General features: G+C 42.6%; 1 non-coding gene across 1 annotated transcript; it reads right to left on the bottom strand.

Moving 5' to 3' along the window:
* Nucleotides 1–140446: 140446 nt before the first annotated feature.
* Trnat-ugu (transfer RNA threonine (anticodon UGU)) lies at nucleotides 140447–140523 on the bottom strand. The gene has a single exon. It is a non-coding gene; the product is annotated as a tRNA-Thr (tRNA).
* Nucleotides 140524–144179: the final 3656 nt, after the last annotated feature.

The raw sequence follows: 144179 nt of genomic DNA, 5'->3' as shown, positions 1-144179 counted from the left end.
GTGACACGGCTATGAACTACGTTTTTTAAAATAGGAACTTCCACTTTTTATTACATATGCGTGTAGTCCGTAAAGAAATATGAATGTTTTAGTCGGACCACTATTTCGCTTTGTGATGGATGGCGCTGTAATAGTCACAAACGTATAAGTACGTGGTATCACGTAAGATTCCGCCAGTGCGGACGGTATTTGCTTCGTGATACATTACCCGTGTTACAATGGACCGTTTACCAATTGCCGAAAAGGTCGATATCGTGTTGATGTTTGGCTATTGTGCTCAAAATGCCCAACGGGCGTGTGCTATGTATGCTGCTCGGTATCCTGGACGACATCATCCAAGTGTCCGGACCGTTCGCCGAATAGTTATGTTATTTAAAAAAAAAAACAGGAAGTGGTCAGCCACATGTGAAACGTCAACCACGACCTGCAACAAATAAATATGCCCAAGTAGGTGTTTTAGCTGCTGTCGCGGCTAATCCTCACATCAGTATTAGACAAATTGTGCGAGAATCGGGAATCTCAAAAACGTCGGTGTTGAGAATGCTACATCAACATCGATTGCACCCGTACCAAATTTCTGTGCACCAGAAATTGCATGGCGACGACTTTGAACGTCGTGTACAGTTCTGCCACTGGGCAAAAGAGAAATTACTGGAGCATGACAGATTTATTGCACGCGTTCTATTTAGCGACGAAGCGTCATTTACCAACAGCGGTCACGTAATCCGGCATCATATGCACTATTGGGCAACAGAAAATCCATGGTGGCTGCGACAAATGGAACATCAGGTAACCACGATGAAACAGCATGCATTCTCAGAAATGATAAGTTCACAAAGGTACATGTATCTCATTGGAACAACCGAAATAAAATGTTCAAACGTACCTACGTTCTGTATTTCAATTTAACAAACGTACCTGTTACCAACTGTTCGTCTAAAATTGTGCGCCATATGTATGTGACTATTACAGCGCGATTTATCACAAAGTGAAGAAAGTGGTACAACTAAAACATTCATATTTCTTTACGTACTACAGGAAACTGTAGTAAAAATGGGAGTTCCTATTTAAAAACAAACGCTGTTGATATCCGTTTGACCTATTGCAGCGCCATCTAGCGGGCCAACCATAGCGCCATCTGGTTTCCCCCTTCAAGCTAGACAAGTTTCGTTCTTTGCAGTTTTTTTCGTTTCACGCTTATTTCGTAAGATATTTGGCCCGGTCACGATCAATGGAGCACCGTGTATATTGTGAAGAGTGATGGACCTATAACACTGTCCCCTGATGCACACCTCTCGCTACTTTAAGGTCTGAAAACGTTGCTGCGACCGGAGTTGCGATGGATGTTCGGGGCGACGCGTAGGTCTGCTCTGGTGCCCCTGGCGACCGGCCGACCCGCACAGTGAGTTTGGCGGTGGCCGGGCGGACTGACAGCCGCAACTGAGCCGGCCGTCTGCCTGCGCGAGAGTTCGCCCGCAGACTGCAGCGCCGATAAGCGACTCCCGCGAGGGCGAGCCTCGCCGGGCAGCGCGGCGCCAGATGTCGCGCCGCCAACATAAACATCCCGTCCTCTGCGGCCGGTGCGAAGTTGCCCGCGGCCTGCGCCCTAGGGCCGGACACACCGCCAGATAACGCATCGAGCCGCACCCCGCCGGTCGCCGCAGTTCCTCTTGGACTTCCGCTCTCCCATCAGATAGTGTGTGACCCCTAATCTACTGGTCACGTTACGCCGACATCTGCCCCAAACTACCCTCTTTCACATTTCTGCCTGCTGGAAATTGAAAAAATGTTTAGTGTACTGACTGACACAGGAGAATTTTTCTTCGTCATAACTTCGTACCGTTCAGTCATATTGCGCGCTGCTGGCCACTAACACTGCAACACAACGAATGATACAAAATAAGAACATTTTACTTATTGTGCTTACTGGGTGGTCCATTGATCGTAACCAGGCCAAATATCTCACGAAATAAGCGTCAAACGAAAAAACTACAAAGAACGAAACTTGTCTAGCTTGAAGGGGGAAACCAGATGGCACTAAGGGTGGCCCGCTAGATGGCGCTGCAATAGGTCAAACGGATATCAACACCGTTTTTTTAAAAGTAGGAACCCCCATTTTTACTACAGTACCCTGTAGTACGTAAAGAAACATGAATGTTTTAGTTGGACCACTTTTTTCACTTTGTGATAGATCGCGCTGTAATAGTCACATACATATGGCTCACAATTTTAGGCGAACAATTGGTGACAGGTACGTTTGTTAAATTGAAATACAGAACGTAGGTACGTTTGAACATTTTATTACGGTTGTTCCAATGAGATACATGTACCTTTGCGAACTTATTATTTCTGAGAATGCATGCTGTTTCATCGTGGTTACCTGATGTTCCATTTGTCGCAGCCATCATGGATTTTCTGTTGCCCAATAGTGCATATGATGCCGGTTTACGTTACCGCTGTTGGTAAATGACGCTTCGTCGCTAAATAGAACGCGTGCAATAAATCTGTCATGCTCCCGTAATTTCTCTTTTGCCCAGTGGCAGAACTGTACACGACGTTCAAAGTCGTCGCCATGCAATTTCTGGTGCATAGAAATCTGGTACGGGTGCAATCGATGTTGACGAAGCATTCTCAACACCGACGTTTTTGAGATTCCCGATTCTCGCGAAATTTGTCTGCTACTGATGTGAGGATTAGCCGCTGCCGGCCGGAGTGTCCGTGCGGTTCTAGGCGCTACAAAAAATGGTTCAAATGGCTCTGAGCACTATGGGACTTAACATCTGAGGTCATCAGTCCCCTAGAACTTAGAGCTACTTAAACCTAACTAACCTAAGGACATCACACACATCCATGCCCGAGGCAGGATTTGAACCTGCGACCGTAGCAGTCGCGCGGTTCCGGAGTGAATCGCCTAGAACCGCTCGACCACCGCGGCCGGCTCTAGGCGCTACAGTCTGGAGCCGAGCGACCGCTACGGTCGCAGGTTCGAATCCTGCCTCGGGCATGGATGTGTGTAATGTCCTAAGGTTAGTTAGGTTTAATTAGTTCTAAGTTCTAGACGACTGATGACCTCAGAAGTTAAGTCGCATAGTGCTCAGAGCCATTTGAACCATTTGATTAGCCGCGACAGCAGCTAAAACACCTACTTGGCCATATTCATTTGTTGCAGGTCGTGGTTAACGTTTCACATGCGGCTGACCACTTCCTGGTTTTTTAAATAACGTAACTATTCGGCGAACGGTCCGGACACTTGGATGATGTCGTCCAGGATACCGAGCAGCATACATAGCACACGCCCGTTGGGCGTTTTGATCACAATAGCCATACATCAACACGATATCGACCTTTTCGGCAATTGGTAAACGGTCCATTTTAACACGGGTAATGTATCACGAAGCAAATACCGTCCGCACTGGCGGAATGTTACGTGATACCACGTACTTATACGTTTGTGACTATTACAGCGCCATCTGTCACAAAGCGAAGGAAGTGGTCCAACTAAAACATTCATATTTCTTTACGTACTACACGAATATGTAATAAAAAATTGGGGTTCCTATCAAAAAAATCGCAGTTGATATCCGTATGACCTATGACAGCGCCATCTTGCTGGCCAACCATGGCGCCATCTGGTTTCCCCTTGAAGCTAGATAAGTTTCGTTCTTTGTAGTTTTTTCGTTTCACGCTTATTTCATGAGATATTTGGTCCGGTCACGATCAATGGACCACCCACTATACATCATGACAGGACGAATCTACCTTTAAATATGTACGTGATTTACAGACGCACAGGGTGCGGAAATTGATATAATGGCTCAAACGCTGCTTGCTGTCACAAACTCTGGCAACTAAAGTATCGGTTGGCTAGTGCTAGAGTACACTCTCTAGGCTACCAGGTGTTCCATGGCAACATTCGTACACCCTTTGTACCAAGGTATGTCAGGACAGCACTAACGACATGTGGTCTTGCATTATCTTGTTGAAAGATAAAGTTACAGAGACTTCGAAGGTAGGCCAGAGCCACCGCCCTGAACTTGTCAGAAGTATGACGACTGCTGTCCATGTTACCAGCAATGCCATTCAGAGGTGATGTGAGGCACCCCATACACTCACGTGAACTGCTAGGACCGTGGCGAATGCAGTCTGCCTCATTAGTTGTCGTCGTAGTCTTCGCACACTGATACACCCGTTCTGATGATATATATATATATATATATATATATATATATATATATATATAGTAAAGCTGTAAGGAGGACTCGTAGGTCGTGATTCTGTAGTTCAGTTGGTGGAGCACTTGCCCGCGAAAGGCATGGGTCCCAAGTTCGAATCTCGGTACGGCACTCAATTTAAAACTATCAGGAAGTTTGATTCGATCACATCCTCTTTTCAGACAAGTTTTCTTTATATATATATATATATATATATATATATATATATATATATATATATATATAAGTGCTCCACCAACTGAACTACAGAATCATGACCTACGAGTCCTCCTTACAGCTTTACTTCCGCCAACACCTTGTCTCCTAAGATCTAAACTTCTAGAAGTTCTCAGCGTACACTCCGCTGTAGAGTGTTTATTCATTTTGGAAACATATCCCAGGCTGTGGCTAAGCCATATCGAGAACTTCTATGAAGTTTAGAAGATAGGAGAAGAGGTATGCTATTACGGGAAGAAGAGCGGTAAGGAGTGGTCGTGGGTAACTCAACTAGCAGTTCCGCTTCCAACGCCGGGAAGGTTCTTGTTTATTTCACTTGCCGCAGCGTCGCTTGTGTGGAGTTTTCCTCGTTAGTGTTGTTCGGTCTGCCGAGTGAGTCTAAGCGCTTCCACTCCGCCTTTACTGTCTGTTTGTGTTTGTCTACTTGTAGCGGCGCCGGCCGCTCCGCTATGGCTACCATGGTTTCCACGTGTATTCCATGAAAAGGTACTGTGAGCGTTATTTTCGATAAAACAACGCGACACGTGCAGCCCGGGTCTCTAGAAATCGACGATTGGCTTGTCCATACAATTCGTGTGAACTCTGATCAGGTCCACACCGCTTGTTTTGATGCAGACGAATACGTGCTTTACGTGAAATTTTATGGATCCCCTTCACGTTGAAAGATTACTATCGCGACATGCTGCTCAAGTCCCATTCAAGCATCGCGATAATTCCGTTTTTATGGTGTCACTCGCAGATGCTGAAATCGAATATCCAAATGGTTGACAAATTTCTGAAGGATATATTGACTCTTTATAGTAATGTGAAAAAGTCCGCCCTCAAAGCTGGTCTACTCAACACAGATTACAGTGTTATAGTGGAATTCGTTCCGTGGAAATGCATGTCTAACGCAGTATTCCAACACATTTACAGGTCTGTGGTTACCGCGTCCGTGTCATGTATACTGGTCAAGAGGGAACCTCCTTCCTACATAATGAAAGTGGACACGTTCGGTCTAATTTTCCGTGGAGGGTTTTTGTATTAAAGATTAGTGCAGCGTCGCAAATTGACGGTTGCTGATTTTGTTCCTTCCACTCCCGCCGTCGAACCTACTACTGCTTTGGATTATAATGAACAAACAGTCAGTTCTGATAAACGTGTAATTGTATTTCCGCCTTTACCTCCGCGACAGGTTCAGAATCCTGTTGGCCTTAGGATAGAACTTGTAACGGCGACAAACAAGCGACGTCGCACTCAGGATGGTGATGGTGAGGATTTGGCTGTGCCTTCTGCGCCAACCTCCTCCGCATCGATTGTGTCCCCTGCTCCCTTCGATGCTACGAAACCTCCCGTCCGTGGTACAGTGAGTGGCGAAGAAGTAAACATCCCTCCTGCTCGCGAAGTGGCTCCTTCTGAGCTGCCTGTGTGTGGAGAGGGAGCGGAGTCCCCCCCCCCCCCCCCCACATTCGTCTTTGTGTCCTCCGTTACAGTCTGAGACGATGCAATGTCCTCCTTCTCCTTAGTCTTCAGCCGCCGACGGATTCCTGCATTTGTAGACTACAGCAACTCCCGAGGAGAATAAAATTAACGAGCAAGTATCACCTATTGCATTGGCAGTTCCACAGAATGCTTCCGCCTTAGTAACTGCATGACATGACCCTAGTTTTGAGGGGCAGGAAGCTGTGCTTATGACCCCTCCCACACCGTCTGCAGAGGCCGCCATCCCACGTAGCCGACAGAAACAACATATACAACCTGACCGTGCGGTGGCACGTAAGAAATCTAAGAAAAAAAAGTTGCGATGGCGGGGTTTCTGGTCCCCGATGTCTGTTTCCTCTGTGGATTCCGTAAAGGGCCTTCACTCTCAGCTGTCTACCTAATTCTACTCGGACTTTCTGTACATCCCTGTATAGCTTTGATCAATGACCCAAGCCTTCACGTTCCTTTTCTTAAACTTTAATCGTATGGAATCGGAATTGCGATTGACATAGCTGCGTCAGTTCATTTATGATTCATGTGCGGACATAATCTTTACAGGAGGTGCTATTTAGGTATTTCTCCTTACCTGATTTCGAGTGATCTTTAATGTAGTACCCGAATGTTCTACGGGGACCGCCTTTTTCTTTCGCGAAGGCATTCCTATTGCTGAGGTGGAGATATCGGATTCTGTCAGGGGCATAGGTTGTCAGCTTTTTAATCTTACCTTGGTTCTTTTCTATTCTCCTTCTGGCACTAGTCGCGCAGTGGATCGTTCGCGTATTTATGAAGAGGATGTTATTTATCTGCTGCGTAAGAGTCTCCGGGAATTCTGTTGGGTGGTGATTTTAACTGTATGTTGCGTCCTGAAGATCAATCTCCAAATTTTAATTTCTGTCGCGAATTACATGAAGACATCTAGGTATATAATAACCGGCGTTAGTTAAATTTACTCACTTTATTGCAACTTCTAGCAGATGATTAGATAGATTTTACTCATCCGGCTGCCTGCGCGAATACATACTTAACGTTGAAGTCATCCCAGCTTCCTTTAGGGATCAATGTGCTGTGAGTACAATTCTCAATACAGAACGGCAACCAGTCATATTGTTTTTCACTTTTTGGATGTTAAAAGTCGCTCACCTAGCTGATCCTTTTCTCGATGACGTGATGCGAGGCGTGTGGGAGCGTACTCTACAGTCCACTGGGAGGTACTCTTCCATCCTTGACTGGTGCACACAGCTGGCAAAACCGAGGCTCAGGCAAACTTTGATATTTTTCTGTGCTGCCAAAGCGCGAGACTGTCGGAGAACTTACGAATATTACTATTCCAGCCTGCGTGGACTTTATGATGCTGCGGATCAAGCCCCCTCTCTGCGAATAGCGGATGTTAGGCGTGTAAAGGCAAAATTGTTGACCTTGAAAAGAATAGAAATGGAAGGGCTGAAAATGCGATCCAGGCCACGATCATTGGTGACGGAAGAGCTGACTTCCTTCTATCATTTGCTTCGGCATCAGAACCATCGCCGACGCGCTTGTATTCATTCTCTCATGACAAATAATGGACGTATCGTACCGGAGCAAGCTGATATAGTGCGTGTCTTACACCAAGCGCAACGCCTTACGACCCACAAGTCAGCATCTTGGTTGGTTCAAATGGCTCTGAGCACTATGGGACTTAACGTCTATGGTCATCAGTCCCCTAGAACTTAGAACTACTTAAACCTAACTAACCTAAGGACATCACACAACACCCAGTCATCACGAGGCAGAGAAAATCCCTGAACCCGCCGGGAATCGAACCCGGGAACCCGGGGGCGGGAAGCGAGAACGCTACTGCACGACCACGAGCTGCGGACTCAGCATCTTGGATACCACAATTACACCTGAACATAGTGAAACGCTCTTAGCTGCATTTCAGCCTGAGGAAGTTTACAAACTTATTGTGGGATCGCCTTCTCAAAAATATACGGATCTGCTACCTTTACGTCTCTTTTGAATGAGGTGTTACAGGGTGGAGTAGTGCCGATCTCGTTAAAAGTGGGGAAACTGTTTTAATTTCGAAACGCCCTGGACTGGCTTCGCTTGGTAGCTTTAGCCCAATTACTTTACTAAACTTTGATTATAAGACTGTGGTGAGGGCAGTTAATAGTAGGATGTCGGCTCTGATGGAGATAACTGTTGCCAAACATCAAAGGTGCGTACCTGATAGTACCATTCTTACAGCTATAGACGAGTGTCGTGAAGTAGTTTCTGTTGTTGCTGAAACGTCCGTCACTTGCGCCCTTGCTTTCCCATACTTTGATAAAGCATTTGATCGTGTTAATCACGGCTTCTTGCTTCGGATTCTGGAGGCAGTTGGTTTTACTACTGACACACGACGAGTGCTCTCAAATCTGTGTACGGGTATTTCAGCTTCGGTGGTTGTTAATGGTCCACTGACGCCCGAGATAAATATACGTCAAGGAGTACCTCGAGGAAGCCCGCTGTCAATGACTTTATTTGTGTTGTCTCTGGAGCCCTTACGTCGGATGCTACCATCCCAGCTGAAAGATTGGACGCTTGCCGGAGGGACTATAGCTGTTCGTGCATATGCGGATGATGTGATGGTTCTACTCCGCAATTCTGAAGGCTGTAATTGATGATTATTGTCGGAGTTCACGTGCACTACTTAATGAAAGTAAATGCAGGTTTCTTACTTTGCGAGGTTTTGATGGCGCAGTTGTTCCATGGGCTACTGTGGTGGATCGGCATACGTCTATCGGTATCAACGTTGATCGTTGTCCACTGAAAATGGCGACTATCAACTGTAAATCTGTTACGGGAAAAATTCAGGGAGCTATACTAGAACATGAAAGGCATTCTCTTACTCTGCTCCAGAAAGTTCGTATACTGGATACATATCTTTTAAGCAAAGCTTATTACGTGGCCCAAATTTATCCGCTTCCCTCGACGATGGCGAAGAAACTACAGCATCTGTCTGGTCGTTTCTTCTGGAAAAGACGTATCTTTATCTTTGACATACGAAGGAAGACGAAGATGCTATATTTGCAACGTACTGTTTTGATGCTAACTCAAGAAACTCACAAATTCATGTCTCGTTTATTTCTCTGTGTCCGTCCTGCTAGTACCCACATTGACTCTGGTCGCATAAATTATAAAACACATTCGTGACTTCTATCTAGCGGTGAGCTATTTAGGGGATGACATTTTATGGAGACCCGTCCTCACCATGAAGTTGCTACAGAGTCGTTGGAAAGCAGTCCCTTGCCATACCTCGTTGAAAGACGATCGCCGCAAACAACCTGGACGACAGTTTGTTGCAATATCATTCTTCCGATTTTGCCCATGCGTGTAGCGTCCTCTTGGTATAAGGAAGCAAATAAATTGATTCCACCGAACGGGCGACTTTTCCGTATTGGGTTTAGCAACACGGATTTATGTAGTCGTTTTACGTCTACAGATACGATACGACATCGCTTTACTTGTGGAGGTCATATGGCCAACTGGTCTTAGATTAGGACGCAATTGACCTTCTTTACTCGATGTTCTGAGACTTGATACGCTATGGACATCATATTGCGACCGGATTCTTCCTTCTTTTCGCGGTCGAAAACCCATACCGTTATGTGGTTACTGGGACACTTCGTTCATTATGTTGTAGAATGCGAGGAGGAAGATCACATGAACCTCACGCAGTACATGATCACAGCCCATTGGTCATACTTGCGAATGCCTCGATATCGAGACCTCTTCGCTAACATGTTGAATCTTGTTTTCCGTCGGCAAGGTGTTGGTTAATTTCAGTTCTCTGATGATAGGTGTTTTCCTTGTTAGGTATGTTTCCCGTCTGATTTGCTTCGGTTTGTTCTCTCCTAGTTTCCCTTCTCGTTTTGTTTAGTGTTTTGACTTCTTATCGCTTCAGTTGGTTCAAAATGGTTCAAATGGCTCTCAGCACTATGGGACTTAACTTCTGTGGTCATCAGTCCCCTAGAACTTAGAACTACTTAAACCTAACTAACCTAAAGACATCACACACATCCATGCCCGAGGCAGGATTCGAACCTGCGACCGTAGCAGTCCCGCGGTTCCGGACTGCGCGTCTAGAACCACTAGACCACCGCGGCCGGCTCGCTTCAGTTCTATTGTAAAATGTGTATAGATGAAGTATATATACACATGAGCCTCTACAATTTATAACGGTACTTTGCTGGCAGGCGTGTAAATTAGCATCATATTAATTAAAATGGGGGATAAATAGACTTTATTTTGGAAGAATTAAAAAGGGGAAACTTCAATAACTGCACAATATTAAAAAGAAGCAATATAGTGAAAAGTTATAAAAAGCAAAGTAGCAAAGACCAAGCGGGACAGAAAGATATAGGGGCGCGTTTGTTTTTTAATACATATAAAAGAACATGTAACACATTATTGAGCTCTCTACCTTCAGTTATCGCGATTGGGATAGTCGATGAAAAAGTGGTACGCGACTGTGAAATTCGTTAAGGAGATTATTTAAAGACTCTTCAAGCACGTTTAAAATACATTACGTGTGACGAAGTGATCAGAGACTTTTGTTGTCGGGTGGAGTGAAAATGAATCCGACAACATAATTCGAACTTTGTGTTAGCTGGGAAAAGTACTCTTGGGAAACTATTATGGTTGTCAAACCCGCGAAAGTTGTGCGCAACGGAAAGCTATAGTTTACGTAATTCTGCATTTTATAAAATGGTGAAACGCGTGTGTGCGGAACATTAATAGAATCTTATCCTTGGACGGTTGCGGGGATAGCTGATACAAACAACGCGCCAGCATAAAAAGTAGTTCGCTTATTAACTACCAGATATTAATTAACGGGGACCGAAACTACTAAAACAGAAGGATAGGATCATCACCTCCATTCCCGATTCATATTTCATATTTAATTAGTGAAAAGAGAAGTGTTAATAAACAAACTACCTTTCAATTTTGTCCTCGATTTTGGCTTCATTACGTAGTCTTGACTACATGATAAACAATATCTGTGGAAGTTGTATGCATCGTATCGTCATAATATTTAGCCAACCAATATTGTGGGACACCAAAAATGTAATTGCATGAAACTGTTCTTACAGCGGATGTATAATGTGTGAGTGCGACGAACTATATTGAGAAACTGAACATCCATTACGTACTTGCATGTTTATCTGCAAAAATGGTCCTTGTCGGTACATCAGCATAGAGTTCGAATAGAATCACTGGAACATCGCAAACCATTCAGATTAATCGAACATCTAAATACGCATAATGTTGGTACCACCAGGATTTGTTCTTTCTCATCACCCTCGTGGCAGTAATTGAATTAAAGAGTCAGCCGGGAAATACATTCAAATCAATTGACGACCGTCACGAATTTTCAAACGTCCACTGCCATGTATGAAGGCGAGCGACACCACGAGTGTTAACGTCGATCGAGGGGTGTCGTCGTGATCGTATTGAATGACATTGAGCGGTTACAAATTCTTGAATCCATATTGAAATTTTTCTAAGTTTGCCATTTAGAATGTGGTCTAATTCGTTGTCTTTCTGCTAGATTCTATATAATACAAAATAAATAAAAATGAAAATACTAAATAAATATAAAAAACTATAAAAATTGTTTATACATATCATGAGAGCTTGGTGGTGGTTTTTCAGCTGTGTTCTCCGTTTTTCTTTCTTTCTCCTTTTGGTATTGTTTTGTTATCATAGTTAATTTGTTTTCCCGTTTGTAGCTTATATTACATGATGATCTGACTATGGTCTAGTGAAGTTTCATGATAGTACCAAATCACTCTGGTAATAAAAGAAAAAAAACAAAAAAGAAAAAGAAAGAAGGTAAAAAGTAAAATAAGAGAGGGAAATGAAAAAAATTGGTAGAAGACTTGCCCGCGAAGGGCAAAGGTCCCAAGTTCGAGTCTCGGTCTGGTACACAATCTGCCAGGAAGATTCACTTCAGTACACACTCCACCGCAGAGTGATAGTTTTATTTTGGACATGGTGGAATGTTGTCGTTGGTTACGCCACTGTCGGCGCTCCTCGCTCTGTCGCCGTGTAAAGGCCGCCGTGCCAACTCTGGACGCTTGTCTACAAACAAGCCCCTACTTTTGTTGCCACCCAGTTTATGGCTGATAGTACGAAGTATTAGTTTCCCCCTTTGACGTGTTGTTATTATCCGACCAGACCTTATCTTAGAGGCCAACACAGTGTCCTAAAACGTACAGCTACATTTGGGTGCTCAGTTCATTCCAGATGTGAAGTGAGTCAGTTTTAGCGTCCAGCCTCGCGCATGACGAAGGTGTCATGAGCAACATGGGCTTAGCCTGTCTTAGCTCATGTTTAGTTTATTTATGTCTAGCTCGCTTGGTGGTTCCCAGAGACTTTGACATGTTTCACCCAACTTGTAGGCGTCAACCTTGTTTCCTTTTTCCACCTATGATTCACCTGTGAATCTGTGGCCATCTATTTATTAACTGCTAGTCGAGAAACCAATCGTTGCCAGTCTTCTATCAATCCCTCTCCTCCTCTGCCCATCTCCTTCCCCCTCTGTCTGTCTATCTCCTCTTGCCATTTTACCTCTGTCCATTTCTCCATTTCTCTCTCTCTCTCTCTCTCACTGCACCTCTTCCTCTCCCTCATTCTACTCATACCTTCGTCGGTCGCTGTGGCCGAGCGGTTCTAGGTGCTTTCGTGCGGAACCGCGGTGCTGTTGCGGTCGCAGTTTCGAATCCTGCCTCGGGCATGGATGTGTGTGATGTCCTTAGGTTAGTTAGGTTTAAGTAGTTCCAAGTCTAGTGGACTGATGACCTCAGATGTTAAGTCCCATACTGCTTAGAGCTATTTGAACCATTTGAACTTATCCCTTCTGTATTTATCTACTCCTTTTCCCTCCTCTTCTATCCATCCCTCCTGTCTCCATCACCTTCTCCCCCTCTAATTCATCTCCTCCTCTCTTTGTCAGTCTCCACTTCCCCCTTCTGTCTGACCATCTGTTCTTCCTCTCTCTGTTCATCTGCTTTTCACGCACTCAGTGTTTATGATGTCTCCTGAACTAACTCTCGTACGATGACGTAATTTTTCTGTTACATTCAGTGGTAAATCTGAATACTGCATGCTAAATATATCATTCATACAGTTAGTAGAACAGAAGTAATAAATTAAAACGTCATGCTTTGTATAGCAGTTTTATTGCATGAACAGCGAAAATTTAGCAAGGGACAATTTTCATTTCATTATTTTGTGGGGGTCGTCAGCGAGAAAAGTTTCGTAATGGTTTGAAATTATGTGTAAAGTTTGTTGCAAGTCATTAGGTGCTCTCGCTCTCAAACAAGTGATAGCTAAAGCATGAGTATTCTCCCATCGTGGGCTATACTCCTTTTTCATCCCCAACCTACACCTTTGATAGGTGGATGGTAGTTACCCACACAGTGATTCTCTCCAGACAGTAAATCATGTGTGTCCACGTTTGGTTGAAATTGTTCCAGTAGTTTAGGAGAAGAAGTGGAACGTATATATATACACATCTATATGTACATACACACGTACATCCACTTTTACAATGTGTACAGATTCGTTGTCAATGGCCATATCATAGCAATATCCTTCTCACAATGGAGTAGATTACATTCCCTTCCACTGCCATAGTTTTCCTGATATTTTTTTCTTTATTTCTGATGTGATCTGATATTTAGGCTCTTAACACTTCGTCTCCGATAAACAATATCCATGGAAACCATTTAATATTTCCCTCATATTTCCCGAGCTTCCGATCGTATGCTCATATGCTTTCGGGTATTATTTGCACATAATATTTATCCTTTTGTTGCCGATCTCACTATCCGAAACGATTGACAATAATTATTTGAAACATCTTCTACAGTTTCAATTCTCAAGTATGGTTACGTTTACTATTAAAAATTTACAGCATCTAAATCTTGCGTATCGTCATCGCACGCTATTGTATATTAGTTTTCTTTGTGTTAATTTTCAAACCGTCCTTGCCAGATTCATCGAACAGCTTCCTCGGCTAGAGTAGTCACTACGTTATTGCCTGGCCATCAGTGAATAAGAGATCGTGTAGTTTATTATCTCTCACCGACATTCCTATTTGGATACACTTGCTACTCCACGTCTTTAATACTTCTTCCAAACAGATTTTAAATAACAGAGTAGCCAGTGAACAAGCTTGTCAGAGGCGTCTATTTGTTATGAATTTGGAATTCCTCTCATAACATAATACTAACTTTCTCTCAACTGGTGCATCCATGATATAATGTTCTAATTACACTTGTATAGGGTATTAAGACACCAATATTCCTCATGCTCTGCCACGACATGTTTGACAGCACTGCGTCATACGCAAATCCCGAAGTGCACGGCTGTTAAATTTTTCTGTTAGTTACTTTAGTATGAAAATACCATCTACACGCCGTCTTCTAATTCCTTAAAATGTTCTTCAAATGTGTTTTACATCGCTGGTGCGCGGAGCCTAGCCACCACAAATTGTACTTACTCCTCTACAGTTCCTATATTTATTTCTGTTTCTTTCCGTAAACACAGAAGTTATAATTGCCTTCTTCCATTCAAGAGATAAATTGTCACAATTTAAGTATTTAGTAAAAGTGATAGCAGAGACTTCCAATAAGATAATCATCACCGGTTGTACCGGTTGATTACTGATATTTACAGAAAATTCACCAATTTCAAGACTTTTTCTTACTTCTACTGGTGTTAGAATTCTTACTTTGCGTTCTTCAGTTCCGCCTAGTGTACTTCCTTTCTGGAATTCTGCTCTGTTCTCAGTCAATATATCCCATAAATAATTTTTATATCACTGCACAGTAATTAGACTTAATAGTGCGGTATCCTATTTCTGAATCCTATGCCTTTCGATAACTTTCCAAGCTTTATGTCCTCTTGTTTACCAGTACAATTACCTACCTACCAGTAATTTTCTTTACTGCTCTACTCTTACTTTTCCGTCGTTTATATTCGTCTTTGTTTGCTTTGCTTTTTGTGACTATTTATTTATTACAAAACATATCATTAGGATATTTATTACCAGTTTGTCCACATGTTGCACAAGCGACTGTAAATAGTTATTGCAGTAGATAATGAGTATTTTGAAAGTTGATGAAAAATACGCAGTTTTATGGATGAGGCTGTGATCGCTTTCTTTTGCCATGTACCCTTTGTTGATGTCGCTGGCGTTGTAATTTTACACCAGAAATGTAATAAAATGAAACCTTTTAATTTTTTTTCATGTCTTTTCACGCCAATTTTCTGTTTAATGTACGCGTTGAATACATAAGATTTATCGCCATTTCAAGGCTCTGACAGAGAAAATAATTACCATAGTATTACTATCACTGGGAGTCATCTCTCGATGTCAAATCCTGTGGTTCCAGTTGGTACATAAGTCCAACCCGTTGTAGCAGTGTGAAATTAATGTCAGTCTGAACGGAATCTTCTTTCCAATATTTCTAATTTATAATCTTATCATCTCTACAAATAATTAATGGACTATAACGAGCGTGAGTGTCCTATCAACTGGGCGTGACAATACTTATTGTCTTCACGAACTTCTCTGGCCGTTAAAATTGCTACACCAAGAAGAAATGCAGATCATAAACGGGTATTCACTGGACAAATATATTATACTGGAACTGACATGTGGTTACATTTTCACGCAATTCGGGTGCATAGATCCAGAGAAATCAGTACCCAGAACAACCAATTCTGGCCTTAATAACGGCCTTGATACGCCTGGGCATTGAGTTAAACAGAGCTTGGATGGCGTGTACAGGTACAGCTGCCCATGCAGCTTCAACACGATACCTCAGTTCATCTAGAGTAGTGACTAGCGTATTGTGACGAGCCAGTTGCTCGGCCACCATTGACCAGACGTTTTCGACTGGTGAGAGATCTGGAGAATGTGCTGGCCAGGGCAGCAGTCGAACATTTTCTGTATCCACAAAGGCCCGTGGAGGACCTGCAACATGCGGTCGTGCATTACCCTGCTGAAATGTAGGGTTTCACAGGGGTCGAATAAAGGGTGGAGCTACGGGTCGTAACACATCTGAAATGTAACGTCCACGGTTCAAAGTGCCGTCAGCGCGAACAAGAGGTGACCGAGACGTGTAACCAATGGCACCCCACACCATCACACAGGGTGCTACGACAGTATGGCGATGACGAATGCACGCTTCCAATGTGCGTTCACCGCGATGTCGCCAAACACGGATGGGACCATCATGATGCTGTAAACAGAACCTGGATTCATCCGAAAAAATGACATTTTGCCATTCGTGCACCCAGGTTCGACGTTCAGTACACCATCGCAGGCGCTCCTTTCCGTGATGCAGCGTCAAGGGTAACCGCAGCCATGGTCTCCGAGTTGATAGTCCATGCTGCTGCAAACGTCGTCGAACTGTTCGTGCAGATGGTTGTTGTCTTGCAAACGTCCCCATCTGTTGAGTCAGGGATCGAGACGTGGCTGCACGATCCGTTAAAGCCATGCTGATAAGATGCTTGTCATCTCGACTGCTAGTGATACGAGGCCGTTGGGATCCAGCACGGCATCCCGTATTACCCTCCTGAACCCATCGATTCCATATTCTGCCAACAGTCATTGGATCTCGACCAACGAGAGCAGCAATGTCGCGATATGATACACCGCAATCGCGATAGGCTACAATCCGACATTTATCAAAGTCTGAAATGTGATGGTACGCATTTCTCCTCCTTGCACGAGGCATCACAACGACGTTTCACTAGGCAACGCCGGTCAAATGCTGTTTGTGTATGAGAAATCGGTTGGAAACTTTCCTCATATCAGCACGTTGTAGGTGTCGCCACCGGCGCCAGCCTTGTGTGAATGCTCTGAAAAGCAAATCATTTGCATATCACAGCATCTTCTTCCTGTCGGGTAAATTTCTCGTCTGTAGAACGTCATCTTCGTGGTTTAGCAATTTTAATGGCCAGTAGTGTAGTTTGATGTTCAAATCAAATGCACACACAGATACTCAATCTACAGCGACCCGCGCAATTCACTCTACAATTATTCCAGCATTACTACCACGTCATTTTATAAAATGCTTAACATACTAGAATAATAAAATAAAATAGTAATCTCTCTGACCGTGGTTCAGGCTGCTTCCTAAAGCTTAGGCGTTGAGTCCACTATGTGACGAAGGCCTTTACGGCAAGACAGAAATGTTTGCTGTTTTAATGTTATAGTGCTTTTCTTATAAGACGAGGTGGCAGTACAACCATAACGATTTAATAGGAGTAATCGTAAGTTGTAAGTACGGTACTGTAATTTCATAGACACTATTTATCGGATTCACGGGAATAAAACGCTGCTGAATTTATCTCTATTCGTCACTCGATACTAGCAGCAGAGATTTCCACAATTTGAGAGGCGGTGGCCTGTTTCAGGTCTTTCTCCATACATTTTATTCTGTTTGCTTTATGAATTTGCGCACGAGACTCTCTTGCTTCATTTACTTTTCGATTCAGTTTTATTTGTCGACTTTCCACTTGTTCTGCGTAGTGTTTACATGAGTGCCCCGGACGTATCGTGTAGCAATGTAGGTAACCTACTGCTCTAACTAACATTTCATTCTTCTAGTAGCTTTTTTTACATTACATGCATCTGATCTTGACCAGAGGAACTCCCTTCCGATGGGGTGTAAATAGGAGGAACTTTCGCACGTTCTGGAAGAGCTGCCAGGCATTTAGTGTGCAGCGTCTCACACTAGTGGACAGTCGGACGAGCCTTTGCAGGGACTATCCTCCTGGCTAAGCATCCACGAACAATGAGCGTCAGAACAGGAAACTGGTGTCCTCAACAGCAGAACGGAAAACCACTGGTGGAAGGGGTGAGAACTCTGCCTTGTTAATCCTCAGCCGCCCACTTGCAGTTATGCTGCCGTTGTCTACAGACGTGTTTCCTAAAGCAAAATATATAGCCATTCATGTGTCTACGAATTTCCAAACTTTTTTCTTCCCATGGTAATGATGTGCGAAGCTCAACAAAATTTGCAGGTTTCCGACGGACAACTCCTGACGTGAGTACGGGGCGACATCCGCCTCGTGTTTCAATACACACGTTTCTCATTGGTGGATACATTTTAAGGTTATGATGGGAGCTAGGGAACGAGCTTCCAGATCCCTGGCTGGAGGGGCACTTAGACCGTTTCTGGGATTGGCTAGATAAGATTGTGCGGGGTGCCTTTCCGAAGTCTGAAGGGAGGCTACCAAAAACTGAGAGACATTCGTAGTCGTGTTGGGATTCACTGGGTATTCTGATTCGAACATCTACTTGGTGTTGTCCCGGCGGAGGTTCTAGTCCTCCCTCGGGCATAGGTGTGTCCTCCCTCGGGTATATGTGTGTGTGTTTGTCCTTAGGAAAATTTAGGTTAAGTAGTGTGTAAGCTTAGGGACTGGTGACCTTAGCAGTAGTCCCATAAGATTTCATACACATTTTTTTCTACTTGGTGATGCTACTCAGGACTCCGCGTTCGTACGTGTGTTTCTTGACTTCTGCCCTCTGCCAAATATTCGAAGTTTGAACTTACACAACAGTAATCAGGAGGATGATGAGACCTGCGGTTCGCAATCTCACCACGTCGGCTCAGCCCAGCAAAATTGCGAGCGGCCGCAGTTCGGCGCACCCCGACTTGTTCGCAGCCACCTCAGTGGCAGTCGTGGTAAGACTGCATTCGCAGTACGCACTCCATACTTCAGAAATCGCGATATATTGGGTGAAGAAGATACTGATTTCTATTTTTTAGGCTTCCGAAGTTGATCTACGCGCTTGAAGCACTCGTATGCAAGTTCTTCAGCAGTCCAATTCTTGCTTCAAACGGGATATTTCTCGTACCCAATCACGTTTGTTTCGCAATCGAGTTACGTCATTAGAGCTCACCCGCCTAGTGATATTCCTTTGCGATTCTTCCTTTATAAATTGATCTGTTGTATGATCCGTTAGAATTCATACCAGTAATACTACCTGCAAACGTTGAGGAAAAAGTCGTTGATTGAGTAAAAAATGATTTCGATAACCTGATATTACGCGTTTCATGGTTTGCCTTCATCAGATCTCCCGGAACTTCAAGCAACCAGGTGACTTAATAGTTATATGTTTTAGTGGTAATTTTAGAGCAGTGCTTACCTGCAGTGCTACACGCTACTAATTCTTGTAATAATTTTCTTCACTCACAATGTTATGACGTGAGATACACCTAGATAAGCGAGGATATACTTACATTTCTTGTGTGAAAACTACAGTACCGTACCTCAAACGATTTCATATTTATTTGAGTTTAACAGCTTGCGCGACCCACCCTTGCTCAAGGCGTTTCCATAACGTCGTCACACAAATATTTCAAAAATTACTCGGGACATATTTCAAACACAGTATCAATCTCGATATTAAAATTTCAAAGTAATTGCACACAAAGACTAGTAATTCACTGTGCAGTTAACATGTCCAATAGTTTATTCCAACTCAGTTTAAATGCGTGTGCTCCTAACGGCATTCGAAAGCCTTAGAGAGTAAAGACTCGGCGTTGTAAAGCTTATTGAAATCTGATGAGAACACTGAACAAAAAAAAAAAAAAAAAAAAAAAATGGTGGGAAGTTAGTTTAATGCGAGGTGCGAGGTGCAAAGGGCAATTATCTCCACGTTATCTAGGGGTCTAGATTTTGCCGACACAGTAGCTCAGCGTGTTAGGTCAGAGGTTTAGCTACGCACGGCAATAAAAAAACGAAGTGAACGGATCAACGAAGAGCCTAAACCGATATCATGGGACGCCCGCCCCATACGAATTCAACGAACAATATAAGGTAGCGTCTGTAATTCATAATCAAATCGTCTTCGGTCCTGGGTTCGAACCCCGCTTTGATTAATAACCAGCATTGGCGGCCGAAGACTTCCGGCATAAGATGTCAGCCTCATTCTGCCAACAGCGTTGTCAAAGAGGGCAGAGGAGCGGACAGAGGTTCAGGGCACTCTCTTGTCCTAGAGGTGGGAAACTGCCCCTGAAGGCGGAAGAATCAGCTATGATCAACGGCATGAGGATGCAGAAGGCAATGAAAACCACTGCATCAAAGACACGTAACGTGTATCCACAGGACATGTGGCCTGTAATTGAAGAAGTGTCATGATCATCTCTCCACCAGCAAAAGATTCCGGAATAGTCCCCATTCGGATTCCCGGGAGGGTACTGGTAGGAGGGAGGTTATTATGAGAAAAAGATTGAATAATCAACGGAAGGATAACATTCTACGAGTCGGGGCGTGAAATTTCAGAAGCTTGAACGTGGTAGGGAAACTAGAAAATCTGAAAAGGGAAATGCAAAGGCTCAATCTAGATATAATAGGGGTCATTGAAGTGAAATGAAAAGAAGTCAGGTAAATATTGAGTAATATCAACAGCAGAAGAAAATGGTAAAACGGGTGTAGGATTCATCATGAATAGGAAGGCAGGGCAGAGAGCTACTGTGAACAGTTCAGTGATAGGGTTGTTCTTATCAGAATCGGCAGCAAACCAACACCGACAACGGTAGTTCAGGTATACATGCTGACGTCGCGTGCTGAAGATGTAGAGATAGAGAAACTGTGTGAGGATTTTGGAAGTGTAATACAGTACGTAAAGGGAGATGAAAATCTGTCATGGGAAACTGGAATGCAGTTGTAGGGGAAGGAGTAGAAGGAAAGGTTACAGGAGAATTTGCGCTTGGGACAAGGAATAAGAGAGGAGAAAGACTAATTGAGTTCTGTAACAGGTTGCAGCTAATAGCCACTACTCTTTTCAAGAATCACAAGAGGAGGAGATGCACATGGAAGAGGCCGGGTGTTACGCGAAGATTTCAGTGAAATTCAAAACAACCTTCAGTGACATTAAAAGCAAGGGTGATAACATTGTGAGTGCAACGAGAATTCCACTGCTAAATGCAGAGGAGAGAGCGGATAGGTGGAACTAATACATTGAAAGCCTCTATGAGGGGGAAGATTTGTCTAATGTGATATAAGCAGAAATATGAGTCGGTTTAGAAGAGTTGGGGGATCCAATATTAGAATCAGAATTTAAAAGAGCTTTGGAGGACTTAAGATCAAATAAGGCAGAAGGGATACATAACATTCCATCAGAATTTCTAATATCATTGGGGAGTGGAAACAAAACGACTTTTCACGTTGGTGTGTAAAATGTATGAGTCCGGAGACATACAATCTGACTTTCGGAAAAGCATCATCTACACAATTCAGAAGACGACAAGAGTTGACAAGTGCGAGAATTACCGCACGATCAGCTTAGCAGATCATGCATCATAGTTGCTTACAAGAAGAGAAAATTGAGGATGCGATAGATGACGATCAGTTTGGCTTTAGGAGCGGTAAAAGCATGAGAGGCAATTCTAACATTGCGGTTAATAATGGAGCAAGACTAAAGAAAAAATCAAGACACTTTCGTATGATTTGTTGACTTGGAAAAAGTGTACGACAGTGTAAAACGGTGCAAGATGTTCGAAATTCTGAGAACAGTAGGGGTAAGCTATAGTGAGAGACGGGTCATATACAATATGTACGAGAGCCAAGAGGGAATAATAAGAGTGGACGACCAAGAACGAAGTGCTCGTATTAAAAAGGGTGTAAGACAGGATGTAGCCTTTAGCCTCTACTGTTCAATCTGTACATTGAGGAAGCAATGATGGAAATAAAAGAAAGGTTCAGGAGTGGAATTAAAATTCAAGATGAAAGGGTATCGATGATAGATTTGCTGATGACATTGCTATTCTGAGTGAAAGTGAAGAAAAATTACATGATCTGCTGAACGGAACGAACAGTCTAATGAGTACAGAGTATGGATTGAGAGTACATCGAAGAAAGACGAAGGTAATGGGAAGTAGTAGAAATGAGAACAGCGAGAAACTTAACATCAGGATTGATGGTCACGAAGTAGATGAAGTTATGGAATTCTGATACCTAGGCAGTAAAATAACCAATGACGGACCTAGCAAGGAGGACATCAAAAGAAGACTAGTAATGGGAAAAAGGGCATTACTGGCCAAGAGAAGTATACTAATTTGAGGAAGAAATTTCTGAGAATGTACATCTGGAGTACAGCATCGTATGCTAGTGAAACATGGTCTGTTGGAAAACCGGAACAGAAGTGAATCGAAGCATTTGACATGTGGTGGAACAGACCAATGTTGAAAATTAGTTGGACTGATATGGTAAGGAATGAGGAGGTTCTGCGCAGAATCGGAGAGGAAAGAAATATGTGGAAAACACTGATAAGGAGAAGGGACAGGATGACTGGACATCTGATAAGACATGAGGAAATGACTTCCATGGTATTAGAGGGAGCTGTAGAGCGCAAAAACTGTAGAGAAAGACAGAGCTTGGAATACATCCAGCAAATAACTGAGGACGTACGTTGCAAGTGCTACTCTGAGATGAAGAGGCTAGCACAGGAGTGTAATTCGTGGCGCGCCGCATCAAACCAGTCAGAAACCGATAAAAAAAGCTATTTTCACGTGACATGGGGGTGAAATTGCTCTATAGTTTTAAACATGGCCCTCACTATTACACTATAACATCTCTTACATATTTTAACCAAAAAACTCTTTATGAAGAACATGTGCTACTGTGGTTTGTAATGACTGCTGAACATCGATAAAGATGCTTAACTTCATTAAAAAATTACGTTTTGGTAGATATAAGATTTTAAAGAATACCAGTACAACAAAATATTTTTCTTCTCATGCACTAACTTGTAAGAAAGTTATTCCAGTGCACTGAACTGTCATGTGAAACACTTTTAGTAGGACGGACATAGCGATGAACGTCCTATGTACAACCGTGGCATCCTTTTTGGATATTTCATAAGCAATACTAGAAAGAAATTATTCGCAATTATAGAAGTTGTGCATGGGAAACCAACTAAAAAAATTAAATTGCGGAAATACGTAACTCTTCTCGACTACTTAGTACAGTTTTATCTTTCGACAAGAACTAAAATTGCTTTGTCTATAGTAAAAAGTAAAGAGATCGTATCGCACTACCTGCAGATGGACTTTTGAAATTCCTACATCACATACTTTCAGCACCGAAATTTAGCCGGTAAACTGAGCATACATTTGGTGACTATCTGATTACGCTACGTGCTGTTTTGTGTTCGGAGTAAATATGGTATAATTCCTATGGTGTAGCAGATTAAGGCAGTGCTTGTAGTTTCAGGGCCGTAGTGGCACAGCGAGATAGCCCGGTAAGGCCGCAAGTGAACGCCGAGAGGGGACACAAAACGTGCCCTAAAAAAAAAAAAAATATGACAATTTTAAAGCATGTTCCAGAAGATCAGATGATGACAACATGAGACTATTTCAACCGGTAATCTTGGAGCACTAAAAGTGTTTACATTGCGATCGGGACGTATGAAGTGTGTTCATTTTCATCCATACTGATCTCCTCATTGCAGAGCGTGTGTACCTTGCTAAAAAAGAAAGATGGTTTAAGAATTTTGATTGGGAGTCGCAGTTGAGTTCCCTTACCCCTCGTATTCCTGTCTTCTGCCTACGAGAAGAACCCTGCCTCCTGCCCTGCTATAGCATCATTTCGTCCAAGTAACATAATTAAAAAACTTCCGCTGTCGCTATGATGGTTGATGTGGGGAGAGCACGATTTGGCGTCCTAAATAACTAGCTCATGTTCAACGACGGACTTCGTGCTGATACTTCGCTACTGTACTGTAGAATCTCAAATTTTGGCAAACCGATGCTGAAGCAATGACTGCAGGCCTCCAATTTTTGCCGATTTCTGCCGGCTGAGGACTAGAGCGAGATTCTTTGAAGCAAAGTGCTTCGAATTATTTAACAGAATAATAAGGTTAACGGAAAATAGATCTCGTATGTGGCTACCATTTCATCAGCCTTCAATAACATGTCAGAAAACGCCTTAAATGAACGGGGTTGTAAGTTATCTTCGAAAATGTGCTGCTTATTTTGGTGGCAATATAGCAGAGATAAAGTGACAGCGGAGCTAGTTACTTTCAGATTACAGGTGAAGCAGCTGATGAAGAGTATTTTTATTTTTTTAAGTATGAGGTTAGAGATGTTTACCCAAACGACGAAATACCTTTCAGGATATTTGAAGGAAAGAATGGACGATTTGGGTTAAACGACCCTCGACATCAAGATCATTGGAGACAGGAGGGTATCTGAGACAATGCCAGTGACTGCAGCATGTTGTGCAAGCAGCTTTATCAAATTAAAGATGGTGATAATCTAGTGTAGGCGGAGTATCAGAGAAATCAGCCAAATATATTCCTAGCTATCAGTCCCGAAAATACGATTCAGCTCCTGAACTTGGCTTCAATGATTTAATGAATAATACTGTTTCACTCAAAGCAAGGAAAAATGATGGTAAAGAAACCCATGTCCCAAGCAAAAAATTTGTCGGATGTGAGTAGGGCTCGGGCACTGAGGGTTCCGTACTCTTTTAATTGTGTATACAGACTGTTTATTCATTCCGTAACTCGATGATAATGACGATTTTTGCCTTTTATCGACATTGGTATTGGCAGGATATCGGTCCTAGGGATTTCAAGACTTTCGATAATTTACGGTTTGAAGTCAGATAACTAAAGACAAAGGAAATATTCTTTTAGTTTGATATAATTAGAAATTAATTAAAATTTCGAATTTTTTCCTTTATTTGTACTGTGGAAACCTGCTTATTGCCAATTTTCATGATTCTACGTCAACGGGAAGTAGCCTATAGGTTTTGATGGGTGAGTTTTCAACTGACATAAATGGCCGTATGCTTTCACTGCATTGACTTAGGACCTTAAAATTTTTACACAGCCAAAGGACCACAGACATTAACATGTGATATGAATTTGAACTTGATACATTGACTCGTTGCTGAGAAAAGGGGTTCTTGGTAGTCGGATAGACAGGCAGACAGAGAACAACGTGATCCTATAGGGGCGAGAGTGAGGCCTGGGACCTAAGAAATTATGTAGTTACCTTCTCCCTAAAACGCGATTCATCTGCTGAACTTGACTTCAATGATATAACAGCCCTTCTTCTTTAATTTTTAATTAGTAACCTACGCATTATTAGTAGTTTACGAAAAATGAATAATATGTGTTCTTTATTAAACATCATATTGAATTAATTATTCCGTAGATGCCACAAATAATAAGGTACGGATATTGTTTTCTTTTCAACTTCTTTAGAAGGATTATGCAAATTGTTACTTACAAATTATAAAGTGCGGTAATCAGTCGTCCGTTTTTTAGATTTTATTGCGCAAATCCAGATTTCGGGTAGTGGCTAGCCATTATCAATGCGTAGTCAGGTGATATAATAAAAAGTTACAACCAATGGCATAACTTATATTGCTTATATACTACATAGCACTATTTTCTATTCTCGATGCAAGTAAGTCCCTGTTGTTCGGCGTCAGTCACATTTCTTTGAATACTACTGTATGAAGAAGGTAGGCTGTGTGGAGAACACATCGGTTGGTTGTATGTATGGCGCCCTCTATATGAATTATGTATGTATTTAAGAGAATTAAAACAACTTCAAATTTGTATGAGAATTACAAAAATAAAACATAAGTAAAACTCTTTACATTGCTGTCCCACTTATTTCATATTTGCCAGTAAACATAGGAATATACAGGGTTATTACAAATGATTGAAGCGATTTTACAGCTCTACAATAACTTTATTATTTAAGATATTTTCACAATGCTTTGCACACACATACAAAAACTCAAAAAGTTTTTTTAGGCATTCAAAAATGTTCGATATGTGCCCCTTTAGTGATTCGGCAGACATCAAGCCGATAATCAAGTTCCTCCCACACTCGGCGCAGCATGTCCCCATCAATGAGTTCGAAAGCATCGTTGATGCGAGCTCGCAGTTCTGGCACGTTTCTTGGTAGAGGAGGTTTAAACACTGAATCTTTCACATAACCCCACAGAAGGAAATCGCATGGGGTTAAGTCGGGAGAGCGTGGAGGCCATGACATGAATTGCTGACCATGATCTCCACCACGACCGATCCATTGGTTTTCCAATCTCCTGTTTAAGAAATGCCGTACATCATGATGGAAGTGCAGTGGAGCACCATCCTGTTGAAAGATGAAGTCGACACTGTCGGTCTCCAATTGTGGCATGAGCCAATTTTCCAGCATGTCCAGATACACGTGTCCTGTAACGTTTTTTTCGCAGAAGAAAAAGTGGCCGTAAACTTTAAACCGTGAGATTGCACAAAACACGTTAACTTTTGGTGAATTGCGAATTTGCTGCACGAATGCGTGAGGATTCTCTAGCGCCCAGATTCGCACATTGTGTCTGTTCACTTCACCATTAAGAAAAAATGTTGCTTCATCACTGAAAACAAGTTTGGCACTGAACGCATCCTCTTCCATGAGCTGTTGCAACCGCGCCGAAAATTCAAAGCGTTTGACTTTGTCATCGGGTGTCAGGGCTTGTAGGAATTGTAAATGGTAAGGCTTCTGCTTTAGCCTTTTCCGTAAGATTTTCCAAACCGTCGGCTGTGGTACGTTTAGCTCCCTGCTTGCTTTATTCGTCGACTTCCGCGGGCTAGGCGTGAAACTTGCCCGCACGCGTTCAACCGTTTCTTCGCTCACTGCAGGCCGACCCGTTGATTTCCCCTTACAGAAGCATCCAGAAGCTTTAAACTGCGCATACCATCGCCGAATGGAGTTAGCAGTTTGTGGATCTTTGTTGAACTTCGCCCTAAAGTGTCGTTGCACTGTTATGACTGACTGATGTGAGTGCATTTCAAGCACGACATACGCTTTTTCGGTTCCTGTCGCCATTTTGTCTCACTGTGCTCTCGAGCGCTCTGGCGGCAGAAACCTGAAGTGCGGCTTCAGCCGAACAAAACTTTATCAGTTTTTCTACGTATCTGTAGTGTGTCGTGACCATATGTCAATGAATGGAGCTACAGTGAATTTATGAAATCGCTTCAATCATTTGTAACAGCCCTGTATATAAAAAATTTCCAGGCCCACTCCTTGAGAGGCAGTTGTTTTACTCTTTAAACTTCTAAGTAACGTCAGATGGGTAAAACGTTTGGCATCTAATGTGAGGTTGCTGCATAAATGCGAGAAGCGCAGGTTCCTCGATCTCCTGAAAGAGCTGGAGATCTTCTGCTATCACAAGAATGTCGACAGCAACCTGATTAATGATCAGGTCATTATGAAAAAATGCGCTGTTCTGGGAATTATTTGCAAACTTGTTGCTAGGAAACAGTGTAAGGTTTGACCCAGGGGAAACGAAGCAGCTCCTACCGTATAGCCAATATGCAGTTGCCATTAGCGTAATACTGTATGAGTATGATGGTTATAACATTGAACCCACAGAACTTTCTCCATGGTACGTTAGCTCAAATGCATGTACATTGTTAATAACAGCAATTGAGTGCATTGGTTTTATTGCATTTATAAGTAAATTCGGTTTGAAGTGACAAAGACACTAGTATCGGCTACACCTGTAACGGAATGCCAAGTTACACCAACCACGCATCTGGCCGACATTTTCCGGCATTTATGTGGAGAACACATCGGTTGGTTATATGCATGGCGCCCTCTATATGAACTATGTATTTAGTAAATAAGAGGAGCAACATACCTGTCATGATGTTTAAATAAAGAGAGCAAATAATACATAGAGAAAAACGTTTAAATCAAATCAACTCTAATAGTTGCATATAGCATGTGCCTCCTTGTGTCTTATAAATAAACAAATTTTTAAAAAATGAAAAGAAGGTTTTACCCATCTGCCGTTACGTAGGTGTTTCAAGAATAAAACAACTGACTCTCAAGGAGTGAACCTGGAAATTTCTTATGTATAATTCTGTATTTACTGGCAAATATGAAATAAGTGGGACAGCAATGTAAAGAGTTTTACTTATGTTTTATTTTTGTAATTCCCATGCAAATTTGAAGTTTTTTTACTTCTCTTAAATATTACATGCATAGTTCATAATGAGGGCCATACATACAACCAACCGATATGTTCTCCACACAGCCTACCTTCTTCATACAGTAGTATTCAAAGAAATGTGACTGGCTCCCGAACAACAGGGACTTACATGCATCGAGAATAGAAAATAGTGGTATGTAATGTACAAGCAATATAAGTTATGCCATTGGTTGTACCTTTTTGTTATATCACCTGATTATGCACTTCTTGTATTTTAGCACTGATAATGGCTAGCCACTAGCCGAAATCTGGATTTGCGTAATGAAATGTATGATGATGATGATGTCGTGTGACGATGGCCTCCCGTCGGGTAGACCGCTCGCCTGGTGCCAGTCTTTCGATTTGACGCCACTTCGGCGACTTGCGCGTCGATGGGGATGAAATGATGATGATTAGGACAACACAACACCAAGTCCCTGAGTGGAGAAAATCTCCGACCCAGCCGGGAATCGAAACCGGGCCCTTAGGATTGACAGCGCCTCGCGCTGACCACTCAGTTATCGGGGGCGGGCGATAAAATGTAAAAAAGGACGACTGATTGCTGCACTCTATAATTTATAAGCCACATAACAGTCGTTGTGTGCAACCACTTTCCGAATGGAAGGTAACCTGATGAAATTATTACTCATTTAATGTAATTTAATTTGTTATGTGTAACATTTTAAATCAATGTAGTTTATTTAAATATTATTTTGGAAAAATGCTTTGCTTTTATTAAACCCATTCATAAACTATAAATTTACTAAATCTGCGTAGGAAAAACTGCACAAGTACTCTCACAGAAGATGGTAAGGGCAAGGGGGGTGTATAATAACTTCGGTACGGTTCTGTCTGGAGTTTTCCATACCGTGAGCCTCGTGCCCTGCAGAATATGTGAGCTATAGGTAAACAATTCGCCACTAAGATCAAGTTGAGTAAACAATTATAACACAACGAAACTGATAACACTTGTTTGGGCTATGATTTATTAGAAGATGATCATTTATTGCGTTTTACCACCTGGCACTCACGCAGCAAAGAAACGACGCAGGGCGGTGGCTCAGCCAGCCTTAAGTCTCTCTGTGACGGTTTTTCTTTTGTCTTGCTCCCCTACTCCATATCGCAAGACGACGGAAACGGAAAGAGAGAGAGCTTGAAAATAAAACCAACAGCTATTTTAGCAGAAAGGCTCTTACCCAGAAAGAAACGGAAACATCTTTGCTCTCCGGAGAGCAAGGCTGTCGCCAACGCTTGAGCACAAAGAGGTGGTCTTGGCACGGTCCGCACGCGATTGCAGAGACATCCTGTTATGCTCGCGAAATCTCAGGACAGGGCGAAACCTTCGTATTCCAGAACTTCTCTAGTTTCCCAGAAGCTGTGGGTGCCACGTATATGCGATCGACGTATTCTCACTTGAGGTCAAGGATTTCTGTGACGAGTTTGATAAGTTTATGAGTGTGTAATAATTTCATTGGAGCTACTCTCATTGAAACCTCATGTAATTTTCCAAAATTAAAACACTTGTCACCTAACAAGAAACCTGGAAGCGTAAAATCGCAGAATTTGGCACGAACTCAACGGTGGCTAGTGTGAATAAATTTAAAAGTAAAAGTATGTGGAAGCGGTAACCTCAATATGAATGTAGAAGCAATGCAGACAGCCTTGAAGTATTATCTTTACTGGAAGAAAAATCGATAAATTGCTGACGGTATTGATGAAAAAAACATAGGATAAACGTTTAGATAGACTGCAGAACGTGTATAACGGTGGACTTTCTTATCGAATAAAACTCATTCATGATTCGAAAAAGTTTCTAAAAATATTGAAAAGAGCCAAATTACTGTTAATAATGATGGTACCTAATTTCAAATTAAGTCTCAGTGACATAGTGGCATCGAATATACCGTTATTTTCAACAATTTTGAATACAACCTAAATTGCAAAGGCGTCTTGTTTTTGTAACACACACATTCATACTCTCACCTGTTGTCCTAACAGTTTAATTAACTTGAATATATGGAACCATTTTGATCGCTTATCAATGATGTATTCGTTATATTAGTGAAAAACAACCACACAAACTGAAAAAGACTTTGATAGAAGATGCTGTACTCTTTTGGAGTCTATTAAAAAACAAAATGATGAGCAGGAAATTGCATTCAGTAAGGTAATTACAAGCTAAATTAAACATTGTCATAACTCATGTAAGCTCATTTAAGTTGGGTGTGGAACAGTTCATTGTCACTTTCCAACTCTGACTTCCATAAGGAGGTCCGTCTTGTGCCAACAATGAAAAAGTAAAAGTGCAATGAGTATCTTATAAGCATAAACTCTGTTCAAAGAGTATGTTTGAAAAACCAACTCTTACTGAGAAATCTAATGTTACTAGTGCACTGTAACAACCTGACAGGGAAGAGTGGTTGTGCATGTTGACTGTGATCATACATACTGTAAGAAATAAGTTTATCTGCCTTCAATACATGTAGCATGCGTGTGCATACATCGTGGTTTTCTTGGCCTGCCAGAGAAATTCACTATTTAAAAAAAATTAAGTAATGCTTAAGACTTGTTTATCTATGATCATATGGTAATCCATGTGTTATCAATAAAGAAAGTAAATCGATGTGTGTCTGTGTGTGATAGTTCATGTACCGCATTAACTCTGTATCTGGGTAGCATGCTTTCTTTGGCGCTTCAGTTTACATTGTTAAGTGGCTTTCTAACATCCACAATAAGTGGTGTAACTTATGATACTTTCTGTATTTTGGACGGGTGTTATCCGCTTGTGTAACGGTTACCTAAGCTTGGACGTTGTCAGTACATTTAGTGGCTGTCAATGTAATTAATTTTGCTCATAAGATTGTTCGTTAAACTTGCTTTCAGCCAGGCTTAGCTTGTGTGGCTTGTTCTTGTTTTTAGGAACTGTATATGTCCGGTTTCAAGCTTGCCCTTAATGAAATATATATCGTTAAAATCTGTTTGTAATGAATTGAGCATTTTCAAGTTTTCTTAATGTTGTGAGAGTTGTGATCTTTTTAACAGGGTTTATTTGTAGATTGTGATGCTAATATTGTTGTTATGTAATAAACTGTATTCCATGGAACAACAAATGACGAAATATGTGGGCCACCTTCCCTCGTTAAATCTATCCCAAGACTAGTTGTGAGGTATCAACCGCTGCTCATTAATTAAAATTTTTTCAGCATTGTCTGATTCAGAATTTGTTTATTTATTTTGTAACAGTGATGTTAATAGTTTTGTGTTAAGATATTTGTTTTGCATTTTTGTGTCATTTTCTTCATTAGTACAACAACAATGAAAACTGGAGCATGGGCAGGAGTGGACATGACTGTAGAAGTAGCTCGAAACCAGGTTTCGGAAAATTTAAGACACAGTGCAGAAAATTCTTCTCAAAATGATGAAGTCAGGGAACTTTCGAACTATACAGTGAATAATCAGAGTGGAGTCTATTATTTGCCAGTCATGCATGATGTACTGCAGGGAACTAGACGCACTTCTGAAGGGGAAAATGCCATGACATAATCCTATTTTGTTATGAGAAATTCAGTCATTACTTCTACTTCTACAGAACAAAGTAAGTTTTCATTGCCCGCTTTTCAGTAATAATGTTACTCAGTTAACAGTAGCTCAACTTGATAAGACTAAAAAATCTAATGACGAACTTCGTGGCATGATCAAAGAATCTAGTAATAAACAGAAATAAAATTTCAAGCTGCTGGAAAAGATCTTCAAATCGTTTCGCGACTAGGCAAATGACAATTTAAAACGTAAATTCGGGGAAATATCAGAACGGTTGAAAACGCAGGTACACGAGGAAGTCAAGTCTGATATTAATAATCTTGAGTCCAGACCTGATCACGTAGAGTCTGTTGATATTATTGAGACAACAGACGTCACAACAAGAACTAGAAATAGAAGAATTATCGCAAAACTTCGAGCCATTACAGTTACAGACTAACACTGAAGTTTCAAAGACGCAAACTCAATTGATCGCAGCGGCAAATCGAGTCGAACAACTATCCGAGAGAGTGATGCAAACAAACAATGAACCAGATAAAAGATCAGAAGACACTCAACCGGTTCCGTTCGCTGATACAGGAGAATTTGAGTCTTTACAACTATTTAAAGAAGGGCTGATGATGATTAATCACCAAAATAAACGTGGTGCGAGAAAGATACATGAACAGATTACCAGTATCAAAGAAAAGATCGGTCACGGTAACTGTACCAGTAGGTTAAATATGGTAATAATCATGTTGTAAATCACAATGAACACACTAATTTTGGAGATGCTGAAAACTTCTCTCGTGAACGTGATATGTTTGCAGGACACAATGACTGGAATGCGTGTTGCAGCACTACAGAAAACTCATCCGTTCAGATGGTTTTGATTAAAAACATTTTCTCAGAGTTAGGAATTTGAAAATTTTTCTCAGTACCAGCAATGAAATTCACCCAAGGGAGTGGTTGCAACAATTTATTATCCTTAGCCAGCAATATGGCCAATTGGCCACAAAATTGAATTCAATTGCAGTTATCTCGAAAGAGAACCTGCGGTGAGAATGAGATCGATAGCAAATGAATGTCACACGTTCTGTGAATTTTATCACGCTTTCTCGTCCGCTTAATGGGCTGATACAATTCAAGATCTGATGAAACATAACATTATTATGATGAGTGTTATGAATAATCGAATTTCTCGACTTCTGTTCAGTACTTTGAAAACATGATGGTAATGAACAGATATCTAATTAATCCGTACAGTACTTCGGAATTAATCCACGTTTGATTGACTAAATTATGTATCAGATTACGCCACATAGTTTTGGCAGAACGTTGGAAGGATGACTTGAAGCTTTCAAAGCTCTTTTGCTAGAATTGTAATTTGACAATAATGATAACACACACAAAAACACTAGTAATCAGTATTGTGAAAATCGCTGTCCGCGGCGTAACCGAAAACGTAGAAGAAATTCGCAAGAGCAGTGTGATAAGAGACATGACGAAGACAAGCATGATGTGGTACATCAGCCCTACAATAGAGGTTACAGACGATCGCGAAATGATTCTCGTGACCTTCGGAGTGATCAGTACAGGAACAGAGATCACGGATCGCGTGCCGCGCGGGATTAGCCGTGCGGTCTTAGGCGCTGCAATCATGGACTATGTGGCTAGTCCCAGCGGAGGTTCGAGTCCTCCCTCGGGCATGGGTGTGTGTGTTTGTCCTTAGAATAATTTAGGTTAAGTAGTGTGTAAGCTTAGGGACTGATGACCTTAGCAGTTAAGTCCCATAAGATTTCACACACATTTGAACATTTGAACGGATCGCGTGAACATAGACGTTATGGGAATGATGACAATTTTAGACGCAGTGGTAATGATAAAGTAATCGGAGTTGGTGTGTCCGCACAAATTTTGATTCCGAACGTGGCGCACATATTGTAGAAATCATGGCATACAGCCCATGGGAAAGTAATAATATTAACAGAGTTATGTAAGACGAAATAATTATTATGACTAATCAAATCAAAATCGGCGTGAAAGTAGGAATTGTAATTTCGAGAGTGGTGCAATTATAGAAATCAGACCGCCCAACCCACGCAACAACTTCAGGCAAAACACACTGACACAACACTGACTAGCAGTCGCGCCTGCAAAACCTGTTTGCAGATGCCAACACACTACAGAGTAACCATATTAGCTTTATAGGTTTTGATGACATTAGAGACACATTATAACAAGAAAATGACGATAGTGAAAATTTCACTTGTATATCCACTTGTAAAAATGTCTGTAGGAAATGTTTCACTTTGTTCTGTACTTGATTCTAGTAGCTCAGTTCATGGGATCAGTCAAACAGTGTTTGGTAAATGCGTGCAGTCATCTGTTTGTCCAACTTTACTACTATTAAGAACTTAACTGATAGGAGAGAGATTCAAGGAAAGAGTGTAGATGAGCCGGATCTCGTTCCTTTTCATGTGTTGGGAACACAAGTTTTCTGCAAGTTTTCTAATCGTTCCTCTTTTGTCAATAGAAGCAATTTTTGGCGTAGAGTTTTAACGTGAATATAAAGTGATTTTAATTTATTGCGATGCTAAAGTAATGTTACATATTAATCGTGTACGTGTAACGCTTAAATTTCAAGGATGGTTGACAAAGGAAGATGAAGATGTGGTGTCACCGCCAGACACCACATTTGCTAGGTGGTAGCCTTTAAATCAGCCGCGGTCCGCTAGTATACGTCGGACCCGCGTGTCGCCACTATCAGTGATTGCAGACCGAGCGCCGCCACACGGCAGGTCTAGAGAGACTTCCTAGCACTCGCCCCAGTTGTACAGCCGACTTTGCTAGAGATGGTTCACTGACAAATTACGCTCTCATTTGCCGAGACGATAGTTAGCATAGCCTTCAGCTACGTCATTTGCTACGACCTAGCAAGCCGCCATTATCATTTGCTATTTATCTTGTGATGCATGTACTGTCAGACCGATGTTCACCAATTATGGATTAAAGTTAAGTATTCCCGAAGCTACGTACTTTTCTTCCTACTATAACCTCCTATAACTATTCAAGACCTCACGCCAGCCTGCGTGAGCTTTAACGCGTGCTTTTCGGCTACCCATCATAGTGGCTTGGCTGTCTTGCCAAGTCACAACAGAAGATATGAACCGTTTGCGTTTTCTCTTTTCGCTCGCACTCACTGAAATTGTCTGACGGTTTCATGAGTGATATAAAAACATTTCATTGTGAAGCTGAACAATGTATTTGCACAGAACAGTTAATTAAAATGAAAGTACACAGAGATGAAGTAGATTCTGATGCAGACGCACATGAAGTAGTCGAAATTTGAAAATCGCATTCTAAAGTTTTTCTCTCTCACGACGGGAACTATAGGTAATTTTCTTTATGAATTCAAAGTTAAGAAACATAACAAATTTTTCGTACCATCTTATGTTATTCCGTTGACATACAGAGAAAAAGTTAAAACAAGAGATACAATCGATGCTGGATCAGGGAATGATAGAGCATACTGTGAATTCATACTACAGCCTATTACACGTTGTTATGAATGCTATCTTACCAAAGCATTTGAAAGACAGGATTTTCACTTATGTTCATGACATTTTTACCGCTGAGAATTCGTGGATAGAACACAACCAGGAACCGAGAAAACTATTACACACATTTCTTGAGCATTTCATTACAGTCAAGTTAGAAAAACCAGAATTTGTTAAAACGCAAATTAAATTTTTTGGCCACATTCTCTCTACAAAAGCTATCTCACCCAGTCCAGAAAAACTGGAAGCGATTGGAGAAATTCCTGTACCTACATACTAACGACAACTTAGAGGACTCTTAGGCCTTCTGAATTTTTATCGACGTTTCATTAACTTACCCAGCTTGTCTACATCTAGAGTAAGTGAACTCACAGGTAAGAATATAGTTCGGGACTTGGATGATCTCGCCCAGACCGAATATGATGATCTGTAAACAGCAATGCTTAACGTACACTTACTATCACATCGTTATTTATCTCTTGATTTTTGCCTTTCGACAATTAGCTCAAAACCTGATATTGGTGCACACTTGTTTCAAATAAAGTGTAGAAAATGGAATTCTTACACATAAAAGAATAGTTTTTGGCAGCCAAGTCATCTGTGAACAATTTGTATTCAGCTGGTGTTATTCTAAGTTTAATGCTGGCATATCTGATCGAAATGTAGTACTGCTATCTTATTCCATGAGCTTGGGACTTTTTCTTTTGAGGTCTTCCTATAGCAGAGTATATTTGGTTTTGAGGTTCTAAGATAATCATTTTTTCTCGAGGTAGATAGTTTTGCACATATACTGAAGTTTATTGTGACTTGTGATGTGCATTTTGCTTTACCTTCACCAGAAAGGAAAATGGCATGAGATGACATTATCTGTAGGTACATATTTTGTGAAGTAGGTCATGAATTTAGGAGATACAGGTAGCTACTGACTTTAATTTGGATAAGAGATGTTTATGAGTGGTTCTGCATTGAGAAAAGTACTTATGATGGACGGTAGTTTAACTAGGAACATTTATGATTGCTCCTTGTTCTGCAATTTAGGAAGTACGAGTACCTTTAAGAGCGATAATTTCAGAGTTGTATGCATACACATGAGGAATCTAGGGATTACTGTGCGATGAAGAAATGGAATATGATGAGGAATTTTGCTTAAGGACTGCCATGTGAGGCTTATGATGTTATTGTGGATTATTATAGTTCAACTGCTGTATATTATGGTGCAGTATACAAGTTTATATGCCAACTAGCTCCGCAGATGACGAAGAGATTGATGAAATGTATGATGAGATAAAAGAAATTATTCAGATAGTGAAGGAAGACGAAAATTTAATAGTCATGGGTGAGTGGAACTCGATAGTAGAAAAAGGAAGAGAAGGAAACATAGTAGGTGAATATGGAATGGGAGTAAGGAGTGAAGGAGGAAGCCGCTTGGTAGAATTTTGCACAGAGCATAACTTAATCATAGCTAACACTTGGTTAAAGAATCATAAAAAAAGGTTGTAGGCATGGAAGAAGCCTGGAGATGCTGGAAGTTCTGAGATAGATTATATAATGGTAAGACAGAGATTTAGGAACCAGGTTTTAAATTGTTAGACATTTCCAGGGGCAGATGTGGACTCTGACCACGATCTATTGGTTATGAACTGTAGATTAAAACTGAAGAAACTGCAAAAAGGTGGGAATTTGAGGAGATGAGACCTGGATAAACTGAAAGAACCAGAGGTTGTAGAGAGCTTCAGGGAGAGAATTAGGGAACGATTGACAAGAATGGGGGAAAGAAACGATGTAGAAGAAGAATGGGTAGCTTTGAGAGATGAAATAGTGAAGACAGCAGAGGATCAAGTAGGTAAAAAGACGAGGGCTAATAGAAATCCTTGGGTAACAGGAGAGATATTGAATTTAACTGATGAAAGGAGAAGATATAAAAACACAGTAAATACAAACGTCTCAAAAATGAGATCGACAGGAAGTGGAAAATGGCTACGCAGCAATGGCTAGAGGACAAATGTAAGGATGTAGAGGCTTATCTCACTAGGGGTAACATAGATACTGCCTACAGGAAAATCAAAGAGACCTTTGGAGAAAAGAGAACCATTTGTATGAATATCAAGAGCTCAGATGGAAACCCAGTTCTAAGCAAAGAAGGGAAAGGAGAAAGGTGGAAGAAGTATATAGAGGGTCTATACAAGATCGATGTTCTTGAGAACAATATTATAGAAATGGAAGAGAATGTTCCGGGCGGGGTGGCCGAGCGGTTCTAGGCGCTACAGTCTGGAACCGCGCGACCGCTACAGTCGCAGGTTCGAATCCTGCCTGGGGTATGGATGTGTGTGATGTCCTTGGTTAGTTAGGTTTAAATAGGTCTAAGTTCTAAGGGACTGATGACCTCAGAAGTTCAGTCCCATAGTGCTCAGAGCCATTCGAACCATTTTTGAAGGGAATGTAGGTGAAGATGAAATAGGAGATATGATAATCCGTGAAAAGTTTGACAGAGCACTGAAAGTCCTAAGTCAAAACTAGGTCCTGGGAGTAGACAACATTCCATTAGAACTACTGACAGCCTTGGGAGAGCCAGGTCTAGCAAAACTCTACTATCTAGTGAGCAAGATATATGAGACAGGTGAAATACCCTCAGACGTCAAGAAGAATATAATAATTCCAATCCCAAAGAAAGCAGGTGTTGACAGATGTGAAAATTACCGAACTATCAGTTTAATAAGCCATGGATGCAAAATACTAACACGAATTCTTTAGAGACGAATGGAAAAACTGGTAGAAGCCGACCTCGGGGAAGATCAGGTTGGATTCTGTAGAAATGTTGGAACACATGAAGCAATACTGACCCTACGACTTATCTTAGAAAATAGATTAAGGGAAGGCAAAAGTACGTTTCTAGGATTTGTAGACTTAGAGAAAGCTTTTGACAATGTTGACTGGAATACTCTCTTTCAAATTCTGAAGGTGGCAGGGATAAAATACAGGCCGAGCGAAAGGTTATTTACAATTTGTACAGAAATCAGATGGCAGTTATAAGAGTCGAGAGGCATGAAAGGGCAGCAGTGGTTGGGAAGGGAGTGAGACAAGATTGTAGCCTTTCGCCGATGTTATTCAATCTGTATATTGAGCGAGCAATAAATGAAACAAAAGAAATATTCGGAGTAGGAATTAAAATCCATGGGAAAGAAATAAAAACGTTGAGGTTCGCCGATGACGTTGTAATTCTGTCAGAGACAGCAAAGGCCCGGAAGAGCAGCTGAACGGAATAGACAGTGTTTTGAAAGGAGGATATAAGATGAACATCAACAAAAGCAAAACGAGGGTAATGAAATGTAGTCGAATTAAATTGGGTGATGCTGCGGGAAGTAGATTAGGAAATGAGATACTTATAGTAGTAAATGAGTTTTGCTATTTGGGGAGCAAAATAACTGATGATGGTCGAAGTAAATAGGATATAAAATGTAGACTGGCCATGGCAAGGAAAGCGTTCTGAAGAAGAGAAATTTGTTAACATCGAGTATAGATTTAAGTATCAGGAAGTCGTTTCTGAAAGTATTTGTGTGGGTGTAGCCATGTATGGAAGTGAAACGTGGACGATAAATATTTCAGACAAGAAGAGAATAGAAGCTTTCGAAATGTGGTGCTACAGAAGGATGCTGAAGATTAGATCGGTAGATTACATAACTAATGAGGCGGTATTAAATAGAATAGGAGAGAAGAGAAATTTGTGGCACAGCTTGACTTGAAGAAGGGATCGGTTGGTAGGGCATATTCTGAGGCATCAAGGGTTCACCAATTTAGTATTGGAGTGCTGCGTGAAGGGTAAAAATCGTATGGGTTGACCAAGAGATGAATACACTAAACAGATTCAGAAGGATGTAGGTTGCAGTAGGTACTGGAAGAAGAAGAAGCTTGCACAGGATAGAGTAGAATGGAGAGCTGCATCAAACCAGTCTCAGGACTGAAGACAACAACAACAACAACTTCAAGAAACTTGCTACACTTATGTAATTATCTGTGACTGTTCATATTTTGAGTCATATACCCATCATTGAGCTTATGTGCCAATTCACTTAATGTAGGTTTTATTTTCAAGCGTATATAACTTAATTAGTATTAATTTATTTACTGTAATTCATTTCTTTTATTGTGTCATATATCAGACTTTTGATCTTCGTTTTGAATTAGCAGAACCTGTTTTCTCAGAGAGATATAACTTAAATTATTTTTTTCTTTTATCATGAATTTTTTGGTATTCATCAAGGTATCCCTTATGCCTTATACTATCTGTACTGACTCTGTACAGTATCTTTACCTGAATATGAAAATGATTGACACAATAAAACATTTTGGTGTGGTTGTCCGTGGACATAATGTACATAGCTAGTCTCTTAGTCTGCTCACACCTCAAACTTGTGTGTCCACAAATGAATTTATTAACATTTTAGTTTGGGTGTCAGTTAGTCCTTGAGCCTACTTAACATCAAACTTTTGTTTCCTCAAACGAATATATTAACATTTTGGTGTGGTTCTCAGTTGACATACTGTATGTAGCCAGTCCCTGAGTCTAGTTACACCTCAAACTTGTGTGTCCTCACCTGAATGTGTGAACTTTATGGTATGATTGTCAGAATCACCCCACAAAATTTTTAAAAGTGAAGATGGGGGTTATGAATGTTGGACGTTAATAGTTTCCTGAAATTTTGATATTGGTTGTGCTGTTGTGTGCATACATAAACTCTGCATCTGAGATACTATTATCGCTAGTGGTAGCAAGTGAACAGTTATTGAGGGCCATCAAATGCAGCCTCCTGTGAGAGAAGGCGTATGTCAGCAGCATGCCCCTACCATGATGGTAGCACCAGAGGAGACTTTGGTATTAATTTAGGATTTTTCGTAATTTGCGTTTTTGCTACATTAGTTGTTACTTGCTTATACACAGGAAGGATTTTGTCAGATTTGTGTAAGCATAGATTGAAAGTAATATTCGTGTCTTTGCTGTGAACAGATATGTGATTGTTGATTATAGACATTATGGAATAATTAAAGTTTTCAAAGTGTTCAAGCAAAGGAAAATTTTGAATAAAGTTTGTCAATATATGAATCTTCATTTTCAGAATAGAGTAAATTAAAAGCTATTTGTTTCGTTTCAATTTTACCCTGCTTGAGGCTTTTTGATGAAGTCCCCCCTGATCATTCAATATTCAAATTCTGTACAAAAAAAGAAAACATTGGAGTAGTTGGATGAGTAGTTGTAACCATGCATTGCACTCTGCGTGGATCACAGTATTTCTTTTGAATTATTTCAGAATGTTACTAGACATGGTGTTGCAGTGACAAGATGAGGTAAGTTGTCTGTTGCACACAGGAGCATTACAGTATAACTGTTGGGATGTTAGAGAATAATTTAAAACTCGTGCTCAGATTCAAGAGACTTGATTTTTCATGATTTGTAGGCAGATTAATTAATTTCTGTTTTGTTCTCTATCAGAATACTGGCATGTCCAATAGCAGGAGGTTCCAGACAATGTTTGAATATTGACTTGTTGGAATAAGTGTTTTTGTAATACATGTTCTACAGCTACATGCAAGATTTTATGATACTGATAATAAGTTTTTACCAAACTGACTTAATGAAAAGTATAGATAATGACAATATTCTCAGAGATGGAACTTCCATATTTCCATCTGTCTCTCACTAGGCTAACAATAATTACTATAAATTTTGATAGTTAAAACAAACAGCTTTCAATATGTAGACCTGAATAAGGAAAGAACAACAACCATTAATTTTTTTCGGCTGATCATATGAATCAGGAACACCCCTTCACCTGTTAAAAATCAACGTATTTTCTTGTCTAAGTTATTCAGAAAAGATAATTTGTTTTATGAAATAAGTTCACAGTTATTTTTCTGCAGTATTCCTACATCAACACAAAGACGTCCAAATGACGAGCTCCAGAATTACTTTTTTTTAGTTTTTAAATCTGGCAATTGCATTTAATGTTTGTCAGTGAAAAATTTAATTCTGTTACTTTTTGAAACAAAAAAAAAAAAAACAAAACAAAACCTTCCCTCACACTGAAAAGCATTGTCTTGAAGTAGAAAGTGTCAATTAAACGAGCTCCTCGTCAGGTCGTGAAGGTCGAAGGGATATATACCGATCGCCATGTCACCTCTGCCTTGGAGCGTCATGCAGATACTGTATGGAGGGGCATGTTATCGGCACGCCGCGCTCCAGGCCGTTTTGCAAACTTTTCACATAGTGGAGCCGCTAATGCTCGGTAGAGTAGCTCCTTAGTTGGCATCACGAGTTTGACTGCACCCTGTACCAATTCTCGTACAAGGAAAACTCCTTGGCAACACCAGGAATCGACTCTGGGTCCTCCATATAGCATCCATCTACGCTGACCACTCAGGCACAGAGGCTGACGAGAAATGTCGACACCAGAATTATTTTCTTGACCATGAATCAAGAGGCTGGAAAGGTGAATCAAAGTTTCTCTTTCACAATCTTGTATAAGGAGAGATAATTTGCTTTGGAATCAAACAAGTTCAAATCTCGGAAAAATTGTTTTCTTTCCGGTATAGTGTGCCGTGAAGCTGATTTAGATGATAAATCACACGAAATAAAATTTTTCAGTCCATTGATTATTCGTAAGTTCTAAATACTGAGCAACATTCCCGAGGAGAAATGCCTTAATTTCTGTCGATAGAGAAGAAATGTTTTCTCTTAAAAACCAATGTACCTTGTTGCACAGCAGATCTGGATACTCACATTTTATTTCAGATAAAAATTCTTTCAATTGGAGATGACTGAGAGTTTTAGCTATTACAGAGTTGATAATCTGAACCACGAACTCCATGACTTTGCAGCTTTCTATTGGAAATATCTGTACAAAAAGCGCTGTCTGATGAACGATGTTATGGTCAGTACGTATATCGTGAGTAATTTATTCTTTAAAAATAGCAACTGAACCGTTCCTTACCGTGATCACAATTGCCTCTCATCTGCTGAAATTGAGAAAGCTTTATCGAGTGCAATATGATGATTTCACTGCACTCAATTATAGCATTTTCTGTATCATCTCCACTGTTTGACATTTGTGTGCCAATAACGCTAAAAGTTCTTCTTTCAGGACATGTGGACGGCATAAATCGAACGAAAAGTGAAACGTGTTGTATCATTTATGTCACACGACTCGTCTACTATTAGCGATAAAGCTGAAACCAATTTAAGATCTTCGAGTTGCTGGTTGGTTATATTCGAAGACATTTTGACTGGCCTTCTAGCATATAGTGGCAACTTTTTATTTATTCTTTTTTAGGAAATCTGTTTCGTTCTTGTAATACCAAAATAACTCTTCGGATGTTTTAATAAAACGACATTTTACGAGGCGACTTCAAACAGTAAGTTACACATTATTATTAAAGGTCAGATAACTTTATTGATGCTGGACTGCACTACAAAGTGACATGAATAAATGACTATTTTTCAAACTTAATCACCAAGCCGCTGTATTTAACGTTCGGTACCTTCTACCTATAAATCAGTACTTCGACGACAGAAACCCGTTCCGTGGTCACAGAGAAATTTGGCAACCAGTGTGTGCGTGTCCTCATCGTCTTAAAATCTACGATTGCTGAAAATCTGTCCCTCGATTGTTTGGTAACTGTCGATTTATCACTCACACCTGTGCGGTTTTGGTCAAATTGTTGGCATCTTTTTTCTAAGCTAAACGCACCGAGCGAGGTGCCGCAGTGGTTAGCACACTGGACTTGCATTCGGGAGGACGACGTTCAAACGCATGTGAGGTCATCCGGCTTTAGATTTTCCGTGATTTCCTTAAATCGCAAATACCGGGATGGTTCCTTTGAAATGGCATCGCTGACTTCCTTCCCCATCCTTCCCTAACGCGATGGGACCGATGACCTTACTGTCTGGTTCCCTGCCCCAAATTAAGGTAGCAACCATCTAGGCTAAACGTGGTATTGTGTTTGGTCCACATAGCACCAGAATTTCATGGAAAATGAATTTAGAAGTTTTTCCCACAAGAATCGTACTTCCTAGAGTACATTTTTGCGTACGTTTTCAGTTGTCGTACCATTTCCTTTCTACACTGTGATGCCCCTGTTATCCGAACCGCAGCAGATCTGGGTCTGCTGCAAACCGAGAACAAGGTGCCAGTCGTATAACGGAATTGTCTTGAGGTGCGACAACATGTGTAACTTACTATTTAAAGTCCCCTCGTATATATTCGTTGTCTGTATATGGCTTTTCTTCTCTTACCGATAATTTAACTTACCTTAAAACTTGATGTATTAAGACTTCGATGACTACATCGTGTAATCAAACACGGAACACGATTTCTCTTGACTCTTTTGATGTTCCTTAACTGCTTTCTTTCTTGTATCAGCGATATGTTACCTAATACTAATTGACACATGTTTAGTTGTAAAATGTCTACCCACATTTGATTTACTTTTATGAGCCAATTTTATATGAGAAGTAATACAGTACGGTAAGTCGTTTAAGTTTTGAATTACCGGGAAAACGTCGGTCCATTGAACTTTAATATCAGGAACTTTCTTCTTCCTTTTTTCTTTGTTTCTTCTTTGTAGCCACGTCAAATAGGGCACCTAAAGAAATATTCCATCTTGTACTGATAAAGGCACGAAAACAAAATAATTACAGTATTCTTAAACTGATGACAAAAACAGACCTGTAGGATTTTCAGCTGGTTGGAAAAATACAGGTCTGTAGACGTGCTTCAATCGTGCATGTCTTCCCTTCGCTACAATTCTAATCTTCTCTACCCTGACAAACGCTCGCCAGTTATGCATTCTAGAAGGCCATGCAAACATATGACTTGACGATAAGCATTCACATTATCATTTTATCTTTTTGGAATTGTATATCAGCGCCCACGCAAGGCATTTTGTAAGAGACCCACACTCAAGGGGACAAAGAGCCCCATATACCTCGCTTTTCGTGGGTTTGCTGAACTCTGCTTTATACCAAACGTTTATGCAACGTTACACAGAACACTATGAGCTGCTCATAAACGGCCAAAGTCAAATATTGTTTTATATGAACATTAGAGTTAAGATAATTTACGTTTCGTAGTCCAGAAGGCGCTAATAACGATATCTTTTATTTTCAATATATGGAGACTTTCAAGTTCTTGACTGATTTGTACTGGTAAAGTTACTTTAGCGGCAGAATATAAAACTTTATTCTGAACTACAGATATGAATACGTAATTTATATGGAAATTATTTTTAATTTTTAGTATTGCATTTCTGAATTTCACTGAATTTCGCAGTGCGTCCAAAATTTAATCTTGTACCATGAGTGAGTAAACATTTTAATATGTAAGTTTCTCCTTCCCATTTCAGATATTCATTCACTTTCTGCATTAGCATTCTTTGATCATCATCACGGTACCACTGCTACCATATCAGTATTCATGTCTTCTCCACTAATCGCTGATGTAACTATCAGACTGCAGCCACGTGGCTAGAAATATTTTCTTTTATTTCGTCTCATTTTTCTAATTACTGCATCTATTATTAACTTGCATATTTTTGTCTCCTTATTTTGCGCTTTGCTTCCAACTTTTTCTTTCCATTCTGTTGAATGTTAGTAATTATCGTTGTTACTGTTTCACGCGCGAACATCCATCTCAGAGATTAGGGGTTTGTGTCGCCATCATAATCTTTACAGAAACATTTTTTTTAAAAAAGAGAGGGTTGATACGAGATAAGAAAACGTAATTTCCTGTGTTTACAACATTCCTCTTTAAAGCAGCCGCTCCGGCTGCCTCCACTTGCTAATGTGAGTTGTGGCAGCACGAGACCATTGCGTAACGATAGTGGGCCTGGTCACAGTTTCTTCTTTTGTGTGATGTGATTTATTGACTTCTAGTCCTGTAGCGCAGGTCAATTTCCTGCAGATGCATCAGTGTGTAGTGTGCTTTGAGGTAAAGAAATTGCGAGCACCAGGAGGTACAAGAGGAAAGAACTAAGTTTAAATTATACATAGTGATCTTTTATTTTCCTTTTTTGGCACTATCGTAACGAAAATCTTAGCTAATTACTTCCCTTTTCGAGTCCGGCTTCGGAATGATGAGCAGAATGACGTAGCTGGATATTTACTTTCTTCTAATTCTTGTAATTCGGAAGCCACTTCAGAGGTCTAGTGAATGTACTACTACTGTAATCCGATATTTTTTTCTCCATTCTGTCTCTTTCTTACTACAGAGTTACAATACGGCAGGTTCTGTATTTCTTTGTATACTTTCTATAACTGTAATCTAATGAATTATTATTCTTATTTTTTTGCTGACGTCTGCATGAAATTGTATAATTACGCAAACTATTTAAAATACTGCAACATAAGTAATCTTTTCCAAGAGAGAGACGAGTTTTTAGATTATAAATATGGAGAGATCACAATGTGAAGTGATAACAAAGCCCGGCCGTTGTGGCCGAGCGGTTCTAGGCTCTTCAGTCCGGATCCGCGCTGCTGCTACGGTCGCAGGTTCGAATCCTGCCTCGAGCATGGATGTGTGTGATGTCCATAGTTTAGTTGGGTTTAAGTAGTTCTAAGCTCTAGGGGACTGACGACCTCAGACGTTAAGTCCCATAGTGCTTAGAGCCATTTTCATAACAAAGGAGTCACGAGAGAAGTGGAGAGACTGATCATTGTCGTGTGTAAGCGAGGTAATGGCGTGTTTATATCAGCAGCCTTATAGATCGTTTTCGGTGTGTAGCACAGATTGTGAACTTAACGGAGGTAAAAATCAAAGTGATTCTTGTGATAAACTAATAGTCCACAAAAAATTACATGAAAGGTACGAAATCGGAACGATGGAGACGCAGGTTTGCTAAGTGCATTCATTTCGGTAAGTAGCTCGGATTGTGAAGTTAGAGACTAAATGTATCGAAGTGGTCCTTGTCGTGAAATAATATATAAGAAAGTAATTTGAAAACTACGATGTTCGGGTGACGTAGAAATGTGTTTACTAAGTGGACTGTTTTAGACACTGAGCACGTGAAATATAAATGTACTGAAGTGGTTCTCGTGATAAACTGGTATCTAAAAAGTAATATAAAACGTATAACATTCGAACAGTAGTGAGAAATGTCTAATAAGCGTAGTGACGTCGATAAACATTACGTTCTTCTGTATGAAGTACGTTTCGTTTACATCGCTGGCTACAGATACATAGAGATACGTACTTCAGTCAACGAGGTGACTGTATGTAACTTACTTTGTACAGCATCGCTATACACGTGGCCATTTTCATGAGGACAAGTCAGCCGCATTTCATAAAATGGATTACACTTCTGGATTGGCTCTGAGCACTATGAGACTTAACATCTGTGGTCATTAGTCCCCTAGAACTTAGAACTACTTAAACCTAACTAACCTAAGGACATCACACACATCCATGCCCGAGGCAGGATTCGAACCTGCGACCGGAGCGGTCACGCGGTTCCAGACTGAAGCGCCTAGACCGCACGGCCACACCGGCCGGCACACCATGGATTACGAGACGACAATGCATGATGAAGACACGAAGTTTCCCGCGCTAAGGTCTTCTTCATATGACATTACAACTGTTGGAAGCTATCCCCACGGATGTTTGTTTCACTCTGATTTGTTTACTAAATATATAGCTATTTGTTTTTGCTGATATTGCTTTTACCACTTCTAATTTTTTTTGCCTATCACACATAGACTAAATTAATTCCCAGTTATTACAGTCAGTTCTTTCAGTAATTTCTAAAGGGTTGAACTGAAAACTAAATTCTTTTATTAAATTCTTTTTCATAGTAAAATATATGTTTGATAATGGTTCCTGTTTTTGACATTGCTACCATTACTTCAGCGGTTTTGTGTGCTGTACACCCATCTACAAAACTTCGTATTTTATGCTTTCTTCGTATATCAGGACATATAAAAGTGTATTTGAAGCGTTTGTAAGTGTTACTCCTTTCTTCTGCACGTGTAGCGAAACTACATATCGATCTATGTGCATTATGTACAGAGTCAATTCCAGAACATTTCTGGACAGAAGCGACTTATCATTTGGAGCCTCTTTCTCCCTCGTACCGTTTCACCAATGTCAGTTTTCGCTACTAATTGTGATATGCACTGTATACAAGTCTTCCACTTTGATGAGACCAAGCATTATGACCACCTGATTAATAACTTGTTTATCCGTCTCTGTAACGACATACATCAATGTCTCTGCGTACCAGGGACTGACAGTTTGCTGGTAGGTTTGTGGAGGTATGTGGCGTTAGACGTCTACGTACATGTCACGGAATTCGCGTAAATAACGGGCCCCTGATTTGCGTACGCGGTGATGGCACCCGGTAGCGACTCAGATGAATTCGTAAGGATTTAGGCGAATCTCGTCGCCGAGACATCAATCTATGTTCACTATAATGCTCCTCAAACCACTGTGGCACGGTTTTGACTCCGCGACATGGACAATTATACTGCTGAAAGATGATATCGCTGTCGGGGAAGACGTCAAGCATGAAAGGACAAAGGTGGTTTGCAGCTTTCAACTTGTTTTTCGATTACTGCCTAAGGTCTCATGCAAGAGCAGGAGAAAGCCTCCTATAGCATAATAATGCTCCCACAAGTCCGTGTCCGTGTCGCGCTGCAAGTTTCGAGCCGCCGTTCACCTCGATGACCGTCGACCTAGTGTAGAAAAAGGTTGATTCACCCGAAGAGCCGACACGTTTCCCTTGGTCGACAGTCGAATCCCGATGGTCCCGTGCCCACAGCAATCGTAACTGTCGATATCATTGGGGCAAGGTGTTAAAATGTAGGGGCGGTCTGCTGCGGAGCTCCGTGTTCAACAATGTACGATGAACGATGAGCGGTGTGCTCCAAAACAACAGCGTTGTGCTCTTAAGGCAGTGATGTCACAGATCACCATCTATCCTAGTTTACAGAGCAGACAAACCTCCGGATGGCTTATTCTGTGAAGAGTCATGCTTAGCGCCTAGTGATAGTCTCACTGTCGTTCGACCCCTCTCTGTAGATGCTAACGACATAAAACGTGGAAAGTCGACCAGCTTCGTCGTTTTCGAAATACTCGTTCAATAGCTCTGCGTAATAATAATTTGCCTTTTGTCAAAGTCGCTTTTCTCAACGGATTTCCTCATTTGCAGCTTATATCTTCGCTAGGGTGGTCCACCATCAGTGTCTTGTTACAGCGTCCCGTGTTCGCAACGCCCCCAGGTGGCATCCAACTTCGTGGTGGGTGGTGGTCACAATGGTTTGGCTGATCAGTGTAGAAATTTTACACTTGCGCCGCTTCTAGGACCCCTCTCAACTTGGTGACCCAAGCGGCTGCTTCTGCCGCTAGCGCCTTAAAGCAGTCCTGATTACAGACAGTGTGATATAGTCGGCGACAGCGTAAATGGACTTTGGCCGCGAGGTTCAGCTCGGCGGAAAGTGCATAGTAAGCAACTGCGTGACGTTCCTGCACCTTGGCAACGTCGCAAACCGGCGACTCCCCTTGATCTGTCTGATGTTTGGAGATCGAGTCTGCTTTAAAAATAAAGTCCCTTGCCTGCTTGTGAAACACGTGACAACTTCTAGGTGTTTCAGCCATTATAAGAAAACTCACAATCACACAGAATACCACAGAAACCAGTCATTCGTAGTTTTGCCCACATAAAACACGACAGAACGCTTAAATATCACGGAGGCTTACACGCGGAAACAGACTGAGCGCTGATTGGCTAGCTGCGCAACTGTCCGCTGCACATCCCTGGCCCAGAGCACACCAATGCTGACGCAGATTCTATTAGAATACACTCGGTTTATGACATTTGCTATCAAACAAATTGGCTACGACAGATCAGGATAGAGTATCGCTGAATCACACTCTATCAAACGGTCCTCGGTCAGTGTAAGAAGATGTCGCCCAACTGCATAGTAAAAAGTAGTAAGTCTACAGACGCACGAGGTGGGCCGTAAAGAAACCGAACTAATTTTTTGGTGGGCAGAGAGTTTGTCTTACCGCATTTTGCCACTCTCCAGAGTCAATAAACCGAGTTCCGTCGCTGAAGAAGGTCAGGATTAGCTTCAGCAGAGTTTTAGTGACAATTATTTCGTGCGATTGTCGTTCTTGGAATGGCTGATTTACGTGAACAGCATGCGACCGGAAAAGTGGAACAGAAACTCTTGAAATGTTATAAACGGCGGGCAAGCACAATGCTATGGGGAAAAAATCGAGCGTTTGAGTGGTTTTCCCATTTAAAAAATGGTGAAATGTCAGTTGATGACAAACCTCGTTCTGGTAGTCTTTCCACGGCCCGAACACATGAAAATGTGGGCAAAATGAAAGGGGTTGCTACCAATTTCGTGCCACGACTGCCAACTGATGAACAAAAACGAGGTCGCGTGGAAGCATGCTGTGCTTTGAAAGAATAGTCCAGAAATGATCGAAATTTTTAACAAAAATTAGGAGAGGTGGGGAAACTTGGTGCTATACTTACGATCCTGAATCAAAGCAACAATTAAGCCTGTGGAAGACTTCAAGTTCGCCTCGCCCCAAGAAAGCACATGAGGTTAAATTAAACACTAAAACAATACTGATATGTTTTTGTGATGTGAGAGGAGTCGTCCATTCACTGTTTCTTTCGCAGGGTCAGACAGTTAACCAGGCTTTCTACACTATGTGATCAAAAGTATCCGAAAACCACGAAAAACAAACGTTTTAATAATAGGTGCATTGTGCTGCCACCTACTGCCAAGTACTCCATATCAGCGATCTCAGTAGTCATTAGACATCGTGAGAGAGCAGAATGGGGCGCTCTGTGGAACCCACGGACTTCATGTGGGCAGGTGATTTGGTGTCACTTGTGTCATACGTTTGTACGCGAGATTTACATACTCCTAAACAGCCCTGGATCCACTGTTTCCGATGTCACTGTGAAGTGGAGACGTGAAGGGATGCGTATAGCACGAAAGCGTACAGGCTGACCTCTTCTGTTGACTGACAGAGACCGCCAACAGTTGAAGAGGGTCGTAATGTGTAATAGGCAGACATCCATCCGGACCATCGCATAGGAATTTCAAACTGTATCAGGATTCACTGCAATTACCATGACAGTTAGGCGGGAGGTGAGAAAACTTGGATTTCGGCTGCTCATAAGCCACACACCACGCCCTTAAATGACAAACAACGCCTCGCTTTGTGTAAGGAGCGTAAACTTTGGACGATTGAACAGTGAAAAATCTTTGTGTGGAGTGACGAATCACGGAACACAATGTGGCGATCCGATGGCAGGGTGTGGGTATGGCGACTGCCCGTTTAACATCATCTGTCAGCGTGTGTAGTGCGAACAGTAGAATCCCGAGTGGGTGGTATTATTGTGTGGTCGTGTTTTTCATGGAGGGGGTTTGCACTCATTGTTGTTTCGCGTGACGCTACCACAGCACAGACTTACATTGATGTTTCATGCACCTTCTTGCTTCCCACTGTTGAAGAGCAATTCGGTGATGGCGGTTGTACCTTCCATCACGATCGAGCACCTATTCATAATTCAAGGGCTGTGGCGTAGTGGTTACACGACAATAACACCCCTGTAATGGGCTGGCCTGCACAGAGTTCTGACTTGAATCCTATAGAACACCTTTAGGATGTTTTGGAACGCCGACTTCGTACCAGGCCTCACCGACCGACATCGATACCTCTCCCCAGCGCAGCATTCCGTGAAGAAAGGACTGCCATTCCCCAAGTAACCTTCCAGCCGTCTTCAAGGCTAAGAGAGGGCCGACACTGTACTGAATTCCAGCATTAACGATGGGGGGGGGGGGGGGGCGCCACGAAGTCGTTTTTAGGCAGGGGACCGGATAGTTTTGATCAGATAGTGTACTTGAAAGTTTTGGAAGAATTGCGCCATCGTGTGCAGTGGAAGCTGCCTGATTTGTGGCAGTAGCGAGAGAAATTTTCCCATCATGACAACGCCCCTGCTCACACAGCCCTGTCTGTTGGACGTTTCCTGACAGAAAATGGTATGATCCCCGTTCTTCAACCCCCATACCCACCGACCTTGCTCCAGGCGACTGTTATTGTTTTCTAGAATGAAAAGAGACATTAAAGGAAAGCGTTATGCTGATGTTGGTGAGGTGAAGGAAATTGATTAATTTAAACAAATGTTTTGGAAAATGGAATGAAAGATTAGGCACGCATATTACTGCAAATTGAGCATCCTTTGAAGGGAATTGAAGGTTTGTGCTTAAAATGTCAATAAATACGTTAAAAAAGTAGTTCGGTTTCTTTTGGGTGCCCACTTGTAGATTGATTTGTTTCTGTTAAGGAGAGAGAGACGAAATTTTATGTCTTATGTGCAAAACGTTTGACTCCACATTTATAACTATAAATACGATTAGCAACATTAAAATCTGTTGTTGCTGTTCTGATCTCCAGTCCAAAAGCTGGATTGATGCAGCTCTCCACACCAGTGCAGTGTGTGGAGAGCTCTGTGTAACTACTGCAGCCTACTTCCTATTGAGCCTGTTTACTGTACCCAAGCCTAGGTCTCCCCCTACAATATTTACTACTCACAAATATCTGTAGTACCAAATTGACAACTGCCTGATGCATTAGGATGGGTCCTATCAACCGAACCCATCTTTTAGTCTCTGTCCCACAAATAAATTTTTCCTTCCAGCCATTCTAGTGATTTCTCAATAATTTACTCGAGCTAACAGCCCAATCTTTTGCATTCCTCTGTAGCAGAAAGTTTCAAATGCTTCCGTTCTCTTGTTATGTGAACCATTTATCGACCACATATTGCTGCTGTTGAAATTACACCCCAGACAACTTCAGAAAAGAAAAAGAGTACCTAATACTTAAATTTACACTGGATGTTAAGAGACGTCTTCTTTCCAGAAATTCATTTTCTTTTACTTATTCCAGTCTGCCTTTCATATGCTCTCTGGTTCGGCCCTCACTTTGCTGCATCTATTTACGTTCAGGGTCAAATGCCAGAGCCTGCACCATTCATAAATTCTCTGGAGGTCTTTCGGCAAATTCTTCCTATCTTCTGGAGTTGGTAGTTTTCTACAGACAACCCCATAATTTGCGAACAGCCTTAAAGAGCATCCGACGCTTTCCGCTATAATCGCAACCAATCTGCCTGCCCTTAACAAAGCTAAGTGTCCCCATAACTGGCCCCATACAAAAACCAAACTGATCTCGCAGGCTGTGGTGGGACGTTGCGGTGCGGGTGTGGCACACAGGGGCTGTCACATCTTCTGCTGCTGACTGTGCCACCAATCTGAAGAGTGCTCAGTGATCATAATGGTCCTTACCCTCACCTTGCTAAATGGATGATCGAAAACGATCCGGAGATGAAGAATATATTGATTATTCTGAAGACAAAAAGAAGAGAAAGAGAGGAAGCAGAGAGGAGGGAGAAGGAGAAAACTACAAGGGGGAGGAGCAGGCTTGTGGATAGTTTACATGTTCCTGCGCGACGTCCGACCACAGTTAATGTAGCTGAACATGTCGGTCCTGGGAAGACAGTGAGTTGTGAATGGTGCCGAAATGCAAATTCTGGAGACTTTAAACAAGGCACGGAATAACTGACGTCGTTGAAGTTAAGGAGACTAATGTAGAAGTACCACCTTCGACATCCAGTGCGATTTTGGAGCCTGGCGTAAATGTACTGCCGGGCGGAATGAGTGTGGGCTGCATCGAAATGATTCAGTGTGGAGATGGCAACATGGGTGATTTAGGTGCAGTAGTATCTGCCCCACTGGTGGGTACGGGGGTTTCGTTGAGACCAGAGAACCTGGGATATATGTATAGGGGGTGTACGTGCTGGTAGAACCACAGATGATATTTTAAATATTACTGAGAATGTAAAAAGAAGTTGTTGATAATGGTGTTGTGGCAGAACACGAAGATCGATTATTTGCAGCTTCAGCAGTACCAGAGAGGGATGATCACCATATACCCGATGCACGAGGTTTTAACAGGTGGAGGAACATGTGTCATGCTATTTTTCTGAGATAGAGAAGAGGGACCTCTGGGTTAGAAAGAGCGAACCAAAGTATTTACTTCAGAGACCAGTTTTACGCTGAATATACTCTGTACATGGCAACTTAGTAGTGGTAGCTAGTTGTTATGAGCAACGAAAACTCAAGGGGGCAAGACATTTGGACTTGAAAGGTAGTGCGTCGTTGCTCAAGGGGACTAAGTGTGACTTTACAGGACCTGCATTTCATTTAATGGCCATTGTGATGGGAGTTATTCTGCTCAGTATAACACAGCACAGCTTTAGTGGCCTGACAAACCTCTGAACATGTTGTCAAAACGGACTCTTACCTTCTTTAACGACACATGGGATCCCAGTCTCGACCATTCACTGAGTCAGATCATAGCGATGCAGGAAGGGCGAATCATAGCAAAAACAATTTTTATAGCATGTGACTCAACAAAGGGATTGCAGACGTCAAGTAACTATGATATGGAGTGTTGCAAATCCTTTCGCCATTATGACTCTGATTATACTTGGCTTAGCGTTACGTGTCTGACACGATGAGCCGTTCAGGAACCTGATCCAGGGACAATTCGATTTCCTGTGGATTGGATTCCCTAAGCAAGGGGTGGAAAATACATTGTTAGGTTCAGGGTTAATGTAGAAATTGTGTAGTAATTAGGAATAACCAGTCCAGTGGTTTGTGGATTAAGGGGAGAAGTAATCTTAACAGGAAACCTGGTTGAACTAAGACCTGAGGGGATGGATTTCCTCCATGGAGAGAGGCAGAATAACGCCACTATCCAGTTTTAGCCACTGGTCTCCCATTCGGGAGGACGACGGTTCAATCCCGCGTCCCACCATCCTGATTTAGGTTTTCCGTGATTTCCCTAAATCGCTCCAGGCAAATGCCGGGATGGTTCCTTTGAAAGGGCACGGCCGACTTCCTTCCCCGTCCTTCCCCAAGCCGATGAGACCGATGACCTCGCTGTTTGGTCTCTTTCCCCAAACAACGCAACCCAACAGAGTTTTAGCAAAACGCGATAAGTAGTGGGAAAGACGCCTTGAAGGTTTGGATTAAGACCCGTAGGCCGGTAGTCGTAAATGTGGGGACATGCGGGTCAGAACTCAGAACAACATACATGTAAATAGACTGCGACATGCGGCAATCTGGTTCAAAATGGCTCTGAGCACTAAGAGACTTAACTTCTGACGTCATCAGTCTGCTAGAACTTAGAACCACTTAAACCTAACTAACCTAAGGACATCACACACATCCATGCCCGAGGCAGGATTGGAACCTGCGACCGTAGCGGTCGCAGGCAATCTGGCCTCAGCAAGAGATTACACCACACAGCGTGTAAGGAGTCAACTGCCCCTTGCCTATTGAGAGCACTGTATCTCTGCTTCACGCAGGTCGCAGTAGGTAGTATCGATAGTCGACCGCCCAATGCGCCAGAGAGTAGTCATTGTTAAAAGTCCGAGTAAGTATGTTGTTGACTGCTAAGCGAGCAGTTCGGATATCGCCAGGACGGTCGACTGCGCTTAAAATTGTTCAATGGCGGTGTGTGTCACCCAACGCCGTGGGCCTGACCCCCAGCAAATACGGAAATAGCATTGTTTGAGTGATTTGTTGGTGCGTTTAAGTGTTCATTTATGCACCGTGATTACGCGACAACCGTGGCGGGCACCCACGATTTGTATTGCAGTGAGTATTGTGTATTCAGCGCTACATGAAGAATATTGACATGTGACGATATTAACAGGCGACCTGTGATAAGTTAATCCTTATTACTTTGTCATACGAAGGGAGTTACTGCCTCATTCGTGCTGTTTAAACAAAACACAAAGAATATTAACAACACAATATGTACCGATTATTGCTACCTGACATCCTAATTAGCTTTGTTGGATTTGATACGAAACAACTGCCTTGAAAATATTAACCAATCAGCCTTTATGAGTTGCACATGGTCAAACTATCCTAAGCAGTTAGGCTATTATCCACTAGTCACGTTTTATGAAAATGGCACTACACGAGGACAACTCTCTTCTTATGGGCGATGTAAATAGGTTCCAGGTTTCAGTGAAACAGATACGCCTCGGAGAGATATAAATACGGTTGAATTTTGAGATTGAAGTATTCGCTCGTCACTGGAATCCAGCAGCATCACCACGATGCCATTGTGAGATGACTGGGTACCACCACCACCAGCAGCCATGTGTTTGAGACTGGACTGTACTAGCTGCTGACAGCACTGAGTTCCTCACAGAATTTGGTGCCACAGTCCCGCCAACCGGCCGTCTGTGCCTTCTGCCGCCAGCACTGGGTTCTTAGTGCCTCAGTGAAAGCCGCCGTCCGACTACTGTCAGAGGGCAGTGGATCGAATTTTGCGCACAACAGTCTCTTTCGTGCCGCCATAGACGATGTGTGCAGAGCCGAGGGGCCGCGAGGGCTCCTCGCTTTGAAGTAAGTAGAATGCCGCCACTAATCACGCGTCCGTGGCCTCCAAGAGGTTGCTGGCCTGCCACGGGCCCTCCTTGAGCATCACAGGGCATTTACTCAACATCCATCTTGGAATCTGCAGCCGATGCGTAAGTACCAACCAGTGACAATATAGCGAGGCTTGTTTGCCTTACTGAGCTGCCACACGCCATGCATTCCAATAGAGTAGAGGCATTCTTTCCTGTCAATAGTATTACCACTGGGCCACTGGCCTGTCACCACCACCTATCCATCCTCCTAGGAGCAACTGCACTCTCCAGAGTGGTGTCTGAGAGGTCGTCACCACTGGGCACTGTTCACAGAATACATGTAATTTCTCATTATTATAGCTGGTTAGTCAGCAGCGTACCACAATTGGCTGGCTGGCTCTTGAGCACTATGGGACTTAATATCTATGGTCATCAGTCCCCTAGAACTTAGGACTACTTAAACCTAACTAACCTAAGGACATCACACAACACCCAGTCATCACGAGGCAGAGAAAACCCCTGACCCCGCCGGGAATCGAACCCGGGAACCCGGGCGTGGGAAGCGAGAACGCTACCGCATTACCACGAGCTGCGGACGTTCCACAATTAATGAACAAGTGTTGCCCATGGATGACCATGTGTGTGGCAGAGTGAGCATTCAGGGTTTGTCATGGTCAGTTAATTTGACGTTGATAGAGGTTTATCCACTAGTGTTTTTATAGGTTTTAATGTTATTTTGAGTACAACCTTGGTTCTTGATTAATCTCGCAAGAAGGTCTATTTTAAATTTCAGACTGTTAAAATTTATAAGTTATGTTATCATAATAGCGCCCAAGGTGCATTAATGTTCAAGGTATAACAGTAATGGCGTGTCACGTGGGCCTCCCGTCGGGTAGACCGCTCGCCTGGTGCAAGTCTATCGATTTGACGCCACTTCGGTGACTTGTGTGTCGATGGGGATGAAATGATGATGATTAGGACAACACAACACCCAGTCCCTGAGCGGAGAAAATCTCCGACCCAGGTGGGAATCGAACCCGGGCCCTTAGGATTGACAGTCCGTCGCGCTGACCATTCAGCTATCGGGGGCGGAAAATGTTCAAGGTAATTTGGTCGAATTCGATGTCGCTCATTTGAAGAAAGTGGAGGCTGAAAAAATTTAGAGGCTTTTCAATCATTTCCTGAATGTATTCACCAAAGGTTTGGGGGCTAGTGACAAAATTCAATATCTGATTTATTTGACCGATTACTTAGCAGTTTTCCAAACAACTCATCACGTACAAGCTCCCAGAATGATAACTTTACCCCAGATTATTGAAAATTACTTTTTGAATGTGTCGTTAGGCCATCTATCTACCTTACACTTCACCCATCTTCCTGGAACCTGAGGAGAACAGTGCAGGTCATAGGCCAGTCTCATAACTATAGGGCTCTCGCTCAAAAGGGTACATACTGTCGGTTCCTCTACACGACTTACACAATTGGTCCATGTAGTTTGCGGTGGCGAAATGTTTTACTGTGTTAAACTTCAAACAAGCCCACCACGAGGTGCCTGGAATGGAATAACACAAACCTCTCACAGAGTTCTGAACCGATTACAATTTATTTCAATTCAGTCACGTACCATTTGATTTATCAACAGGGACATCGGTTCCTTCACATTTTATGGAGTCCATTTTGGGCGAGTTTAAGCTTAAGTGTGTTTCTAATGGCCTTGACGATTCAGTATTATACAAGGTATCCATAAAGTCCCTTTACAACTTCAAAATTTAATTACAACGGTAGTCGTTGAAATATTTTAATAACATTTCTTTTATTGTAATCAGTGTTTATTAAAGTTTTTTTGACGGTGTTCAATAGACCTCCATATGGGCGCCTTTAGTTGCACGAAGCACATGAAGACGGTACTCGATTTCTTGCCGTTTTTGTTGTAGCATAGCGTCGTCAAGGCATTACGAATCCTTTGCTTCAAGTCAGCAATGCCCCTTATCTGTGTTTGATAGACGATATCTTTTACGTACCTTCATAAAAAAGTCCAAGGAAGTGATATCTGGTGAACGCGGTGGCCAAGGAATTGGTCCATCCCTTTCTATCCACCTGCCTGGAAACGTTTCTTAGAGGAACCGACGAACATGCAGTCCCCAATGTGGTGGTGCACCATCTGCCTGGAAAATGATAATTGGTTGTAAGTCAATCATTTGTGGTGGTACATATTCGGTCAGAAGGTCGAGGTAAACATTTGATGTAAATGCTGACTAGTTGGAGAAAAATGGACCAACTATTCGGTTGCACATTATTCCACACCACACGTTCACTTTTGGACTATTCCGGTGAAGCTCCCTAGTCACATGGGGGTGTTCAGATTCCCAGATTCTCACATTGTGTCGGTTTTATGTCCCAGAAACATGAAAAGTTGCCTCGTCATTGAAAGAAACTCGCTTGAGGAGTGCTTCATCCTCCGAAAGGCGTTCCAGCATGAGTGCAAACTCTGTCCGTTTTGGCTTGTCATTTGGCTCAAGTGTCTGTAACAGTTGCACTTTGTGAGCGTACAACCGTAAGTTCATCTGGAGGACCTTATGCACAGTTGAACGTGGTAGTTTCAACTGTTTGGCAGGAGTGCGGTTGGGCTTCTTAGGTGAACGAGTGAAGACGTTTAAAACGCGATCGGTGTTTCCCTCGAATTTTCTTGGTCTCCCGCTCCTCCCTTTATCCAACACTGTCCCTGTCTTTATAATTTTTTTGTTCCATGCACGGATTGAAGAGCACGGTGGTGGATCTCTTCCATACTTCGTTCTAAAGTTTCGTTGAGTCTGAACATCCGATTTCGTCCCAGTAAACCAGGGAACACATTGTGTCTTCTCTTGAGGAGTTTCCACTTTATAGAGGTTCAGTTCCTTCCATCAACAGAGATCTGAGACACAAAAGTTTACTATATATAAAAACTTTAGTAAACAACTATTACAATTAAAGAAATGTTGTTAAAATATTTCAACAAATGCCGTTGTAACAAAATTTTGAAGTTGTAAAGGGACTTTATGGACACCCTGCATTATAAAGCTTTCTTCAGGTTTATTTCCGTCAGGAACGGCGTGCTTTATGACCTTATCAGTGAGATTCATTGCAAGTGGAGGGGCTGAATCGGCCGTAAATTTTTAATCCCTTTATTGCAGACTGATTTCAGCTACTGTGTGGCTATCTTCAGTGATGATGTCTCATCGTAAATATAATAGCCCATGTTATCTCTTGACAACACAGATAACAAATACCAGTTAAACTGTAATGTCAAGTGGAATCATGTGCTATTATATTGGTGATGAGCCATCATGACTTGAATACGACACACTAAAGAAGGCTGTATACTAGCTGAAATCGATCTGCAACAAACAGATTAAAAGTTCATGACCGATGCTGCCCTTCCTCCTATAGTGAGCATACTGGAACCTTCCAGGAACGTTTCGAACACATATGCTAAGTTATAATTCACTTGAAAGAAGCGGGCTTAATTGCTTAGCGATTTTAAGTTAATTTGACCCATCATGAGGTCTCCTTTTCTCGCATTTATTTTGCAATGTTCCCTTTACAACTGATTAAGAGCATACCAAAACAAATCAGAATTTTCTCCACCTAAAAATAAGGAAAGTACACCGTAGTTTATCGGTGTGATAATTTTTTTAGAAAATTCGTATCTGATTTTGCTAGGTTTTTGAATTAGTTGTGGCATAAACAGGAAATTTTTCAGCGGACCGGTAGCCAGCAAACAGTCTTTGATGAACGTAAACTTGCCTTTAATAGTGTTCCCATTATGCCTATTCCAGACTTAGAATGCCCGTTTATAGTCCAAACTGATGCCTCCAGTTCTCTGGTGATAGCAATACTCTTTTCGTTTTCTTTTACTTGAAATTAGGTTGACTTACAGGACGATCAGTTTGACTTTAGGAAAGGAAAAGGCACTGAAGAGGCGATTCTGACGTTGTAGTTGATCATGGAAGTAAAACTACAGAAAAATAAAGACACGTTCACAGGATTTGTCGACCTGGATGAAGAGTTCGACAATGTCAAATATTGTAAGACGTTTGAAATTCTGAGGGAAGTAGGTATAAGCTTTATGGGGTGACGGGTAAAATGCAATATGTACATGAGCTAAGTGGGAATAATAAGAGTGAAAACCAAAAACGAAGTGTTCAGATTAAAAAGGGTGCAAGACAGGGATGTAATCTATCGCCACTAGTGTTCAGTATATACACTGAAGAAGCAATGACGGAAATAAAAGTTTCAGGAGTAGATTTAAGATTCAAGCTGAAAAGGTATCAATGATAAGATTTGCTGATGGAATTGGTATCCTCAGTGAAAGTGAAGAAAAATTACAGGGTCTGCTGAATGAAACGGTCAATCTAATGAGTACAAAATATTGATTGGGAGTAAATCGAAGAAAGACTAAAGTAATGACAAGTAGCAGAAATGAGAACAGCGAGAAACACCTGGGTTGCTGATCACGAAGTAGAAATTAATAAGTTCTGCCACGAAGCCAGTAAAATAACCCGTGGCGGTCGGAGCATGGAGGAGGTCAAAGATAGACTAGCTCTGGTAAAGAGGGCATTTATGATCAAGAGACGTCGACTAGCATAAAACATTGACCTTAATTTGAGGAAGAAATTTCTGGGAATGTGCGTTTGGAGCACTTCACTATATGGTAAGTGAAACATGGACTATGGGGAAACTAGAACAGAAGAGAATCGAAGCCTTTGAGATGTGGTACTAGAGACGAATATTGAAAATTAGGTGGACTGATAAGGTAAGGAATGAGGAGGCTCTGCGCAGAATCGGCGAGGAAATGAATATATGGGAAACACTGACAAGAAGAAAGGAAAGGGTGATAAGACATCATGGAATAATTTCTATGGTACTAGAGGCAACTGTAGGGAGCAACAACTGCAGAGGAAGACACAGACTAGAATACATCCAGAAAATAATTAAGTACATAGACTGCAATTGCTGCTCTGAGATGAAAAGTATCGCTTAAGAGAGGAATTCTTGTCTGGGCTAATCAAATCAGTTTGGTAGAAGGATTGAGGGGTGTTGCTATATCGATGATGACTACTGGCAATGTAATAAAATTCTGAGTAATGAAAAGTATTAAGAGATGTTTGAGAATACATACAATTAATATGATTGTTGAAGAAAGTCATTAAAAATGAAATAAGGTGACTTTATGCTGAGTAGTGTGTTGCTGTCTTGGAAAATAGATGGAAAATATTGAAATATTGAAGTATTTGTGTGAAGATCACTAGAAATGACATGTAAGTGGAAGTATTAAGGGATGTATAAGAACACATATAATGAATAAGATTGTTGAGGAAAGTAATTAGAAATGAATTTAGGCAGCTTGTTGCAAAATAATGTGTTGTCATCTGGGAAAATAGGCAGAAAATATTGAAATATTTGTGTGAGATCACCAGAAGTGACATGTAAGTGAAATGATGGGTATGAGGAAATTAAGTTGGAATTATGTGACTACTAGTACAAGGACGTGTTGGTGTGATGAAAAATTATTAATATATTTTGAAATAGTGAGGTAAAACTTACTGGATGTGTTTTAAAAAAAGCAATTAGTGTGCAGAAACTAATTAGGAAAAAGACAGCCTATTGTAGAAGGATGGAATGTTATGATGGAAAGTGGATAGAGGGTTTTGTGTAATAACATGGAAAATATACCAAATGTGACTAATAAAAGAACTATGTAATATGGCGATGTGGAATTTTCATTGGGAGTATGGAATGGATATCCAAATATTTACATAACTAACTTGAAAGTGCGAGAGAGTAAAAATGAAAGAAAGGGAAACGAAGAACATTGTAAATAATTTTGTAATATTGTGATGTGACCTATTTTGTATTAGCTTAAAGTTTTTCACTGAGAAGATTGTGAGAGACAATCTGGCCTACCGAGAATGCATATGATTGTATACAAAAAAATTGTAAAAACAATGCTAGCTGTGATACCTTGTAAACCTCGTAAAAAAATGATTTGTGCCAGAATAAGGGTTTACGTTTTTTACAAAAAGATTGAGAATCTAATATAAAGTACCTATGCTGAATTAGATAATTTAGAAGATAGCATCAATAGCAACCTATTTTGCTAAAACCACTGATTTTTTCTCACTTTGAGAAGTAATAATTTCTCAAGTAATTTAAGTTCTGTTCCACTTGATTGGACCAATTAGAGAAAATCTCTGTTAATTTGTTTTAATAGAGGGAATCAGTAAAATAATTAAAATATTTACAGTTTAAAGATATAATTAATTATGGAAATGGAAAGAATGATTTTAGAAAAAACTTTCAGGAATATGTAAAATAGTACTCTTAGAAGAAGCTATGTTCGCAGGAAAATCCTAATGTAGCTGCAGCCTGGACTGTCTTGGAAGAGAATGCAGCGTTATGGATGCCATATAAAATAACACAATAAATGAATACTGTTACGTCTACAAACTGAGTAAAAGGTTGCATGTGAATTGTATCAGTTCAAAGAGGGTGAGTCACTCAATCAGGGAAATTTGTAAAGCGCAGCAAGCCAGCTTATGGTACTGGGGAATAATTTACAATAATTCATTTATTTAAAGAAGAGATTATTTTGAAATTTGTGGATTTTATAAATCTGTTCTTTTAATAAATTGCTCATAAATACTATTATGTAGCGATTGGTCAAATGTGAAAGACGGAAGATTTCGCGATTTATTACTGATATCGCAGTGGCAAAGATGTATATCACGCAATCAGTGGACAGTACGTTGGCGAGTATTTTGGAAGTTAAAGAACTTCTTTGTGAAGTATAAGTTCAATTCTGAGCTCATCCTTTAATATGTTGAGACGCATCTGTTAGGAGCTGTGAACCGATGCGATGATTTTGCAGAATTACGAGCTGAACATGACAGCAGAGTGCCGTAAAGTGAATGTGTGCGCCTGTGAAAGACGAGCACCAAAAACTTCGATTTTTATATGTGAACTGTGGCTTTTGAAATCCGCGTGGCGTATTGTGCAAATCGCTACCGAGAACTTAACCATCAAAGAGATCGTTTAGAGCGAGCATTCTGCCACAGACAACCCGCTTTGTAATTTTCATGGTAAGTGGTACGCTTCGATACCACAAGCTGGCTATTACGAGTAACTGTGAGATATGTTAGTGTCGAAACTGTAACTTAAGGTTATCAAGACTTGGCAGTGCATTTGTATCAAACGAGTAATAATATATTGAAGTTTTCACTCACAGGCTATCTACTGTTTAATAGCTCAGTTAACCTGATACCAACAAACATTTGATGCAATCTGCAGGGGCGTGTAGTGCGGCTAGTTTCCGCTACAGCTTTTTCTAGTCGACGAACATCACGCATTTTCTAACAGTTGCAGGAGACGAAATTCACCGCAAGGTGAATGGACATTATTTATGTAGGACAAACGATTAACCGCGCCATTCAGGTTGCCAGTTCCGATGCAGAGCATCACATATTCAGCACTGTGCAATGGGCAGGCCTAAGTTATTGGTTAAACGCGAACGTCTGATACCTTGTCGATAGCAGGCTTTCGACAGCACGTCAATACCCGACGCGTCTCGCTGCTTCAGTGACGCTCTTATCCAGCTGTCGCGATATTTCAAACTGCCTACCGCTTAAGTTAGCAGTTTTCGTCACTCTACTCACACCGAACCAATCATATGATTTTTTTTGTTGCTGAAAAAAATCAGTAACCACTTGCAGAGGAGAAATATTTGTTTATCAGTTTCAGGCAACTACATTATAATTGTCACATTATTAAAGAGCGACAAAAATGAGCGTATGTTCACAGTTTACCGTAGTATTGTGGATCATGGTGCATGTAGAGATATGGTATGAGGAGACCAAACAACAAGTGTATACATCATGCCAGAAATTGTTGAAAATGGATGCAGTACTCAATCGAATAGTGTTATCAGTATCTGGTACGTGCTTCGTTGCCTTGTTTCCTCTATACGACCTATACAGCCACTTTCCTGCGGTGGAGTGGGGTCACAGTGTCCCGTTTAAAGAGCAGATGAGATCATTTTCGGCTCTTCTAGTATGAAAACAACGACATCTCCTAACACTGCTTGCTAATCTCGTCGAGTCTCTATTACAGTTCGGAGTATCCTCTCTTACTCAGCTGTAATTGTTTTACAGTTGACTCAGGCTTATTTTTTGTCCGAAAGTATTTCTAAGACTGAGTAACTGTGTTATTCTTAGCTTTGTATACTAAATTTTCTGATCCAGACATGTAAATAGAGGTGTCCTTCGGCAGTAGAGACACAGTTTACTTTCTCGACTCGGTTATGCCACAGTGACCAAGTGGTCAAGTGTGAACTACTGCAGATAGATGAAATGACGAAAAATAACAAATATTAAATAAAAAACGCAAAAGCAGGTGACTGAGAAATGCATACACAGTGGATAGAAACGTGATTATTTCCTTAATTTACAAGACAGCGGAAAAAATCATGAAGCCGAAGGCAAAAAGTCGAGACACTCGAAGAAAATAGATAGGGTCGATAATCTATAAAAAAAATTCAGGGAAAGACGTTATTTCTGAAAAAACGTTTAACTAACTGGTCCAACTTTGCAGGATTAGCATCAAGTATCTACAGCCAGATGACTTGACCGGCGTAGCGTATTTTGTCTGCAGGCCACGAATAAAATTTTCGTTAGACAATTATTCTCAAACAATTGCAAGAGAACTATTGGTTAAAAGGTATTTGATTATTTCAAATTGTAAGTGTCAAATGACGTGACGAGGTAATATTCATTCTGTTTAGTTTTTGCTCATATTTCTTAGAATGAAATTTCAGTTCGAAGATTTTGCTGTAAATTAAGAGTGGGAAGGTAGGTCAGTGTGTGTTACAGGGAACAGTTCACTGGTAGAGCTACTCTTATCAGAATCGACCGCAAGCCAACACAGACAACGATAGTTCAGTTATTCATGTAGACGTCCCAAGCTGAAGATGAAGACTTGCAGAAAGTAAATGAGATTATTGAAAGGGGAATACAATCCGCAAAGTGTGATGAAAATCTAATAGTCATGGGGAACTGGAATGCAGGTGTAAGAGAAGAAATAGAAGGAAAGATTGTAGGAGATTATGGGATAATGAATGAGAGAGGAAAAAGATTAACCGAGTTCTGTAATAAATTCAGCTAGTAATAGCGAATACTCTGTGCAAGAATCACAAGAGGAGGAGGTGTACTTTGAAAATTCCTGGTGACGGGAATATTTCAGTTAGATTACATCATGGTCAGACAGGTATTGCGAAATCAGATTCTGGATTGAAGGCGTAGCCAGGAGCAGATAGTCTCAGATCACAATCTAGAAGTGATGAACAGTAGCCTGAAGTTTAATAGATTAGTCAGAATGAATCAATATTCAAAGAAGTAGAATACGGAAGTACTAAAGAATGAAGCGATACGCTTGAAGTTCTCTAAAGCTCTATATACAGCAATAAAGGATGGTCGAGTAGGCAGCACGGTTGAACAGGAACGGACATCTCTAAATACGGCAATCACAGAAGCTGGAAAGAAAAACATTGGTACAAAGAAGGTAACTGCAAAGAAACCATGGCTAAGAGAACAACTACTTCGCCTGATCGATGAAAGAAGAAAATACAAAAATGTTCAGGGAAATTCAGGAATACAGAAATACAAGTCGCTGAGGAATGCTAACCGACCGCTGTGACCAAGCGGTTCTAGGCGGTTCAGTCCGGAACCGGGGTGCTGCTAGGGTCGCAGGTTCGAATCCTGCCTCGGGCATGGATGTATGTGTTGTCCTTAGGTTAGTTAGGTTTAAGTAGTTCTAAGTGTAGGAGACTGATGACCTCATATGTTAAGTCCCATAATGCTTAGAGCCATTTGAACCATTTTTTTGAGGAATGATATCAACAGGAAGTGCAGGGAAGCTAAGATATGTAAGTGCATGAAAAATGTGGACATCGAAACATAAATGATAGTCTCAAGGGCTGACTCGGCATATAGGAAAGTCAAAACAACCTTCGGTGAAATTAAAAGCAAGGGTGGTAACATTAAGAATGCAGCTGGAATTCCACTGGTAAGTGCAGAGGAGAGAGCGGATAGTTGGAAATATTGCACTGAAGGCCTCTATGACGGGGAAGGTATGTCTGATGTGATGAAAGAAGAAACAGAAGTTGATTTAGAAGCGATAGGGGATACAGTATGAGAATCAGGACGTAAAAGAACTTTGGAGGACTCAAGATCAAATAAGACAGAAGGGATCAATAACATTCCATCATAATTTCTAAGATCATTGGGGGAAGTGGTAAGAAAACAACTATTCACGTTGGTGTGTAGGAAATGTATGAGTCTGGAAATGTACCGTCTGATTTTCGGAAAAATATAACCCACACAATTCCGAAGACTGCAAGAGCTGACAAGTGCATGAACTATCGCACAATCAGCTTAACCGCTCATGCGTCAAAGTCGTTGACAAGAATAACATAGAGAAGAATGGAAAGAAAATTGAGGATGTGTTAGATGACGATCAGCTTGGCTTTAGGAAAAGTAAATGCACCAGGGAGGCAATTCTGACGTTATGGTTGACAATAGAAGCAAGAGTAAAGAAAAAAGCAAAACACATTCGAAGGATTTGTTGATCTAGAAAAAGCGTACGACAATGTAAAATGGTGCAAGATGTTCGAAATTCCGAGAAAAATAGGGTTGGGTTGTTTGGAGGGAAGAGACCAAACAGCGAGGTCATCGGTCTCATTGGATTAGGGAAGGACGGAGAAGGAAGTCGGTCGTGCCCTTTGAAAGGAACCATCCCAGCATTTGCCTGGTGCGATTTAGGGAAATAACGGAAAACCCAAATCAGGATGGCCGGACGCGGGATTGAACCGTCGTCCTCCCGAATGCGAGTCCAGTGTGCTAACCACTCCGCCACCTCACTCGGTAGAAAAGTAGGGGTAAGCTATCGGGAGAGATGAGTAATATACAATACACACAAGAACCAAGAGGGAATAATAAGAGTGGACTACCAAGAAAGAATGTTCGGATTAAAAATGTAGTATGACAGGGATGTAGTCTTTCGCCGATACTGTTCAGTCTTTACATCGAAGAAGCAATGATGGAAATAAGAAAAAAAGTTTCATGAATGGAATTAAAATACAAGGTAAAAGCGTAACAATGATACGATTCGCTGACGGCATTGCTATCCTGAGTGAAAGTGAAGAAGAATTACATAATCTGCTGAATGGAATGAACAGTCTAATGAGTACAGAATACGGGTTGAGAATAAATTGAAGAGAGTAATGAGAAGTAGGAGAAACGGGAACAGCGAGAAACTTAACGTCAAGATTGATGGTCACGAAGTAGATGAAATTGAGGAATTCTGCTAACTGGGCAGCAAAATAATCAATGACGAACGGAGCAAGGAGGATATCAAAAGCAGACTAGCACTAGAAAAAGGGCATTCCTGGCCAAGATAAGTGGACTATGTAGTATGAAACATAGGCCTTAATATGAGGATGAGATTTGTGAGAATATATGTTTGGTGCCTAGCATTGTATGGTAGTGAAAAATAAACTGCGGGAAAACCGGAACACAAGAGAATCGAAGCATTGGGGATGTGGTGCTACAGACTAATATTGAAAATTAGGTGGACTGATAAAGTAAGGAATGATGAGGTTCTGCGCAGAATCGGAGAGGAAAGGAATATGTGGAAAACACTGACAAGGAGAAGGAACAGGATTTGGGATATCTGTTAAGACATGAGGGAAAGACTTCCAGGATACTAGAGGGAGCTGTATAGAGCAAAAATTGTAGACAAAGACAGAGACTGGAATATATACAGCAGATAACTGAGCACAAAGGTTACAAGTGCTGCTCTGAAAATAAATTGGATATTTGTGGTAAGGTCTTAAGGGACCGATCTGCGGAGGTTATCGGTCCCTAAGCTTGCACACTACTTAATCTAACTTAAACTAAGTTATGCTAGAGACAACACACACACCCATGCCCGAGGGAGGACTCGAACCTCCGACGGAGGGAGCCGCGCTGACCGCGACAAGGCGCCCTAGACCCCTCGGCTATCCCTCGCACCTGTTGCTGTAAGATGAAGGAGAGAAATTCGTTGGGGGTCGCACCAAGCAAGTCAGAAAAAAAGAAAGTGTGGGAACAGCCATTGATGTTGTGAGATAAGCAGAAATTGACATCATATTTCGAAATGCGTCTCTCAGACATCAGAAGAAGTATTTAGAAATCTTGTATATTCATCTGAACTCTAAAATATTTCTGTTGTTGATGACACTGACTTGGTAGTAAAGGATGTTGGGTGAAATATTGGCTCGGTTTAAAATAGTGCTGTTCATGACATACGTTCATGGCTTATAGAAAATAAACTAATGTTAAATCATAGTAAGACTCAGTTTTTATAGTTTCTAACACAAATTCAACAAAACTCGACGTTTTAATTTCACAGAATGGGCATATGATTAGTGAAACTGAACAGTTCAAATTTCTAGGTGTTCAAATAGTTAACTGTCTTGGAAAGCCCACGTTCAGGATCTTGTTCAAAAACTTAATGCTGCCATTTTTACTATTCGAACGGTAGTAAGTGATCGTTCGGCACGAAAATCAGTCTACTTCGTTTATTTTAATTAGATTATTGTTATTGTATTTTGGGTTAACTCTTTCCACTCTAAAAGGATATTTTTGGCTTAGAAACGGGCAGTTCGGGCAATAAGTGGTGTAAGTTCGCGAATCCCTTGTCGACTGTTGTTCACTAGTCTGGGTATTTTGACATTGAGCTCTCAATATATATATTCTTTATTGTCATTTCTTGTTGAAAATATCAGCTTATTCCCAAGAATAAGCAGCTCTCACTCAGTTAACACTCGGCAGAAATCCAAACTGCATTTGGATCGGACTTCCTTAACTCTTGTGCAGAAAGATGTGCAGTATACTGCTGCATCCATTTCCAGTAAGCTACCACAAGAATTCAAAAATCTTACCAGTAATCCGCGAGTTTTCAAATCGAAACAGAAGAGTCTCCTTATGGGTTACCCCTTCTATTCTGTTGAGGAGTTCCTTGAAGAATTAAGCTGATTCTTATGTTATATTGTCGATTGCGTTTACTTAAACTAATGGCTTGACTTTTTTTGGGTTCACAAACATTTTATTTTTATCTGTTATTACACTTATGCTGTAATTTCATGTATTGACACGTTCCATTACCATGGAGAGTTGCCCCTCAATTTGGTCCTACGGAACGTGACGTGTAAATAAATAAATAAAAAAGAAATTGCTGAATTCCAGTCAAGAAGGTCGTGCCCATGTCTTTTATGATCCTTAAAGGGTCTAAATCTCTTGCCGCCAGTAGAGATTCCGTATAATTTTAAATTGCCCTAACGATGTTTTACGCCCCACTGTGCAGAGAATCGCTTTTGCATCTACGTTTGACTCAAGGAAAGCAGAAAGCTGAGTCAAAAGGTGCACTGCTGTGTATCTTTCTCTATTTAAACGATACAAAGTTGCATCCCATCTTGCATTTTGCTTTATGCAGAAGGAATTAGAAATAACAGGTTTTGTTTTGCATTTTTTTCTGTATGCAGTTGTCCTGAAATGATTTCAATCACCTGGATGTCACTTAGGTCCCTTGCATGTCCCTAAGCATTTATCAAATCGAGAGAAGTGGAGATCCAGTGTTTTGGCAAATTTGTACGTCCTTGAGAAGTGAATGTTGGATTAAAAAAAGTAATCCAGCTGGGTTTCAATCCTGCAACCTCTCTACATCTTTCTTGGTTATTTTTCATTATTAGGTCCGTGCAGATGTCGCATGACACCTCTTCGAGTTGATAACTTCACGCATTTTTTCTTTTATTTTTTTTCCCTGCGGGTGGCCGACCCCCAGACAGAACACGCTGAGCTATGATGCCAGCTGTATAGACGGACGCAAGGAAGCGACTTAAAAAAAGCAAGAGAGAGAGAGAGAGAGAGAGAGAGAGAGAGAGAAAGAGAGAGAGAGATAATACCATCTAAAAATTAGAAGAATTTCTAAATCGCTCTAGAGAAAGATGCTTCTTTCTAATCTGGTGTATAAATATTTCATGTGTATGTTTAGCTTCTTAGCACACGTAAACCTAGAACGACAGTTCCAAGGTTTTGGATTTTTATTGTTGCAGAAATGCGTCTCTTCTCTTTCTTGTTGAAATGCTTGTACTTCATTGCCTCTTGGTAATAATAATTTGCCCCCGTGGGAAATTATTAAAGAAAGTGGGAGAAATCGAAGACTGTAGTAGTTGTGATGCATTCCTGTCAGGACGATAACGCAGCATAAAACAATCGCCCGCTGATCTGTTTCACCTGGAATAAGGGTAAACCTGGTACCCACATTCTACTAGAGAGCATTTTATAATGCGACTTGTCCTGTTGAAGTGTGAAATTAGATGTAACTTTGGAATGCATCTTTCACCATTAATAAAGTTTCCGGGCTATTATGCCGTGGACAGGTGGAATTTAGATTAAAACACAACGGTCCGTCACCAACTGCGGAGGACATTTTTAAGGGACATCGTAGCTTCTTTGAGTGTCCGAGTCACATCGTGGCTGCAGTAAAATCCCGTTTACTCGTGCTCCCGCACAATGGCATCACGTCACGTGCTTTGAATACCTCGCTGTTGTCCGTTGACCATGAGAAAAAGAGAGAGCTACCGACGAAAGAGTAACGTTCTACGAATGGGGGAGTGGAATGTCAGAAGTTTGAACGTGGCACGGAATCTAGAAAATATAAAGTGCGGTAGCGTTCTCGCTTCCCACGCCTGGGTTCCCGGGTTCGATTCCCGGCAGGGTCAGGGATTTTCTCTGCCTCGTGATGACTGGGTGTTGTGTGGTGTTCTTAGGTTAGTTAGGTTTAAGTAGTTCTAAGTTCTAGGGGACTGATGACCATAGATGTTAAGTCCCATAGTGCTCAGAGCCATTTGAACCATTTTTGAAAATCTGAAAAGTGAATTATAGTGGAGGCCAGCAAAATATAATGGGAAGAAGATGATATGTGGTGGAACACATCTGATAACATCAACAGCAGCAGAAAATGCTACAACGAGATTAGTATTCGTTATGAACAGGAAGGTAGCGCAGAGAGAGAGAGAGAGAGTTACTGTGAATAGTTCAGGGATAGGAGTTTTCATGGTAATCGACAGACAAAAAAAAACCGACAACAAAATACAGATATACATGCCGATGTCGCAAGCAGAGGGAGATCATATATATAAACTCCTGGAAATTGAAATAAGAACACCGTGAATTCATTGTCCCAGGAAGGGGAAACTTCATTGACACATTCCTGGGGTCAGATACATCACATGATCACACTGACAGAACCACAGGCACATAGACACAGGCAACAGAGCATGCACAATGTCGGCACTAGTACAGTGTATATCCACCTTTCGCAGCAATGAGGGCTGCTATTCTCCCATGGAGACGATCGTAGAGATGCTGGATGTAGTCCTGTGGAACGGCTTGCCATGCCATTTCCACCTGGCGCCTCAGTTGGACCAGCGTTCGTGCTGGACGTGCAGACCGCGTGAGACGACGCTTCATCCAGTCCCAAACATGCTCAGTGGGGGACAGATCCGGAGATCTTGCTGGCCAGGGTAGTTGACTTACACCTTCTAGAGCACGTTGGGTGGCACGGGATACATGCGGACGTGCATTGTCCTGTTGGAACAGCAAGTTCCCTTGCCGGTCTAGGAATGGTAGAACGATGGGTTCGATGACGGTTTGGATGTACCGTGCAGTATTCAGTGTCCCCTCGACGATCACCAGTGGTGTACGGCCAGTGTAGGAGATCGCTCCCCACACCATGATGCCGGGTGTTGGCCCTGTGTGCCTCGGTCGTATGCAGTCCTGATTGTGGCGCTCACCTGCACGGCGCCAAACACGCATACGACCATCATTGGCACCAAGGCAGAAGCGACTCTCATCGCTGAAGACGACACGTCTCCATTCGTCCCTCCATTCACGCCTGTCGCGACACCACTGGAGGCGGGCTGCACGATGTTGGGGCGTGAGCGGAAGACGGCCTAACGGTGTGCGGGACCGTAGCCCAGCTTCATGGAGACGGTTGCGAATGGTCCTCGCCGATACCCTAGGAGCAACAGTGTCCCTAATTTGCTGGGAAGTGGCGGTGCGGTCCCTTACGGCACTGCGTAGGATCCTACGGTCTTGGCGTGCATCCGTGCGTCGCTGCGGTCCGGTCCCAGGTCGATGGGCACGTGCACCTTCCGCCGACCACTGGCGACAACATCGATGTACTGTGGAGACCTCACGCCCCACGTGTTGAGCAATTCGGCGGTACGTCCACCCGGCCTCCCGCATGCCCACTATACGCCCTCGCTCAAAGTCCGTCAACTGCACATACGGTTCACGTCCACGCTGTCGCGGCATGCTACCAGTGTTAAAGACTGCGATGGAGCTCCGTATGCCACGGCAAACTGGCTGACACTGACGGCGGCGGTGCACAAATGCTGCGCAGCTAGCGCCATTCGACGGCCAACACCGCGGTTCCTGGTGTGTCCGCTGTGCCGCGCGTGTGATCATTGCTTGTACAGCCCTCTCGCAGTGTCCGGAGCAAGTATGGTGGGTCTGACACACCGGTGTCAATGTGTTCTTTTTTCCATTTCCAGGAGAGTATATATATATATATATATATATATATATATATATATATATATATATATATATATATATGGTGAGGCAGCTAAGTCATAACACCCCTTGTATCTCCCCAACCGTAACAAATACAAAAATGCCTTTTGGACAGTGAAATGCAGGGACAGGGGCTACTTGAATACACCACATTTCATGTTTGTGCAATTTTTTATTGCAGAGATATGAGGCCATTTTTTTTAAAAATGGAACCCTATGTTAAATTTTAGCGTAACATGATGGGCTTAAAAAGATGTGTATATCATATTTAGGCGAATAGTTTTTGAGACAAAGATATTTTCTCGTATCGTGTTCGTCCGAATCGGCATTGTCCAATGCGACCTTTCCTGTTGACCACTGGGGAACTTAACAGGAAAGGCGTTTTTTACCTGCTTCTTGATAACGCTGCAAGGTGAAGTACGCGGTAGTTGGAGAGAAGGGTGTAAATGTGCTGCTGTGTTAATGAGACATCGCATTTCCGCCACAGTTTCTTGGAGCAGATATGTAAACCAACGAAGAAAAGTTAGATATGCTTCTAGTGTATGGTGAAAGCAGAAGAAATGCTGTTAGAGCAATCAAACGATATGTAGTGCTGTATCCTGCTCGTGAGCGTCCTACGCTTCTTTTATGGGCACAAACAGCTTTAATTACCATCAAAGGTGCTGTCGAGTGTTTGGAGTAAGAAATACGTTACTTACGTCTGTGCCCCTAAAGCAATCATAGATGCATAAAGAAACGTATTGCTTCTTAGCGGAAACGCGATCTAGAGCCTAACAGAGGTAAAGCAAAGAAATTTTCCTGTCCCAGAATTTTATTTCAATTTGTTTTTATAGCACCAACTTGTTTGTCTTATCAGATGGGTATCAGTTACATGATTTACTGCTTCGTAACAAAGAAAATTCTATAATTTTATTTAATTGTATCAAGTTGTTTTATTATACGTAACAGTTATGTGTGTATCCGTTTTATTCACATGGATGACTGCCTGGTATGTTTCTAAAGTATGTTTCTAAAATCCAAGAAAAACCAAACAGACGGCTTGAATGGATTGCGCAGCTTCAGTAGTTAGTTCAGAAAATTAATATAGCTCTACAGACGAGGCACATTATCACAAAGAGAATGAACGCACTGATTAACTTGCACGGAATGATATGAAGGCACTATCTTACTATACATGTTTCCTACCTGGAAACATGTGAAGTTACTGTGTGCTTTGGCGTCGTCTTCACGTGTCCCTATTTCTTTTCATCCATCGCTACGTGTGTGCTGGTATGTACAGGTGTGTACGACTATATTACGTTTGATTCCTCTAAATTAATGAAATGTTTATAAATACGAGTTCCAAAATAGGGACGAGATTAAAGACCAAATCACTCCTTTTTTCTACATTTATTTATTTACTATTTAGCATTTTTACACATTTAAAACTCTTCGGCGAATAACGGATTGAAGATCACTGTTGACGTATTCTTTGCATTGCTATCCAGAGATAACACTAAATGTTTTTCGAATTATGTACCGAAATATTATTAATTATACATTAAATTAAAAGCCGTGTAAAGAATAATTAATTTATTACGAGACCAGAAATGGAGTTTTATTGTCAGGCAATTAACATGATTAATGAAGCTTGAGCAAAAACGATTTATCATTTCGCAACGCTGCCAGTTGGTCGAGAAAGAGTTTTTTATTATTCCTTCTACATTTTTAAAATAAACTTCAAATCTAAAGTTTTACAAGTGATACATTGCTTTTGAAACAACGTTAAACATGTTTTCCTAGCACTTGGCAATAACATTTCATTTCACCTTGTTTTGTATTACGAACGGTTTTATGTTTCTGTCGTATCTGTTTGAGATACGTCGTATCGTGATTGCCAGAATTTACTTGAGATACGTGACTGCCTATGAAAAATAACCAAATAAGTATTAGAAGGTGGATTATAATTTAATTTCTCGGCTGTTGTTTCTAGTCAAGATAGGTGCAATGTCAAGTGATATTCGAAACATGGGTACTAAATCACATAACACTACAGCACAACATGTATTTCCCTTCTTACGACAAGTACCTGAAGGTAGCCAGTTAAAATTGTAGGGTTTTCTGAGAGAATTTCGTTTCACAGCACAATGTCTCACAGGATATTTCTGTAAGTAAATATTTCTTATGTCATTCATAAATAAAGGTCTGTTCCATGCTATTTACGTCACTCAGTTGGAAAAATTCTGTTTCCGTCTAGGTACAACATCACCACAGTGAAACGCAGATGACTATGGGGGAGGGGAGGTGGGGGAAGTAATTTACAGATTATGCGTAGATGAAATGATGGTCTTGTTCGTTGTTTCTGTTGCGATCTTATGCGTAGATGAAATAACGGTGTTGTTTGTTGTTTCTGTTGTAATCTTCATTTAGGGGATTGGTCAGACGCAGTTCTCCACGCTAGTCTACCTTGTGCCAGTTTCTTCATCTCTGCATAGCAACTGCAACCTATATCTATACTTGCAGTATTCATGTCTAGGTCTTCCTCTACACTTTTATCTTCCACACTTAACTCTACTACCAAATTCACTATTCTTTAATGTCTCTGGATGTGTCCTATCAATCAATCCCTTCTTATAGCCAAGTTCTGCCATAAAATGTTTTTCTCTGTTCGACATAGCACTTCCCTATTAGTTTTTATACCTACTCACCTAATTTACAGCATTCTTCTGCAGCACCACATTTCAGAAGCTTCTATTCTCTTCTTGTCTGAACTGCATATCGCTTATCTTTCACTTCCGAAAAATGCTAATACTTAAATTATAATAGAATTTAATTAATGCTTTCCTTCCTATGGGCAGTTCGCATTTTATATCCTCTCTACATACTATTTTTCTGACCAAATACCAAAACTCATTTACTACGTTTAGAGCCTCAATTCATAATGTAATTATAATTTAATTCGATTATATTCTATTAATCCTGTTTCATTCTTTTGGTATTCATCTCACAAACTGTTTTCGAGACACCGTCCTTTCCATTGAACTGTTCTTGTAAGTCCTTAGCTGTCTCTGACAAAATTACAGCGCCATCATTAGATGCTAAAGTTTTTATTTCCTCTCCCTGAAATTTAACTCCCTTTTAATACCTCCTTGTTCTCTTTACTGCTTGCTCAGTGTACAGATTGAATAACATTGCTGATAGGCTACAAGCCGTCTCATCCCATTCGCATCTTATGCATCCTTTTCGTTTTCTTCGACTCTTGTAACTGAAATCGGGTTTTTATATAAGCTACAAATAACCTTCAGCAGTCTGTATTTAATCCCTGCTGCCATCAAATTTTGAAAGAGTGACGACCAATCAATTACGTAAAATCATTCTCTAAATCTACAAAATCTTAAACATAGATTTTCCTTTCTTCAACTTATCTTCTAAGACCTATCGTAAGGTCACGTGTTCCACATCTCTTGGGAAACCTAACTGATCTTCCGAGAGGCTGGTCTCTACCAGTTTTTCCATTCTTCTGTAAATACACTACTAGAAAAACCCAGTACACCAGCAAAGGCGACGTCACTTTAGATCCTGTGGTGGCATATTCCATCTGCGTGATAGTAAATGTGCTGATAGTGGTTCACTGCCGTCCGCCAACAGTTAGTGTAATGGCATAGCTACCAGAGCGCCATCTATGTCTACCCTTTAATAGGAAACACTCACAGCGAGAAGGCTTAGTGTGGAAGAATCGTGTGAAGCAAGGAAGTTGGACGTCATGCGTCACTTGTGCAACGATGCTGATAGCAGTGGTGACGGGAATGTTGTCCCGCCCCTAAACTAGGTTCTGGACGTCCAAGCAGGACAGAGGCCCGCCAGTATGGTCCTACTGTAAGGTCAGCGTTGGCAGATCGTGCAGCTACCGCAGCCTGCGTGCCAATACCTGTCAACACGAACTGTTGCGGAACAGTTACTAGCATTGGGACTAACGGCAAGCCCACTTCTAAGCTGTCTTCCACTCACGCCGCAGCATCGGCGTACACGTCTCGATTGGTGCCATCAGAGGATCACTTGGAAGAAGGAATGACGCTCCGTGGTGTTCACCGAAGAGAGCAGGTTCTGCTGCCCGCTATTGATGGTAGTTTGCGCGAGCGACGTACCTGGTGAGCGCTGCCTCACAGAGTGTATTCGTCCGAGAGACAGTGGCCCCATCCTAGGCGTTATGGTCTGGGACGCGATAAGCTACAGCACTCGTTCACTTTCGGTGTTTCTGGAGAGGACGCTAATCAGAGCTCTGGACGTGTACAATGGTGTTAGACCCATTCTTTTGCCGTTCTTGCAACAGAAAGATAATGCGTCGTTCCAACAGGATAATGCTCGCCCATACACTGCTGGTGAAGCTCAGCCTACTCTGCAAGACATGCAGCTACTTCCCTGGTCAGTACGATCTCCAGACTCGTCTCCAATCGAGCATGTGTGGGACATGATGGGACGAGAAGCGACTCGTGTCGCTAGTCAACCGGAAACTCTGACAGAACTACGTGGACAGGTTGAACAGGCGACGCACAAAGTATCTCAGGACTCTATTCGTCATCCATTTTGCAACCATGATTTATTTAAAACTTCCTGGCACATTAAAACTGTGTGCCCGACCGAGACTCGAACTCGGGACCTTTGCCTTTCGCGGGCAAGTGCTCTACCATCTGAGCTACCGAAGCACGACTCACGGCCGGTCCTCACAGCCGTACTTCTGCCAGTATCTCGTCTCCTACCTTCCAAACTTTACAGACGCTCTCCTGCGAACCTAGCAGAACTAGCACTCCTGAAAGAAAGGATATTGCGGAGACATGGCTTAGCCACAGCCTGGGGGATGTTTCCAGAATGAGATTTTCACTCTGCAGCGGAGTGTGCGCTGATTTGAAACTTCCTGGCAGATCAAAACTGTGTGCCCGACCGAGACTCGAACTCAGGACCTTTGCCTTTCGCGGTCAAGTTCTCTACCATCTGAGCTACCGAAGCACGACTCACGGCCGGTCCTCACAGCCTTACTTCTGCCAGTAATTCGTCTCCTACCTTTTTTAATCTGCCAGGAAGATTTAAATCAGCGCACACTCCGCTGCAGAGTGAAAATCTCATTCTGGATGATTTATTTAGTTGTTAGTTCGATAGTATTCACTGCAGTAAGCACCTTTGAACTGGAATAATTATATTCGTCTTGAGTTCTGAGGCTTTCGTCGTGTATCTTAGATACCAGGTGGAGAACTTTTGTAACCACTCGTTCTCACAAGTACTTCAATAACTCTCGGTCTGTTTCCTCTCTGTTCTTGGTTAAGCCTGATTTTGTTATATTTATACGCATAACCTTGAGATGGCTTATATGCTGTTTCGGAAAATACAGTTTTCTCTATCTGTATTGCTTGAAAATGGGTGCAGGTAACCGGAAACTAGTCATAAATTAATGTTGCAACTCTCCCTCTTTCTCTGAGGAAATTCATCTGCTCCAGAAACATTGTTTCTATTTCGGTCATTCAGCGCTCTGTCATTTCATATCTTCTATCTCAACTTCATTAGTTTTCTTTTCCCAATCTATAACATTGGCTTTATTTCTCTTGTATAGCCATTCTACACTCCTGGAAATTGAAATAAGAACACCGTGAATTCATTGTCCCAGGAAGGGGAAACTTTATTGACACATTCCTGGGGTCAGATACATCACATGATCACACTGACAGAACCACAGGCACATAGACACAGGCAACAGAGCATGCACAATGTCGGCACTAGTACAGTGTATATCCACCTTTCGCAGCAATGCAGGCTGCTATTCCCCCATGGAGACGATCGTAGAGATGCTGGACGTAGTCCTGTGGAACGGCTTGCCATGCCATTTCCACCTGGCGCCTCAGTTGGACCAGCGTTCGTGCTGGACGTGCAGACCGCGTGAGACGACGCTTCATCCAGTCCCAAACATGCTCAATGGGGGACAGATCCGGAGATCTTGCTGGCCAGGGTAGTTGACTTATACCTTCTAGAGCACGTTGGGTGGCACGGGATACATGCGGACGTGCATTGTCCTGTTGGAACAGCAAGTTCCCTTGCCGGTCTAGGAATGGTAGAACGATGGGTTCGATGACGGTTTGGATGTACCGTGCAGTATTCAGTGTCCCCTCGACGATCACCAGTGGTGTACGGCCAGTGTAGGAGATCGCTCCCCACACCATGATGCCGGGTGTTGGCCCTGTGTGCCTCGGTCGTATGCAGTCCTGATTGTGGCGCTCACCTGCACGGCGCCAAACACGCATACGACCATCATTGGCACCAAGGCAGAAGCGACTCTCATCGCTGAAGACGACACGTCTCCATTCGTCCCTCCATTCACGCCTGTCGCGACACCACTGGAGGCGGGCTGCACGATGTTGGGGCGTGAGCGGAAGACGGCCTAGCGGTGTGCGGGACCGTAGCCCAGCTTCATGGAGACGGTTGCGAATGGTCCTCGCCGATACCCCAGGAGCAAGAGTGTCCCTAATTTGCTGGGAAGTGGCGGTGCGGTCCCCTACGGCACTGCGTAGGATCCTACGGTCTTGGCGTGCATCCGTGCGTCGCTGCGGTCCGGTCCCAGGTCGACGGGCACGTGCACCTTCCGCCGACCACTGGCGACAACATCGATGTACTGTGGAGACCTCACGCCCCACGTGTTGAGCAATTCGGCAGTACGTCCACCCGGCCTCCCGCATGCCCACTATACGCCCTCGCTCAAAGTCCATCAACTGCACATACGGTTCACGTCCACGCTGTCGCGGCATGCTACCAGTGTTAAAGACTGCGATGGAGCTCCGTATGCCACGGCAAACTGGCTGATACTGACGGCGGCGGTGCACAAATGCTGCGCAGCTAGCGCCATTCGACGGCCAACACCGCGGTTCCTGGTGTGTCCGCTGTGCCGTGCGTGTGATCATTGCTTGTACAGCCCTCTCGCAGTGTCCGGAGCAAGTATGGTGGGTCTGACACACCGGTGTCAATGTGTTCTTTTTTCCATTTCCAGGAGAGTATATATATATATATATATATATATATATATGGTGAGGCAGCTAAGTCATAACACCCCTTGTATCTCCCCAACCGTAACAAATACAAAAATGCCTTTTGGACAGTGAAATGCAGGGACAGGGGCTACTTGAATACACCACATTTCATGTTTGTGCAATTTTTTATTGCAGAGATATGAGGCCATTTTTTTTAAAAATGGAACCCTATGTTAAATTTTAGCGTAACATGATGGGCTTAAAAAGATGTGTATATCATATTTAGGCGAATAGTTTTTGAGACAAAGATATTTTCTCGTATCGTGTTCGTCCGAATCGGCATTGTCCAATGCGACCTTTCCTGTTGACCACTGGGGAACTTAACAGGAAAGGCGTTTTTTACCTGCTTCTTGATAACGCTGCAAGGTGAAGTACGCGGTAGTTGGAGAGAAGGGTGTAAATGTGCTGCTGTGTTAATGAGACATCGCATTTCCGCCACAGTTTCTTGGAGCAGATATGTAAACCAACGAAGAAAAGTTAGATATGCTTCTAGTGTATGGTGAAAGCAGAAGAAATGCTGTTAGAGCAATCAAACGATATGTAGTGCTGTATCCTGCTCGTGAGCGTCCTACGCTTCTTTTATGGGCACAAACAGCTTTAATTACCATCAAAGGTGCTGTCGAGTGTTTGGAGTAAGAAATACGTTACTTACGTCTGTGCCCCTAAAGCAATCATAGATGCATAAAGAAACTTATTCCTTCTTAGCGGAAACGCGATCTAGAGCCTAACAGAGGTAAAGCAAAGAAATTTTCCTGTCCCAGAATTTTATTTCAATTTGTTTTTATGGCACCAACTTGTTTGTCTTATCAGATGGGTATCAGTTACATGATTTACTGCTTCGTAACAAAGAAAATTCTATAATTTTATTTAATTGTATCAAGTTGTTTTATTATACGTAACAGTTATGTGTGTATCCGTTTTATTCACATGGATGACTGCCTGGTATGTTTCTAAAGTATGTTTCTAAAATCCAAGAAAAACCAAACAGACGGCTTGAATGGATTGCGCAGCTTCAGTAGTTAGTTCAGAAAATTAATATAGCTCTACAGACGAGGCACATTATCACAAAGAGAATGAACGCACTGATTAACTTGCACGGAATGATATGAAGGCACTATCTTACTATACATGTTTCCTACCTGGAAACATGTGAAGTTACTGTGTGCTTTGGCGTCGTCTTCACGTGTCCCTATTTCTTTTCATCCATCGCTACGTGTGTGCTGGTATGTACAGGTGTGTACGACTATATTACGTTTGATTCCTCTAAATTAATGAAATGTTTATAAATACGAGTTCCAAAATAGGGACGAGATTAAAGACCAAATCACTCCTTTTTTCTACATTTATTTATTTACTATTTAGCATTTTTACACATTTAAAACTCTTCGGCGAATAACGGATTGAAGATCACTGTTGACGTATTCTTTGCATTGCTATCCAGAGATAACACTAAATGTTTTTCGAATTATGTACCGAAATATTATTAATTATACATTAAATTAAAAGCCGTGTAAAGAATAATTAATTTATTACGAGACCAGAAATGGAGTTTTATTGTCAGGCAATTAACATGATTAATGAAGCTTGAGCAAAAACGATTTATCATTTCGCAACGCTGCCAGTTGGTCGAGAAAGAGTTTTTTATTATTCCTTCTACATTTTTAAAATAAACTTCAAATCTAAAGTTTTACAAGTGATACATTGCTTTTGAAACAACGTTAAACATGTTTTCCTAGCACTTGGCAATAACATTTCATTTCACCTTGTTTTGTATTACGAACGGTTTTATGTTTCTGTCGTATCTGTTTGAGATACGTCGTATCGTGATTGCCAGAATTTACTTGAGATACGTGACTGCCTATGAAAAATAACCAAATAAGTATTAGAAGGTGGATTATAATTTAATTTCTCGGCTGTTGTTTCTAGTCAAGATAGGTGCAATGTCAAGTGATATTCGAAACATGGGTACTAAATCACATAACACTACAGCACAACATGTATTTCCCTTCTTACGACAAGTACCTGAAGGTAGCCAGTTAAAATTGTAGGGTTTTCTGAGAGAATTTCGTTTCACAGCACAATGTCTCACAGGATATTTCTGTAAGTAAATATTTCTTATGTCATTCATAAATAAAGGTCTGTTCCATGCTATTTACGTCACTCAGTTGGAAAAATTCTGTTTCCGTCTAGGTACAACATCACCACAGTGAAACGCAGATGACTATGGGGGAGGGGAGGTGGGGGAAGTAATTTACAGATTATGCGTAGATGAAATGATGGTCTTGTTCGTTGTTTCTGTTGCGATCTTATGCGTAGATGAAATAACGGTGTTGTTTGTTGTTTCTGTTGTAATCTTCATTTAGGGGATTGGTCAGACGCAGTTCTCCACGCTAGTCTACCTTGTGCCAGTTTCTTCATCTCTGCATAGCAACTGCAACCTATATCTATACTTGCAGTATTCATGTCTAGGTCTTCCTCTACACTTTTATCTTCCACACTTAACTCTACTACCAAATTCACTATTCTTTAATGTCTCTGGATGTGTCCTATCAATCAATCCCTTCTTATAGCCAAGTTCTGCCATAAAATGTTTTTCTCTGTTCGACATAGCACTTCCCTATTAGTTTTTATACCTACTCACCTAATTTACAGCATTCTTCTGCAGCACCACATTTCAGAAGCTTCTATTCTCTTCTTGTCTGAACTGCATATCGCTTATCTTTCACTTCCGAAAAATGCTAATACTTAAATTATAATAGAATTTAATTAATGCTTTCCTTCCTATGGGCAGTTCGCATTTTATATCCTCTCTACATACTATTTTTCTGACCAAATACCAAAACTCATTTACTACGTTTAGAGCCTCAATTCATAATGTAATTATAATTTAATTCGATTATATTCTATTAATCCTGTTTCATTCTTTTGGTATTCATCTCACAAACTGTTTTCGAGACACCGTCCTTTCCATTGAACTGTTCTTGTAAGTCCTTAGCTGTCTCTGACAAAATTACAGCGCCATCATTAGATGCTAAAGTTTTTATTTCCTCTCCCTGAAATTTAACTCCCTTTTAATACCTCCTTGTTCTCTTTACTGCTTGCTCAGTGTACAGATTGAATAACATTGCTGATAGGCTACAAGCCGTCTCATCCCATTCGCATCTTATGCATCCTTTTCGTTTTCTTCGACTCTTGTAACTGAAATCGGGTTTTTATATAAGCTACAAATAACCTTCAGCAGTCTGTATTTAATCCCTGCTGCCATCAAATTTTGAAAGAGTGACGACCAATCAATTACGTAAAATCATTCTCTAAATCTACAAAATCTTAAACATAGATTTTCCTTTCTTCAACTTATCTTCTAAGACCTATCGTAAGGTCACGTGTTCCACATCTCTTGGGAAACCTAACTGATCTTCCGAGAGGCTGGTCTCTACCAGTTTTTCCATTCTTCTGTAAATACACTACTAGAAAAACCCAGTACACCAGCAAAGGCGACGTCACTTTAGATCCTGTGGTGGCATATTCCATCTGCGTGATAGTAAATGTGCTGATAGTGGTTCACTGCCGTCCGCCAACAGTTAGTGTAATGGCATAGCTACCAGAGCGCCATCTATGTCTACCCTTTAATAGGAAACACTCACAGCGAGAAGGCTTAGTGTGGAAGAATCGTGTGAAGCAAGGAAGTTGGACGTCATGCGTCACTTGTGCAACGATGCTGATAGCAGTGGTGACGGGAATGTTGTCCCGCCCCTAAACTAGGTTCTGGACGTCCAAGCAGGACAGAGGCCCGCCAGTATGGTCCTACTGTAAGGTCAGCGTTGGCAGATCGTGCAGCTACCGCAGCCTGCGTGCCAATACCTGTCAACACGAACTGTTGCGGAACAGTTACTAGCATTGGGACTAACGGCAAGCCCACTTCTAAGCTGTCTTCCACTCACGCCGCAGCATCGGCGTACACGTCTCGATTGGTGCCATCAGAGGATCACTTGGAAGAAGGAATGACGCTCCGTGGTGTTCACCGAAGAGAGCAGGTTCTGCTGCCCGCTATTGATGGTAGTTTGCGCGAGCGACGTACCTGGTGAGCGCTGCCTCACAGAGTGTATTCGTCCGAGAGACAGTGGCCCCATCCTAGGTGTTATGGTCTGGGACGCGATAAGCTACAGCACTCGTTCACTTTCGGTGTTTCTGGAGAGGACGCTAATCAGAGCTCTGGACGTGTACAATGGTGTTAGACCCATTCTTTTGCCGTTCTTGCAACAGAAAGATAATGCGTCGTTCCAACAGGATAATGCTCGCCCATACACTGCTGGTGAAGCTCAGCCTACTCTGCAAGACATGCAGCTACTTCCCTGGTCAGTACGATCTCCAGACTCGTCTCCAATCGAGCATGTGTGGGACATGATGGGACGAGAAGCGACTCGTGTCGCTAGTCAACCGGAAACTCTGACAGAACTACGTGGACAGGTTGAACAGGCGACGCACAAAGTATCTCAGGACTCTATTCGTCATCCATTTTGCAACCATGATTTATTTAAAACTTCCTGGCACATTAAAACTGTGTGCCCGACCGAGACTCGAACTCGGGACCTTTGCCTTTCGCGGGCAAGTGCTCTACCATCTGAGCTACCGAAGCACGACTCACGGCCGGTCCTCACAGCCGTACTTCTGCCAGTATCTCGTCTCCTACCTTCCAAACTTTACAGACGCTCTCCTGCGAACCTAGCAGAACTAGCACTCCTGAAAGAAAGGATATTGCGGAGACATGGCTTAGCCACAGCCTGGGGGATGTTTCCAGAATGAGATTTTCACTCTGCAGCGGAGTGTGCGCTGATTTGAAACTTCCTGGCAGATCAAAACTGTGTGCCCGACCGAGACTCGAACTCAGGACCTTTGCCTTTCGCGGTCAAGTTCTCTACCATCTGAGCTACCGAAGCACGACTCACGGCCGGTCCTCACAGCCTTACTTCTGCCAGTAATTCGTCTCCTACCTTTTTTAATCTGCCAGGAAGATTTAAATCAGCGCACACTCCGCTGCAGAGTGAAAATCTCATTCTGGATGATTTATTTAGTTGTTAGTTCGATAGTATTCACTGCAGTAAGCACCTTTGAACTGGAATAATTATATTCGTCTTGAGTTCTGAGGCTTTCGTCGTGTATCTTAGATACCAGGTGGAGAACTTTTGTAACCACTCGTTCTCACAAGTACTTCAATAACTCTCGGTCTGTTTCCTCTCTGTTCTTGGTTAAGCCTGATTTTGTTATATTTATACGCATAACCTTGAGATGGCTTATATGCTGTTTCGGAAAATACAGTTTTCTCTATCTGTATTGCTTGAAAATGGGTGCAGGTAACCGGAAACTAGTCATAAATTAATGTTGCAACTCTCCCTCTTTCTCTGAGGAAATTCATCTGCTCCAGAAACATTGTTTCTATTTCGGTCATTCAGCGCTCTGTCATTTCATATCTTCTATCTCAACTTCATTAGTTTTCTTTTCCCAATCTATAACATTGGCTTTATTTCTCTTGTATAGCCATTCTACACTCCTGGAAATTGAAATAAGAACACCGTGAATTCATTGTCCCAGGAAGGGGAAACTTTATTGACACATTCCTGGGGTCAGATACATCACATGATCACACTGACAGAACCACAGGCACATAGACACAGGCAACAGAGCATGCACAATGTCGGCACTAGTACAGTGTATATCCACCTTTCGCAGCAATGCAGGCTGCTATTCTCCCATGGAGATGATCGTAGAGATGCTGGACGTAGTCCTGTGGAACGGCTTGCCATGCCATTTCCACCTGGCGCCTCAGTTGGACCAGCGTTCGTGCTGGACGTGCAGACCGCGTGAGACGACGCTTCATCCAGTCCCAAACATGCTCAATGGGGGACAGATCCGGAGATCGTGCTGGCCAGGGTAGTTGACTTACACCTTCTAGAGCACGTTGGGTGGCACGGGATACATGCGGACGTGCATTGTCCTGTTGGAACAGCAAGTTCCCTTGCCGGTCTAGGAATGGTAGAACGATGGGTTCGATGACGGTTTGGATGTACCGTGCAGTATTCAGTGTCCCCTCGACGATCACCAGTGGTGTACGGCCAGTGTAGGAGATCGCTCCCCACACCATGATGCCGGGTGTTGGCCCTGTGTGCCTCGGTCGTATGCAGTCCTGATTGTGGCGCTCACCTGCACGGCGCCAAACACGCATACGACCATCATTGGCACCAAGGCAGAAGCGACTCTCATCGCTGAAGACGACACGTCTCCATTCGTCCCTCCATTCACGCCTGTCGCGACACCACTGGAGGCGGGCTGCACGATGTTGGGGCGTGAGCGGAAGACGGCCTAACGGTGTGCGGGACCGTAGCCCAGCTTCATGGAGACGGTTGCGAATGGTCCTCGCCGATACCCCAGGAGGAACAGTGTCCCTAATTTGCTGGGAAGTGGCGGTGCGGTCCCCTACGGCACTGCGTAGGATCCTACGGTCTTGGCGTGCATCCGTGCGTCGCTGCGGTCCGGTCCCAGGTCGACGGGCACGTGCACCTTCCGCCGACCACTGGAGACAACATCGATGTACTGTGGTGACCTCACGCCCCACGTGTTGAGCAATTCGGCGGTACGTCCACCCGGCCTCCCGCATGCCCACTATACGCCCTCGCTCAAAGTCCGTCAACTGCACATACGGTTCACGTCCACGCTGTCGCGGCATGCTACCAGTGTTAAAGACTGCGATGGAGCTCCGTATGCCACGGCAAACTGGCTGATACTGACGGCGGCGGTGCACAAATGCTGCGCAGCTAGCGCCATTCGACGGCCAACACCGCGGTTCCTGGTGTGTCCGCTGTGCCGTGCGTGTGATCATTGCTTGTACAGCCCTCTCGCAGTGTCCGGAGCAAGTATGGTGGGTCTGACACACCGGTGTCAATGTGTTCTTTTTTCCATTTCCAGGAGTGTATAAACGTCTTCCACTTTTCATATTTGCCTTATTTTCTTAGGGCTGGTTTGCCATAAGATCCCTTGAAATTCAAACAGTTGCTCCTCTTTGATCAAGAAGGCTCTTTCATTTCCATTTAGTCTACACCTTTCTTTCGTCTAGTCATGTATGCTTCTACATTCTTACATTTGTCCTCTAGGAGTTCATGCTTAGTCATTTTGCAGTTTCTGACAATCTCATTTCCTAGAAGTCTGGATTCCCTTTCGCCTGCTTCATTTTGCACATCACATTTTCTTCTTTCGTCAATCAAATTTATCATCTCCTGTGATATTAAAGAATAGCTACTAAACCCCGCTTTTTACCTATTTGATCCCTTGCTGGCTTCACTGTTTACTCTCTCAGATCTACTCATTCGTCTTCTATTGTATTTATTTCCTCTGTTTCATTAAAACCAAGTCAGGTTCCTTCTTTTTATCAAGCCACCATCTCCTTAGTTTCCTAACTTCCTGCCATTTCTTTTAATCTGAAGTTCGTAAGTAGTAAATTGTGAGCAGACTCATATGTACCCCTGTAAATGTCTTAAGGTTTAAAATCTAGTTCCGAAATCTATCTTACATATTAATAAATTCAGCCTGAAAGAGTCCAGTGGTTTGCAGATATCTTCCATGCGTACAACCATCTTTCATTGTTCTTAAACCAAGTATTAATTAAACAGATTTATTTTCTGTTTGTCGATCTCTATTTTTCATTTCAGAATCACCGGTTTTGGACAATGTCTCCAGTCTTCGGATTATATCTCGTAGTTACAAAGAATCCAATCACTGTAAGACAGTTAAACTCATAGTTCCGTTAAGACTGGGTACGGAGTGACCATCATACCTCGAGTTGTGATGTGTGGATGGACGACGTTGCCCGAAACTGGTCATTTTTAAATAAAGAACAATGCTCAACTGACAGTAAATAAAGTTATTTTGTATCAATAAGGATTGTGGATAACTCCCTCCAAAAATTATGTCTACATTCGATAAATCAAGTATTACCGAGGGTTAAATTATACTCCGTGCAAAATCTACCAGTTGGCTACTTCTTTCTTCCTTTTCCTCTAATCCTCGTTTCTTGTATTATTTTTCTCTCTCTTCCTTTTCCTAGTCTCAAATTTTAGTACCCACCACAGTTAAATTTTCGTCTCCATTTACTGTATGAATAATTTATTTTATCTCATCTTACATCCTTTCAATCTCTTTGTCGTCTGCGGAGCGTTGACAAACAAACTTGTACTACTGTGTTGGGTATTGGCTTCGCGTCTATCTTGCTTACCGTAATGCGTTAGCTATGCTGTTCGCACTATCTACCTGTATCTGCAGTCTTATTTTCTTACATGTTATTAGACCCACTCCTTCATTAATCTCATTTCATTTTGTATTTGTAACCCTGTACCGACTTGACTGGAAGTTTTGTTCTTCCTTCCACCACACGTCGCTTCTTCTTACTATATCTAACTTCATCTTGATCATTTCGACTTTTAAATTCTATAGCCCGACGACCCAACCAAGGGATTCAGCATTCCACATTCACACCCGCAGAGTGCCAGTTGAGTTTTTCCTGATAGTAACATCCCCCTAAGTAGTCCCCGGCGGGAGTTCCGAATGAGGGACTATTTTACCTCCGGAATATTGTACACAAGATGATGCAATCATCATTAAGCCACACAGTAGAGCTGCATTCACGAAATGATAGCACTGCGAGTTACTGATAGCATTTTATTGTTTATTTTATATTAAAAATACAGATTACTGAACGGCTCACGTATCATGTCGAGGCTTTGATAAATGGAGCCAATTATTTGTCGAAATACCTTCCATAACAAATGTTGTTGAACTAATTGCTATACGTTAAGAATTAATAAGAACTGGGGGGCGGGGGGACGTCACGTAACAACAACATAGGTTAAAAATAGGTTTAAATGGCTCTGAGCACTATGGGACTTAACTTCTGAGGTCATCAGTCGCCTAGAACTTAGAACTACTTAAACCTAACTAACCTAAGGACATCACACACATCCATACCCGGGGCAGGATTCGAATCTGCGACCGCAGCGGTCGCGAGGTTCCAGACTGTAGCGCCTAGAACCGCTCGGCCACTCCGGCCGGCCTAAGAATAGGCATTTTCAGGAGAACTATATACTGGGGGTGTCTCTCCTAACACTCGTGTAACGCATTTTCTCTCGTTTTTATTTTAGTATTGCCAGTGTGGAAATGAAGTTCTTTCAAACAGATTTTATCTATAACAAATTTCATGCGACGCCCTGTTTAAATGGAAATGTGGGTTTCTTTCTCATTTTGTCTTTTCAGTTGTTGATGTATGTATTCCACTCTGTATTCAAGTGCAGTCTTAGCCTTCTAAGGCCTCATCTGATTCGTCGAAGTTATACACTAATGTCTTAATAAATGTTCTATCATCGTGCCTCTTCTTTTGCTAACAGTTGTTTTCTTATTCACTGCACCAGCGAGAGGCGCACCGAAGTAAATTTTATCCAATGAGAAACATTTTAAAACAAAACACTTGCAGCTCTCCTGTCTACTACAGCGAAGTAACTCGTGTGCTTCCGCGGATGGTCGTTGCAAGATGACCTCTGGCTCTGAGCACTATGGGACTTAACTTCTAAGGTCATCAGTCCCCTAGAACTTAGAACTACTTAAACCTAACTAACCTAAGGACATCACACACATCCATGCCCGAGGCAGGATTCGAACCTGCGACCGTAGCGGTCACGCGGTTCCAGACTGTAGCGCCTTTAACCGCTTGGCCACACCGGCTGGCAAGATGACCTCAGCTAACTTTTTTTTTTTTATTTCACTTACCAAGAAGCTCATTAGGGTTTTTCACTGTCGTGGCAGTGCTTCTGGCTGTGGTTCTGTTTTCATTATAAGGGTTATAGCTTCCCTGCTAGAATCTTGAAAAAAATTTATGTATTAAATTATGACTAAACCAGTACTACGCGCACAATTTACTATTAACTGGGAGTCTGTCATTGTTTACTGCCATTGATTTTACGAAGTGTTTCTGTATAATCGTGTATACGTACAAATTCACTTGTACACTAGGTCACGCATTACTCTGATTGCGTTTTGTTTTTGTTCTACGGCGCTTGGTTTAAGTTAGTCCGTTTTCTGACTACACTGTTTCATATTGAATATCTATAATGTCAATGACTCTTTCATTTAAAATTGTCCGCTTTTATGAATTTATAATTTTTTATTCACAACTTTGAAAAGTTTATTTGTATTAACGGCTAAGCACCATTAAGGATGCAATGTGTATTAGCCTGGAATTTTTTCTATTTACATGTTTTATAAGATTTTTTTCAAATGTTTTAGTTGCCATGTACGGATAGTTTAATTCCCCGGAAAAATTATAAAATTGAATCATCTTACTAGGGGGCGTGCACGTGAAGAATGTCAATGACAGGCACTAGCTGCTTATTGTAAACTGTATGCATTAACGCACGTTTTATAAATTCTTTTAGTGCCACTGGAGGGTGTGATTCTAATTCTTATGCACTCGTGTTAGACCTTACGACAATAACTTCTGTATATTTTACACTGAAGAGCCAACGAAACTGATACACCTGCCTAATATCGTGTAGGGCCACCACCAGCACTTAGAAGTGAGTCAACACGACGTGGCATGGGCTCGACTAATGTCTGAAGTAGTTCTCCATGACGGCCCATAAATCGGTAAGACTACGAGGGAGTTGAGATAGTGGGGGTAGAGATCTCTTCTGAACAGCATGCTGCAAGGCATCCTAGATATGCTCAATAATGTTCACGTCTAGGGAGTTTGGTGGCCAGCGAAAGTGTTTAAACTCAGAAGAGTGTTCCTGGAGCCACTCTGTAACAATTCCGGACGTGTGGGGTGTCTCATTGTCCTTCTGGAATTACTCAAGTCCGTCGGAATGCACAATGGACATGAAAGGATGCAGGTGATCAGACAGGATGTTTACGTACGTGTCAAAGCCGTACCTAGATGTATCAGGGGTTTCATATCACTCCAACTGCAAACGCCTCAAACCATCACAGAGCCTCTACCTGCTTGAACAGTCCCCCACTGCCTTGCAGGATCATGGATTCGTGAGGTTGTCTCCATACCCGTTCACGTCCATAGGCTGGATACAATTTGAAACGAGACTCATCCAATCAGGCAACATGTTTCCAGTAATCAACAGTCCAATGTCGAGGCGTAAAGCTTGGTGTAGTGCAGTCATCGACGGTATACAATTAGGGCTTCTGCGCCGAAGGCCCATATCGATGATGTTTCATTGAATGGTTTGCACACTGACACTTGTTGATGGCCCAACCTCGAAATCTGCAGCAATTTGCCGAAGGGTTGCACTTCTGTCACGCTGAGAGATTCTTTTCCGTCTTCGTTGGTCCCGTTCTCCCAGGATCTTTTTACGGCCACAGCGATGTCGGAGATTTGATATTTTACTGGATTCCTGATATTCACGGTGCACTCTGAAACGGTCGTACGGGAAAATCCCCACTTCCTCGCTACCTCGGAGACGCCCTTACCATCGTTCGTGCGCCGACTGTAACATCACGTTCAAGCTCACTTAAATCTTGATAACCTGCCATTGTAGCAGTAGTAACAACTGCGCAGACGATTGTTGTCTTACACAGGCACTGCTGATCCCACGCGCGTATTCTGCCTGTTTATATGTCTCTGTATTTGAATACCCTTGACTGTACCAGTTTCTTTGGTGCTTCATCGTGCTTTTGTGTAAAGAGCGGCTTTGATTTGTAATTAAATTAAGTAACTTGGATTTTTTGGGTTAATGGGTTTTTACTGACCGTTTTCACTTCCATCACCTCCTCTTAGCCTTAGCAGTGTAACTGATAAGTACCGAGGGTCTGTTTGCCGTGGCTCCCCAACATCTGGCGTAGATGCGTCGTGCTACAAGACCAATCGCTGAGAGTACTGAGCGTTAGTTTGATTACATTAGTGTGGAAGTATCGATGAATAAAGTTTAATGACGGTGTTTGTTATTGTGGTTTCTGTATTTGCTAGATTTCATACGCTAGTGGATTAAGGCCAGATTGACCGTACCATTGAAAGGGATCCACACTTTCAACTTTACCATCCTCTTTTGCTTTCTGGAGCAACTTGTCAAATGCTTGTGTAACAGTGCCATTCGTGTATTTGCGCTCACTAGTCAGTCCATCCCCAAGACCTTTTATAAGCAGTATCGAGACGCCACAAACACGTTCTCTGTGCACCAAATCTTTAACTCTGGCGCATGTTCCCAGTTGATCGATCACACGTTCCCAGTGGGACATGTTACGTGTATCACCATCTTGTGGGGCAGCGGCGTTAACCAATAATGAAGAGGCCTGTACTGCTGCTCCAGTCAGTCTGTGATAACAGATGGATATGCTCAGTAAATCGTCTCAAATCCTTCGAATTCATGTCGACGGACTGTTGTGCTCCTGTTCCTGTCACTGGTTGACAAGCAGTCGTTCTTCACTCACACCATCTCTCGATAGTAAATTGCTGCCTAGTCTCAAACAGGGATAGCTACGCCAAGTGCAAGAAGATGCTCGAGATATTTTTCTTCATATTCTGTACAGAATTAGCAGAATTTAGCCAATGGCAATTCGCATATTAACGCACTTGTGGGGGTGTCCCCCCCCCCACTCGCCTGGGGAAGACGTGATAGGTTTTTGAACAGTAAAATATTTTTCTCTTTATTGAGACGTCGTAACTAGCTTGGGTACTCGACAGCCTCCAAGAGTCTCACGCCTTCAGAGTGGGTTGCTGAACAAGGGACGCCTACAGTGAACTTTGTTCAGCCTCCTCAACCAATGGGATGGCATAAGAGGAGTCACGTGGTGCCCAATGCATAAGGGACTGCCTGTAGACGCAGCTCTTTCTTTCTCTCCGGCACTTGTACAGCTACCAATTTCCATTTCTGCTCCCCCATAACATGACTCTACCTCCAGAAGGTCTATGTCGGTTTCAGTTTGTTTCAATACACCCGCGGAACGTCTTAGGAAACTACCATTAATCATGAACAAATAATTTAAAATGGCTCTCTTCGCCTTTATCTGTATCATGAGAAAAAAAGTCCGTCTCACCGTAGTTTTCAATGGTCATTTTTCACCTCTTGTCAGTAGGGTTCGTTTTTAGACGAGTATTAGAGATATCTCATGGATTTCGATCCGGTGCAGTAATTCGTGGTTTGGAAGGAGATGGCTTGCGTCGCATCTGCGCCCTCTTCCACCTCGATCAATAGGTCGAATTTTCCCATAAGTTTAGCACTCTGAGTTCGGTATTCAGTAAATGCGTTTCCATTACTCGCTCGTGGGCTACAATCTTTGCAGAACCATTATTGGTGCTACGCTTTTCCTTAGTCGTTCAGAAATTTTCGATTTTCTCGGTCATTTACCTTGAATTGGTCACACATTTCGTGCTAACTGTCATCAAGTTTTCAGACATCTTCTTTTAGCTCGTCTGTTAGTTTTCGGGTGATTTTACTGCTTGAATATTTCTTCGAACAATTTAATTTATTCTACCAAAGAGTTGATACAAACGGTGTCAAACCCGGTCTCATCGTATATTACTTCTATTGGAAAGCATCCTGATGAGTTCTGTCTCACGTGAATCCCTCCTGCTATTATAAGCTATGATCTACTTTAGAAGATTTCGTTGTTATGACTCACCTATTCAGGTAAATGTAATGAGATTTATAGTACGCACTATCACTCGAAACGCGTTCTTCTTTACTGTAGACACGTCAGACAACGGGATTAACGGTCATTTGTGTCACAATTACGTTCCAACAGTTTTCTTACATATGAAATACGTGTAACTTATGAGATAACGAAAAGGAGAAAAAATTCAACTGTTGAATACAATCTTCGTTTCTGTGTTCAAAAAACTTTACGTAGACTTTACGCTGTTATCTACAAAAAAATGCGTGCATATAATCTTCAGTACAAAGTGACGATGTTGTTTTAACTATCAGCCCGCGCTTCCTTATTCTACACTAGATCCCAGTTATTGCTTCCACTTTTGATTGTGTTTTTCAATATTTCCTCACTTTGCTAACATACATTTACAACACCTCACTGTTATACTGATTGGTCTGCTAGTCTCTAAACTACACATCGGGTGCGACAACGAAAGGCGATATTACACTGATCAGCCAGAACAATTTGACCACCGACCTACTATCGGTATAAACCCGTCCAGGCGGTAGCAGCGTCACCTGGCGAGCAATGACTGCTGGTCAGACACCCGCACGGTGCACGTAGTATCAGTGAGCGTGCTGTCCGTGTGTAAGACGGTGAGGGTGCACGATATATGTGAGCTTCACCGAGGGCAGATTGTGATGACGCGGAGACTCGGCAAGAGCATTTCGGAAACTGCACGACTTGTCGGGTGTTGGAGGAGTGCTGTGGTGGGCATTTTAAAAATGTGGCGAAACCAAAGAAACCAAGGTGAAACTACGTCCAAACGTCGTGGGGTTTGGCGGCCATCCCTCATTACAGGTGTCAGTCGTCGTTGGCTAGGCAGAGTGGTAAAACAAGACAGGCTGCGAAGTGTGGCTGAACTAACATCAATTTCAATGCTAGGCAGAGCAAAAGTGTGTCTGAACACACACTGCACCGAACACACAATGGACCTCGGCAGCCGAACACAAGTGTGTCTGAACACACACTCCACCGAACATACAATGACCTCGGCAGCCGACGACCCATGAATGTGCTAATGTTAACACCACGACATCGGCGACAAATACTGACGTGGGCACGTGACCATCGCCAATGAAGGTTAGCGCAGTGGCAGAGCGTTGCAAGGTCTGATGAATCCCGATACCTTCTTCATCATGCCGTCGTCTTCGAGGGAACAGCTCCTTGACAACCTGCACTGCGGGGCGAAGACAAACTGGCGGCGGTCCATGATGATCTGAGGACCGTTCATGTGGGCTTCCAAGGATCCAGTGGAGCTCGTGCAAGGCACCATGACGTTCACGGTGTATCGTACACTGGCCGCAGATCACCTACACCCCTTCACCATGATCATGTTTCCCGACGGCAGTAGCATTTTTCAGATAGATAATGACATATAATAAAAAAAGGGTCATGATGATCTCTCCACTGGCAAAATATTCTGGAATAGTCCCCCATTCGGATCTGGCAAGGGGTCCGTGACCATGAGTAAAAGATTGAATAACCAACGAAAGGATAACGTTCTACGAGCCAGGGCATGGGATGTCAGAAGCTTGAATATGGTAGGGAATTGGTCAGATGGATATAGAGTAATATCAGCAGCGGCAGAAAATGGTATAAAGGGAGTAGGATTTGTTATGAACAGGAAGTTAGGGCAGAGAGTGTGTTACTGTGATAGTTCAGTGATAGGATTGTTCTTACAGAATCGACAGAAAACTAACATCGACAACAAGAGTTCAGGTATTCATGCCGGCGTCGAAAGCTGAAGATGAAGAGACAGAAAAAGCATATGAAGGGTATTAAAGTATGTAAAGGGAGATGAAAAGGAATGCAGTTGTAAGGGAAGTAGTAGAAGAAAAGGTTACAGGAGAATATGAGCATGGGACAAGGAATGAGAGAGGTGAAAGACTAATTGAGTTCTGTAATAAATTTCAGGTATTAATAGCGAATACTCTGTTCAAGAATCACGAGAAGAGGAGGTATACTTGGAAAAGGACAGGTGATACGGGAAGATTTCAGTTGGATTCCATCACGTTCAGGTAGAGATTCTGAAATCAGATACTGGACTGTAAGGCGTACCCAGGAACAGTACGGAACTTAGATCACAAGGTAGTAGTGATGAAAACTAGGTTGAAGTTTAAGAGATTAGTCACGACGAATCAATACGCAAAGAACTGGGATACGAAAGTACTAAGGAATGACCAGATGCACTTGAAGTTCTCTAAGGCTATAGATACAGCAATAAGGAACAGCCCAGGAGGCAACACAGTTGAAGATGAATGGGCATCTCTAAGAAGGGCAGTCATGGAAGTTGGAAAGGAAAACATAGGTACAAAGAAAGTAACTGGGAAGAAACCATGGGTAACAGAAGAAATACTTCAGTTGATCGATGAAAGAAGTAAGCACAAAAATGTTCAGGGAAATTCAGGAATACAGAAATACAAGTTGCTGAGGAATAAAATCAAGAGGAAGTGCAGGGAAAATAAAACGAAATGGATGCATAGAAAAAAATGAAGAAATCGAAAAAGGAATGATTGTCTGAAGGACTGACTCAGCATACAGGAAAATCAAAACAACCTTCGGTGACATTGAAAGCAAGGGTGATAACATTAAGAGATCAACGGGAATTCCACTGTTAAATGTAAAGGAGAGAGCGGGTGGTGGAAATAATACACTGAAGGCCTCTATGAGGGGGAAGATTTGTCTGGTGTGATAGAAGAAGAAACAACAGTCGATTTAGGAGACATAGGGGATCCAGTATTAGTATTTCAGATAGCTTTTGAGGACTTTAGATGAAATTAAGCAGATGGAAGAGATAACACTCCATCAGAATTTTTAAAATCCTTGGGTGAAGTGGCAACAGAACGACTATTCTTGTTGGTGTGTAGAGCGTACGAGTCTGGCGACATCCCATCTGACTTTCGGAGAAACATCACCTACACAATTCCAAAGACTGCAGGAGTTGACAACCGCGAAAGTTATCACACAATCAGTTTATCAGCTCTTACAGCCAAGTTCTTTACAAAATAATACACAGAAGAATGGAACAAATTGAGGATGTGTTACATGAGGATCAGTTTGGCTTTAGGAAAGCTAAAGGCACCAAAGAGGCAAATCTGACCCTGCGGTTGATAATGGAGACGTGACTGAAGAAAAATCAAGACACGTTCATGGGATTTGTCGACTTGGTAAAAGCGTTAGATAATGTAAAATGGTAGAAGATATTCGAATTTCGGAGAAATATAGGGGAAAGCTATAGGGAGAGACATATACAATACGTACGAGAGGCAAGAGGGAATAATAAGAGCGGCCGAACAAAAAAGAAGTGTTCGGATTACAAAGGGTGTAAGACAGGGCTGAATGTCTTTCGCCTGTACTGTTCAATCTGTACATCGAAGAAGCAATGATGGAAATAAAAAAGAAGTTAAGGAGTTCAATTAAAATTCAAGGTGAAAGGATATCAAAGTTACAAATCGCTATCCTGAGTGGATGTGAAGAATTACATGGTTTACTGAATGGAATGAAAAGTCTAATGAGTAAAGAATACGAATTGAGAGTAAATCGAAGAAAGACGAAAGTAATGAGAAGTAGTAGAAATGAGAACAGCGAGAAACATAACATCAGGACTGATGGTCACGAAGTAGAAGAAGTTAGATAATAACCAATGACGGACGGAGCAAGGGAGGTATCAAAAGCAGACTAGTACTGGCAGGAAGGACATTTCTGACCAAGGGAAGTCTACTAGTATCAAACACAGGCCTTGATGTGAGGAAGAAGTTTATGAAAATGTGCGTTTGGTGCACAGCATTGTATGGTAGCGAGACACGGAGCGTGGGGAATCTGGAACAGAAGAGGATAGAAGTATTTCAGAAGTGATGCTACAGACGAATGTTGAAAATTATGTGGATGTTAAGGCATGGAATGAGGAGGTTCTGCGCAGAATCGGAAAGAAAAGGAACATGTGGAAAACAAAAGGAGAAGAGACCGGTTGATAACACATCTGTTAAGAGATCAGGGAATGACTTCTGTTGTACTATAGCGAGCATTAGAGTGCAAAAACTGTTGAAGAAGACAGAGATTGGAATGCATCCAGCAAATAATTGAGTACGTAAGTTGTTGCACGCGATACTTTGAGATGAAAAGATTGGCACAGACATGAGGGGAATTCGTGACAGGCCGCATCAAACCAGTCAAAAGACTAACAACTCAAAAGAAAAAAAAAAAAATGCGCCATGTCACAAGGCTTCATCTGTACCCGATCGTACACGTCTGGTAAGTGATTGAACGAGGCGTCAGAGCCCATCGCTCCCTTCTCGCAATTTCCACGAATTAGGTAACTTGTGCGTGCAGATGTGGTGCCAACTCTCTCCAGAGATCTACCATCATTGATTCCATTCCACGACGCGTCGCCGCTGTTACTGTTATCCGTGCCAAAGGTGGACATAGCGTTCTCGCTGATCAGTGTATCCCCATCCCCGTTACAAAATGAGCAAGCACGTTAGAACAGGAAGAGAATCACACGTGTTGACAATAACTGTGCCTCGACAGCTTTTGTGACGACTGGATGCACTCGTAGTCACATCAGTTGATTGTCTGTAGAGAGTTTTACTGAAACTATCTGTTGTCTACTTCGTATATCATCAGGCAACCTGTGTCGTTACAGAGAGCTACGAAACATACTTTCAACCCTCACATGCAGAATCCATGTTTTGATCTGAATGCAGCTGGCTGAAATACAATAGACGAAATGTCGACATGCGGCATGTAAACTAGTGTAAAATCATATTTTATCTGATAAACGGCTTTGAGCATGCAGACAAGTATACAGAGAGTCTGGACAAGAGGTTACATGACGAGCACACACAACAAACGATGTTGAGGAACTAACTATTCACCTTTCACAATATCGAAATCCCCTGGACATGAAAACAAAAAAAGAATATTTCTTGTTTTTTACTCAGGAGACTCCAAGATGGCCTCCAAAATTTTCTACCATCAATAGAGTAACTCGAGTTTCACTATGATTTAGCCACTTGCTGTCTGTGTTTACTCCATCAGTTACTACAGGCAGAAGATTTACTTCTTTCTGTAATAGGACACCCTTACTACAGTATATACTTCCCTTCTCAATGCAATGCTTATCTCTCTTAAATGTATTTTAAAATAGCCATGGTACGAAATCAGACGCGGAACAAAATATAGACGTGTAGAGACTTCAACGCCTGAAAATTATAATTGCTGTTTCTTGGGTTATTTTAGCAAATAAGTAAAACCTTTTTCTTCAGAAAATAGGCTGGTGTTTCGGGATTCCAATACGCCACATTATTCTCAACTCTTTTCACAACAAAACCCTCTCTTTCAACATAATATCCGATCAATGGGATGGCCTTGCGCCACATCACTGGTATGGCCTGTATGCCAGCGTGGTATCACTCTACTGATCAACTTTGGAGCCGCCTTTCTTCGTCAATAAACACCCCATCATCCACGTGATGCTTCCCGCGGAGTGTATCTTTCATTGGGACAATCAGACCAAAGTCGTAAGGTACGAGATCTGGACTGTAAGGTGGATGAGGAAGAACAGTCCAATGAAGTTTTGTGAGTTCGAGTATGCGGACTTGTGCGAGTCCTTGCGTTGTCATGGAGAAGGAGAAGTTCGTTTGCATTTTTGTGGCTACGAAAACGCTGTAGTCATTTCATCAATTTCCTGAGGGTAGCAGAATTAATTACAGAGTTGACAGTTGTGCCACGAGGGAGCAGATCAAACAGAATAATCCTTCAGACTCCCAGAAGACCGTCGGCATGACTTTGCCGACTGAGTGTGAGGCTTTGAATGAGGGATGGTGTAGCGCAGCTCCACTGATTGCAGTTTCGTTTCTAATCGAAGTGATGAGCCCATGTTTCATCCCCTGGGAAGACGTTCGACAAAAATTTATCACGTTAAGCCTCGTAATGCGAAGGGAATTCCGCAGAGATGGTCCTTTGTTGTTCTTTATGGTCTTCTGATGCACACACCTTCGATTAACGCAATGGTAGACGATTGGTTACTCACTACTAACAAAGACGTACAGTTGTGCAGCTAGGTATTCGATTGTGATCAGTCGATCCCCTCGAATGAGAGTGCTCGATTTCCCAGTATTACAACACTGGAGGCGTCACAGCTGTGTGCGACCCGCCGGCATGCGGGAGGTCGGACAAGTTTGCGCGATCTTGTTGCGATGAGGGCAGACGCTTCGCCCAGTCACTCACGATGCTGTTGTTCACTGCCTTGTCTCCGTAGACATTCTGCAAGCGCCTATGAATACCTGCGACGCTCTGGTTTTCCGCCAAAAGAAACGCAGTGTCAGCTCTCTGCTTCGAACACACATCCGTTAAAGGCTACGTATAGTCCTACCACCTATCGGAACTTCACGTAGGGACTGAAGCGAGAATATTCCATGATGTCCGTTATCAACCTAAACTGGTCGAGAAAAAAATGTGTTGCATTACTTATTGAACGCCCCTCGTACATTTAACCGAGAGAGGGGTGTATGACGCCACTGTTTTTTCGTTTTTAATTCAAGTGGGCTCGTACTTATAAGTACAAGGGTTGGACAGTTTTAATCTGCCAGGAAGTTTCATATCAGCGCACACTCCGCTGCAGAGTGAAAATCTCATTCTGGAAACATCCCCCAGGCTGTGGCTAAGCCATGTCTCCGCAATATCCTTTCTTTCAGGAGTGCTAGTTCTGCAAGGTTCGCAGGAGAGCTTCTGTAAAGTTTGGAAGGTAGGAGACGAGATACTGGCAGAAGTGAAGTTGTGAGACCGGGCGTGAGTCGTGCTTCGGTAGCTCAGTTGGTAGAGCACTTGCCCACGAAAGGCAAAGGTCCCGAGTTCGAGTCTCGGTCGGGCACACAGTTTTAATCTGCCAGGAAGTTTCAAAAATATGGACTCATCGAGGAAAATAGGTGCTGGAACATAAAAGCAGATGCAGGCCAAGCCTGCAGGTTGCGCTGTTGTATTTTACAAAGGACTGATTCTTCGTAATGTCCTCAATACATTGTAAGTGTCAGACGTGATCAGAACAGTGTTCTGTGTAGTTACAAGTGCATCACGTTGTAAGTGTCATTGAACGCGGCCAAATTGTTGGCGTTCATATGGTCGGCGCTTCCGCAACCAAGAGATGGCCGAAGGACTTGGTATTTCGAGAGGCACAGTATCGATGTATACCGTATACAGGGGAAAGCGGAAAAATGTCATTGACTAAGTCATATCAGAGACGAAAGTGTACGTTGAGTGACCGTGACAGATGGTCATTAAAGAGGGTTGTGTCGAAAAATAAAAGAACGATAGCTGGTAAAGTCACTGAAGAACTGAATGTCGCACTCGCTAACTCCGTCAGAACCGAAGCAATAATAATGGAGATGCATAAAATGGCAATTACAGGACAAACTGGAATTAAAAAATTACACACGATATTGAAGCAAATGCCAGAAATACGAAAACGCGGACCGAAACCATAGAATATGGACTATGGAGCAATGGAAGAAAATCATTTGGTTGGATTAGTCTTGTTTCGCACAGCTTCCAACTTATGGCCAAGTTTAACACCCAAGAACGAAAGCGGCGGGTGTTCGGTGATGAATTGGGCAGCCACATCGTGGTTTGCCAAGGGACCCATGGTTGCTCCGCCTTGTAGACAGACGATTCAGGCGGCAGTGCAAGTATTTGGTAGGTGCCACGAGGGGGACTGAAGAAGGCCTATCCCACACTACTGTGGCCAATATTGGTTAAGAAAATGCTGCCAAGGATTATGTGACCGTTTTGGCTAACCATGTTCATTCCAAAGCACAAGATTTTTCCCCAATGGTCATGCTGTGTTACAAGACGCCAGGACTGCTGTTCAAATCGTCCAGGACCGGTTTCGTGAGCACGAGGATGAGTAGTCGCATCTGCCCTGCCCACCACAGCCACCAGATCTGGATATTATGCAGCCTTCGTGGTCTCCATCTTCGTTACCTGAACTTGCCACTATTTTGCAGCAAGAATGGTATAAAATCCCATTGAGAACCACGCAGTAGTGCAGTTCATTCATTGTGAGACGACTGGAAGCTGTTTTGAATTCCAACGGTTTTCCTACACCGTGTTAGGCGTGGTAATGAGTTTGGTCTTTTCCATACTCTTGTCCACCACTACACTTTGTAAGTTCTATCAGTCTGCTCTTCGCGACGAAGTTGCGCTGTTCCGCGTTTCGAATTAAACTGATTAAACGCGAGGTATGGAGTGCATTCTATATTGCTTTCTGTTTCGATTACAGCTTACAGATTAAAGTACTGCGGAGGTGGAAGTCGATGGGAGTGCACCGGCACCCTCTCCGCATGATGAACTGATACTGCATGCAATCGCCGAGCCCCGCGGCGCCATCAGCTCTACGGCCGTGCTGCGCTGCTGCTGGCTTTACTTTTCGCGTCTCAACATTATACAGTCCTGGAAGCCCCTCTTTGCTTGATGAGGGCGAGGTCTCTCTGGTGCACTGAATCCTGTTCCTGTTTTTCATACCTCTACTGTCTTAGCTACAAGTCGTGTAGAATTTGAAATAGCCCCAGGATTCACCGGTTTTGATAACCGAGTAATAACTCTACGAAGAGGAATATCAATTTTTAATTTTATTGTGCCTGATTCTTATACGTAGTCGCAATTGATTCTTTCTTATTCAATATACGATTCATAATGCTAAAATTGTTGCAATTAATAACCAAGTATGTGGGGTACGAAGTTACTTCTGGATCATTCAAACAAGGAGTCCATCAAACCTGTTAATCTGGGATTTTGATGAGTCTTACGTATGTTGTAGAGGGACCGGATCTGATTACCTATCTAGCTGCTTTTGTTGGGATGTCTCCTAGCTAAGAAAAAGAAATGGATTCTTAGATCTTAAGCGAACCTTTTATACTCTTAACAATAGTAATGCTTCGACCAAGCTACAGTAGCTAAGCGCCTGAAGTTCATGGCTAAGTGGCTGGCAATGGGGATTCGTAACTGCCTATTTTTCTGTCGTAGAGAATATCACTGTAGGCCATATGTCATTGCAGATACAGACGAAACTACTCATCTCTAATTTTGATCTTGATTATGTAATTGATACTAATCAAACTGGTTGCCATTACCAATCGAAGTACAGTAAACCCCTTGGTGAACAAGGAGCGATAACTGTCCCTGAGCAGACAAAAGATATGAACAAAATTAGTCACTCCTTCAGAGTGTACTACACTTACGTCAGGAAAGATATTCCTTCGAATTTCCTTATGTATGCAAGAACCATTCGGGAAATGTGGGCATTACGTATATAGATAGATCATTCATTCCCGGAATCGAGAATCTCGACTATTTTTGCATGTTATTGACGTTGATACTGGCTAATGGCATGATATCGGTCTCAAGAGATTCCAGGATTTTCGGGAATGTTTTAATTTCAATAACATAAATATGCTGTAAGTCATGCAAGAGGCAGGGGTCATAATGGTAAAACATCAAGCAAGTAATGACTTTATTGCGAACATCAGGCAAGTAATGACTTTATTGCTCACATGACTCATTTAGGAATTTATCCATCATCACATATACAGGAGAGGTAACGTTTCAAGTTGTATGTGAAACAAATATTTGCAGATATTGCGACCCAGTAAGCCTGAATGCAGAACTGATGATTGTTTTAATATCAAGTTTTACGCCGGATAACAATAGAAAAAGAAAATATTTTTTACGTGTGATATAAATAAACATTCACTGTTTTCGGATTTTTTCCTTTGCTTCTACTGTAAATATTTCGTTTTTGCCAAATTTAATAAGCAAACGGGAAGTGTCCTATAGGTTTTGATGAGTGAGTTTGCGGGTACCTTACTGGTACTGACTCCAGACAGTGGAATAAAGCTTCAGAATTGATTGCACGGTTGGGTTACATGAAACTTTTCAAACTCCATACATGTGGACCTCCTTCTTGTATAACCATCCCGTTTCTTCTTAACCGTCTGTTATGGCAATGCAACACTTCCATGTCTATTGTACACCGAAAAGGGGTACGACCCTCCTCAACACACACGATTCTGGGGAGATCTTGTGCTTTTGGATAAGTGCTGTGGGTAAGATTAGTGCTGCAGGAAGGATTGGTCAAGGTCAATGTGGGAGGGATCTGTCAATATCTGATTTTATCCTACGAGTGCGACAATACTCTGTGGCGCCCATCCACACAGAGAAAGATGGCTAGTTGCAATCGTTAATTCTGCACTATGATCTATGTGCTGAAAATATGCATCGGTATAGGACGCTGTCTGGTATACTTCAGTCTATATGGTCGAGTGGATGTACTGCACATCGAGTGGATGTACTGCACAGTCGTCTAGATGCATTCGCAATCTAGTATATGGTACTTGCAAATTAGTGGAGGGGTGATTTAGCAATGACGCAGAAATTAGGAAGCATTCTACCATGTCATTGATTGGTGTTGAAATTGATCTCGCTATCAACTGCGGTGAGTATTACAGTGTCTTTTCCATCCCGACCATCCACTGGGTACACTGTTGATTACCGCATAATGATTGACTGACACCACTCGGTTGAGATTGAGGGAGCCTTTTTGGAACACTGGATATCTGCTACTTGTCGCTGTGCAGCATGGGATTAAATGTAGAGGTCATCACCTTCATACTGTTGTTTGGAAGCGCTCTTCAATGCTGCAGACTCATCCTATTTCCATATGCTGCTTTGCCCTCCACATGTTTTTATTTTTTAAATTGTTTTTTCACCAATAAGATAAGAGTATCTCTTTTTATTTTACTACGTCGCGCGTGTTGTGAACTGCATCTTCCAGCGCCAGAACAGTATTCATGTACTGACTGCAAAATGGAGAAACAATGCTTTTCGAAATGGAACACCGAGACATCCGCTACCCTGTAGATGAAGAAGATGAGGATAAATGTATAGTTCATCATCTTCAAATAACTGTTGGAAGCGCTCTGCAATGCCGCATAGTCTTCCAGTTTCCGTATATTGCGATGCCTTCTACAATTTTGTCAATCAGAAATATCCCGTGTTTTATTTCTACCAGTCTGTGTTGTGGTAGCTGTATAATTTACGTCATGCAGCGCTCAGCTTTCTGTGAGAACCAAAGGATCGAAGTATGTTAATGTTGGTTTAGCAGCAGCTGACAGAGATCTCAAAGTCATGGTAGAAAAATTAAAGTGTATGGCAGTGTACACTGATGTGTTGCAACCCAGCAAACAACGTATTAAACTGCTTATGAAGAAAAAATAAGGAACACTCTAGTGAGGTTGATAGTTGTTTGATGTGGTCCTCCTACAGTCAGGTAAAAAAACTTTACACCGGCCCATGGAAGCAACTTCGATCACGAGCCACCTGCTCCAATGAACCAAAACCTATATACACTCCTGGAAATGGAAAAAAGAACACATTGACACCGGTGTGTCAGACCCACCATACTTGCTCCGGACACTGCGAGAGGGCTGTACAAGCAATCATCACACGCACGGCACAGCGGACACACCAGGAACCGCGGTGTTGGCCGTCGAATGGCGCTAGCTGCGCAGCATTTGTGCACCGCTGCCGTCAGTGTCAGCCAGTTTGCCGTGGCATACGGAGCTCCATCGCAGTCTTTAACACTGGTAGCATGCCGCCACAGCGTGGACGTGAACCGTATGTGCAGTTGACGGACTTTGAGCGAGGGCGTGTAGTGGGCATGTGGGAGGCCGGGTGGACGTACCGCCGAATTGCTCAACACGTGGGGCGTGAGGTCTCCACAGTACATCGATGTTGTCGCCAGTGGTCGGCGGAAGGTGCACGTGCCCGTCGACCTGGGACCGGACCGCAGCGACGCACGGATGCACGCCAAGACCGTAGGATCCTACGCAGTGCCGTAGGGGACCGCACCGCCACTTCCCAGCAAATTAGGGACACTGTTGCTCCTGGGGTATCGGCGAGGACCATTCGCAACCGTCTCCATGAAGCTGGGCTACGGTCCCGCACACCGTTAGGCCGTCTTCCGCTCACGCCCCAACATCGTGCAGCCCGCCTCCAGTGGTGTCGCGACAGGCGTGAATGGAGGGACGAATGGAGACGTGTCGTCTTCAGCGATGAGAGTCGCTTCTGCCTTGGTGCCAATGATGGTCGTATGCGTGTTTGGCGCCGTGCAGGTGAGCGCCACAATCAGGACTGCATACGACCGAGGCACACAGGGCCAACACCCGGCATCATGGTGTGGGTAGCGATCTCCTACACTGGCCGTACACCACTGGTGATCGTCGAGGGGACACTGAATAGTGCACGGTACATCCAAACCGTCATCGAACCCATCGTTCTACCATTCCTAGACCGGCAAGGGAACTTGCTGTTCCAACAGGACAATGCACGTCCACATGTATCCCGTGCCACCCAACGTGCTCTAGAAGGTGTAAGTCAACTACCCTGGCCAGCAAGATGTCCGGATCTGTCCCCCATTGAGCATGTTTGGGACTGGATGAAGCGTCGTCTCGCGCGGTCTGCACGTCCAGCACGAACGCTGGTCCAACTGAGGCGCCAGGTCGAAATGGCATGGCAAGCCGTTCCACAGGACTACATCCAGCATCTCTACGATCGTCTCCATGGGAGAATAGCAGCCTGCATTGCTGCGAAAGGTGGATATACACTGTACTAGAGCCGACATTGTGCATGCTCTGTTGCCTGTGCCTATGTGCCTGTGGTTCTGTCAGTGTGATCATGTGATGTATCTGACCCCAGGAATGTGTCAATAAAGTTTCCCCTTCCTGGGACAATGAATTCACGGTGTTCTTATTTCAATTTCCAGGAGTGTATTTAATAGGATCACCACATATGGTCAATGCCGGAAAGCAGATTGTATTTGTTGTAGATTTATCATAAGACAGGGATTCAGTGATATTTTATCGGGTTCTCTAATGGATGGCGTTAGCTGAGTTTTGGCGCTTGGCTTATATACTGTACATGTTTGGTGGAGCTATGACAACATGTTCCGCTGAGGAGTCAAAACGCGGTCCTGTCGCATTACCTTGCAGTCCTGTTTTCCCATGGGATGCGGATGGTCTTAGACATATCACTCTTTGACTTCAGGTTCCCTTAAGTTGGGATGATCACATGGATGAAGCTGCAGCGAGGGTGGGGCAGAGACTGAGTAGCAGTTACAAGATTCAGAGGGACCGTTTAAAAAACAGTGCTGGAAATTTTGCTGTATAGGATCCTTAGCAAATAGGTTCGAAAAAGGTGACTCGTTTCGAGGGATGAAAGTGGCATGAATATGATTCACCCGTACTGTAATCATTAAAAGACATCTCTACAGGATCCAACACAAGTATGTGGTTGAATAGATAGACTTGATTCCAAATTGTGGACAGCATTTCTACCAGAAATCGCAACACTATCTGCTACCTGTGTATGTGTGTATACTCAAGACCACTTTTTCTGCAGTGTGATGGTAACGTAGTCGTTATCATCGTGTTTTTAATAGCGCTGTCCTTACTCGAAATTTATGTTGTGGGCTGTAGAATCACTCTGTGGTCAGCTTCAAATGTCGTTTCTCAATAGTGTGCCTCGAAAAGAACAGCGTCTTGCCTCCGTGGACCCCAGTTGACCTACCTGGTGAGTGTAATCCGACTACTGAAGAAAAGAAGTAAATTACACGCCTTGGAAAGTGACTCTCATTATCAATTTAGTTAGTTAGCTCATCAATTTGGTAAAAATGACGTGCCGCGTTGTGGCTGGAAGAGATAGCTAGGGCACCATGGAATGATCCTTGAGAGGCTTTTTTTTTCTTTTCGTTACAGTGACACCTTTTAACGAAATTTCAATCTCCCAGCTACACAGGGCTAGACAGGCTCTCACGATTTGTATACAGACGCTAGTATGATAAAGCATCGCATTGGTAAAAAGGGACCTGCCATAGTATAAAAAACAGCTACATCCTTTTTCATTATAACTTGTCGAATGTAAAATGATTGTGTTCATTCCAACATGTGAGCCAATGGCATAATAGTTTGTATTCTCTAATGTTATTGCATGTATCTGAAATGTTTGTAATACACATATGCATGATAGTTTATTTACAGACACTGAACACGAGAGAGACGCTCTTAGGTCATGTAACTTGTCCATCAAGCTGAAAGAAATTGATTAATATAGGTGTTTTTGCTTTAAATTCTCGCTTTTCCTTTACTCTCATGACTGTTTCGAAATAACGAGCACATTCTGCGGTGATCGGTAGTTTTTGCAGTAAAATAGTCGAAGCTTTTTTCCTGGTTTTACGCTGGGTGGACATGTCTCTGCTGATCATCTGTAATCATCAATGGTACACTTCCCTGGGCATCGCAAAATAATGAGATACGAATTGTATACTGCCTTGAACGTGAGAGATATACCGATTTTACTCATAAAATTAAAAGAAAATTGACTGCTCCTATTTTCGTGGAAAGATGACATTTCTTGTTGTTGAAATTGTGTTTTCCTTTTCTAATAGATGCTTGATTATAGGAGATACGTTGTCGTCAAATACAATTGTTCTCCATCGCAGAATGGCGGGCTCGAGTCTCCTGCCAGTGGTCACCTGACACAGCCGCGCTTCGACGATGGGTGGGGTGGTGCTGCTAAATTTCCTTTTTGTGTTGGCTAAGGAAAGGCACCTCATGGCAGGCTGCGTACCGTGGGCGGCCGCGGGGAGTAGCAGAAGGCCTGATGAGACCAGTGACCGCAGAGGGGTGGCAGTGGGCCACAGAAAAAGCGCTCGGCGGAGAAGCTAGCCATTTGAAAAAGTGATCTGTAGCGTACTCCGGAGTTTCATTGTTGTTCCATTGGGATCCAGTCTTTCTTAGAAACATGTTTAACAGATTGCAAGAAAGACTTGCGTTGATGATAAATACAATTATTCTCCATCACTGTACGGCGGGCTGCTGAGAGAGAGGGATGGTGGTTGGGGGGGGGGGGACGTGTCTGCAGTTGGTGGTTGCTGGACACAGCCGCGCTCGGACCAGGGGCAACGTGTGGGAGATGTGTTGCTATATTTCAGATGCACAATTGGCATTAGGGCAGCTGTCCTTATATCTCCTATTTTTGGGTTGACTATACATGCTATTGTGTTGGCGAAGGAGCGTCACCTCAAGGCAGTTAGCGAGTAAAGCGAAAGCAGAAGGGCAGTAGAGTGCAAGGGATGGCGGAGCAGCTGGCCGTTTGAAAAGCCTGTGTGCTCCTCGTAGGTGGATTGATGGAGATACGGAGGGAGGGAAGGGATGAGGGGAGGTAAGAGGGCCCCTACTTTCGGCAGTTTGTGGGCACATCCCGAGGGGGATTTACGTTCAACTACTGCCCCCTCTGCAGTATTTTCTGATGATGATTTTCCCCAGTACATGTGTTGGATTATAACCTGTTCATTACATGTGCTGTTTTTTTCATGCACACTTCAAAATTAAGTGTGCATCAGTTGTGGTAACATATATTGGGTTTGGTTACCTGGGTCGCAGGGTGGATTTTGAACAGGCTTCTGTAGCGAATTCTGAAGTCAAACAACAATAAATACTATCCTCAACTGTATGCTCATAGGTAATACATTTTTTAAACTCCTCTCTGTCCAGCACCAGCATCTCATCAGTTGAACATATTTCCAGAAAAAAAATAAAAATAAAGATAGTGACTTACACCCCCGCCTTTTTCCCTCCAGCTTGTAGGTGAAGGGTAGATCCTGAGCACGTCTGTAAAATTTCTTCCCAACAGAATACGCCAGTTATTCAGTATCGTCCATTTTGGGCTGTATTGCGATTTTAGTCTGTCTCTGTGTAGCGCTGCACATATAGTTTTGTAATTAGGTCCAATATTAATGATTAATTATGTAATTAGGACCTATCTTTGCCTTATTTTCCCGGCCAGAATAAATAAAGTATACTAACCTAACCTTCCTCTCCTGCATCTGGACAGTTTTCATGTGTTAGGGGCGAGGGGGGGAGGGGGTGGAGGTGCACTTGCGCTCTCCATCCAGTAGAAGCAGGTTTCGAGTCCTGGAAAGGGAACCGCCGTTTTTAATTTCCCGTCAATTCCAGGCACTACTGGTGATATAATTGTGTCAGGCGGGGGGGGGGGGGGGGGGTGCACTAGGGCTTTCCATCGAAAAGTGTTCGAGTGTTCGAGTCCCGGAAAGGGTGCCACCACTTTTAATTTTCCGACGATTCCTCGGATGGTGGGATGTCTACACAGCCCTGGGACATAGAAATTCCCGCCAAAATTCGAAATTCCCGAAAAAATGTGAAATTCCGGCCAGTAGCGTATTTGGGCGAGTGGGGGGGGGAGGGGGGGAGGGTGCGGAGGCGGCTGGGACCTACGTACAGGCTGAGAAAAACACATGATTTCATCAAGGATGGGGGTTGCTGTGGTCGGAGGTGGGGGTGGTCGTGGTCGGAGGGGGTGCGAATGAATTGATCAGTGTAATTAATTTGCATATCAATCTACTGTCATGTTGTACGCAACGTGATGCGTCCATGTCACTTTGCAGGCGAAGTAGCTTTCCTCGTGAAGTTAACTACGGCAGGTTTTTCGGGTGACAGAGGAAGTCTATTTCCAACTCCCATGTGGACAGCGTTTCACATGCGTCGTTAAGTCGTAATTTTGTCACCCAAAAGCACGGTGAGTGAGCGTACGATGCAAATGTTGACCACGTACTGAAGAACTATGATGCTGGGGCTACACAGAGTCTCTAGGGTGCGACATACAGCGCATATAGTAAGGGAATCACATCGCATTTGCAGGAAGCTACGGCACATGATGCTAGGACAATGTAAAACGTTGTCGTGGTCACAGTCGTGTATGGCTGACAGCCGATCAAACCATATATAAATCATAAAAGAGTCATAGGGAGGAGTAGAAGTTTCTGTTTTTTAATGACCTCATGTATCAAGACACTGTCATAGGCCCTCGAGAAGTGATGTCATATTGTCGAAAATACCTCTGCCCTTGCAAAAATTGTACTGTTGGAGCAGTTCCTGGTTTTCCAACCACCATTATAAATGGAGCTCCAGGAGATTTTCAGAGGTCTTACACATACATAACGTCAGTGCAATAGAACGACTACATGTCGCTAGACCAGAGTCTTTCCAAAGTTTCAATGTAGGCTCTAAGGGCATTAATATTTGAGACATCCAAACTAATATTTGAGCAGCCAATTTGCTGGAACGTTCCCGCCCTTAGAAATGGCACTGAAGATGCTTACAAGTATGCGTTTTGCGTTGTCGGACAACTGTTGACCATGGAGTAATAGGTCTGGTCGTATCTGGGCGATGTGTCCGTTCAGTACGTCAGAGCACTGTGGAGTTTGAAGAGAGAGAAAGGCGTGGTTAAACAACTTGAAGAGTGTTGTCGATACCCGTCGCTATGGGGTCAATGGGTTCTAGCATTGCGGTAAGAGGTGCTATAATGTCGGCATACTCGTCTGTCAAGGCCTGCAACCGCATGGGAGGATCTGGTTTCCATTTGAGCGAGGAAACCATTACTCAGATCCACAAAAGATAGGTGTTCATGCACGGTTTCCACCAGTGTCCTTTGTTACAGACCCTGAGAACGCGCTTATTAGCTACAGCCGTTCGTTTGTAATGTGTTATTTAAACAGTGCGAGAGCCAGCTTCCTTTGCGCCACCAGAAGCTATCATTCTTCGTCCCATCAGGAAACCGGCTGTCGGGTGGTGCCAGTTATCACTCTCTTCTGTGGAACAGAATGCTATGTCGCTACTTTGATATGATTCCTAGAGATAACATATCTTGTCTGAGAGGACCCCATGGTGAGGAACGAGCAAAGTTGTGAATCCATTATTTCTCTGCAGTGGAACCAATCCGCCTTCGTGATGTTCCACTTCTGAGGTGGTCCGTAGACCATGATAAATGACAGAGTGAACTTTGATATAAGAAGAGCGTAATGGTTGGACCCCTTAAGGAAGGAAAAAGTAGTCCACGTAAAAAGCGAAGAAATAAACGCCAAAAACAAGGTCAAATCGACGGATGAGGTTATCTGTGCTGGTAATGCAAGCAACGTAGGCATCCTTCATTTCGGACGATAAAACTGAACTCGTCGGAAATCTGAAGGATCACATCACCCAACCTATCATTAAATGCACAGCCCCGCAATCTGCTGTGCCCATTAAAATTCCCACAAAATGTAAATGGTGGTTCCGACTGTTGCACCAAGGCGTACCACTCTTCGGGGGGAATAAACGGCCGCGGCCTGCTGTAGATCTAGACCACATCCTGACAGTTATGGCTTGAAAGCTGTATATAGTCTCATGGGATATGATTATTGGGATATGATACTGCACATTATTGATTAAGAGGGCAATTTCTCTTCGACCATATCCTCGAAGACAGACGACTGTATCTAGTTGAAACCAAGTCTGAGGAATGTCTGCCACTGATGTCTTCCATGTCCGAAGTTCGTCTACGTCTACGTGATTACTCTGCTTTTCAAAATAAAGTGCCTGGCAGAAGGTTCAATGAACCACCTTCAAGCTGTCTCACTACCGTTCCAATCTCGAACGGCACTCGGGAAAAACGAGCACTTACATTTTTCTGTGCGAGCCCTGATTTCTCTTATTTTATCGTGATGATCATTTCTCCCTATGTAGGTGGGTGCCAACAGAATGTTTTCGCAATCGCAGGAGAAAATTGATGATTGTAATTTCATGAGAAGATGTCGTTGCAAAGAAAAACGCCTTTGTTTTAATGATAGCCACTCCAATACACTTATCATGCCTGTGGCACTATCTCCCCTACTTCGCGACAGTACAAAACGAGCTGCCCTTCTTTGTAATTTTTCGATGTCATCCGTCAGTCCCATCTGATGCGGATCCCACACCGCACAGCAATACTCCAGAATAGGGCGGACAAACATGGTGTAAGCAGTCTCTTTAGTAGACTTGTTGCACCTTCTAAGTCCTATGCCAATGAATCGCAATCTTTGGTTGGCTCTACCCACAACATTATCTATGTGATCGTTCCAATTTAGGGTATTTATAATTCTAATCCCTAAGTATTTAGTTGAATCTACAGCCTTCAGATTTGTGTGACTTATCGCGTGATCGAAATTTAGCTGATTTCTTTTAGTACTCATATAAATAACTTCACACTTTTCTTTACTCAGGGTCCATTGCCACTTTTAGCACCATTCAGATATGTTATCTAAATCATTTTTCAATTCGTTTTGGTCATCTGATGACTTTATAAAACGGTAAATGACAGCATTATCTGCAAACAATCTAAGACGGCTACTCAGATTGTCTCCTATGTCGTTAATATAGATCAGGAACAATAGGGGGCCATAACACTTCCTTGGGGAACGCCGGATATTATTTCTGTTTTACACGACGGCTTTCCGTCTATTACTACGAACTGTGACCTTCCTGACAGGAAATTACGAATCCAGTTGCACAACTGAGGCGATATTCCATAGGCCACGCGGTTTGGTTAGAAGACGCTTGTGAGGAACGGTGTCGAAAGCCTTCTGGAAATCTCAAAATATGGACCAATTTGACATCCCCTGTCGATAGCACTCATTACTTCATGAGTATAAAGGGCTAGCTGTGTTTCGCAAGAACGATATTTTCTGAATCCGTGCTGAGTACGTGCCAATAAATCGTTTTCTTCGAGGTACTTCATAATGTTAGAAACAGTACATGTTCCAGAATCCTACTGCAAATCGACGTTAGTGATATGGGCCTATAATTCAACGGATTACTCCTACTTCCCTTTTTGGGTATTGGTGTGACTTGAGAAATTTTCCAGTCTTTAGGTACGGATTTTTCTGTGAGCGAGTGGTTGTATTATAATTGCTAAATATGGAGCTATTGTATCAGCATACTCTGAGAGGAACCTGACTGGTATACAATCTGGACCAGAAGCCTTGCTTTTATTAAGTTTATGTTCGATTACAGAACAACGCATTCGATTGAAGGATCCTAAATCCCGCCACAGGTGGTTGATGTTAGGAGGTCCTTAATAATTTTGTTGTCGTATAGACTGTATGTGTGCAGTTACCTGTGGCTGCGTCTTCGCATCTTCAAGTAGGTGTAGGATAAATCAGATAAATTTTTCGATGATGCATTTAATGTTATCACGAAGCGGCAGTAGTTGATGTACTGAGAATGGTACGTGCTGTGTGGTACACGCGCTTGCGGCAGATGGGGAGAAAATATTCTTGATTGATCTTTGAGAAGTCCTGTCGATTGTCTTCTCTGGGAGAATGCCATTTCGATGGACCCCTCGTGCTGGAGACGGAACTCTATTTGTCTGTTGACTGAAAGTCATTCTAGCAATGCCCAGCTCCCTGAGGGAGAGAAACTAAATCGGCTGGCACCCCCGGTGACGGTGGTCTCATGGAATAGACTTGTATAGGGTCTGGCAGGTGTGGTGATCGCTTTGGGTATAGTGTCGGAAAATCGGAAAATCATTGTGACTTTGGGGACCAGGAGGCTTAGGGCCGATAAGCATATGTGCTGCGAGCTACCAGTTACACTTCCCGACATGGCATAGGCCCTTAACTGTTTTAGCTCTTGCTGATGGAGAAATTCTGCGCACTACCTATCGGTGACTGTGTGCCGAACAGAACAATTCAAGCAACTTGGAACCATCGCCGTACATCAATACGTTGGGTGCTGATCGCCGCACCTGCTGCAACGAGTATGGCACTCGCATTGATTCGCCCGATTATGAAAACGCCAGCAATTTTTAGATTGGATGACTGGGGAGACGTACCGTCCCATCAGATGTCGTATCTCCTCCAAGATAGGTGATGGTAATGATTGTGAACGAAACACTACCAAGCAGAATGAAATGGATTTGAGCAATGTTTCTTCGTGCAGGTATCGTTGATGCTTGTGACAGGGTACAGTTCCGCCATTTCGTCGACTATCTCCTCATGTGTCAGACTAACGTCAACATCGTGAATAATGCCGTACGCGTGATGCAGGAAGTTGGCATCGAAGAAATCTAGTAAATTATTGGGATCCGCAGCGGACTTCTTTTTTGTCCGACGGACCAAGTTTTCAATGTTGTGTTTTAAATAAGAACTATAGGCGTACAGTAACTTGTCGTCTGACATAGGATTGTTTTTCAGTGTTCTTATCTAAGATCTCCACGAAGATAATATATGGGCATGCATCAGATCGACAGTATCGATTGCTGACACCCAGTCGCGCGACGTCGGTTATTGACCTTCACAGTGTTCAGTGTTCGTCTCCACTGTGCCGCCAGCAGAAGGGGTATCCGAACCCGGTACCTCGCGGAACGCCAGTCCAGTCGACACACAGCCATTTGCTAAGGAGGTCGCTCTGCCGCTGCTTATGTCCAGGTGCATCCGCTTCAACTGCTAAGGTGTTAGGGTCACAGTCATCGCTGACTTGCTGACTGACCTGATGTAGCTGTTGTTAATATTTGTATAGTTGCATTAGCTGAAACGATTGCTGTTGGACTAGATGCTGCTGCCGAAATTGTAGTTGTTGCTGATTTTTGTACAGAAGGTGCTGTTCCTATTAGAGCTGTAACCCAAACTGTGAAGAAGTCGTAGTAATTGAAGGTTGCGGGTTGGCGGTTGACCCTGCTGGATCTCACAGTATATTTTGGACATCGCCGGCAGCGGGATATGCGTCGGTGCATTTTGATGGCAGATTTCCAGTGCCGACTGTATGACCTCTTCAGTGTCAGGGGGATCGCCCGTCTGTAGCAGTACCTCTGCAGACGTTTGGCTAAAAAAACGTACACAATTCCGGCATACATTACTCAGCACTTAATCGCTTCCACTTAGCGAGAACAACGATGTGAGTATAGAAATAGTTATACACTGAGGTGAGAAAAATCATTGGATAGCGACATGAAAACATACGGATGGTGGTAGTAACGCAGAGACAAGGCAGTGCATTCGGACAGTTGTGATTTGCGTTCAAGTGATCCATGTGGTAAGGTTACCTATGTGATTATTGCTGCACGACGGGAATTATCAGACTTTGAACGCGGAATAGTAGCCGGAGCTAGATGCTTGGGACACACCATTTCTGAAATCGCTAGAGAATTCCATATTCCGACATCCACAGTGTCAAAAGGGTGCCGCGACTACCAATTTTCAGGCATTACTTCTCACCACGGACAAGGTAGTGGCCTATGGCTTTCACTTAACGACCGAGAGCAGCGGCATTTGTTTAGAGTTATCAGTACTACCAAACAGGCAACACTGCGTGAAATAACCGCAGAAATCAATGTGGGACGTATCCGTTAGAACAGTGCGGCAAAATCGGTGTAAGTGGTCTATGAAAGCAGACAACCGACGCGAGTGGCTCTGCTAACTGCACGATATCGCTTGCAGCGTCCATGTAGGTTGTACTCTAGACCATTGGAAAAACCGTGGCCTGGTCGGATGAGATCGAAGTTTAGTTGGCAACAGCTGATGGTAGGGTTTACATTGTGGCTCAGACCCACAAAGCCATGGTCCCAAGTTGTGAACAAGGCACGGTGCAAGCTCGTGGTGGCTCCATAATTATGTGGGCTGTGTTAAAATGGATCTGACTTGGTAGTCTGTTCCAGCTGAACCGATTATAGACTGCAAATGGTTATGTTCGGCTGCTTGGAGACCATTTTCACCCGTTCATGATGTTCATATTCCGGAACAACGATGAAATTTTTACGCATGAGAGTGCGCAATATTATCAGGCTACAGTTGTTCGCGACCGATTTGGAGAACATTCTTGACAATTCGAGAGAACGATTTGGCCATACAAATCGCCCGACATGAATCTCATCGATCATTTATGGGACATATTCGACAGTTCAGTTCGAACACAAAATCCCGCACTGGCAACACTTCTGCTGTTCCATGTGGCATGAACTAAACAAGTTGTCGGAATCATGCAAATGACATCTACGCCCAGGAGCGTGAATGTACCCCGATCGTGCAGTCTTATTCTGTCACCTCAGAATAAGAAAACGAAGAGTATGAATCACCACACTTATCCGTGTAACGTAAACAACTCACGTCCGCGCGGCGTGTACCAGTTAATCCGTACGAACTTCGCGATAGACGAAAGTAGACTGGGGGGGGGGGGGGGGTAAAATCGAAATAGTTACTCCGGGATGAAGAGGCTTGCACATGACAGAGTAGCATGGAGAGCCCGTCAAATCAGTCATGGGAGTGGAAGACCACAACAACAACAATAAAAAATTTACAAACCGATCTTGGCAAATAAAGTGGTTTTCAAAATAAGACTACACTACAACAAAAGAATTTAAATTATAAATTCACATATGCTAATTAGGAGAAGATCTGCCACTGAAGTGAGTGGCAGATCTTAATCACACACTCTCACATATCTCGCTTGCGGATCAATGCTTACCGGAATAGTTTTTCTCCGATTATCATGAACTCTACCCGTGTTCGTATTCACTATTAATTGGCTCAAAAATGGCTCTGAGCACTATGCGACTTAACTTCTGAGGTCACCAGTCGCCTAGAACTTAGAACTAATTAAACCTAACTAACCTAAGGACATCACACACATCCATGCCCGAGGCAGGATTCGAACCTGCGACCGTAGCGGTCACGCGGTTCCAGACTGAAGCGCCTTTAACCGCACGGCCACACCGGCCGGCACTAATAATTATTACACATCGTAAAATAGACATAGATAGCGTAAGAGCTCGGAAGATGAGAAGTTCAAAATGGTTCAAATGGCTCTGAGCACTATAGGACTTAACTTCTGAGGTCATCAGTTCCCTAGAACTTAGAACTACTTAAACCTAACTAACCTAAGGACATCAGATTCATCCATGCCCGAGGCAGGAGTCGAACCTGCGACCGTAGCGGTCGTGCGGTTCCAGAATGTAACGCCTGGAACTGTTCGGCCACACCGGCTGGCAAGAAGTATGAAAAGTGACAGTTTTGTGTTTTGTGATGAGTCGTAAATTTCAAATCGTATTCAAAGAGAAAAGCTTAGCAATCAGACATAAAAAAAGAGTGTGCCGGAAACTAGCACGTTATTAAGATCGGAAGTTGCTCGGGATCAGGATCGCCCGATTCGCAAGCTGTCTTTTGCTGGCTCGGAATGTTCCCTCACCCGCATGTTGCGCGCGTCAGCACGCGTGTCGTTGCAGTTTGGCCGGCTCTGTGGTCCTTTGGAGAGCGGCGCCGGCGACGGGAGCCGGTAATCGCGTTACCGCCGACTTCCCGCCCCTCCCCGCAGACGCGGCGTCAAGCGCCGAGTCAATTACCGACTCATAGTGGCGGCCGCCGTTCCCCGCGCAGGCTGGACCGGACTCTGCTCGACTGGCCGCCCGGCCGCCGGCCTCAGGCCTCCAGCCTCCGGCTTCTGGTCTCTAGGCTGGAGCGCACCGCCACGGTCGATAGCGCGCCATGCCGCCAGCCGCTGCCGCCGCCGCCGCCGCCGCCGCCGCTGGTGCGCCGAGTCCCGACAGGTGCTCTGCATTACTGCTGTCACGGGCACTAATTACACCGGCCGCAACGCCTGCCCACTAGCGACACCGCTTACTGCCTCACTGCGCCAGAATTTCTCTCGCCGTGTACAGCACGGTCGTAGCGTTCGTAACAGTCACAGAACTCTGCAAATGACGCCTGAGTCCCGGGAACTTGAAACTATCCTGATTTCTCATACACAAACAGCAGTTGACCGGCGTTGCTTGGTGAAGCATTGTTGTGATGCCTCTTGTAAGGAGGAGAAATGCGTACCATCACGTTTCCGACTTTGATAAAGGTCGGATTGTAGCCTATCGCGATTGCGGTTTATCGTATCGCGACATTGCTGCTCGCGTTGGTCGACATCCAATGACTGTTAGCAGAATATGGAACCTGTGGGTTCCGGAGGGTAATACGGAACGCTGTGCTGGATCCCAACGGCCTCGTATCACTACCAGTCGAGACGACAGACATCTTATCCGCATGGCTGTAACGGATCGTGCAGCCACGTCTCGATCCCTGAGTCAACAATGGGGACGTTTGCAAGACAACAACTATCTGCACGAACAGTTCGACGACGTTCGCAGCAGCGTGGACTATCAGCTCGGAGACATTGACTGCGGTTACCCTTGACGCATCACAGACAGGACTGCCTGCGATGGTATACTCAACGACGAACCTGGGTGCACGAATAGCAAAACGTCATTTTTTCTGATGAATCCAGGTTCTGCTTACAGCATCATGATGGTCGCATCCGTGTTGGGCGACATCGCGGTGAACGCACATTGGAAGCGTGTATTCGTCATCACCATAATGGCGTATCACCCGGCGTGATGGTATGGGTTGTCATTGGTTACTCGTCTCGATCACCTCTTGTTCGCACTGACGGCACTTTGAACAGTGGACGATACATTTCAGATGTGTTACGATCCGTGGCTCTACCCTTTATTCGATCCCTGTGAAACCCTACATTTCAGCAGGATAATGCACGACCGCATGTTGCAGGTCCTGTACGGGCCTTTCTGGATACAGAAAATGTTCGACTGCTGCCATGGCCAGCACATTCTCCAGATCTCTCACCAACTGAAAACGTCTGGTCAATGGTGGCAGAGGAACTGGCTCGTCACAATACGCCAGTCACTGCTCTTGATGAACTGTGGTATCGTGTTGAAGCTGCATGGGCAGCTGTACCTGTACACGCCATCCAAGCTCTGTTTAACTCAATGCCCAGGCGTATCAAGGCCGTTATTACGGTCAGAGGTGGTTGTTCTGGGTACTGATTTCTCAGGATCTATGCACCCAAATTGCGTGAAAATATAGGCACATGTCAGTTCTAGTATAGTATATTTGTCCAATGAATACCCATTTATCATCTGCATTTCTTCTTGGTGTAGCAATTTTAGTAGTGTTGACTCCACCTCGGCCAATAGCCGGTCGAGTACAATTCACCAATGACCGGACGATAACGGGCAGAAGCCTACTCGGAAGACAGAAGAGCGGTTCTCGCCCACTTGGTTATAGATCATCGTCCAGGGCAGACTTAGACAGGGAACGTCGTTTTTTTGAACTCTTAGATGTGAACGAGCAGTTGTAAATTAAATTTTCTGTGTACCGTGAGCTTCACCTACGATTATTTTCGCTTAGCCCTTGAGGGCCTTTTTTGTGTTATATTACAAGCCGTGTTGCAGACTTAATCATTCAACTAGTTACAACGATAAATAAACCTTTTAGGTAATTTGTGTGACTTTAGTACTAATTTTATGGGGTGTAGTAGAATCTTCGCTCTCCTATACTTCTACCTGACTTTGGGGCATGGGAGAAATTGTTTTAGACGTGTACTGCACCAGAAACGGTTTCGGCTCTGAGCACTATGTGACTCAACATCTGAGGTCAACAGTCCGCTATACTTAGAACTACTTAAACCCAGCTAACCTAAGGACGTCACATACATCCATGCCCGAAGCAGGATTCGAACCTGCGACCGTAGCGGCAGCGCGGTTCCGGACTGAAGCGCCTAGAAACGTTCGGCCACAACGGCCGGCTCGGTTTCGAGAACTCACAAACTCGGCCTACCGTTACTACAGTGGCAAGTTGGTCTCCACAGCAATAGCGACGAGGCCTTCACGAAACAGGCGACGAGAATTTACAAAGTTAAAATGAATGTCTAAATGCCTCCGTACGAACCCTAATCTCACTAATGTTATGCACTGTTGACTAGAGTAGAATTGTACTGCAGTCAGCCTCAAGTACCGATTCTCTAAATTTTTTCAGTGGTGCTCCTAGAACAGAACGTCATCTCCCCTCCAGTGTGTCCCATATGAGTTCCCTAAGCATCTCTTTAAAACTTGCATTATGTTCCAGCTTGTGCGGATCCCTAATACCAGGAAAGTACTCAACAATGGGTTGCATTAGTGTCCTGTATGCAGCCTCCTCTGCAGATGAACAAATCTAGCAGATCGCCTCTGCATTGATTCTTTGTCTTCCTTTAATCCGAGCTTGTGCGGATCCCTAATACTTGGAAAGTACGCAACAATGGGTCGCATTAGTGTCATATATGTAGCCTCCTTTACAGATGGACAACAGTTTCCTAAAATTCTCCCAATAAACCGAAGTGGACCGTTCACCTTCTGTACTACAATCCTTCCTAAGGTCATTCCATTTCATGTTGCTTTGCAACGTTATGCCTAGTTATTGAACTGACATGACTGTGTCAGGCAGCACACTGCTAATGCTGTACTCAAACGTCTGCATTAACTTACTGTGCCGTGACCGCCTGAGACCCTCTAGCCTTCGCAGAATTTTCTCTGTCGAAACGATGTGCTTCGCGGCGGCCTGTCTGGCATGCGCACTCTTGATATGCTGGGCCCGGCGTTCCGCTCGCGGAAGGAGTACGGAGCGAGTTTGCACGGGACATCGCAGGGTATCAGTTGGCGCGTGGTGTACTGCTATGCCACACAGGTGCTGTGTCGCTCTTGGCGTGCGGAACTGGAGTGTGGCGGCAGCGACCAGTAAACATAGGCTGTGTTCAAGAATCCGCCTTTGTGCGGTGGCGAGACCCCTGGAGTTTGGTCTGGCTTGTACATTTACAGCAACTTCCTGGAATAACTTACAAATGGCGAGCTATTTGTCTGATGGATCGTTTTCTTGCTCCGTGTGGCCACTCTGTTTATTAGAGGGGTGTTTTCCTAAATCGCTGGTGAATCTGCGTCACTGTTAATCGCGAGTGGAGTTAACTAACTTGCGTGCTGACTGATTTTGCTATCATTTCGTGATTGCTTACAGTTGTGGCCGATAACAGGCGAATTTGTATCCTCTTTGAGTGGATTGCTACTTTCACGATTTCTCAGTGAATTCGTCCCCTCTGTGCTAAAGGTTAACTCTCACCTTAAGCTCGATTTTGGTTTGCCACTTTCTGTCTGTGGACGACTGCAACTTGTTGAAAACTTTGCGCCGTCAAACGGCGGTGTTTCTAGTACTTAACACTGTGTGCAGGTTTTCGTTGTTTACAAGGTCAAATTCTTGAACGGCTCTGCAGATTACCTTTCATGGATGTTAATTTGATTCAAACTGTCTTAACGGCAGAATTAACATAAACTATAGTTGCAGCTTATTATGCAATACTGAATTTAAGAAACCTTAAGCTGAATATAATCTCCATTTGTTTTCTTCCTTGACGATCCTGTACTGCCGGCCGGAGTGGCCGTGCGGTTCTAGGCGCTACAGTCTGGAACCGCGCGACCGCTACGGTTGCAGGTTCGAATCCTGCCTCGGGCATGGATGTTTGTGATGTCGTTAGGTTTAAGTAGTTCTAAGTTCTAGGGGACTTATGACCTCAGCAGTTGAGTCCCACAGTGCTCAGAGCCATTTTTGGTCCTGTACTTTACCGCTGCGGTGATTTGTTTGCGTCAATTGTATATTAATGTAGTTTTTGTGTCTCGTGCTCGATATTGAGACGCACGACCGATGTTGAACGCCAACAGTATGCTAATTTGTGTTTACTCTTTGCAGGCTACCGCATTATGTAATCATCACCCGATATTTGTTGTTATGCTTTTATCTGTAAGCTGCAGATTCTCCGGTTATTAATCTGACTGCTCAATTGTGATAGACTTTTGCTTTTAAGACAATTTGCAGTTGCATAGTTTGAAACCTTCTAGCTTGTTATAAAGTGAGCTATCTTATTTTACGTTCGTAATGGACTATCACGTTATTTGGGTCAGAATTCGTTCAGTCAACTTATATTAGTATTAAGTATGTTTCTAATTTTAATTGTGAAGTTAATTCTTTGTAGCAGTAATACTGTTTTTATTAAAGTTTTGAGACAGCTATGGTACGAGCACAGCTTTTAGCCAGTAGCTGCTCAAAATAATTTGCTTTTGCTTGACTCCTGGTCTGCGTATGAAAATCGTACTCCTTTGGAACAGACTATCCGTCCTGAAAAGTGTGTGACATTGCAGTTCGTACCATCTAGAACCTCTGGACACATTTAGTCTCAGTTTTTTCTTCTCGCGCCTGTAAAATATGTTGAAGTATTATCTGCAGCTACGCCTTAAAGGACAGCCAGTTGCACGATAAGGTCCACGACAGACTGCTTCCTATGCGGTTGCACGCTATCACATTCCGTCAGTTATCATCTCGTTACACCCATCTGATTCTATATACATTCTTTAAGAGTTGACACCTAGCTGAACGTCCCGCACGGTTTGTAATTCCCAAGGAGTTCGTCTTCGATCTTGATGATGTGAACCTTTTAGATCACTGTAGCGCACCTTTTTTCATTCGGTTCATATTTCCTTTTGAACATTTCTTTAATGTCGGCGATGTCCATTTTGTGTTGTTTAATACATACATCCCATAGATGATTGATCTCTGTACCTTCAGGACACTCATTTTCTGTCGGCCTCCTGATGCATATCGTGAATGCTTAGCAGCCAATATTATTGTAGTCATAACTGTTAAGACCACTCATTCAAATGAGCTTGACTAAAGACTGAACTATGGACCACGGACTGAACAGGTTTCTTGTGAGAATCCAAGAAAATCCTGGTCCTAGGTAAAGTAACGTGTCAACAGATCCTGTTCAGTTACTCGTCGACCATTCTCATGTCACAATAGAACACATTGAAAGGAAAGCTGAAATTTTAAATGTCTCCTTTAAGTCATTGACTCATGAGGATTCTACAGATATGCCGTCGTTTGACCGTCGCACAAACTCCCGTATGGAAGACATAGGCAACCCCATCATTGAAAAGCGGCTGAAAGAGTTGAAATGAAGTCTACAAGCCCAGATCGAATCCCAGTTGGAGTTTACAGAGAGTATTCATCGACATGGACCCCACACGTAGCTCGTATTTATCATGAATCACTCACCTGCGTGACGTTCCAAGGTAAGGAAGAAGCGCAAGTAACTCTGTATTTAAAAAGGGTAAAATAAAGGACCCACGAAACCACAGAACAGTTTCCTTAACGTCTGTTTTTCGGAGAGTTCTTGATCTATTCTAATTGGGAATATAACAAGTTTCCTTGACAAAGAATGCTTCTGTCCACAAGCTAAGATGGATTTAGAAAGTTTGTCATTTTCTCCAGGCAGATTTCATATTAGTAGTTTCCCGGAAAGTATTCGACACACTGACCCACTACAGAATGTTTACCAACGTCCGTAGGTACGGTGTGTTTCTCAGATATGTGAGAAAATCGAAGGTTTTTAAAGCAATAGGACCCATCACCTGATGTGATAGAAGAAGAAACAGGAGTCGATTTAGAAGAGATAGGGGATCCAGTGTTAGAACCGTAATTTAAAAGAGCTTTGGAGGACTTACGGTCAAATAAGGCGGAAGGGATAGATAACATTCCATCAGAATTTCTAAAATCATTGGGGGAAGTGGCAACAAAACGACTATTCACATTGGTGTGTAGAATATATGAGTCTGGCGATATACCATCTGACTTTCGGAAAAGCATCATCCACACAATTCCGAAGACGGCAAGAGCTGACAAGTGCGAGAATTATCGCACAATCAGCTTAACAGCTCATGCATCGAAGCTGCTTACAAGAATAATATACAGAAGAATGGAAAAGAAAATTGAGAATGCGCTAGGTGACGATCAGTTTGGCTTCATGAAAAGTAAAGGGACGAGAGAGGCAATTCTGACGTTACGGCTAATAATGGAAGCAAGGCTAAAGAAAAATCAAGACACTTTCATAGGATTTGTCGACCTGGAAAAAGCGTTCGACAATATAAAATGGTGCAAGCTGTTCGAGATTCTGAAGAAAGTAGGGTATGAAATGAAATGAAATGTCGTGTGACGAGGGCCTCCCGTCGGGTAGACCGTTCGCCTGGTGCAAGTCTTTCGATTTGACGCCACTTCGGCGACTTGCGCGTCGATGGGGATGAAATGATGATGAGTAGGACAACACAACACCGAGTCCCTGAGCGGAGAAAATCTCCGAGCCAGCCGGGAATCGAACCCGGGCCCTTTGGATTGACAGTCTGTCGCGCTGACCACTCAGCTACCGGGGGCGGACAAAGTAGAGGTAAGCTATAGGGAGAGACGGGTCATATACAATATGTACAACAACCAAGAGGGAATAATAAGAGTGGACGATCAAGAACGAAGTGCTCGTATGAAGAAGGGTGTAAGACAAGGCTGTAGCCTTTCGCCCATACTCTTCAATCTGAATACATCGAGGAAGCAATGATGAAAATAAAAGAAAGGTTCAGGAGTGGAATTAAAATACAAGGTGAAAGGATATCAATGATACGATTCGCTGATGACATTGCTATCCTGAGTGAAAGTGAAGAAGAATTAAATGATCTGCTGAACGAAATGAACAGTCTAATGAGTACACAGTATGGTTTGAGAGTAAATCGGAGAAAGACGAAGGTAATGAGAAGTAGTAGAAATGAGAACAGCGAGAAACTTAACATCAGGATTGATGGTCGCGAAGTCAATGCAGTTAAGGAATTCTGATACCTAGGCAGTAAAATAACCAATGACGGACGGAGAAAGGAGGACATCAAAAGCAGACTCGCTATGGCAAAAAAGGCATTTCTGGCCAAGAGAAGTCTACTAATATCAAATACCGGCCTTAATTTGAGGAAGAAATTTCTGAGGATGTACGTCTGGAGTACAGCATTGTATGGTAGTGAAACATGGACTGTGGGAAAACCGGAACAGAAGAGAATCGAAGCATTTGAGATGTGGTGCTATAGACGAATGTTGAAAATTAGGTGGACTGATAAGGTAAGGAATGAGGAGGTTCTACGCAGAATCGGAGAGGAAAGGAATATGTGGAAAACACTGATAAGGAGAAGGGACAGGATGATAGGACATCTGCTAAGACATAAGGGAATGACTTCCATGGTACTAGAGGGAGCTGTAGAGGGCAAAAACTGTAGAGGAAGACAGAGATTGGAATACGTCAAGCAACTAATTGAGGATGTAGGTTGCAAGTGCTACTCTGAGATGAAGAGGTTAGCACAGGAAAGTAATTCGTGGCGGGCCGCATCAAACCAGTCAGTAGACTGATGACCAAAAGAAGAAAAAAAAAAAAAAGAAAAAAGGACCCAATACGTTCTCCTGAATGGCGAGTGTTCGTATGAGACAAAGGTATCGACAAAGTGCCACAACGAAGTGCGATTAGTTTTCTGATGACGCTTTTCTGTATATATCAAGGAGAAAAAGTGAATACTAACTGGTGGATTCCCGAGTGTCATAGAGGCCATAGGCTGTGTACATAAACCAACACTCTGTCCTTCTGGAGCACAAGCATAACTATATAAAAATCTCAAGAAATCCCTTTCTATCAATATACGAATTATCTGTGATGCCAATACGAAAATTTTGAACGTGGCCGCGCTACAAGTGCGATGAGCGCATTTAGGGCAATAGTTTTTTTTAAAAATTGGGGGATTAATATTTTCATTTTATTTCTTACTTCAGTATACGAAGTTATAAGATACAATTTTTTTGTTTATTTCTAAGAAAAACATGATGTCTACTTTTATAATTTTGCATACAAATAAATATTAGAATGAAGTAATTACAAAAATTAAATGTACTGATGCTGAAGTAACAAACAAAAATTATGCCACTTGCAAAACATGAACATAGTAACCACTGGAAAAAATATTAAGCAAATAAAATATGTTCTTTTATATAAAACATGTTCAAATTAATTAAGAAAACCTGAATTTCTCGAGCAAATTGCATGACGAACCGGAACCTGTCGCTTGCTCTATTTCGTTCTTGATCTAATTTGTGATTTCCATTTTAAGGTCATTTTCTTCGTCCATCTTGTGTTATATTCCTCTTGTATTTAACAAATTTATAACGAATGAAGCTATCAGTTATCTCCAACAACTCCGTACTCTTCACTACAATACACTGTTCTTTATGTTTTTCAGGGGCACATCTTCTGCTAAGTTCCTACCAGAGAATGCAAGCCAAGATTGGTGACTATGGGATAAAGTTTCACCTTCAGCACTTCTACTGTCATCTTCAAAGTAGGATAAGTCCGGAAGAGTTGGTTCACTGGTTGAGATGGACCAGTGGCGTATTTCACAAACGCATAGCTGGAGAGCACCTACTGCTACTTTTGAGGAAGCTCTCTTGTGAGGAAACGTAGTGCGGAAGTGTTTCTATCATTTCTCTTTGTTCCGGTAAGACAAAAAGTCTTACTGTGTAGTTGCGTAATTTTAGTACTAAGACTTAGTTTGCACAATATCGATGAAGTTTCTGTGATTTTGACAAATGTGTAAGCATGAAACTAAACTGAAATGGCCCCGGAGTTCGCTGCCTACAGACAGAAGTCGGAGTGATCTCGCTGACAATCAGGAAAGATGGACCAGTGGTATTTAGGACAGATGGAAGACTTGTTGTAATATTAGAGCGTTGGAGCACAATTAAATTTAACTTGAAGGTGTGTCCAATAATCACAATGAAGATAGCCACAGTCTCAAATTATACTTATTTATAGGAAAATATGACCGTGACAACAATAGGAAGTGCAGAACCTCGTATACAAGCCAACCAACCGCTTCAAAGCTCGTGAAAGGCCTACTGATCCCAATCACAGCAACAGAGCAAAGGTATCTGCTCAAATCAAACTCCTTCGGACTCCACTCCTGTTAAACCTAAATCTTTCAAGATTACCACCTAAAACCTAAGCCAAAAAAACAATACTTTTAATAGAAATGTCACCTGTTCCTTCTGTTGATAAAAACCATGAATTTTAGAGGAAGGTAGCAACTACATCAAGAGGGATAAACTCTGCTGGAACTGTCGAAACTGTAAGAAAAAGAGGGTTAAGAAAAGAAAGAAAACAGAAAAGAAAGACACAAAAATATCACCAAAGGGAAATCCTAGTAAATAGAAAAACACTGAAGAATGAAGCCACTCTTATACGGCCATAGCCCACGATAGTTGTGAATTATTTACGAATAATCATTTCAAAAGAATGAGTAGTGCACTAAGAACTTCTAGGCGTAAGAAGTTGTAGTTACGTCAACTTTTGTTTTGTATATGTCTCGATTTCCTTTTGTCAGTTTATCTCAGCTCATTTTGTCTCACGCTGTCTGTATTGTGTTAGCATGTGTGAGTGCTTATTCTGAAAATATATAGTGTGAAAGTATTCAATAGTTTAATTTTAGAAGTGCCTTCCACTTTATCTCAGCTCATCTTGTCTCACGTTGTCTATATTGTGTTAGCATGTGTGAGTGCTTATTGTGAAAATGTATAGTGTGAAAGTATTCAATAATTTAATTTTAGAAATACCTTCCACTTTATCTGAATGTAAATATCTTTAAGAGAGGGAAAAGTTTTATTATTGAAAAGAAATGATAGTTAATTTTTTTCGTGAATGTAGGGAAGTGAGATGTTACAGTGGACAGAAATGAATTCAAAGCTTCAATTGTGAGAACTTTATTTTCGATCACTACATTACACAGCTCAGCGCAGCGATCGTCAATTTTTTAAGAAAATCGAACTAAAAATTAACATAGGCATAGGATCTTTGACTGACAGCATTAATGAGCATTGACTTTATAATAACTCGCAAAAATAAATTTTCACGTGAATTTAACTTACTTGCAACAGAGTAAAATTATTTTGTACAGGACTTGCTTAAGGATTATGGTCTTTATTCATTGATTAATGCATCAAAGTTAAAGACAGAAAGACGTTATTAAATATTCATTTCTGCTACTAACTCTGATTTACGATAAAACTTAATGACGGTAAATTATGGCGTTTTCTCTCTAACGAAATTAACTATTACTACGCCCTGCGATCAACCACTACCAACTACTCGAGGCATATCAAGATCACGAAAGCTGTCACAAGAACCTCAATAAGAAAAATACTGCAAGTACCTCACCGAGTTCATCAGGTGCAACCACCGTAGAAATTACGAAAATAACTTTGATGAATAAGATGAATAGAATGTGTTGGCTGTGGTAAAATCTGTTACGAAACTAATAAGAATTACGAGTGGATTCAGTGTGTTTCCTCTTCACGATGCCGGCCGCGGTGGTCTCGCGGTTCTAGGCGCGCAGTCCGGAACCGCGCGACTGCTACGGTCGCAGGTTCGAATTCTGCCTCTTTCATGGATGTGTTAGTTAGGTTTAAGTAGTTCTAAGTTCTAGGGGACTGATGACCACAGCTGTTAAGTCCCATAGTGCTCAGAACCATTTGAACCATTTTTGAACCTCTTCACGATGGTCAACATTTGGTAACAACTGTAATTATTATAGTGAGAGAATGCTTGAAGGAAACGAACAACTCATTAGAAAAGCCTATTTTCAATCGAGATTTGTAATAAACTGAAAAAATTGTTTTGGGGTAATGTATTTTACAGTATAGTTCTGTATTCACAATATGTTCCAAACAAAAATACGAAATTTTAATTGACTCTTTTGTTCATGTATAGCCATTAATAGCCATTTTTACAATGTCCATCTTTGCTTGTACATTGGCCCTCATAATCCAGACATCTACAGTTGAGATGGATCAGTCATGTATATTCAAATTTTATCATCTCTCTTGTATTTTAAGTGGCAGTACCTCAATAATATATTGTACTTAAGTTCATATGGCACTCTTTACGTACATGCTGCTAGAAACAAAAAAAGGGTTAAAAACACACAAATTTTATGCTGAAGGAAGTAGGTGGTGAAACTCTATCGGATTTACACTAGTTATCATTGATGTTGCTTCAAAGGACCACATGATCTTCCTCTCCTGCCACACTTTGGTAGACGTGACGCCACCAGCAGTCGACCATATGTTCGCCCTGAAACCGGTCGGCACTAAATAAATAAAAAACGCGATTAAGACTGTTTTCTTAATACTAAATTATCTTCAGTTGTGTCATTGTCGTTAGCTACAGTTATCCCTTTGAAAACTTGTGGGATCATATAAACAACCATTTGGCTTGTATATTCTATCTTTGTATCACATATTCCACCGCCAGTTTGGAACTGTTCTGGATTACATTTAGCTTTCATTCTTTTTGTTTTCGCTTCCATGTCCTTCCAAATTACTTTAAGCTGATCTTGTCATCTTTGTGTATGGGCTTCTGCATTATATTCAACTTCTATTTTTTCCCCAAGCGTCCTTCTTTTCTTTTTAGCATGTTGATATCATTGTTCTTAGATTCAATAGTAGTTATGTACTTTTTCATTACTTCACCAAACTACTCTTTCTCACTTTCTAGTAAGTTTTTTTGAACCTTCCTTAGCACTTAAATTTTCCTTCACTATCACAATGTTGCGGTTAGCTTATATATCAAGTTGCAAAATACTGGTATATGGTGCCGCTTGAATTAACTCGTGTCACATACATACAATGGACGATGGTAGCTGTAGATTGCGGGGTTAAGGCTTGAACAATAGATTCATTCATTAGTAGCATGTTCCTTTCTCATAATACACTGATATTATAATTAATGCAGCAGCATTTAGCTTCCTAGAATTTTAATAATCTTTTCTAGAACAAATTTCGCTAACACGATACTGTTGTCAGAAGGTAATGAAATAACATCTGCAGAAAGTCAATATTTTCTCAGAGGAAACGAAATGCACCTACCAGTAGTGTGCAGAAATGCCTGATTTCTTTAGTAAAATGCCGTAATTACTTTAGCTGCAACTAAAGAAGTATGGACAACCTGAGCTGTCCAACAATTATTAAAAGAGCATGTTACTAAGGTAGTAATTTTTTAATTACCATATAAGTAAGAGTTACTACAAGAGTAATTTATACTGCTTTGGTGCTCGAAACACTAAATATGGGGAAATCTACGTTAATGCGGCTGAGCAGGAGTAACTGTCGCAATGTTAGAATATGGTTTTACTTGTGTACTGATTGACACGGTCATGTCGATGAAATATCTGAGCGTAGCTTTTCAAAGTGGCATGAAATGGAACGAACACGTGAGGTCAGTTGTAGGGAAAGCGAGTGATCGATTTCAGTTTCTTCTGATAATTTTAGGAAACTGTAGCTCATCCGTAAAGGAGACCACGTTCAGAACACTTCTACGATCCATTCTTGAGTACTATTTGTGTGTTTGGAATCCCCACATGATCACAATGAAGGAAACAATTTAGAGGCGTGCTGCTAGATTTGTCTGGTAGCTTCGGTTACCACACGAGTATTACGGAAATGCTCCGCCGACTCAGATGGGAATGCATGGAGGGAAGAAGACGTTCTTTTCGCAGAACATTACTGAGAATGATTAGAGAACCGACTTAACTGCGAATAGTCGTACTTCCTGTTGTTACCATGCACCTCGCGTAAGGATCGCGAAAGCAAGGGAAATCAGAGATTATACTGAAGAATATAAACTGTCGTTTTCCTCTCGCTCCCTTATGGAGTGGAACAAAAAAAGGAATGATTAGTAGAGGTACGAGGTACCTACCTACCAAGGTGGCTGGCTAAGTATGCATGTAGATGCACACTGAAACGCCAAAGAAACTGATACAGGCATGCGCACTCAAATACAGAGATGTGTAAACAGGCAAAATATGACATTGCAATCGGCAACGCCTATATAAGACAACAAGCGTCTGCCACCATTTTTAGACCTGTTACTGCTTCTACAACGGTAGATTATCAAGATTGAAGTGAGTTTGAACGTGATGTTATAGTCGGCCCACGAACAATGGGACGCAGGATCTCCGAGATAGTGATCAAGTGGGATTTTCCATATGACATTTCATTAGTGTACTGTGAGTATTAGGAGTCCAGCAAAACATCAGATCTCCGACATCGCTGCGGCAGGACAAAGATCCTGCAAGAACGGGACCAACGACGACTGAAGAGAATCGTCCAACGTGACAGAAGTGCAACACTTCTGCAAATTGTTGCAGATTTCAATTCTGGGCCATCAACAGGTGTCAGCTTGCGAACCATTCAACGAAACATCATCGATATGAGTTTTCGGAGTCGAAGGCCCACTTGTGTACCCTTGATGACTGTACGAAACAAGGCTTTATGCCCCGCCTGGGCCCGACAACACCGACGCTGGACTACTGATGAACGGAAACATGTTGTGGTCGGACGAGTCTCATTTCAAGTTGTATCGCGCGGATGGACGTGTACGGGTATGGAGACAACCTCATGAACCCATGGGCCCTGTATGTCAGCAGGGGACTGTTCAAGCTGGTTGAGGGTCAGTACTGCTGTAAGGCGTGTGCGTTTGGAGTGATATGGGAGCCCTGATACGTCTAGATACGACTCTGCTAGGTGACACGTACGTAAACATCCTGTCTGATCAACTGCTGTCCATTGTGCATTCTGACGGACTTGGGCAGTTCCAGCAGGATAGTACGACACCCCACACTTCCAGAATTGCTACAGAGTGGCTCCAGGCACACCTCGTCTGAATTTAAACACTTCTGCTGGCCACTAAACTCGCCAGACGTGAACATTATTGAGCATATTTGGGATGCCATGCAAAGTGCTATTCGGAAGAGATCTCCATTCCCTCGTACTCTTACGGATTTCTGGACAGCCCTGCAGGGGTCATGGTGTCATTTCCCTCCGGGACTACTTCAGACATTAGTGGAGTCCTTGCAACATCGTGTTGCGGCACTTCTGCCTGCTCGTGGGGTTTTACCCGATATTAGGGAGGTGTACCAGTTTGTTTGTCTCTTCAGCGTACAACTGCTGTAACCTACAACAATAATAATTATTTTCGCAGCTAAAATATATACTGCCCCTCAACTATTAACACAAGTCGTTACATTCGTGTTCCATGATAAATGACAGAAGAAAATAATCAAGGAGAAGACTATCACATTTGAAGATACAAAATTTCAACGTGTATCACGGATGCAAGTGGTGACTGAGAATTATTTGTTGTAACATTTATGTCATTTGAGATAAAAGTTTTCTGAGTATCGTAACGCGTCACAATAGAAAAAACTGCATTGGAGAAACCAAAGGTTCGACCACGATTACAGTGGCCCTCTTACGGGTCTACCGAAGAGCTTTAGCTGTGTGGAGTCGCTTATATTTTGTCAGTTCTCTCTAAGTATGACGTCACGTCACGATTTTAAAATATCATTGTTAAGGTTGGTCAGCTAATGCGGAAGGATCGGGATCTTTATTATACTGTGAGGGCTATTCGGAAAACCACAGTGAAAATCCGATAAGCTTTGCACAGATGTATGGAGCAGTGTCTCTAGTATGCCCGTCGATGGCGCCAAGCCGCTCTTTTCAGTTCTGAGGGCACAGTGAGCACTTAAGGACACCTGTAAAACAGTCTATCCCCAAGCATGAGGGTCTGGTTAGAGATTTCGCCTGATTTCGTGCAGTGCACATAACGAAACTGTCAAACTTTCCTTCTACATGACATTTCTTGGTCGCACTCTGCAGGGGCAATGAAGATGTTCCTGCAGCGTTTTAGATGGGATGTGTTTGATCACCCACAACACACCCCACCCCGTAGGTAGTTCTCCGCTTACATGAGCCGTTGACTAAGAACACCGCAATCTGGCACAATCAGTGAGCCGTAGCCCAGCGCAGAGAATTGGCGGAAAGCAGAGGCTGCTGCCTTCTATGACGAGGGAACTGAAAAGCAGACAATGCAAGAAGCAGTAGTCAACAGCAGAGAACCACTCCATCCACCGTTGAGAGTAAAAAAGTCGCAACACCAAGAAGGAGTTGTGTGACATAAACGGAAGTTGGTAGGCGTGTTTCTACATCTGAAAGACGTTGTCTATTCAGATTTCGTGCCAGTCACATAACAGTGTCACTAGCAGCCACTATGAGAAAGGAGATCGTGTTTGCCTTAAGTACACCCTGTAACGGTCGTGTACGTTAGTTGCCTTTGAGGTTGGACGTGGTGAGATGGTTAGACAAAAAATGTGTACAAGGCGGCAGAGATGCCATCATCAACACCTAACGGAGTATGAACGAGTTCATGTAATAGGGCTACGAGAAGCTGGATGTTCGCTATGCAATATTGCGGAAAGTCTTGCGAGGAATGTAGCCACTGTACATGATTGGTAGCAGCAGTGGTCACAAGAATGTACGGTTGCAAGAGGACCGGGCTTCAGACGGCCACAAGGCACTACCTAGAAGGAAGACTATCGTATTCGGAGTACGGCTCTGGCTCATCTACTGCATCTGTAGCAGCAGTAGGAGCAACAGTTGGAACCATAGTGGCACAACGAACTGTTACAAATCTGTTACTTTAATGACATCTCCGATGCAGACGGCATGTAGCGCGTATTCCACTGACCCAAAACCGTCGCCATTTGTGACTTTAGTGATGTTAAGCGAGAGCTCACTAGAGAGCAGGGTGGAGGTATGTTGTCTTTTCTGACGAAAGTCGGTTCTGCCTCGGTGCCAGTTATGGCCATGTGTTGGTTAGAAGGAAGACATTTGACGGCCTGAAACCACACTGGACCTACACCTGGAGGTACGGTCTGGGGTGCGATTTCGTATGGCGGTTGTGCCACGCCCCCTGAATGCAATTTTGTACGTCAGTCTGGTGATACTTACTATTGTGCTGCCATTAATGAGCAACAATCCAGGGAGTGTTTTACAACGTGATAACTCTCGCCACGTGCCTCTTTGTAAGTCAACATATTCTACAGAATGTCAACTTGTTGCCTTGGCTTGCTCGTCGAGCATATACGGGACATCTTCGGAGACCAATTTCAGCATCATCCGTCTCTGCATTGACTGAATAAGTGCAACAGGCACGGAACTCCATCTCACAATCTAACTTTCAGAAGCTGTGCAACACGATGGCATGGACGTTCGCATGCTTGCATTCAACATTCTGGCTTTTACACCGGTTTATAACGCACCAATATTTCATATATTCAATTGCTTATCTCACGCTTATTTTAACCTGTGATCTTGCAACGTTAATCGCTCAAATATGATACCTAAACAATCGTATTCCCGAAATTTCAATACTCTACATTAACAATTTTTTGGTGTTGCGCTTTCTTCCTGTCATTGTGTTATAAAGAATTAACTCTAAGAAGACGCTTCGCGTGAGGGGTAACGGCAATAGCTGTTTTGATAGAAGTGAGTACCAAGTTTCCTCGACGTAGCCAACATAGTCCGCGTCAGCTAATATACGAGATTCTACTCAGTGCGTCATATACTCGTAAACGTGACTATATTATTAGCTGAAAATGCTGGGAAGCGGATATGCTCCGACAAGGTAATAGTCACAAGCCGACGTTAACTCGGAAACCATATGGCTCCAACAATATCAGTTTACTTCCACGTGTTGAAAGCTGACGTTGGTACCAACTGGAATCAAATAATTATAGGTCCGAAACCTTCTGACTTGTGCTGAATGAGATACTCTCATCAAGTATCGTGCCGAGAGTTTTCTAAGACTGAACAATTAACAGGCTTGTGTCCGGCGATCGAAATCGTATACGTCTTCAAAGTTCACGAAAGTACTGTCTCCTAAGTACTCTTCCGCGTAACATGATACTCTTCAAGTGCGGTCGTCTGTGCTATAAATTTAGTCCGGATTTTAGTAGTAAGTAACTAATTCAGTTTTTGTTAGATTTTTTATGTCGATTTAGTTCATTGTTAGGCCCAGTTACAGTACTGTAGTCATTAATCTAGTATCATGTTCTGCTGTAAGGCAGTACCACTCTAAGGAATCCTCTCCACATCGAGAAACAGGTAATAATGCACGTAAAGCATGAGCTTTACAACAGTCTGGTGACGAGAGAATGGTCTCACCATGTCCATTTCCGTCAAACTGTCGTAATTCAGCAGCAGAAAGATTTTGCGATCCAGGACGTCACGTGATTGGGGCCAAGGAAGATGAAACGAACAGATCTTTACCCTTATGAAGATACTATTGAAGATTTTGTTAAACTGGAAATCGCGGTAGAATAATCAGGGGAAGCTCTTCCGAATCCGTTCTCTAAAAAATTGAAAGATGGCCCCTTTTTGTTGCACGAGAAAAATCAAACGTTTGCTATTGACACGGGGAAGGGGGAGGTGCGTCATATGAGGCGTTTTTGTGAAAACTCCATCTACGACTTCAGAAACAAAATTGCGCATATTTACCGAATCGCCACAGAACATGTGCCTGATGATTTAAGAATCATGAGGAACATTTTCTGTGGCGTTTCGGTAAAGACATGGTACATCTGGTCTCAAGTTGTATGTGGTCGGTCAGGTATTATTTGTACTAATGATGATGTAGCTGACAGTGTACGTAAAAAGAAACACGTGTTTTTCCCTAGATGATACAATTTTTAGGAAAACTTAAATGCTCGCCATAGTACTGTACTGGAAAATGCCTTCATGTATATAGCAAGGTAAACTAATGATTTTGGGGAGAGCATTCCATTTGGAGTCTTGGCGATATCTACATCGACATCTACATGACTACGCTACAATTCACACTACAGTGCTTGGCTGATGGTTCGTCAAACCTATATCTCTACTGTTCCATACTTTGCATGTGGGCAAAGCGAATACTTTTTTGTATTCGGAGTAGAAAGCCGGTGATTGAAATTTGGGAAAAAGATCGCGCTGCAACGAGAGATGGTTTGTTTTATTGATTTCCATTCCAAACTGGGAATCTTGTCCCTGCTCCTCTCCCCCCCTTTTTCTCTATAGTTCAAAATGAGCTGCCCTTTGAACTTTTTCAGCGTTCTCCGTCTGTCGTATCCCGTAAGCTTCTGACACCGCTACAGAGAGGTCGAAATGAGACTGCTCTGCGTGAAGGCCGGATAGCTGTTGGGAACCTGTGAAGCATTTTCGACGGTACTAAGACATCAATAAATCATTTATTCACAATGTTTACAAGTCGTCGTTCTTCCTCACCAACCTCGTTTGTTGCTCATTGACCTACGTGTAGGAGTCTAGCTGACTGCGTAATTAGTAAGACCTCCTGCGGAAATCCTGAAGTAGCGAGCATGGAGGACATGGATGGGGACTGAGACTGGTGGCGCTACAGGGATTGTGGGTCGGCCGAGAGGCGTGCTGAGATAATCCCCGCACTTGCGATAAACGCTTTGTGCTGGTGGCACAGTGTTTAACGCAGCTCCGTAATAAGCAGGAGATCCCAGCTTTGAATGCCGGTCCGACACACATTTTCACTCGTCGCCGCTGATTCTGCATATAAAGTCCCGCTGCAGCTGACACCAGTAATCCATTCCCTTTCCCTTCCGTAGTAACAGAGAGAGTTTCTAGCACTATCAATTACAAACTGATTAATACTCTTGTCTCAGTCGCAGTCTTCTTTCTGCCGAATGAACATTTTCACTCTGCACATGATGTCTTAATGTGTTGAGGGCTTGACCCAACTGCAATATACCGGTTCGCTGCTTCCGCCTCTGTCTCTTGCATGACTTGTTTTAGCCCGTGGCAATGCTAATGAGTTCCAATAAAAATTTCTTATTTCCTTCCCCTTACGTTCTGTGCCGTAACAACCGGCGGCAGTCTTCCAGAGAACGCCGTACAAGCATAATGCAGGCCATTTCTTTAACAGATTTGTTTCATCTTCTAAGTGTTCCGCTAATAAAATGCAGTCTTTGATTCATCTTCCACACAATATTTTCTGTGTGGTGAACCCAACTCAAGCTGTTCGTAATTGTAATCCCTAGGTATTTAACTGAATTCACAGTCTTTGTATTTATGTGAAATTCAAAGATTCCTTTTAGTACTCGTATGGATGGCTCACGACTATTATTTTGTAGTACCAACTGCCACTTTTCGCAACTTGTAGGTGCTCAGGCTAAATAATTTTCTAATTGGTTTAGATCTTTCGTTACTTTACTAGATGGTAAACTAAGGATGGGAAAAACCTACTGGTTAAAACCGACACCGGAGTTTTAGTTCTGAATAACCGGTTTTTTCGTTTTTTTTGGTCTCAGTTACAGTAGGTGCTTTTTATTTTTTACTAATAACCGTTTTACTAACAACTAGGTAAAAAAATCAAAATATAAATTAGCTACAGGACTAGTAAAAATTTTTTCGTTTTTAAATTTACCTTCTTTTTTATAAAAAAAGGAGTGATTTTTATTTGTAACATTTGCATTGCTTTGAAATATTGTGTGGTTATATAAAATGGGAAAAGCGGTAAGTGCTATTTTAAGAACAATGCCGACAGAAACATGCAACTATCATATGACATAAGAGTTGGTACATTATTACAGAGTCAATACTGTCCTTGTTGCCATGTCTCAAGGTTTACGGTGTACGTGTACTTGCAGCGTGCAAAGCCTGCCACCAGTTAGTCATACGGTAGTTTCTCGCTGTTGTCGCCGGACATCCGTTGTACTGCACAATGGCGCCAACCCTAGTCTGGAAATATATTTACCAAGTGAAGTAGCAATGAAGTGCAATGTATCATTTGCTTTAAAAGATTAAAGATTTATCTGCCATTTTTATGAGATTATAAAAGAAGAAAGTTATGGTAACAGCAATACATTATAAGTTAAAAACCATTCATTTACAGTACACAATACAAACAGATCTGCTGCTATCGTATGGTACTTCCTCGGCAATTCACGAAGAGGAAGTACCATACGACAACAACCAGGTTGCCCATGCTTTAATTTAATTTGGAGATGAAATTTTATATATGACGACGCCTTTAGGCTATATTTTAACGTGTTTCTGGCACAACACGTAATCTACTTGTCCATATTTTCCTTCTGAAGGAAACGTTTTTATAAACATTGGAACTGTCGTCAAGGGGTTTTAATAAACCTTTCAATCTCCAGCTGATCGGCTGTTTACCATCTCTACATGAATATCTTGTTAAATCTTTCTGCAGTTCCTTATGATCGTCCAGAGACTATAGATTCCAGTATTGAACAACAACGTCAGTAAACAATGTTGCAGTACTGGTGATACATCTGTCAATTTATTTACGTGTATTGCGACCGTAATCCACTTCCTTGGAGTACAGCGGAAGTTATATTCGTTTCTTCGAAACATTCGCCATTGTAATCTCCCCCCTCCTTCCTTGTTCCATCTGTTGTCCACTTTAAAGAATGCCCAGTCCACGTTATTAATAAGCAAAGTCTTTTATGAAGACTTGAGAGGAATGAAGATTACAATAAACTTTCTTGTTTACTTAGCTTGTTATGCTGAGATGTCTCCAGTTATTCTTGTCTAGGGGTCTGATTCCTGAAGCTGAAAGTCTAACATCAGGGCCACAAGGTTATTGTTGCAGAATTTTTTACGTAAATACATTTTCCACTGATTTTCTCACATTTTTGTATTGTGTATTTAAACCTGGGACCTAGAAACGATGGAGAGGCTGCTTATCCTGCCGTAGCCCTCAGTGGTTCACAACCGCACAATAGGCCACAGCTGTCCACCCACCCCACCTCCGCCCTACACCGAACCCAGGGTTGTTGTGCGGTTTGGCCCCCAGTGAAGCCCCCCCCCCCCCCTCCCCAGGGAACGTCTCATACCAGGCGAGTGTAACCCCAAATGTTTGCGTGGTAGAGTACTTATGGTATACATGTACATGGAGACAGTGTCTACGCAGTCGCCGATATAGTGTAACTGATGCGAAATAAAAGGAAATAGCCCGCATTCACCGAGGTAGATGGAAAACCGCCTTAAAAACCACAGGTTGGCTGGCACACCGGACTACGACACTAATCCGCAGATTGGATTCGTGCCGGGGACCAGCACGCCTTCCCGCTCGGGAAGCAGCGCGGGCTTCTCACATTTAAGTGTATCATACAGTATTTTGGTTTATCACATGAACAAAGCCGAAATTACATTGTTCGTACCTATTACACAAAAATAGTCTGATCGCATAAGAGGAAAGCCTCCGACTCTCACACTCTGCGGAAATAACAAAATTCCAAAGGGTTTACAATTTTTATTAATAAATGAAGTCCTACTAGTTTTCGTTACATTACTAATTTCGACTATTTCTTCATAAATGAATCCAGAAATAAACATAGTAAACAGTACAAAATTGTGTAGCTATAATAGAAAATTTAAGTGTGTAAATAATTCTTAATTTCAAGTGTTTCTAAAAAAAAAATTTAACTGTACATTTAGAACTAGTGGTTATTGATTATAGCATCAAAACTAAAATACTTTATAAAGTAGTTCCTTATCATAAATTTTAGCTGGAAATATAACATACTGTGTATAAAGTTATATGAAAGTTTTCAGAAAAGCAACTGAGATAATACTGACCTGTCCAAAATTCGAAAAATAACATTGGTATCGACAACTACTGTTGAGGAAAAGTAAAGCTAGAGCAGGATGACCCGTTACACCCTGTAGTATAATGTACTATGTTCTGTTCATCAAATGTCCATCGAGCCACTTAATTGTGATTATACTGTGTATGGTAGCACCTTGGTTTTTATTGTTGGCAATGTGGAGTTGCATTGAACACCTTTCGGAAATCTGGGAAAACAGTATCTACCTCTTCACTTGCATCTGCTGTTTGTAGCTGTTGATGTTTCACATGTGTGGTTTTCTTCTGACTGACATTCTAGGATCTTCAATGGACGGACGCAATTGATTTTGGTCAGTAATTCCATTATCCATTTTGTAAACAGGAGTTACCCCTACTCTTTTCCAGTCGCTCTCGACTCTTCGCTACACAGTCCATAGGAAATAAATATGAGGTAGTAAAGAAAATAATTCCACAGCGTATTCCATGTTACTGGTAATTTGTCAATGTCTGGGCTTAAAAGGATAAATAAATCAGCAGGTTAAAGAAATGTACAAATCCTCTGCAAGCAGGAAGAGACGACTGCCGGATATAAAGAAGATAGAAGAGAGAAGAAAGGCAAGCTGCGGAGGTCAAGACCTGTGGCTCGGCTGTCCTCGCGTTTGTTGTAAGCACTGAAGCAGGCCCGCGCGGCCGAGTCTGCGCGACGTACCGCACGGTAGCCTACGTGCTAGGGGCTTAAGCGGGCCGCGGCCAGATCCCCGTGGCGGTTCCGCAAGGCGCGGAAGAGCCTGAGTAATGGCGGTGCCGGCTGTTGCGCCGGAAGCGGCTAGGGAAGGCTCAGCCCGTGGCCTCGAGAAGCAGCCAGCCTCACTTCCCAGCAGTCCCCTCTTCCCGGCGGAATGGCGCAGTCCGATGAGAATTGTATAACCGTCTCGAATTTTACTATAAGCTCCCCCGTTATCTATGTTTTACCAGTCTACACCTACATCTATATTGCGCAATCTACATTAGTGTGATAACAAAAAGAAAGTTGGTTGTTGTGAGTGCTGACTGACTAAGAGCCGCATGCAGAGAACACTGGTCAACCTGCTAGTCACGTTGTAGCACTTCCAATACAAATAAAACGTTACCCACACAATACATGCCCTTCAGTCTTCCTCAAACGATTTTAAAGAAACTATTTGTTAAAATTGGTTAATTTATATCTTGTAGCCTCATTCTTAAGCTGACTATCGTTTCATTAACGGTCACAGTTACTGAGATATTTCGAAATTAAATAATCCAATGCAAGAAGTGAAATGATAATTAAATGGACACCCTAGCTGCAAACAGGCGTTGATGTACTTCATTGGGGACATGTTGAAAAGGTGCTCCCCGACCGGGACTCGAACCCGGGATCTCCTGCTTACATGGCAGACGCTCTAGCCATCTGAGCCACCGCGGGCACAGAGCATAGTGCGTCTGCAGGGACTTATCCCTTGCACGCTCCCCGTGAGATCCACATTCCCAACATGTCCACACCACTACATTCGCAGTGCGCCCAATAGATGTTTGCCCATCATACTCATTACTCGTGGCAGATTAATCTACCAAGTCCCGTACGAGTTCGGGCATAGCGTGTGCATTCGCACAAGAAGGTCAATGGCCGGGAAGCCATATTTTAACTATATATGACGGTAGTATCTGTTCCCGAAAGAACAGTTACCGTGGAACATGTCCCCAATGAAGTACATCAACGCCTGTTTGCAGCTAGGGTGTCCATTTAATTATCATTTCACTTCTAGCAAAGCTGCATGGTCATCCACAGTAACTGTTCTTTCGGGAACAGATACTACCGTCATATATAGTTAAAATATGGCTTCCCGGCCATTGACCTTCTTGTGCGAATGCACACGCTATGCCCGAACTCGTACGGGACTTGGTAGATTAATCTGCCACGAGTAATGAGTATGATGGGCAAACATCTATTGGGCGCACTGCGAATGTAGTGGTGTGGACATGTTGGGAATGTGGATCTCACGGGGAGCGTGCAAGGGATAAGTCCCTGCAGACGCACTATGCTCTGTGCCCGCGGTGGCTCAGATGGCTAGAACGTCTGCCATGTAAGCAGGAGATCCCGGGTTCGAGTCCCGGTCGGCGCGCGCATTTTCAACATGTCCCCAATGAAGTACATCAACGCCTGTTTGCAGCTAGGGTGTCCATTTAATTATCATTTCACTTCTAGCAAAGCTGCATGGTCATCCACGGTAACTGTTCTTTCGGGAACAGATACTACCGTCATATATAACCAATGCAAGAAATTCGAATAGCTAGCACCAATTAAAATAGCAGTCGCTATGAGTTTAATTTTACGTTCGTTACATTTTAGACCATGAGATGTGTCAGCTCATATCGATAGCGATCTGTAGATCGAATCTCTGGTTCATTTTCTCTGTAGTAGCCGGGCTGGGCTCTTGCGCCGCATCTTCCGGTTTGAAAAGTTTGCGGGGTGGGCGAGTGTGGTACGGAGACTCAGTGGGGAGGAGGCGGAAGGTGTCTGTTGGAGGAAACGTGTGTTGCCACGTGCCCGTGGTCTGTGTCTTGACCGATTCTCTATGAGCGAACCGTTACAGCGGGAACGACTTTGATTATGATTAGCTGATTTCGGTGCGCTGAAAGAGCACCTCTTTTCTGTGGTCGAGCCGTGTCGTGTGATCTAGTTTCTTAGCGTTAGCGGACTCTGTTGTTACTGTCCTGCCCTACGTGATTCTTTCCTGAGTCGTGAATTTGTGCTTTCCAGGAATTTGGATTCGCCATTAAGTGTAGGCTGCATCGCTTACAGAAACTGTTTGAACATATCCACCTCGGTGTTAACTGAGAGCCCTTTGTTACTGTCCTGAAAAGTAACTTAGTTGAGAACCCCAGGTATGACGATTGTCATAATAGTTTTTATGATATGATTTTTAACACTTTACCGTCCGCACGTCTCGTACAAATTTTTTCGCTTGCCATCGGCAGCGCTAATTCGAATTACTTGGCTTGTTGCCGGCCGCTTGTCACCTTTCCGTTCATGACAAGCTTCAAACACAATGACTTCTGCCCTCTTTAATTTTTCCGGAAATCCTCTATTTTGCCATATCGTTCAACAAACACGAATTTTCTTTTCAAGTAACCTGTCTTCAAGTTCTACACTGTTATAATAATTATCCATGTAGAGGTGATGCTACTTTCCATAAGAAGGTGTCAACAGTTCCATCACTGTTTTTGCTAAAGGTTGTCCAGCGCCAGAATATATCTTGAATGAGGAAATGTATTCCGCACTCCAATCACACAGCATCCGAATGAGTATGCCATATTTCGTAATTTTCGACGGATTGTAAACTTTAAAATGTAACTGTCCTCGCCACGGTATCATTCCTTCATCAATTCAGATGTTTTGACTTAGATTAAATGTTTCTTTAAACTTTTTGGAAAAATAACCAGTTACCGAATTGCACTTTGAAAAGCCGGTCGGCATTATCCGGTTTATTGTTGTTGTCGGAAAAATGTAAAAATTATAATACGTGTCTGAATCGGTTGCAGGACATAGTTTTGCTAAATATCGGTGTGTGTACTAACGGATTCGTTGACTAGTAATCATCGATCCTTGCCTTTTTTACAATTCACAAAAGGATAGGAAGTCCAAAGCATTTTCTAAGTTCCGTCCCGTAACGTCGACAAATTTGGCATTTTTTTATCTAGTTTCTTTCTATTGCAATTTTTAGTGTAATACTTGTTGGTTTCGTTGCTACTATATTCAAATAGATCGTTCCCAATATATAATTCTACGATATCTACGACGCTCTGCGTATCTTTAGGAAATTTGTGTGGACCCGGAGATCCTTCGAATTTATTATTGGTCCTCAGTACATCATAGTCTGTATTCTTCGTGTGGTTCATCCGAATCAGTTGGCAACCGTAGCCTTCGACGAATTCTTCTTGGACGTATTTCACTGTCTTCCAACGATTCTGATTCACTTTCATTTTTTTTTATATCCAATGTCTTCCTCCCAATCGGCGCAGCCGGCTGCGGTGGTCTAGCGGTTCTAGGCGGTCAGTCCGGAACCGCGCGACTGCTACGGTCGCAGGTTCGAATCCTGCTTCGGGCATGGATGTGTGTGATGTCCTTAGGTTAGTTAGGTTTAATTAGTTCTAAGTTCTAGGGGACTGATGACCTCAGCTGTTAAGTCCCATAGTGCTCAGAGCCATTTGAACCATTTGAACCAATCGGCCAAGTCGTCCGGAACGTCAGACAAGACGTCCGCGCATTCATCTTAAATAATCGAATCGTCTCTTTCTTCCGCCATGATGAAAGTGCACAAGTACTTATAAAAACAAAAAGACTTGTTGACGTTTGTAACTTAGTGTTATCTAAACAAAACACAAACAGAATGAAAAAGATACTAAAGTGCTGTCACCGGCCACTGTGTGATACTATGCTCACGACACCACCGCGGTGTCACCGGCCACGGAGCGATATTATACACTCGACACCACTGTGGTGTCGCCGGCCGTTGACCGATATTTTGCGTACGACACCAATGTGGTGTTGCCTGACGGCAAAGTTTTAATAGCGTTTCTCCTTGCCAAATGATGGGTAACATTACTACCGCCACAGTCTGTGCAGGCGGTGGGAATGTGAAGACGGTCGCAGATGAACCATTCTGCGATCGATAGGTAGCGCCATGATCTCTAGTCCAACATCTTTGCCTTAGGAGGGCGTGGTTCGAACGGCGATCGGAGATGAAGGCACTGGCAGTGAGAGCGGGCGGCGAAACTTCGCTCGGGGTGAGGCGGCCGAGTTGGAACCTGGCGGCGAGGCTAGTAGCCCGCTGGCAGTTGTTGGCTAGTACAAGTTCGGCAGTTAAGCCATCGGTTCTGAGCGTAGCACAGATACCAGGAAGAGATACACGACCCGTCCTCACAGCTTAAATTCTGCTAGTACCTCGTCTCCTACCTTCCAAACTTCACAGAAGCTCTCCTGCGAACCTTGCGGAACCAGCAGTACTGGAAGAAAGGATATTGCGGAGACATGGCTTAGCCATAGCCTGGGTGACGTTGCCCGAACGAAATTTTCGCTCTG

The sequence above is a fragment of the Schistocerca cancellata genome, chromosome 2 (genome assembly GCF_023864275.1).
Source record: "Schistocerca cancellata isolate TAMUIC-IGC-003103 chromosome 2, iqSchCanc2.1, whole genome shotgun sequence".
NCBI classification, from domain to species: domain Eukaryota; kingdom Metazoa; phylum Arthropoda; class Insecta; order Orthoptera; family Acrididae; genus Schistocerca; species Schistocerca cancellata.
Note: the sequence above shows the minus strand (reverse complement) of the source record. Positions and strands in the feature narration are given on the sequence as shown.